The 129,142-nt window shown below is 43.4% G+C and overlaps 1 protein-coding gene across 1 annotated transcript; it reads left to right on the forward strand.

The window, feature by feature from the left end:
* The first annotated feature begins 24,920 nt into the window (after nucleotides 1-24,920).
* Nucleotides 24,921-91,276, forward strand: LOC115105274 (PDZ and LIM domain protein 4-like). The gene is made up of 7 exons (XM_029627091.2): nucleotides 24,921-25,213; nucleotides 46,110-46,261; nucleotides 65,135-65,222; nucleotides 76,882-77,144; nucleotides 77,867-78,042; nucleotides 87,309-87,462; nucleotides 88,124-91,276. The coding sequence occupies exons 1-7, from the start codon at nucleotides 25,121-25,123 to the stop codon at nucleotides 88,326-88,328; spliced, it is 1,131 nt and encodes a 376-aa protein (XP_029482951.1). The 5' UTR covers nucleotides 24,921-25,120; the 3' UTR covers nucleotides 88,329-91,276.
* The last annotated feature ends 37,866 nt before the right edge of the window (nucleotides 91,277-129,142 follow it).

Here is a 129,142-nt window from a genome sequence, read left to right on the forward strand (position 1 = left end):
GAATCAGGAACAATTGGATTACTAGACATTCTCATTATACGCCTACCCATCCACCTCGACCAACCACCCTACTTTTATTTTTGTGGAGAAGTAACCTTCTGTCTTTACATCAAACATAACATATCATACTAATTTGAGTGTCCCAGATGTACATTTACTATGTTACGTGTAGTTTATGAGACCAGGCTCGTCGGTGAGGCAGGTACGGCATCCCAAAAAAACTGGATTGTGGAAATAAAAACACCAGCCATTTCCTGTATGTGTGTAACTTTGGCAGACCCTTTGTTCCTTTCTCACAAGTGCTGTTTGGCCTTTCTGAGGAAGACTAGACCAAAGGCTTGGGCATGGAGAGGATGAATGCCTCCTCCTTGAGATAGCTATTGTTGACCGTGGCTCCTCGGCTGGAGCCTGCCCTGTGTTAACGGAGGATAGAGAGGGACACTAGGATAAACAGAGAGACAGTGCTTTTTTCAGCCTCACAGTTGTTGTTTTTTCTTCTTGTTTCAAACCCTCTCAACTGCTTTGTCTTTGAAAGTAGGCCGGTGATTTCACAGATGGTTTTTAAAATATATCTGGGAGAAAAACAAACCTTGTTAACCGTGATTGGCTAACACCAAACTCCTTGTCTAAACAGGGACCCCTCGCTGGTTTAACTAGTCCTTTCCCTGTTGTTCTGTTCTCTCTCCTTCATCTGCTCTTTTAAAAGTGGCAGCTGTTGAAGTCCGGCAGTATTTCATCCAGTGTTGTAGACCAGGTGTCTGCTGACTGCCCATCAAAGGTATGCTCTCACATTATGGACAAAGCTAAAGCTACTGTACCAGCCATTCTTACACACACACCTCCGGTGGAAAAGACATGACCTGAGGGGAAGTCACTACTAGCTAACAACCTCTGTTATGGCTGGGCCTTGGAGGTAACATGACTCCTGTTTGCGGACATTGTCCTGCTCTCCTCTCATAGGTGAAGAGCTCTCACTCTCAATGAAAGACCGTGATTCTGCCTGGCCTTCCTGCTAAGTCTACCGTATAATTGCCTATCTCAAATTCAGGACTAGACTTGTGTCAAACACCCTGCTGTCCTGTCCTGTGTCCTGTGTGGGTGGGTGGGCACTTCACTTTAGATTGTTTAAGATGGAGCTGAGTCTGGCTGACTACTGTGACAACTGTTTTCCCACTTCCATTCTAACTCTGCTTTGTCAGTTGCTTTGTCAGTTGTGGATTGTTGGGGTGACTTAAAGGGGAGGGGACTAATGATGCGTGGGTTGGGCGGGGTTAGGGTCATGAAATATTGTGTGGATGAAGGGCAGGTGGGTGGCGGGCATTAAAAATCCATAAATGTATAATGTTATGCAATTCATACCTATAGGGTGCATTGAGGTTTTTCTTTCAGTATCTGCCATTAGTGTATAGCCTAAACCTAAACTTTAGGGCAGGGTTCGCCAACTGTCGCATATTTTATTTGCCCCCCCCCCATGTTTTCTGAGCAAAAAATACATTTTATTATTGTTATTAAATTCTTGCGGTGAATTTGCAGTCGACAAAGTATTTGTAATTCAATTGAAAATAAATAGAAGGGAAGGCCAGTACAGTAGTCTAATGTTTGGGAAATATTTGGTGAAGTGGTAAAAGAGAATGATATCAGTGCCGGATATGTTGTGTGTGATGATTATGAGGGGCATAAAAAATAGACAGTCGCAAGATGGGGACTTCAAATGGTCACTTTAAGGGAACTGTACTGTTCAAATGGGTTAAACGTCCACACCAGAGGAAATCCACCTTTTCGAGCTGAAAGACGATGGCCAGAGTTTACCCATTATCTCAAATGGTACTCACATAACTTTCATTAGCTGGCTAAGGTTAGCATGCTAGCTAGTTACACTACAGCTGTCAGTCTGTGCCCTATTTGTTGTTATTTCTCTGCTACATGTGGAATTCACCCCAACATTCCCACCCCCAATTCCTGAATATGTATTTGCAGCCTGCGTCAGTCTTTGAGGTGGAACCTAACCAAGAATTTCTGCTCTAGGACAAGGATTTGGCTTGAAATAGGAATTTTTATTTATTTTTTATTTTATTTCACCTTTATTTAACCAGGTAGGCTAGTTGAGAACATGTTCTCATTTGCAACTGCGACCTGGCCAAGATAAAGCATAGCAGTGTGAACAGACAACACAGAGTTACACATGGAGTAAACAACTAACAAGTCAGTAACACAGTAGAAAAAAAGAGAGTCTATATACATTGTGTGCAAAAGGCATGAAGAGGTAGGTGAATAATTACAATTTTGCAGATTAACACTGGAGTGATAAATGATCAGATGGTCATGTACAGGTAGAGGTATTGGTGTGCAAAAGAGCAGAGAAGTAAATAAATATAAACAGTATGGGTATGAGGTAGGTAAAATTGGGTGGGCTATTTACCGATAGACTATGTACAGCTGCAGCGATCGGTTAGCTGCTCAGATAGCAGATGTTTGAAGTTGGTGAGGGAGATAAAAGTCTCCAACTTCAGCGATTTTTGCAATTCGTTCCAGTCACAGGCAGCAGAGAACTGGAACGAAAGGCGGCCAAATGAGGTGTTGGCTTTAGGGATGATCAGTGAGATACACCTGCTGGAGCGCGTGCTACGGGTGGGTGTTGCCATCGTGACCAGTGAACTGAGATAAGGCGGAGCTTTACCTAGCATGGACTTGTAGATGACCTGGAGCCAGTGGGTCTGGCGACGAATATGTAGCGAGGGCCAATTACTTGAACGTCCTCCGAGGTGGGCCTTTAAATGAAATAGTTGCCTAACTAAAATCTGGACACTGACTCTCACTGATATAATATCAACTACTGCAGAATTAAGCATTTCTTGCAGTAAAATTATATCCCAAATGTACATTTTGACTCAGGAACAGGAGTGGAGAAATATTATTGATTTATTTCAGCATATTGAGAGAATGAATGAGCAGTTAGGTGGCAGCCTGTAAAGGTGGTGGTGATATCTTTATCAGTGTCATTAAAGCTGATAGTATTTCAACCATATTAAAATATGCATCCAAGCCAAACTCAAATCTTACCATAAACATGTTGGGTCGTTTTAACAGCTTTTAGTTTCATTAAAACCCTTCAAACTGATACCATTTGGAAATTTTGCACGGAAAATATAAAAAAAAAAATATATATATATATATATATATTATTGCATTTTCTCGCCGGTCCCTAAATGTGTTTGTGGTGTAAGAGAAGCAGAGATGAAAAAGGAAAGAACTTTACAGATCTCAACCGGATTGAAGCATTCATTCTATCGATTTCTGACATCATTCTGGTGATTATGGGTTTATTTAGTCTTCTAGGGCAACAAGTAATGACAGAAGTGAAGCTGCATGTAACTAATTATAGACAAGTTGACTAACAAATAAGCCTACCAAAATAACGTACATTTTCAGCAGAAACATAGGCCTGTCTAAAAGGCCTGACTGTGTTTTCTTTTTGCGGGTTAGGGTCGGGTATGGTCCTCAGTTTTGCACTTTATCACATATAGTCAGGTGGTTGCAGCTGGGTTATTAGCAATTGCAGGCGGGTGCGGGTGAACAAACCAGCCAGGTCACCCATGATACAAATCAGTATTCGAAGTCCATCCATGTCTGAGGACATCGGGAGATTACATGGAAACCGGTCACTAGGGGCAACAGTGAGCACTGTAACTTTAAAGTAGGTTTCGGTTTTGCAAGAACATCGTGGATTGGGGTGGCAAATGTACATAAGCACCTGATTCTAAGGGTTGCAGGTTCAATCCAGCAACAGAAATGTGTTTTTTGAGATTTTAGTTTTAAGCCTATCTCAACCCTTAACCTTTACCAGTCGGAGTTAATGACTAACCGTAAGATTTCGGACTTAAAAGGGAATTTTACCCTGGCTCTGCCACGGCATATAGAGATGACTATATTGTCAACTTTAACGTTCTTATCATAAACATCACAATCTAGAACAAGCACGTTTTCAATTCACTGATAGGATCATGAAGTTTCGACTCCATTTTTGAAATCTTTATTTAACTAGGCAAGTCAGTTAAAAACAGCGGTCGCATCCGCGCTTCGGTCTGCTTCGGTCTGCAGGTTGTATAACTTTTCATTACATTTCATTATAGTACAACGGTTTGATTTGTCTAATCTTAGCAATTTCTTCTTAGCTAGCTACATAGCCGTCTTTGTATCAAAGATAATTGCGTAATTATCGTATTTCGTCGTCCTCCTATCTGCCCAGCAGCTAGCCAGCTAGCTAACGTTCACCGTCTACCGTAGCACTGTAGTAACTATCACACTCAACTGAACGACTTGATTAGTGTAGTGTTAGCTAGCTACATAGTTGTCTTTGCTGTCTTCGTATCCAAGATAATTGTGTAGTTTAGAGTGTGTAGTCTTAGAGTGACTATCTTAATTTACCGAGGTTAGCTAGCCAGCTATTTGTCGTCCTTAACGTAGGAGTCACTCCTAGCTAGCCAACAGCTAGCCAACGTCTACTGAATAGAACTTTCGCATTCCGGTCGCATTCCGCTTCGCTCCACAGGTAGTATCACATTTTCATTTCATTTCATTACAGTCCCAACGGTGTGATTTGTTTGATCGTAGCTAGCTACATAGCTAGCTACATAGCCGTCTTTGTTTCAAAGATAATTGTGTAGTCTAGAGCAATTTTCTAGGTTAGCTAGCCAGCTATTGTCGTTCTTTTAACGCAACGTAACGTAATCAACACTGCTAGCTAGCCAGCTAGCCCCCGAATAGCAGCATTGTAGAAACTTTACACTCAACGGAACGACTTGATTAGTGTAGTGTCAACAACGCAGCCACTGCCAGCTAGCCTACAAAGTCAACAGCAGCCACTGCCAGCTAGCCTACCTCAGCAGTACTGTATCATTTTAATCATTTTAGTCAATTAGATTCTTGCTACGTAAGCTTAACTTTCTGAACATTCGAGACGTGTAGTCCACTTGTCATTCCAATCTCCTTTGCATTAGCGTAGCCTCTTCTCTAGCCTGTCAACTATGTGTCTGTCTATCCCTGTTCTCTCCTCTCTGCACAGACCATACAAACGCTTCACACCGCGTGGCCGCGGCCACCCTAATCTGGTGGTCCCAGCGCGCACGACCCACGTGGAGTTCCAGGTCTCCGGTAGCCTCTGGAACTGCCGATCTGCGGCCAACAAGGCAGAGTTCATCTCAGCCTATGCCTCCCTCCAGTCCCTCGACTTCTTGGCACTGACGGAAACATGGATCACCACAGACAACACCGCTACTCCTACTGCTCTCTCTTCGTCCGCCCACGTGCTCTCGCACACCCGAGAGCTTCTGGTCAGCGGGGTGGTGGCACCGGGATCCTCATCTCTCCCAAGTGGTCATTCTCTCTTTCTCCCCTTACCCATCTGTCTATCGCCTCCTTTGAATTCCATGCTGTCACAGTTACCAGCCCTTTCAAGCTTAACATCATTATCATTTATCGCCCTCCAGGTTCCCTCGGAGAGTTCATCAATGAGCTTGATGCCTTGATAAGCTCCTTTCCTGAGGACGGCTCACCTCTCACAGTTCTGGGCGACTTTAACCTCCCCACGTCTACCTTTGACTCATTCCTCTCTGCCTCCTTCTTTCCACTCCTCTCCTCTTTTGACCTCACCCTCTCACCTTCCCCCCTACTCACAAGGCAGGCAATACGCTCGACCTCATCTTTACTAGATGCTGTTCTTCCACTAACCTCATTGCAACTCCCCTCCAAGTCTCCGACCACTACCTTGTATCCTTTTCCCTCTCGCTCTCATCCAACACTTCCCACACTGCCCCTACTCGGATGGTATCGCGCCGTCCCAACCTTCGCTCTCTCTCCCCCGCTACTCTCTCCTCTTCCATCCATCATCTCTTCCCTCTGCTCAAACCTTCTCCAACCTATCTCCTGATTCTGCCTCCTCAACCCTCCTCTCCTCCCTTTCTGCATCCTTTGACTCTCTATGTCCCCTATCCTCCAGGCCGGCTCGGTCCTCCCCTCCCGCTCCGTGGCTCGACGACTCATTGCGAGCTCACAGAACAGGGCTCCGGGCAGCCGAGCGGAAATGGAGGAAAACTCGCCTCCCTGCGGACCTGGCATCCTTTCACTCCCTCCTCTCTACATTTTCCTCCTCTGTCTCTGCTGCTAAAGCCACTTTCTACCACTCTAAATTCCAAGCATCTGCCTCTAACCCTAGGAAGCTCTTTGCCACCTTCTCCTCCCTCCTGAATCCTCCTCCCCCCCCCCCTCCCTCTCTGCAGATGACTTCGTCAACCATTTTGAAAAGAAGGTCGACGACATCCGATCCTCGTTTGCTAAGTCAAACGACACCGCTGGTTCTGCTCACACTGCCCTACCCTGTGCTCTGACCTCTTTCTCCCCTCTCTCTCCAGATGACATCTCGCGTCTTGTGACGGCCGGCCGCCCAACAACCTGCCCGCTTGACCCTATCCCCTCCTCTCTTCTCCAGACCATTTCCGGTGACCTTCTCCCTTACCTCACCTCGCTCATCAACTCATCCCTGACCGCTGGCTACGTCCCTCCCGTCTTCAAGAGAGCGAGAGTTGCACCCCTTCTGAAAAAACCTACACTCGATCCCTCCGATGTCAACAACTACAGACCAGTATCCCTTCTTTCTTTTCTCTCCAAAACTCTTGAACGTGCCGTCCTTGGCCAGCTCTCCCGCTATCTCTCTCAGAATGACCTTCTTGATCCAAATCAGTCAGGTTTCAAGACTAGTCATTCAACTGAGACTGCTCTTCTCTGTATCACGGAGGCACTCCGCACTGCTAAAGCTAACTCTCTCTCCTCTGCTCTCATCCTTCTAGACCTATCGGCTGCCTTCGATACTGTGAACCATCAGATCCTCCTCTCCACCCTCTCCGAGTTGGGCATCTCCGGCGCGGCCCATGCTTGATTGCGTCCTACCTGACAGGTCGCTCCTACCAGGTGGCGTGGCGAGAATCTGTCTCCTCACCACGCGCTCTGTCACTTGGCTCTGTCATAACCTCACATGGTCTCTCCTATCATTGCTATGCAGACGACACACAATTCATCTTCTCCTTTCCCCCCTCTGATGACCAGGTGGCGAATCGCATCTCTGCATGTCTGGCAGACATATCAGTGTGGATGACGGATCACCACCTCAAGCTGAACCTCGGCAAGACGGAGCTGCTCTTCCTCCCGGGGAAGGACTGCCCGTTCCATGATCTCGCCATCACGGTTGACAACTCCATCGTGTCCTCCTCCCAGAGCGCTAAGAACCTTGGCGTGATCCTGGACAACACCCTGTCGTTCTCAACTAACATCAAGGCGGTGGCCCGTTCCTGTAGGTTCATGCTCTACAACATCCGCAGAGTACGACCCTGCCTCACACAGGAAGCGACGCAGGTCCTAATCCAGGCACTTGTCATCTCCCGTCTGGATTACTGCAACTCGCTGTTGGCTGGGCTCCCTGCCTGTGCCATTAAACCCCTACAACTCATCCAGAACGCCGCAGCCCGTCTGGTGTTCAACCTTCCCAAGTTCTCTCACGTCACCCCGCTCCTCCGCTCTCTCCACTGGCTTCCAGTTGAAGCACGCATCCGCTACAAGACCATGGTGCTTGCCTACGGAGCTGTGAGGGGAACGGCACCTCAGTACCTCCAGGCTCTGATCAGGCCCTACACCCAAACAAGGGCACTGCGTTCATCCACCTCTGGCCTGCTCGCCTCCCTACCACTGAGGAAGTCCAGTTCCCGCTCAGCCCAGTCAAAACTGTTCGCTGCTCTGGCCCCCCAATGGTGGAACAAACTCCCTCACGACGCCAGGACAGCGGAGTCAATCACCACCTTCCGGAGACACCTGAAACCCCACCTCTTTAAGGAATACCTAGGATAGGATAAAGTAATCCTTCTCACCCCCCTTAAAAGACTTAGATGCACTATTGTAAAGTGGCTGTTCCACTGGATGTCATAAGGTGAAAGCACCAATTTGTAAGTCGCTCTGGATAAGAGCGTCTGCTAAATGACTTAAATGTAAATGTAAATGTAAGAAGCCCAGGCAACACACGGTATTGTCAAACAAAAGTATACTATATTGTACAGTTTGGTCAACATTTGAACCTTGCCAGCCTAACATCAACATTCGAGTAGACTAGTTGAACATGCATACATGTGCACAGGCACAGAGATTACATTTACAACAATATCTAGCCTAATATATATAAATGTGCCATTATCCTCAACGTTTGCACAGTGACCAGACCGTACAAATGAGCCTAGGTAGGTAGGCACAGTACATGATTTCTAACAAGTTACAATTGCAAGTGGTGGCCTATAACAAGTTAGCAGGCGCCAGGTTAACTAGTTAGCTAACTCCAGTCAGTTGCTAACGTTTGCTGGTTAACCTAACTTTAGGTGGCTGGTTGTAATGTTGTAAGCTTGCTGTTTAATAGCTAACCATATCTATGACTAAAAACAAAAGAGGTTTTATTTTTTTGGCATAGATATGGCTATCGGTAGTTGATTAGATAGCTAATTTAGTTAGCTACCTAGCTAGTTACCTAGCTAGCTAAGTTAGCAAAACAGAAAAATCATGAGATTTTCCCCCACTGCAACACAGTAGCATTTTAGCCAGTAATACACAATATGAGTTTCAGTAGATAAACTAAAGCTAGCTAGGTGGTTTGCAGGAAAAATAACTTACTTAGCTAGGCACCATATTTGTCATCTGCCCTTTTGGTGCTGGCATCGGCTGTAGCTGAGCTTCTAATGTTGGCTAAATCCAACTCTTGTTTAGAATCCTCTTCGAGTTGAAACATGTATGGTTGAATGTGTCCAAGTAAACTCAGCATAAAAAGAAATGTCCTCTCACTGTCAACTGTGTTTATTTTCAGCAAACTACTTAACATGTGTAAATATTTGTATGAACATAACAACATTCAACAACTGAGACATAAACTGAACAAGTTCCACAGACATGTGACTAACAGAAATTGAATAATGTGTCCCTGAACAAAGGGGGGGGGGGGGGTGGGGGGGGTTCAAAATCAAAAGTAACAGTCAGTATCTGGTGTGGCCACAAGCTGCATTAAGTACTGCAGTGCATCTCCTCCTCATGGACTGCACCAGATTTGCCCGTTCTTGCTGTGAGATGTTACCCCACTCTTCCACCAAGGCACCTGTAAGTTCCCAGACATTTCTGGGGGGAATGGCCCTAGCTCTCACCCTCCGATCCAACAGGTCCCAGACGCGCTCAATCGGATTGAGATCCGTGCTCTTCGCTGGCCATGGCAGAACACTGACATTCCTATCTTGTAGGAAATCACGCAAAGAACGAGTAGTATGGCTGGTGGCATTGTCATGTTGGAGGGTCATGTCAGGATGAGCCTGCAGGAAGGGTACCACATGAGGGAGGAGGATGTCTTCCCTGTAACGCACAGCGTTGAAATTGCCTGCAATGACAACAAGCTCAGTCCGATGATGCTGTGACACACCGCCCCAGACCATGACGGACCCTCCACCTCCAAATCAATCCCACTCCAGAGTACAGGCCTCGGTGTAACGCTCATTCCTTCGACGATAAATGCGAATCCGACCATCACCCCTGGTGAGACAAAACCACGACTCGTCAGTGAAGGGCACTTTTTGCCAGTCCTGTCTGGTCCAGCGATTGTGGGTTTGTGCCCATATGCGACGTTGTTGCCGGTGATGTCTGGTGAGGACCTGTCTTACAACAGGCCTACAAGCCCTCAGTCCAGCCTCTCTCAGCCTATTGCGGACAGTCTGACCACTGATGGAGGGATTGTGCGTTCCTGGTGTAACTCGGGCAGTTGTCGTTGCCATCCTGTACCTGTCCCACATGTGTGATGTTCGGGTGTACCGGTGTTGTTACACCTGGTCTGCCACTGCGAGAACAATCAGCTGTCTTCCTGTAGCGCTGTCTTAGGCGTCTCACAGTACAGACATTACAATTTATTGCCCTGGCCACATCTGCAGTCCTCATGCCTCATGCCTAAGGCACATTCACGCAGATGACCAGGGACCCTGGGTATCTTTCTTTTGGTGTTTTTTAGAGTCAGTAGAAAGGCTTCTTTAGTGTCCTAAGATTTCATAACTGTAACCTTAATTGCCTACCATCTGTAAACTGTTTGTGTCTTAACGACCGTTCCACATGTGCACGGTCAATAATTGTTTATGGTTTATTTAACAAGCATGGGAAACAATGTTTAAACCCTTTACAATGAAGATCTGTGAAGTTATTTGGATTTTATGAATTATCTTTGAAAGACAGGGTCCTGAAAAAGGGTTGTTTCTTTTTTTGCTGAGTTTAGCTAATAGATGCTCCATCGTTTAATTTGTGTTGATGAGAGGAATCACTTGAAGCCATTGCATCTGGTCAGTTTTGTTTAGTTTTGCCCAAGGGATTGTTGTTAGTGTCCACCTTCTTTTCAAAAAAGCCCACATTGGGGGAGGGGCGGGGGCCAGAGCAGGTAACACCGAACATTACAATTGGTTGAAGCCATTGCATCTGGTCAGTTTTGTTTAGTTGGAAGAGAATGGAAAAAATGTGTCTGCTTGTATATTTAGCAATCAATCCGCCGATAGGAACATCGTTGAAAGACGTCCAATGGCTCTATCGAACAAGGACAACCATATCTACACCCACAAAAATGTATAGTGCGATCAGTATAACATGGAGCCTTCGCAAAATGCCACAAAGCAGGACTACATTTTTTTTCTTTTATCTCAGACCTCCCATCTACACACCAAAGACGTCATAGGGTGTATCATTCAGCGAGCAAAGTCCTGACCTGCCTTCCTCCTGGGCAATAATGTGTGAAACACATCTCACTCTTCTTTTTTGTACAATATATGTATTGGCATTTTTTTAAATATTTTTTTTGACAATTTAGCAATCAGCAAAATATGACACAGATAATGCCCCGTTATTCCTTCCACCTACACAAAACACAATGCTACACGGGGACACATTGTGCAAAACACTTCCCTCACCAACACAGGAACACACCCCTCCCTCCCCTCTACCGGTATTAGCTTCCCTGACTAACAAAAAAACAAAAAACAGAATAACCTTCACATTCCATGCTAGAAAATAAATTATTCAACATAAAAACAAATAATAATAATACATTAATGAGGAAAGTAGTAATGAGGCAGCTAAGGTGACGTCTCTAGAAACTGCTGAAAGTCCCCCCAGACATCAGTAAATTCAAAGGGTTTATTACGTAAATTGTATGTTATTCTTTCAGATGGAATATAGGAAGATAGTTCTTTTAGCCACATCTGCTTGCTTGGCGGAGTGTCACTCTTCCATATAATAGCTGTGCATTTATTGGCTGCAATGACTGCCAATTTAATGAATATGATTTTGCTACAAATATTAACTGGTAGAACACAATCATCTCCAAGAAGTATAAGGGAAGGATCTAGTGGTACCGTCATATTAGTGACCTGTGATAAGATCTGAATAATGTCTTTCCAATAATTGCCTCGTTCAGGGCAGGACAAAAACATATGCATAAGTGTGCCCACTGCCGTTTTACACCTTGGGCAAAATGTTGAATATTTAGAATTGATCTTATACAGTCTCTCTGGTATAAAGTAGACCCTATGCAAAATATTGAATTGCATCAACTTGTGCCTTGTGAAAGACGCCGAGCATCTAAAAATAGCTTTCCCCATTTCTCATCCTTAACAATGAGACCAAGGACATCATGCCACTTCATGCATGATTTCAGAGGTTCATCGTTCCCCAACAGAGTTTGAAGCCTAGAGTACATGCAAGAAATGAAACCTTTCACCCCTTTCCTTTCCAGCCACAGTTGATCAGTTATAGGTTTACTCATGGGCTAATCCTACCTCCCTGCTGAGTGGCAATATAATGCCTAACCTGTAGGTACTTGAAGAAATGAGTTTGAGGTAACTGAAAATGAGATGCCAGTTATTGAAAGGATAGTAGTTCAACTTCTCTATAGAAATTACCAAATGTTTTAATTCCTTTGTTGAACAAAGAAAATGTAAAACCATCTCTCAGTGCTTTGGGTAAGATTGGGTTATTATAGAAAGGTGTTTGTTCATAAATAGATCTAAGCCCTTCTGTTTGTTTACAGACTTCAATCCATATATTTAAAGTGATTTTAATGAATAGGTTGTTTATGAGACCTAGCAAAGCTTTAGGTGGGCTAATATAAGGTATAGGCAGGTAGCCTAGTGGTTATAGTGTTGGACTAGTAACCAAAAGGTTGCAAGATTGAATCGCCGAGCTGACAAGGTCAAAATATGTCCTTCTGCCCCTGAATAAGGCAGTTAACCCACTGTTCCTAGGCCATCATTGAAAATAAGATTTTTTTCTTAACTGATTTGCCTAGTTAAATAAAGGTCAAATAAATGTAGCAGGGCTCAGATACTCCTCTATCTGTCTCCAAGAGGGTGAACTTGTTGTTGTATCTTGCCATACCCACACAGCCTTTAACTGAGATGCCCAGTTTTACAACTGGAAGTCAGGTAGAGTAAGTCCTCCTTCTGAGTATGGTTTGCATAAAGTTGTGAGTTTCACTCTGGGGGGTTTCCCTTTCCACAGAAATGAGGAAACCTTCCTATTAAGTTGTTTGAAAAATACTTTGGGAATAGAAAAGGGCAAGGTTTGAAAAAGGTACAAGAATTTTGATGATATATAAATCTTTACACAATTGACCCGCCCAATAAGAGAAATTGGTCAATCCTGCCATCTATCCAATTCTTCCCCAACCTTTTTGAGAAGTGGAGTATAGTTCAGGTTGATATGTCTTAATAATTTCAGAAGGAATTTGCAATCCAAGATATGTCATTTTCTGTGGTTTCCAAGAAAACGGCTGGTCTAAGATCAGGTTCTGCATAGCAGGTTTTAACAAAACTGTGATCAGTGCCTGTTCAAGTGTGTCTGGGAGCTTTTCTGTCTCTATGGTATAATTAAACATATTGCAAAGAGGCTCAATTAGTTTGGGTAAAAATGATCAATAGAATTCAATAGGGAATCCATCTAACCCTGGTGATTTTCCCCCAGCAATGTTTGAAAATGGATTCTCTAATTTCCTCTGATGTAATCTCTTTTCCCAAGTGCTCTCTATCCTCATCAGTTAAGGTTTGTAAATTGGGTTTGTTCAAAAACTCATGCATTGCGGCTGGGGCATCCCCTTCAGACTTATATATAATGTTTCATAAAACTCCCTAAAGACTCGATTAATTTCCTCAGGACTGTGAAGGCCTGTGTTATTGGGCAAGCAAGCAACTTTCCTGCTTTATCTCCATGTTCATAGTAGTTTTGTTTGTTCTCCTAAGAGCATTTTCCACTTTATGGGTCGTCAGAGGGTGTTGTATTCCAATCGCTTTGAGTCTAATTTTTGTAGTTGAGTTGTCAAATGTTACACTATGTCTCTGATTTCATTCTCCAACGAATCTACTTTAGCATTATACATCTTACGAGCACTCAAACTAAAGGATATGATTTGCCCCCCCAAGGAGAGCTTCCCATAAAATTAGTGGGGAGGCAGAGGTGCTACAAAATATGTTTATATGAGTGTTCAGAAATGTTACAAATGTGGGATTATTTAGTAAGTATGTGCCAAACCTCCATCTTCTTGAGGGTGGTTGTGTTTTACTGACTGGTACTGAAGCCAGCAGGGCAGGATGATCTGATATACATCTTGGTAAGTACTTACACCCAGTAGTTAAACTTCCCTTGGCTGCATGAATAAGAAATAAGTCAACTCTAGAGTAACTGCTTTGGACAGGTGTGTACAATTAGTATTCTTTAACCTTTTGGTTGTGAAATCTCCATAAGTCCACAAGTCCAAAATGTTTCATTTCTGCTTTTAACATTTTAGCTGCCTGTGTGAGGTTGATACTATTAGAGGAAGATCTATCACTGGATGGGTCCAGTACCAAGTTAAAATCCCCTGCCATTATTATCTCTGATGATGGGCATGTTAGCTTCAAAAAGATGTCTTGGTAAAATGTAGAATCATCATGGTTAGGCCCATACACATTCACAATGGTAATGGGCTCAGTGTTAATGAAACCTTGAATGATCACAAACCCACCCCCTTTGTCTTTAATCTGAGATTGTATCTGAAAGGTCCAATGCTTATTAATGGGTATGGCCACCCCTTTTGCCCGAGAGGTGAAAGATGAATAGTACAGTTGACCCACCCACTCTCTCTTCAGTTTACCATGCTCAGAGTCAGTCAGGTGTGTCTCCTGAAGAAGAGCTATATCAACCTTATGCTGCTTTAGATAATTCAGAATGCGCTTGCGCTTGACTGAGCATTTAGTACCCCTCATGTTAATTGTCATAATGTACAGTTATTAGGTGCCGACATCTTTGAAGAAAATAAGAAATAGGGAAAAGGAAAGAAACAAAATTGCGTTGAGTGTATACAACTTGTAAAAAATGAAATGATAAAAGTACAAAGTAGTAAACATCTCGCGAGCTAATACCCTGACTCTACCACAAACCCACCCAACCCCCTCCCCAACTGAGGGAGTTAAAGAACCCATACCCTTAGATGCTAGTCTTTAAGCTAGATGTACCTGCTATGCATAGCATCGCTCGAATTAGGTTCATTCTAAATGATAGGTATATGGTATTAGAAGTACATTGACTCTTCCTTGTAGCATGAAAATATTATTAGTCAAGTAACAAAATACAATTTGATTACAACAATAATGACCGGGAAACCTTGAAGTCTCAAATTCGAGCGTCTTTGAAAATGTTCGTAATCTAATTTCTCCTCGAGTTTAGAGATGGCGTCTTCCAACTTCTTGTATTTTTGGTCCACTTCCTCGCGGACGTCCAGGATGGCAGCCTGGTCTTTTTCTAACTTCGTCCATTTGTGACTTTCTGGTCTTCGTGGAATTTATCGACCAGTACATCAATTTTGCTTAGGTATTCAGAAAGTGTCTCTTGGATTTTTGTTATGCCCTTGTCCATCTCCATCCTGAACCATGCTGGTGCTTCTTCCGAGCTAGCATCCGCCAAGGCCAAAGAAGGGCTGTCAGAGAGGGGCATTTTTCCATGCCTTGTCTGGGGCTTCGGCGATACAATAGATGTTTTAACTTCCAACTCACTATTAACAAACAAGTAAACTGTGTCAAAATGCCTTCAAATTGTTCGAAAGTTTGAGGACGCTACGCAGATGCGTCTTGTTAGAGCTTCACCATTGCCTGAAGTCTAACCTTAAACATTTTGAGTTCATGACTAAACTTAACCTTACACACTTTGAAATTTGATGTTCAACTTCTAATTATGATATGAGACTGTAAGAGCTAGTTGGAACAAACAGTTGACCTGTGCATCACTAGAGTCACTTTTAACTTTAGCACTACGATTTCCTGAAATCAACTACTTTCCTTAAATTTATCAGAAAATAACCTCTATAGTACTTTAACCACGAATTCCCTGTAAAATATTCACATCAAGCACTTCCTTTTGGTTTGTAGCCTGTATACTGTATCATCTGTAGTGCTCTATCCGGCGTCGACAGAGATGGCCGCCTCGCTTCGCGTTCCTAGGAAACTATGCAGTTTTTTGTTTTTTACGTGTTATTTCTTACATTAGTACACCAGGTCATCTTAGGTTTCATTACATACAGTCGAGAAGAACTACTGAACATAAGAGCAGCGTCAACTCACCATCAGTACGACCAAGAATATGACTTTCGCGAAGCGGATCCTATGTTCTGCCTTTCACCCAGGACAACGGAATGGATCCCAGCCGGCGACCCAAAAAAACGACTTCTTAAAAGGGGGAAAAGGGGGAAACGGAGCTGTCTTCTGGTCAGACTCCGGAGACGGGCACATCGTGCACCACTCCCTAGCATTCTTCTCGCCAATGTCCAGTCTCTTGACAACAAGGTTGATGAAATCCGAGCAGGGGTAGCATTCCAGAGGGACATCAGAGACTGTAACTTCACGGAAACATGGCTCACTGGAGAGACGCTATTGGAATCGATGCAGCCAGCTGGTTTCTCCACGCATCGCGCAGACAGAAACAAACATCTTTCTGGTAAGAAGAGGGGCGGGGGCGTATGCTTCATGGTGTGATCATAACAACATACAGGTACTCAAGTCCTTCTGTTCACCTGATTTAGAATTCCTCACAATCAAATGTCGACCGCATTATCTACCAAGGGAATTCTCTTCAATTATAATCACAGCCGTATATATTCCCCCCCAAGCAGACACATCGATGTTTCTGAACAAACTTTATTTGACTCTTTGCAAACTGGAAGCCATTTATCCGGAGGCTGCATTCATTGTAGCTGGGGATTTTAACAAGGCTAATCTGAAAACAAGACTCCCTAAATTTTATTAGCATATCGATTGCGCAACCAGGGCTGGAAATACCTTGGATCACTGCTATTCTAACTTCCGCGACGCATATAAGGCCCTGCCCCGCCCTCCTTTCGGAAAAGCTGACCACGACTCCATTTTGTTGATCCCTGCCTACAGACAGAAACTAAAACAAGAAGCTCCCGCGCTGAGGTCTGTTCAACGCTGGTCCGACCAATCTTATTCCACACTCCAAGACTGCTTCCATCACGTGGACTGGGATATGTTTCGTATTGCGTCAGACAACAACATTGACGAATACGCTGATTTGGTGAGCGAGTTCATTAGAACGTGCGTTGAAGATGTCGTTCCCATAGCAACGATTAAAACATTCCCAAACCAGAAACCGTGGATTGATGGCAGCATTCACGTGAAACTGAAAGCCCGAACCACTGCTTTTAATCAGGGCAAGGTGACCGGAAACATGACCGAATACAAACAGTGTAACTATTCCCTCCGCAAGGCAATCAAACAAGCTAAGCGTCAGTATAGAGACAAAGTAGAATCTCAATTCAACGGCTCAGACACAAGAGGCATGTGGCAGGGTCTACAGTCAATCACGGATTACAAAAAGAAAACCAGCCCAGTCACGGACCAGGATGTCTTGCTCCCAAACAGAGTAAACAACTTCACTGCAGCCGACGTGTCAACCCTCGCAAGGCTGCAGGCCCAGACGGCATCCCCAGCCGCGCCCTCAGAGCATGCGCAGACCAGCTGGCTGGTGTGTTTACGGACATATTCAATCAATCCCTATCCCAGTCTGTTGCTCCCACATGCTTCAAGAGGGCCACCATTGTTCCTGTTTCCAAGAAAGCTAAGGTAACTGAGCTAAACGACTACCGCCCTGTAGCACTCACTTCCGTCATCATGAAGTGCTTTGAGAGACTAGTCAAGGACCATATCACCTCCACCCTACCTGACACCCTAGACCCACTCCAATTTGCTTACCGCCCAAATAGGTCCACAGACAATGCAATCTCAACCACACTGCACACTGCCCTAACCCATCTGGACAAGAGGAATACCTATGTGAGAATGCTGTTCATCGACTACAGCTCGGCATTTAACACCATAGTGCCCTCCCAGCTCGCCATCAAGCTCGAGACCCTGGGTCTCGACCCCGCCCTGTGCAACTGGGTACTGGACTTCCTGACGGGCCGCCCCCAGGTGGTGAGGGTAGGCAACAACATTTCCACCCCGCTGATCCTCAACACTAGGGCCCACCAAGGGTGCGTTCTGAGCCCTCTCCTGTACTCCCTGTTCACCCACGACTGCGTGGCCACGCACGCCTCCAACTCAATCATCAAGTTTGCGGACGACACAACAGTGGTAGGCTTGATTACCAACAACGACGAGACGGCCTACAGGGAGGAGGTGAGGGCCCTCGGAGTGTGGTGTCAGGAAAATAACCTCACACTCAACGTCAACAAAACTAAGGAGATGATTGTGGACTTCAGGAAACAGCAGAGGGAACACCCCCCTATCCACATTGATGGAACAGTAGTGGAGAGGGTAGTAAGTTTTAAGTTCCTCGGCGTACACATCACAGACAAACTGAATTGGTCCACCCACACAGACAGCATCGTGAAGAAGGCGCAGCAGCGCCTCTTCAACCTCAGGAGGCTGAAGAAATTCAGCTTGTCACCAAAAGCACTCACAAACTTCTACAGATGCACAATCGAGAGCCTCCTGGCGGGCTGTATCACCGCCTGGTACGGCAACTGCTCCGCCCACAACCGTAAGGATCTCCAGAGGGTAGTGAGGTCTGCACAACGCATCACCAGGGGCAAACTACCTGCCCTCCAGGACACCTACACCACCCAATGTCACAGGAAGGCCATAAAGATCATCAAGTACAACAACCACCTGAGCCACTGCCTGTTCACCCCGCTATCATCCAGAAGGCGAGGTCAGTACAGGTGCATCAAAGCTGGGACCGAGAGACTGAAAAACAGCTTCTATCTCAAGGCCATCAGACTGTTAAACAGCCACCACTAACATTGAGTGGCTGCTGCCAACACACTGACTCAACTCCAGCCACTTTAATAATGGAAATTGATGGGAAATGATGTAAAATATATCACTAGCCACTTTAAACAATGCTACCTAATATAATGTTTACATACCCTACATTATTCATCTCATATGTATATACTGCACTCAATACCATCTACTGTATCTTGCCTATGCTGCTCTGTACCATCACTCACTCATATATCTTTATGTACATATTCTTTATCCCCTTACACTTGTGTCTATAAGGTAGTAGTTTTGGAATTGTTAGCTAGATTACTTGTTGGTTATTACTGCATTGTCGGAACTAGAAGCACAAGCATTTCGCTACACTCGCATTAACATCTGCTAACCATGTGTATGTGACAAATAAAATTTGATTTTTGATTTGTTTTGAACACCTGTTTCTGTACTGTGACTTGTCAAAGATAATGTTGTTTGGTCTTTAGGTGTCCATTTTGTGTCTGGCAGTTTGAAAGGACTTGTTCGAGATGAATTGTCTGGTTACTGTCCTTCCTTTAGAGCTTTCCCCTACACTATCACAGTCAAACTAAAATATGTATGTCATTTGTTTGTTGCTTTACATACAATACTTGATAAAATTTCACACCATATTTTAAAGACCCACTGCAGTCAAAAACGTGATTTCCCGTGTTTTATAGTTTATTAGGTACACCCAGTTTATTAGGTACACCCAACTAGTACTTGGTCAGACCCCCTTTGCCTCCAGAACAGCCTGAATTTTTCAGGGCATGGAAAAGTTGCAATTGTCCAGTGTTGGTGATTATGTGCCCACTGGAGCGTGTTTGTGGCCCGCTTGCACGATTCTTGACATTCTCCTTTGACCTCTCATCAACAAGCTGTTTTACTTGTTACTTTTATCTCTTATTCTTATCCATATTTTTTTTTAACTGCACTGTTGGTTAGGGTAAGCATTTCACTGTAAGGTCTACACGTGTTGGATTCGGCGCATGTGACTAATACAATTTGATTTGATTTAGTATAAGAGCTGTTTGAATAGACCGCCTGAAATTTCACCATGTTTTGGTGGGATGGAATTTTAGCCTGCCTGTTGACATCGGTAAATTGGTTAATAGACCAATAAGAAAGAGAGTTCCAAACTTCTCTGCAGATAACAGCAAGTTTTCTGTTTTCACCTCCCCACTCAGGCCACTCCCAGACAGTCCTAGAAAAGTTATTGCTTGAGAAATTGCTTTTGGCTAACAAATTATTTTAGTTCATTTTAATTTAAAACAATCCCAGTAAGGTACTAAACTGTTACCCAGAAATGGTTTGATATTGATATAAAAACAGCTGCATTGGGCCTTTAAGCTATGACTTATTAATTTTTAACCACTGATTGTTAATGCTTATTATGAGATTTAGAAAGTTTACTGTACTTAATCCCAATGCCTGCTAATTGGTGTAATTGTAAAATGCTTTGTTGGTTTACAGTAATGTTACTTAGGCCTACTCCTAATTTTCCATTTGGTGCAGTGTATCACGTATTTGTAATGTCAAGTTCACTGGATTAAACAAGTGTTACCTAACAAGCTTTGTGTACACGTGATGGAAGCTAAATCAGCATACATACTGTGTCTGTTTGTTTATGAAAACTACTGTTTGACCTACCTCTAAAATTGACCTGTTTAGCAAAGATAATAATGACATAATTTCCTCTCCTGTCCTCACCCCTCTATCTGAGATGTCAGTGGACATTATAAAAGTCCCAATCCAATGAATGACCTACTGTGGTGTTTGTTAATCAAATGATTAACCACAGCTCTTTGACCACCAGCTGCTACACAAACTGTTTGGATTACTCATTCAAGATGGCCACCGTTGACGAGCGAGGGAGAGAGCTGGCATCAGTGGCACTCAGTTGTATGGTTTTGAGGGAAAAACAAATCAGTGAGGAGCCAACACCGGGGGTGGTACATGTATGCGTGCGTGCATGTGTGTGTGTGTTAGCCAGAACCTGCATCATAGCCAAGTCTAGTCTAGTCTATATGGTTCTCCCTCCATCACTAACAAGGGTTTATTTGAAGCATCCACAAGCGGGAGGTAATGAGAAGGCTTGGTGTCATTAAACATTTATATGGTGACCCGGGAGAGATGCAGCTGAAGCCAAGACAGAGGTTATCAGAGCACAGGGTTCAAATGAACTCTTTAGTATACTATTCAAGTAGTGTATCTTACTATGCATGTATAACTAGTTTGTGTATAACTAGTGTGTGTGTGTGCGTGTGTAGTGTTTACAGTGATGCCTGATCCTCGGGTTAAAACAAACACATTGACGCATGACCTTGCTCTTACTTCCATTTGATTAAATAAAACATTAATGTGCATGCTCAGAGATCCACTCACACCTGTTTATTGTTCCTTTAGCTGGAATGGAATGTTATGCTGTATATTTGACAGGTACAGTGCAGTATTCAGACCCCTTGACTTTTTCCAAATTTTGTAACGTTACAACTTTATTCTAAAATTGATTGAAATATTTTTTAACCACATCAATCTACACATAATTGCCCATAATGACAAATTAAAAACTGTTTTTTAGAAAAAATGTTGCAAATTTATTTAAATAAAAAAACGGAAATACTACATTTACATGAGTATTCAGACCCTTTACTCAGTACTTTGTTGAAGCACCTATGGCAGCGATTAGAGCCTTGAGTCTTCTTAGATAGGACGCTACAAGCTTGGCACACCTGTATTTGGGGAGTTTCTCCCATTCTTCTCTGCAGATGCTCTCAAGCTCTGTCAGGTTGGATGGGAAGTGTCGCTGCACAGCTATTTTCAGGTATCTCCAGAGATGTTAAATCGGGATCTAGTCCAAACTCTAGTTGGTCCACTAAAGGACATTCAGAGACTTTTCCCGAAACCACTCCTGTGTTATCTTGGCTGTGTGCTTAGGGTCATTGTTCTGTTGGAAGGTGAACTTTCGTCCTAGTCTGAGGTCCTGAGCGCTCTGGAGCTGGTTTTCATCAAGGATCTCTCTGTACTTTGCTCCTTTCAGCTTTCCCTCGATTTTGACTAGTCTCTCAGTCATTGCTGCTGAAAAACATCGCCACCACATGATGCTGCCACCACCATGCTTCACCGTAGGGATGGTACCATGTTTCCTGCAGACGTGACGCTTGGCATTCAGGCTGAAGAGTTCGTTCTTGGTTTCATCACTCCAGAGAATCTTGTTTCTCATGGCCTGAGAGTCTTTAGGTGCCTTTTGGCAAACTCCAAGTGGGCTGACATGTGCCTTTTACTGAGGAGTGGCTTCCGCCTGGCCACTCTACAATAGATGCCTGATTGGTAGAGTGCTGCAGAGATGGTTGTACTTCTGGAAGGTTCTCCCATCTCCACAGAGGAACTCTAAAGCTCTGTCAGAGTGACCATCAGGTTCTTGGTCACCTTCCTGACCAAGGCCCTTCTCCCCTGATTGCTCAGTTTGGCTGGGCAGCCAGCTCTAGGAAGAGTCTTGTCTGGTTCCAGACATTTTCCAAATAAGAATGATGGAGGCCAATGTGTTTTTGGAGACCTACAACATTGAAGATGTCACGTTTTGACCTTAGTTCTGTTATTATATCTTTGTTTTTCTATGGTCAGGGCGTGAGTTGGGTGTGTTGTCTATGTTCGTTTTTCTATAATTTGGGATTTCTGTGTTCGGCCTAGTATGGTTCTCAATCAGAGGCAGCTGTCAATCGTTGTCCCTGATTGAGAATTATACTTAGGTAGCCTGGGTTTCACTTTTGAGTTGTGGGTGTTTATTTTCTGTGTTTGTGCCACACGGGACTGGTTTGTTTGTTTGTTTCACGTTGTTTGTTTTGTATTTTGTAGTGTTCAGTTTTTCTTATTAAAGTATGGACACTGCAAATTGGTCCGATCGATCTATCTATCTTACTCCTCATCAGAGGAAGACGACGAACATTACAGTAGAAATGTTTTGGTACCATTCCCCACATCTAGGCCTCACCACAATACTGTCTCGGAGCTCTACGACAATTCCTTCGACCTCATGGCTTGGTTTTTGCGCTGACATGCAATGTCAACTGAGGGACCTTATATAGACAGGTATGTGCCTTGCCAAATCATGTCTAATCAATTAAATTTACCACAGGTGGACTCCAATCAAGTTGTAGAAACATCTCAAGGATGATCAATGAAAACAGAATGCACCTGAGCTCAATTTTAAATCTCATAGCAAAGGGTCTGAACACTTATATAAATGAAGTATTTCTATGTATAAATTAGCGACATTTTCTAAAAACCTGTTTTGGCTTTGTCATTATGGGGTATTGTGTTTAGATTGATGAGGGATAAAAATGATTTGATACTTTTTAGAAAAAGGCTGTAACATAACAAAATGTGGAAAAGTTAAGGGGTCTGAATACTTTCCGAATGCACTGTCTCACCTAGCTATCTTAAGATAAATGCACTTACTGTTAAGTCACTCTGGATAAGATCATCTGCTAAATGACTAAAATGTCAAATGTAAATATTTTACAAACAGATTTCATATTATTGTAAAAAAAAATATATATAATATTGATGTCCTAAATCATGTCCTTTATTATTTAGTTGAAATGATGTGGAAACAACATTGATTTAACCAGTGTGTTCCCAGTGGGAAGTGATAGGTTTGAAGCAAATACATGTCTGTCATTGATCAACCCCATGCCATGATTAGATAGTGAAAAAACACACACATCTTTCATAATGTCTTTAAACAATAAAAGCTCATTTACCAATATTTCTGAAAACGGATATATAGCATTTTGGAATGAAACTCTTCAAATACAGTGATGGATTGCAAAGTAAATTGACCATCAGCAGGCAGGGAAAAGCTGCAAATAGTTCATTTTCATCTTTACCATCATCACATTCCTATTCATTGTCACTCTCACCATAACTCACTCTCCTGATGAGTCGTGGCTGATGGGCACATTGTATAGACCTACTCTATAAACTGAGGTTAACTAGACATCATTTGGCTCTGTGGTTGTCTAACCATTACATCTGCTTCTAATGTTCCACTCAGCATTTTCTAACCACATGAATTAAACTGCATCATTTCCATAAATGTTTTAATTTCCCTATGGGACCTTTAGACAGTGAATTTGCAGTGTCACCATTGTTCTCACTGTCTGTAGTACTGTCTCATACTGTACCACGAAGCATCCGCAACGCTGGCGACATACATCTCTCAAATAAGCTGAGACACAAAGACAAACCTTCGATTTTTTTACTTTACTGAAAATGTTACCTATTGTACATCTGCAGGCCATAGACAAATCCTTAAACTGGGGGTGTTGAGACATTTCAACTGTGTTTAAAAGGAAGAATGGGCATAATTGACATATATTGTTTAGAAACAGAAAGGCTGTTGACCAATAGTTTGTGCAACACTTGCATTGACACAGATTCTCCAGACACTGGCATTGCGATAGAGCTGAACAGCTCCAGGTTGCAACACAAATGACTCATCTCAGTCTCTTACAAGTGTACTATGGCTCCTTAGTATGTAGGACACTTCAAATATCACTGGTTGGAGAGGCTCTCATTGACAATCGCATTCCTTTTAATCAGTGTGTATACCTTTCTAACCCATTGAATCATATTTGATTGAGAAAAGAGACAGAACAGCAAAATGCTGCCAACGGTTGTGATCACAGACAAACTCACGCACGCAAGCATGCACACACGTACGTACACACGCAGGCACACACACACTGTCCGATACCATTCCAAATGTTATCATTAGACATCAGTTACATCAGTCAGGCTACTCTGAGGCAGGTATAGATATGTTTCCCTCTGACTCACTCTGACTCAATAGTATTCACCAGTATACACTGAGACACATCTTCACTTCCCATGTCTGTTTTGTTCGGAGACAGGGCTAGCCTAGCCATGCTGGAATGTCTATGAGGTCATAGACTCACACACAGAAATCATACTCTGTGAGTCACTGTATAATTGCCTGAGGAAATGAGGGAAGAGACCAGAGGATCCCACAATAAATTGACATGGTGTGTTTTCGAATGTATCCACATTGTCATTTTTTTCAATCAATCTCAGCTGCTGACATGATAATTTTTCAGTTCTATCTATTGTTCAGTTGCTTTATCTGGATAGGTTATAGTCCACAATGGATTTTCTCTCCGTAGTCTGAGTAATGGTGATGGTGGTGTTTTGAACAAATAATGATATCACACACACACACACACACACACACACACACACACCTACCTAACTGGACCCTGGGAACTGTTTTATAGTAGCCATCCCAAACATTTACTTTTCTTTTGTTAAAAAAATACAGTAGGTACTTCTAGACTAGAGTGTCTGTCATCCTCAACCCATAAAGAGTGGACTTGTTTCCATAGAGCCGCGTTTGCCTGGCTACACATCCACATCACTCCGGTCAACTGACGTTTCTTTGTAACGATCGATGGAGCTGCGGAATTAAATTCAGGGCGAGTCGTCAGGCAAGCGTTTCGTTGCACTCACGTCCCTCCCATTCAGTCAACTCTGTACGAGGCGGGCAGTCAAGCGTCTTCATAGCGCAAATCCCCATCACACGTCAGAGACGACATCATTATTTAAGTTTGAATCAAGTAGGGAAGAAAGTTTTGCGACAGACAGTGTTGCCAAGCAGCTCCTAGGTAGTGGACCTAGTTATTTCGCCCAGTTCTTACGGATATTATTTTTATAGATCAGCAATGCCCTACACCGTGACATTGAATGGACCCTCACCTTGGGGTTTTCGACTGGTCGGTGGAAGGGACTTCAGTACACCGTTAACTATTTCGAGGGTATGTAAAATGTATTCCCATGTATTTATTCTCATGTCGAAATAGGATTGCTTTACCCTCATAATGCGTTTGGGCTAATGTCTTTCATCTAGCCTAATATGGCACCATCGCATAGGGTACTAGGGGGTAACTAGCCCCACCTAAGAACAATGTCTAATTGCTGACACAAAAAAAGCAACGTTTGGAAAAAAATTGGTATGTGGTTAGGCAAATAAACTATAAAGGGAAATAGATGGCTACAGTTTACACTTTCTTTGTTTTTTCATGAAATGTTTTAGAAAATGGGCATTTAAAAAAAAAAGAATTTCTAAGTAAAACTGATTAAATGGATTTTAACACACTTGTGTGAAACCCTATGCCATAATCTTCTACCGGGGTAAATCATTGGAATGGAATATAAATAATACCATTAAATGACATTGGAATATAACATTTAATAACAATAACTTAACTCAGTGTTACATTGATGTGGCAACTCTCTTATGCTCTGCTATTGCACGATTGTAATTTGTCCCTGTAGGTCACAAGTAAAGCTATCCCTAGTAAAATTGGAGCACAACTCATGAGCCCACATCCTGCACTGCTCACACCTTATCCAGTCCCCACTTGTCACTGAAAACAGGGGGAGAGATGCCAATTGAAAAGCTCTCTCTTAAAAATGTAGGTAGCTATCTAGCTATATGACATAAAATACTTTGTAAAATAGCTAAAAGGCTATAAAGTTGCATTAACTGTAAAGCTATCCGTCACTAATGGAAACATTTACAACTGAAATTAAGTTGTGTTATCTTTTTTAATGTATTTTACCTCAGACGATCTGGAAATAAGATTGCTAGCTAGTACTCCTAGCATATTATGCTAGCTGGCTAGCATTTACTGCTAGTGAAGTTGCTAGCTAGCAAGTTAGCATAAACTAGCACTAACTGGGCTAGTCATTTTCTAAATTACAGTTATAAACAGGGGCTAGTTGGGGTGTGTGTGTGTGTGTGTGTGTCTTAAAGCTTTGCTTCTTGTATATTAAAAACAAGTTATAAATCTAACCTCATTGGAATATAACTGCCAAAATTTTGATCATCTTATCACAAAATTGTTTTGTTGAAATATCTCCAAAAGTTGTGATGACACAGAGGACATTTTCTGTTAAGCAAGACCAGTAATTTTGGTACATCCTATGGTCTTAATATGAATTACAGGGGGGCAGTTACCCCAGGGTGCTAGTTACCGTCTACTACCCTAATTGTGAATTCAGACGGCTATTTGCCATGGAATAATACCAAAATGTATACAGATGGGGATCCATGTAATGCTTACCAGTCTAATGATCAAATGCACTCCTTCAAATTGAATAATAGAATATTAGTTTACATTTCTCAAGTTCTCCATTTTCTGATCCACTTGTTTAAATTTAATAATGAAAAACTGTTTTAAAATTCAAATTTTTCTACACTGTAAAATTGAGATTTTAATCGTTTTCAATTTAATTTTGAATCGTTTGTAAAATATATATATTTTTATTGGTGTGGCTGGGGAAACGGATGCTTTCCAAGTATGTGGTTCATTTGGATGCTACCACTTCAGTTTGGGGGGAGATTAGCCTTGCCTACACTATACAATAAAGTGGTAAATTAATGTGGTCCTTGGAGGCGAAGTTACACACACACACACACACACACACACACACACACACACACACACACACACCAGATATCCCCAAAGTAATGCTATGCCATTCTAACGGCCATGGTCCGGCCACCAAATGGAGTTTACTCTCTTCTTACTGTCACTGACTGGGAACACATGGAGTTGTGTGCATCGGTCCCTGCAGGCTGCCCTTCAAATTCGCTACAACGTTATCCTTAATCCCCTGTGCCTATACCAACACTTTGCATAGAGAGTCTAACAGCTAGGCCTAGCCTATTATGTTGAAACGAAAGGTTCATTTACAAATCTGTGCAAAATGGCATGGTCTTTTATGTACATTTCCAGTGAAGTAGCCTCATAGGTCTAGGTTTATTATCTTGTTAATGTAGCCGAATGCACAGATTGCATCGAGAAGAATTGTGAGTCCCTGTCTGGCTCTCGGGCTACCCCCGAACCATTGTGATGGAAGACACCTTGCAGCCTGCATAGCCACGTCTGAGACAGCAATTTTACGGTCCATTATCATAGCCTGTTATAGGTCTAGAGTTGACACTAGCCTCTATACGATGATCAAGTAGCCTAAGTTTGCGGTATAGCTGAGACAAATGCAAGCCTATAATGGAGACTATGCCCCTGTTTTGATATAACCTGTGCATCCTTCATTCGTCCCATCCTTGAAGACATCACCGATAGATGTGTGAAAGGAGATATTACGCTAGGCTACCAACCAAGTCATGCCGGACCAGTGATTAGACTATGATCATTGCTCATCATTGATCTAATATATACTGTATATTTAGATCAATGATTATTTCAAGAATGGGAGAATCCACCCATGAATATATTTAAACGGCGCCTATATGCTGCTTTGTAGGAGTGATCCATGAGTTGCCTCTCCTTCCACAGACACTTAAAATCCCTGCTTCTCTCCTCTCGCAGCTGTTGGATAGGCCGACAGGCCTATAATGCCGATATGCTATAGTCTAATTTACTTTCACTTGCCCACTTTAACCTACTGTTAGTTTACGGGTTATGGTTACTCAATCTAGTGGACGGCTGTAGGTTTAATCTTGGATTATAATGGGCTGCAAAATAGCGGTGTTGTAGAAAATTTGGAGGGCAGCTCGACATCGGACATATACACACTCATAGCTCCTGGTCTCCAGGATCACAAGATAATTAACCTACAGTCGTTAGAAGGATAGTTGCCAGGGGGGAATACTGTTAATAAAGCACCATGGATAAGGTCCTTAGTTTCTTTTACACACAGATGTTTTGTTCCCCCCTATTCTGAACGTCCCTCTCGTCATATAGACCTAGCTGTTAGACTTTTGAAGCTACTGTAGGCTATGCAAGGTATTTGTCGAGGCTACGCAGCAGAACTATGCAGCGAATGTGGAGGGCAGACTGACAGGGGCTCAGTCCCAGGTCTCTTCACGGTCAGTGACAGTGCCAAGAGAGTTTCTTCATTTGGATGTGCTCAATGTGTATAATGTCCATTTTGAGTGTACGCCTGCAGTCTGAAGTTGTCAGGAGGGAACTTGGTGTGTGTGTGTGTGTGTGTGTGTGTGTGTGTGTGTGCGCACAGGGACACCTGTTGTTGCAACACAATCTCGCACTCAATTCTTGCAAATATGTACGAAAAGTATTTCAGCAGATTTTGTGCATTCTTGTGCGTTTTGTGTGACTTAATTCGTAGAAAAATACCTACATTTATGTGTGACTTCATTTGAAAAATTAAGGGGGCAAACTTCGGAGAAATCTTTTGAAAGTTTTTGGAGCAATGCATTTTGGGCAATGGTGTTCTTTGTTTGTGTCCCACACTTATTTATATTAACAAACACGCGTGTTTACAACCCAATATTGTTAATCAACCAGGTTGTCACTGAAATACATATAATATAGTAGCTTTACATTTCTATTTTTGATTATTAATGACAATGCTCTTTTCCATTCTTGTTTTTGCTTAATACTTTGGGATACTGGTGCTATGTCAGATTTTATGAGGGTTGCCAGATTGGATTTTTTTTGTTGTTACGATGAAAGATATTTGATTGGGGAATGGGGATGCATTTTCATGTTGGGGAATTAATTCATCAATAAATGTGGGGAAACAGAAGTCTTACAAAAAAAATCTGCCTGGTTTTAATTCCCCTGGTGTACCTGCATGGTATTTGCAACTATAACAAGTCAGGACTATGATCAACTATCAATATCATTGCAGTTAAACAGGTTAATGTAAAATAATGTATTATGTTGGCTTGCACTTACGACACTTCCAAGGTCGTTTCATGATGATTATTACGGTTGTGTCAATCATGTTATATACTTAAACTGTTGTAACAAGGTATATGCCAGCATTGTAGGCCTACTGCCTCCGCCCAGAGGCCTACAAGGCTTTCATGACAACGGCCATTAGAGCTCACTTTGCCACGCATGAGCCCTGGTTCGCGTCCCTTTTGCAGCTTTCACTTTCTTCTTCTACACTGATGGCAGGGTTGGGATCACGTCCAGCTCACGTCTAGTTATGTGATCTAGTTGTGGGAAGCATTCTGTTCTTCAACATTGTGTTGGGTGTTATTGCATTGATATATCTAGTGAACAATGGATAAGCAACAATGGGCGTTACGGATCGAAGCAGTCACTACAGGTGTGATCAAGCCTTCCATCAAAGTTTCCTGAAGCTGAATAGAAAGTGCTGTGCCCTGACCAGTTATTCAGAAGAAAATACTCTGTGAATGTCTAATTTAAATAAGTACACTAACCAGTGTGGACCCAAAACAAACACATTCTACACATTTACAAACTACCTATTTCAAGTGTTATTACAACCATGGTGTTCTTTTGTTACTGAAGCTTATACATCTAATAACCTGACAATGATCCACATCATATGGGTAGACAAATAATGTAAGTGCAGCAAAACACAACTATCCTTTTTGTAGGATGCAAACCAGTAATATGAATCGCAGTTGATCCATCCTGTTCTGATCTAATGAGATGGATGTAGGATTTTCTACGGCCTTGAATCGAGGACTTTCCCAGTTATAAAGTTCTTGAAATTTTCCAGATTGACTGACCTTCATACCTTAACATAACGATGGACTGTAATTTCTCTTTGCTTATTTGAGCTGTTCTTGCCATAATATGGACTTGGTATTTTACCAAACAGGGCTATTTTTTATTTATTTATTTCACCTTTATTTAACCAGGTAGGCCAGTTGAGAACAAGTTCTCATTTACAACTGCGTCCTGGCCAAGATAAAGCAAAGCAGTGCGACACAAACAACAATACAGAGTTACACATGGAATAAAAAAAACATACACTCAATTAAACAATAGAAAAAGTCTGTATACAGGGTGTGCAAATCAGGTAAGATAAGGGAGGTAAGGCAATAAATAGGCCATAGTGGCAAAATAATTACAATTTAGCAATTAAACACTGGAGTGATAGATGTGCAGAAGATGAATGTGCAAGTAGAGATACTGGGGAGCAAAAATAAATAAATAATTAATTAACAGTATGGGGATGAGGTAGTTGGTTGGGCTATTTACAGATGAGCTATGTACAGTTGCAGTGATCTGTGAGCTGCTCTGACAGCTGGTGCTAAAAGCTAGTGAGGGAGGTAAGAGTTTTTGCAGTTAGTTCCAGTCATTGGTAGCAGAGAACTGCGGTGATCTGTGAACTGCTCTGACAGCTGATGCTTAAATTTAGTGAGGGAGATATGAGTCTCCCGCTTCAGTGATTTTTGCAATTCGTTCCAGTCATTGGCAGCAGAGAACTGGAAGGAAAAGTGGCCAAAGGAAGAATTGGCTTTGAGGGTGACCAGTGACATATACCTGCTGGAGAGCGTTCTACGGGTGGGTGCTGCTATGTTGACCAGTGAGCTGAGATAAGGTGGGGCTTTACCTAGCAAAGACTTATAGATGACCTGGAGCTAGTGGGTTTGGCGACGAATATGAAGCGAGGGCCAGACAACGAGAGCATACAGGTCGCAGTGGTGGGTAGTATATGGGGCTTTGGTGACAAAACGGATGGCACTGTGATGGACTGCATCTAATTTGCTGAGTAGAGTGTTGGAGGCTATTTTGTAAATGACATCACCGAAGTCAAGGATCGGTAGGATAAACAGTTTTACGAGGGTATGTTTGGCAGCATGAGTGAAGGATGCATTGTTGCAAAATAGGAAGCTGATTCTAGATTTAAGTTTGGATTGGAGATGCTTAATGTGAGTCTGGAAGGAGAGTTTACAGTCTAACCAGACACCTAGGTATTTATAGTTGTCCACATTTTGTAAGTCCATCCAGTGGAGCGATGCTAGGCGGGCAGGCAGGTGCAGGCAGTGATCGTTGAAGAGCATGCATTTAGTTTTACTTGCATTTAAAAGCAGTTGGAGGCCACAGAAGGAGAGTTGTATGGCATTGAAGCTCATTTGGAGGTTTGTTAACACAGTGTCCAAAGAAAAGCCAGAAGTTTACAGAACTGTGTTGTCTGCGTAGAGGTGGATCAGAGACTCACCAGCAGCAAGAGCGACATCATTGATGTGTACAGAGAAAATAGTCGGCCCGAGAATTTAACCCTGTGGCAACCCCATAGAGACTGCCAGAGGTCCGGACAACAGGCCCTTCGATTTGATACATTGAACTCTGTCTGAGAAGCAGTTGGTGAAACAGGCAAGGCAGTCATTTGAGAAAACAAGCTGCGGAGTTTGCCGATAAGAATGTGGTGGTTGACAGAGTCGAAAGCCTTGGCCAGGTCGATGAATACAGCTGCACAGTATTGTCTCTTATCGATGGTGGTTATGATATCATTTAGGACCTTGAGCGTGGCTGAGGTGCACCCATGACCAGCTCGGAAACCAGATTGCATAGCGGAGAAGGTACGGTGGGATTCGAAATGGTCAGTGATCTGTTAACTTGGCTTTCGAAGACCTTAGAAAGGCAAGGTAGGATAGATATAAGTCTGTAGCCGTTTGAGCCTAGACTGTCTCCCCTTTGAAGAGGGGGATGACCGTGGCAGCTTTCCAATCTTTGGGGATCTCAGACGATATGAAAGAGAGGTTGAACAGTCTAGTAATAGGGGTTGCAACAATTCCGGCAGATCATTTTAGAAAGAGAGGGTCCAGATTGTCTAGCCCAGCTGATTTGTAGGGGTCCAGATTTTGCAGCTCTTTCAGAACAGCAGCTATCTGGATTTGGGTGAAGGAGAAATGGGGGAGGTTTGGGCTAGTTGCCGTGGGGGGTGCAGGGCTGTTGACTGGGGTAGCGGTAGCCAGGTGGAAAGCATGGCCAGCCGTATAAAAATGCTTATTGATATTCTCAATTATCGTGGATTTATCGGTGATGACAGTGTTTCCTAGCCTCAGTGCAGTGGGCTGATGGGAGGAGGTGCTCTTATTTTCCATGGACTTTACAGTGTCCCAGATCTTTTTGTAGTTTGTGCTTACAGGATACCAATTTCTGTTTGAAAAAGCTAGCCTTTGCTTTCATAACTGCCTGTGTATATTGGTTCCTAACTTCCCTTCTGTATACCACACCTACCTTGTCACAACACAACTGATAAAATGAACTTTTAACAAGGCACACCTGTTAATTGAAATCATTCCAGGTGTCTACCTCATGAAGCTGGTTGAGAGAATGCCAAGAGCATGCGAAGATGTCATCAAGGCAAAGGGTGGCTTCTTTGAACAATCTCAAATATTATACACGTTTTTGGTCACTACATGATTCTATGTGGGTTTTTCATAGTTTTGATGTCTTCACTATTATACTACAATGTAGAAAATAGTACAAATAAAGAAAAACCCTTGAATGAGTAGGTGTTCTAAAACATTTGATCTGTTTTTTTTTTCTTCTCCAATCTGGCAACCCTCATAAAACTCGACATAGCCTTGTATAAAATGCCTTACGAAAGAAATGGTGTAATGTACACTAAAAAGTGAGGACCTTATATTAAAAGCATTTAGAAGAAAATGGTGTAATGTAGGCTCCACGAAAAATGAAATGCTATAATATTATAACTATTTTGGTGACAACCTGGTTGATTAACAATATTGGGCTGTTAACCCATTTGTTTCTTTATATAAATACATGTGGGAGACAAAAAAAAAGGCAGTGTAGAAGACCATTGCACATTGTGCATTGCTCTAATAACTTTCAAAAGATTGTTCCGAAGTTTTTCACCCCCAAAATCATTTTCCTATGAATGAAGTGGCACGAAAATTGATGTATTTTTCGACAAATTCAGTCGCACAAAAATGTGTCTTTTCACACCAATTAAGCCACACAAAAATGCACTAAATCTGTTGAAATACTTTTTGTACATATTTGCACGAATTGAGTGTGAGATTGTGATGCAACTGTCCACCAGCTCATGCTTCAAAATGTATTGAAGTGTGCCAGACTCACCACTTTGTTATGGCTGCTGTTTGTTAGCCCAAACACCCACAAAGTCTGAATCTATTAGGTGTTCTGTTCACTTTCCATTTATTATACAATTTGAAGTGGTGAGGCCCTCTCGCATGGGAAAGTAGCCTAGTGTTGAATGAATGAAGTGTAGCGTGCTGCCATGCTTTCATTGTGAATTGTGACCGTTACCACATAATTCTGCTCTGTCAAGAAGTCCCAAACAAACCTGCTACATGTTTGCTACATGACACAGGACAGACTGTCTATGTTGGCATATCTGTTGTACTTTTTTCAACACCCACATTATGATGAGGCTACTAACAAGACAATAGCTTACTGTGGGGGTCAAATTATATCAATATAATAAGCTTTAATACAGTATAATATCAATTTATAATACTATATAATATATATATGTATACATTTTCATAACTCACTAAAAGCTCATCAACAACCTTACTTTACCTCAAAATATGAGTCATATGGGTCAATTTCTAAGGTTCTGAAAGAGTCAGGGGGCCAGCAGGGGACTTAGCATTAGCCAATAGTCAGTCAGGGTAAACAGTGGTGGCGTCCTGGAGTGTGCCGGGCGTTGACATTTGTTTTTCATCAGAGATTGTGGTGCTACTGAGGGATTCCAGGTGTTGTCTCAGCTGCAAGCCTTCAGACTCTTTAACTACCACTGCAACCATGGGTGTAATTGTTAGATTCACAAGGGGAGACTGACTCAAGTTCACTTGAAATAGCATATTTCATGTTCTAGGCCAGATATTCCCAAACTGGGAATATCTTCACATTTTCAAACCATCCATTTATATTTTCCGACGGGGCTAGACATTTGGGTGAGTTTTTTTTCTCCCCTGTGTAGCCTCGTTTCACTGGAAAAAAACCCCAAATGAAACCATCTAGTGTTCAGAAAAATAACAACACAATGGGAAAAGGCCAAAAAACTATACAGACAATGTCTTCGTCAAACAACAGTTTCATGACGTATCAGTGACATGGCAGGAGATTTTGAAACAATTACTGCTTCAATACAAGCCAGTGAATTCTATGCGTTAATAGCTGGATGACGGACAATGTCAAATGTGATATAGTTTGGTGTGCAATTACGCAGGTACTTTCCCGAAACGGATGACACAAACAACTGGATTCGTTATCCCTTTCATGTCCTGCCTCCAGTCCACTTACCGATATCTGAACAAGAGAGCCTCATCGATATTGCAACAAGCGGTTCTGTGAAAATTGAATGTCCACTGACATATTTCTGGATTGGGCTGCTCTCAGAGTATCCTGCCTTGGCAAATCGCTCTGTTAAGACACTGATGCCCTTTGCAACCACGCACTGTACCTATCTGCCCTCACTAGCATGAAAACTCAAAACAGGCACAGACTGTGTGTGGAAAATGATTTAAGACTGAGACTCTCTCCAATACAACCCAACATTGCAGAGTTATGTGCATCCTTTCAATCACACCCTTCCCATTAAACCGTGGTGAGTTATTCACTATTATCGATTAACAAATAAAGTTTTATATGTAAGATGGTCAAATAAAGAGCAAAATTATTGATTATTATTTATTTGTGCCCTGGTCCTATAAGAGCTCTTTGTCACTTCCCACGAGCTGGGTTGTGACAAACTCACACTCATTCTTATAAATAATAAATGTATCGTAAAGTGTGTGTGTGGCAGGCTTACAATGATGGCAACAAAACAACATTTGAGAGTGCGCTGACCCTGTTGCTAGAGGGGGTACGCTGCTCGAGGTTGAATGTTTGAAGGGGTACGGGACTATACAAATTTGGGGACTACTGTTCTAGGCCATTGACATCCTTGCTTAGCGTACATAAAAAAATTGCTTTCAAGGGTTTACAGTACCATGACTTTGTGCAGTGCAAGTGCTGATCATCTGATATCATGCTTGTGGATGTTATTGTACCAAGACATTATTAGACAAGGCTTTCTCAGAAAAACTTCCTTAGGCCAGTTAGACCCATACCCAAATTGCATCGCTGGCACTATAAAAAGTCACTGGTGCCATCCCAAATGACACCCTATTCCTTATGTGGTGCACTACTTTTGATCAGGGCCCATAGGGATCTGGTCAAAACTAGTGCACTATGGGAAAAGGGTGTGATTTGGGACGTGCCCACTGATGAATCACAGGGTGGCAGGTAGCCTAGCGATTAGGAGCGTTGGGCCTGTAACCAAAAGGTTTGCTGGTTCAATTCCCCTAGGTGAAAAATCTGTCAATGTGCCCTTGAGCAAGGCACTTAACCCTAATTGCTCCAGGGTCGCCATAAATAATGGCTGATCTCTGACCCCTCTCTCCATTCCATTGTTTCTGCAACCTCACCATAACAAGCAAAGTTTTAAATGTGTTCTATCCTCTTGTTGCATTGAGTCTCTAGTGACTCTTGTCAAGGAATGAAGTTTAAAGAGTGGGAGATGCAAAAAACACATTTCCAAATCTCACTTGTACATGTGTGAAATATGACAAATATAAGCACCTAACATCTTATCTACAGTGCTTAAAATAACATCAGATCCACTCCATATCAAATCAAATCAAAGTTTATTTGTCACGTGCGCTGAATACAACAGGTGTAGACCTTGCAGTGAAATGCTTACCATAACACACAATGAAAGTGTCTAATGTAGTCATCTCCAATATAAAAAACAAGGAAGGAATCCAGCTTGGATCCAGCTTGGATCACCCATGGGGCTAGTTACAGTGCCTTCGGAAAGTATTCAGACCCCTTTACTTTTTCCACATGTTGTTACGCTACAGCCTTATTCTAAAACGTATGTTAAAAATAATCCTCAGCAATCAACACACAATACCCCATAATAACAGGTTTTTCAGAAATGTTTGCAAATGTAAAAAAAAAAAAAAATCTAAACATAAATACCTTATAAGCAATACGTATTCAGACCTTTTGCTATGGGACTCAAAACTGAGCTTGAGGGCATCCTGTTTCAGTTGATAATCCTTAGATGTTTCTACAATTTGATTAGAGTCCACCTGTGCTAAATTCAATTGATTGGACATGATTTGGAAAAGCACTGACCTTTGTCTATATAAGGTCCCACAGTTGACAGAGAATGTCAGAGCAAAAACCAAACCATGAGGTCGAAGGAATTGTCTGTAGAGCTCCAGGACAGGATTGTGTCGAGGAACAGTTCGGGGGAATGGTACCAAATAAATGTCTGCAGCATTGAAGGTCCCCAAGAACACAGTGGCCTCCATCATTCTGGGGCGGCAGGGTAGCCTAGTGTTTAGAGTGTTGGACTAGTAACCGAAAGGTTGCAAGTTCGAATCCCCGAGCTGACAAGGTACAAATCTGTCGTTCTGCCCCTGAACAGGCAGTTAACCCACTGTTCCTAGGCCGTCATTGTAAATAAGAATTTACAAAACTGGGCAACCGGGGGAGAAGGGCCTTGGTCAGGGAGGTGACCAAGAACCCGATGATCACTCTGACAGAGCTCTAGAGTTCCTCTGTGGAGATGGGAGAATCTTCCAGAAGGACAACCTTCTCTGCAGCACTCCAACAATCAGGCCTTTATTGTAGAGTGACCAAACGGTAGTCACTCCTCAGTAAAAGGCACATGACAGCCCACTTGGAGTTTGCCAAAAGGCACCTAAATACTCTCAGACCATGAGAAACAAGATTCTCTGGTCTGATGAAACCAAGATTGAACTCTTGAGGAAACCTGGTACCATCCCCACGCTGAAGGATGGTGGTGGTAGCATCATGCTTTGAGGATGTTTTTCAGCGGCAGGGACTGGGAGACTAGTCAGGATCGAGGGAAAGATGAACAGAGCAAAGTACAGAGAGATCCTTGATGAAGACTTGCTCCAGAGTGCTCAGGTCTCCAGACTGGGGCGAAGGTTCACCTTCCAACAGGACAACGACCCTAAGCACACAGCCAAGACAACGCAGGAGTGGCTTCGGGACAAGTCTCTGAATGTCCTTGAGTGGCCCAGCCAGAGCCCGGACATGAACCCAATCGAACAGCTCTGGAGAGACGTGAAAATTGCTTTGCAGCAATGCTCCCCATCCAACCTGACAGAGCTTGAGACGATCTGCAGAGAAGAATTGGAGAAACTCCCCAAATACACCTGTGCCAAGCTTGTAGCGTCATACCCAAGAAGACTCAATGCTGTAATCGCTGCCAAAAGTGCTTCAACAAAGTACTGAGTAAAGGGTATGAATGTGATGTTTCAGTTTTATTTGAATAAAGAAAACAACTGTTTTTTCTTTGTCATTGTGGAGTATTGTGTGTAGATTGATGGGGAAACATGTTTTAATCAATTTTAGAATAAGGCTGTAACGTATCAATATGTGGAAAAGTCAAACGATCTGAATAAATTCAGAAGGCACTGTATAAACCACAGTAGTTGCAGAGAGTCAAAGATCATATCCCCCAAGACATGCTGACCTCTAAACATTACAATAACAGGGGAGGTTAGCAGGTCTTGGGGGTATGATCTTTGACCCTCTGTAACTTTCTCACTCAACATTATTCACAATTTATTCTGGATTGTCCGTAATCATGGTAGCATCCCCATGAATGTAGAAGTGTTTAGAAACATATCCTGTTCTTATTTACAATAAAAGTTACTCCAAAATGACACAATACATTTTTTACCATTCACTTCTATTGGGCACAAAATAATCTGAAACACAACTAAAACCAACTGGAAGTACACTCAACATGTTTATAGAGTCACAAGCTTGTAGTCATTGGGTGTTAGGAATATGGGACCAAATACGACACTTATGACTACTTTAGTTATAAGAATCTTTAGGGGTTTCAATCATTTTGACCCTTACCATTTTTTGATAAAAAAAGTATGACTTTATATTTTTTTCTGAGCAGTTTAGTTAGTATAAAATAATATAATTTCAGTTTTTTTGGCATATAGCTCAGTATTTGAATAATTTATTTTATAGAGTCATTATTGCTCATATTTGTTAAGGTTTTAAATCATTTCAATCCAGGTCCTCGGCAGTCCTCTATTTTACACAGACTGCAGATATGCCTTTGCGTATCTCTGAGTTAATGATCTAGAACACCTGCATTCTTATACAATGAAATACTGGGTCCCAGTACACCATCCTGATTGCAATAGCTGGTTTTGTAGGTGCTAATTAGGCTTGAGATGTGAGTGAGAAGTCCGTAGGACTCATGCATCTAAATTGCCAACCAAGGGAGCCAGCCAGATCTCTGAAGTAATTGTCAAAGCATTTTGAAGGGATGTGCAGAAAATATCAGTTAGGGGATAAAACCTTGTTAAATCAATGTCAATTCAACTCCCATGCAAGAGGTGACATAAGTCAAGACCAGCTAATGGTGCTAATTCATAAACAGAATTCCTCTTGGACAGTAGTTCGCAACGCCATGTCATGTAAAATAAAAAACTAAAATGTGTTTGTCGTTACGGATTTTTTAACGAGTTTCCTTCAAAAGGCTCCAGTCCAAGCTGTATGTCCTGTTGTGTGGTCCTGAAAATGGATGATTTCCCTAAAGATTCTCCTTTGGACATTTGACAAATAAGTTTCCCAAAGTGTTCTGCATACCAACATTAGCTAGGAAGGCTAGACAGTAGTAGGTGTATACTCTTATGCCAAGGTCAGATCCTGTGCATACGGTTTATCAAACCTTTTCTATATATTTGACATTTCAATCGATGTTCTTATGTATTTTCTCTACTGAATGGGGTCACTGATGTTTACTTTATCAGATAAATATTATCTGAGCAGTTAAGGCGGGAGTCTTCTGTATTTGGAGTCTTCTGTATTTGACTCCCAATGTCTGAGTTTCCTTCTTTCAAATGCAAGGAGAGATTTACTTCACCGACATTTGGACTCTGTTATATTTTCCTTTCCTCTGAAGTTATCTTTTATCAGAGAAAGGAATGTATCTGGGTCCTTCTATGAAATGAGTGCCTTTTGGTAGAATTTGTGCACAAATATGTTATATTAAATCAGGAATGGGCAACTTCAGTCCTTGGGCCTGATTGGTGTCCACCTTTTTTGCCCCAGCTAACACACCTGACTCCAATAATCAACTAATCATGACCTTCAGTTTAGGACGCAATTAGTTTAATCAGCTTTGTTTGCTAGGGATGTGGAAAAGTGACACCACTTCAGCCCCTGAAGACTGGAGTTACCCATCCCTGTATTAAATTAAGTGCCCTTTAAAATAGACCACATGGAAAATTCTATAAATCTGTATAAAAAACGACGTGTCCCTCTAAGGATACTCTGTGACTTCTAGGAAGATTTTACCCACTTCACCACAACATTTCTCAGAGTTTTCACCATCATTGTAACTCTCTACTTATTTTGTTGTGTTGACCAAGTCATTTCTGACGATTATTGTTTATTTCATGTGATTAGTGATTCATTTTAAGGTTAAAAAACAACAACCCTGTCTCTCATTTTAAGGTCAACCCTGTTATGTGAAATAAACTCTCGTTTTAATAGATGGGTTGGTTGTTTAGCAACAAAACCAATGTGGGTGCAACTATGGGGCAAAACAGACAGGGTTGGCTTAGACTGTTGACAACATGTAAACTATATTTAGTCTCTAAATGTTTATTGAAAACATAAATCAATTTGCACAATGAGCAATTGTCTCTCAGATACAAGTTTCAGTTGTTGGTTAGCTAGCTAGCTAATTTGAGCCATATTAGCATAGACATTACATCAGTCAAAACACCTCAAAACAAGACCTGGTACTTGTGTGCATGGCCAAAGAGCTCTATTTTCATGTCATCCAACAAATGTAAATGCCTGGTATTTGCTAAACGGCATTGGCACTTGGATTGGAACCGGTGCTTTGGTCACATGACATGAAAATCTAGCTCTTTGACCTCGCACACCAGTTGTGAGTTTGGCGTCGAAGTGAGAATGCATGAGCAGAAAATAACTCCTTAACTACTGTAAAATATTATTGTGGTGGATATTTCATGTTTTAGGGCTATTTTGCTTCCACTGGTCCTGGTGCCCTTGTTAATGTCAATGGCATCGTGAACTTTACCCAGTACCAGGACATTTTGGCCCAAAACATGGTTACCTCTGCCAGGAGGCTGAAACTTGGCCACAAGTGGATCTCCCAGCAAGAGAATAACCCAATTAACACTTCAAAATCCACAAAGAAATGGTTAATTGGCCACAAAACATTTTGCGATGGCCATCTTAATCTCCAGACTTGAAAACCCATTGAAAACCCGTGGTTTGAATTGAAGAGGGCAGTTCATATGTGCAGAAAATGGATATCAAGAATCTAGCAGGATTTTGTATGGAAGAATGGTCTAAGATCCCTCCCAATGTGTTCTCCAAATCATTAAACATTTTTGAAAAAGGCTCAGTGCCATTATCCTCGCAATTTAAGTATTTAAAGGTGTTGAAAACAGGGGTGTCAATCATTTTGATCCCTACCGTTTTGAGAATGTTTTTTTTTATTGTTTATACTTGTTAAACAAAATATAGAAAACAAATAAAAATTCGGAGAAATTTCCCCATTATTTGAACATTCAATATATACTGAACAAAAATATAAAAGCATCTGAAGTTACAGTTCATAATAAGGAAATCAGTCAATTGAAATACATTCAATAGGCCCTAATCTAAGGATTTCACATGACTGGGCAGGGGCACAGCCATGGGTGGGCCTGGGAGGGCATAGGTCCACCCACTTGGGAGCCATGCCCGCCCACTGGGGAGCCAGACCCAGACCCAGCCAATCAGAATTATTTTTTCGACGCAAAGGGGCTTTATTTCAGACAGAACTACTCCTCAGTTTCATCAGCTGTCCGGGTGGCTGGTCCTGCAGTTGAAGAAGCCGGATGTGGAGATCCTGGGCTGGCATGGTTAAAGTGGTCTGTGGTTGTGAGGCCGGTTGGATGTACGGCCAAATTCTCTAAAACGATGTCAGTATGCCAGTTGCATGCTCCCTCAAAACTTGAGACGTTATTGTGTTGGGTTAAAAAGCTGCACATTTTAGAGTGTACTTTTATTCTCCCCAGCACAAGTTGCACCTGTGTAATGATCATGCTGTTTAATCAGGTTCTTGGTATGCCACACCTATCAGGTGGATGTATTATCTTGGCAAAGGAGAAATGCTCATTAACAGAGATGTAAACACATTTCTGCACGTCATTTGAAAGAAATAAGCTTTTTATGCCAATGGAAAATGTATGGAATCTTTTATTTCAGCTCATGGACCAACACTTTACATGTTGTGTTTATATTTTTGTTCAGTATACAGTAATTCAGTATTTGAAACATATATTTTATACAGTCATTTTTGCTCATCTTCATTAAGGGTGTCAATCATTCTGGACCCCACTGTACAGTAGATTATTCCTTTTTCCTCCTAGTTCCTCCTAAAATTAGATTTACAGGCCTTTCTCGTTCCCTTGCCGTTTTATGATCTGTGCTTCCCTAATACCATAGTGCTGAACACATTGTTCCTGTGCCCCAAAGTTTTCTGTCTGTCACTGTGCCACATATCTAACAAGAGCCATGTGACATACAGCCAAATGAGATTTCCTTGTTGTCGGCCAAGGCGTTCCTGCCGCCACTTCCTCCAGGTTTGAAAGACGTGACATGAGAACCTCTAGAATGAGGCACAAATAGCTGCCACTTCTATCAGCACTTAACGCGTTCAAAATGGTTTCAATTACCTTCAAACAAATGGCAAATGAATGTATACAATTCAGGCACATACTACCGTATTACTCAGTGAAGTGTCACAAAGAAAGGAGATGGATATTGGTCAATGGAGCGCAGAGGAGTGGACTTTCACTTGCAGAGGAAGGAACAGACATTCAGCTACACAAATTAGATTCAGAACATTACACGCAATGGCTAACGCCGCGGTCATACACGCAGCATAATGGGCGACGGCATTCTTCCTCGGCTGCATTGAAGATCAAGCAGGCTCTCCCTGGCCTTGCCTTCTCATTAAAGAAAGAGCCAATGCATTTACTCGACAGCTGCTCCATTGTTTATGGCACTGGCACATTTGAACCTCTTTGTTAGAGTGCAACAATCAAACGGCGTTGGGAATTTTGTAACCTAAAAAGTAATGATTTTCCCCAAATGTCCTCAAGGCCAAGGCAATAACCTTAGTTTCCATCATCCAACAAGCAAGCAAACAAAAGTGGTTGTTTGTCCGGTTGCCAGCATTATTCCTCTATTGCACCATGTGAGCCTGTATACAGCAAAGTATGTAGCCTTGCCTAACAGCCAATCGGGACCACAGAGTTAACGGTTCAGATGAATTTCGCCTGTATTTTGGCACACGATGATGACATGACGCAATACTAGGACCCTGCCTCTTTTCACATCCCACCAAAACTGTTAATCTTGCAGTATCCTAAAAAAAAAAAAAACATACTGTATTTTGGGGCGGAGCTCAGTCTTTGGCAGGCCCCATGGCTTATCGGTGTGACATTATAATGTCATATGCTAACCACCGACAGAGTGTGTTACTGATTAACTGTGTCATTCTGTAAAGAGACCACCTCATAGAGTGACTCAGATTGTTTAGATTGCTCCAGCAACGCACTGGATCATGATGCAATCAAAGTCAGTTAAATATGCCTAAGAAGGGGTCTGGACTCTGAAATGTTTTGTATTGCCGATAATTAAAGGCCTGTTGTGGAGATTTAGTGAGGGAACGTGAGTGAGTCACGTCTGGATGGCCATTCATGGCCTGACCCTTAGGTGGTCTTTGTCTCTCTGCAATAACAACACAACCTCCTACACTGTGACACAGCAGCAAAGCCACATCATCTACAACATACAGTGCATTCGGAAAGTATTCAGTCCCCTTTACTTTTTCCACATTTTGTTACGTTACAGCCTTATTTTAAAATGGATGAAATAAATAAAGTCCCCATCAATCGACACACATTACCCCATAGTGACAAAGTGAAACCTGTTTTTTTAGAAATGATTGCAAATGTATTAATAATTAAAAACAGAAATACCTTATTTACATAAGCATTCAGACCCTTTGCTATGAGACTCGAAATTGAGCTCCGGTGCATCCTGTTTCCATTGATCATCCTTGAGATGTTTCTGCAACTTCATTGAAGTCCTCCTGTGGTAAATTCAATTGATTTGACATGACTCGGAAAGGTAAACACCTGTCTATATAAGGTCCCACAGTTATCAGTGCATGGGAGAAGGGCCTTGGTCTGGGAGGTGACCAAGAACCCGATGGTCACTCTGACCGAGCTCCAGAGTTCCTCTGTGGAGATGGGAGAACCTTCCAGAAGGACAACCATCTCTGCAGCACTCCACCAATCAGGCCTTTATGGTAGAGTGACCAGACGGAAGCCACTATTTCAGTAAAAGGCACATGACAGCCCACTTGGAGTTTGCCAAAAGACACTTAAAGGACTCAGACCATGAGAAACAAGATTCTCTGGTATGATGAAACCAAGATTGAACTCTTTGGCCTGCATGTCAAGCATCACGTCTGGAGGAAACCTGGCACACTACGGTGAAGCATGGTGGTGGCAGCATCATGCTGTGGGGATGTTTTCCAGCAGCAGGGACTGGGAGACTAGTCAGGATCAAGGGAAAAATGAATGGGCACAGTATAGAGAGATCCTTGATGAAAACCTGCTTCAGAGCGCTCAGGACCACGGACTTGGGTGAAGGTTCACCTTCCAACAGGACAACGACCCTAAGCACACAGTCAAGACAATGCAGATTTGGCTTTGGGACAAGTCTCTGAATGTCCTTCAGTGGCCCAGCCAGAGCCTGAACCCGATCGAACAACTCTGGAGAGACCTGAAAATAGCTGTGCAGCAACGCTCCCCATACAATCTGACAGAGCTTGAGAGGATCTGCAGAGAAGAATGAGAGAAACTTACCAAATACAAGTGTGCCAAACTTGTAGCGTCGTACCCAAGAAGACTCGAGGCTGTAATCGCTGCCAAAAGTGCTTCAACAAAGTATTGAGTAAATGGTCTGAATACTTATGTAAATGTATTTTTTTATTGCAAAAATGTCTAAGAACGTGTTTTTGCTTCGTCATTATTGGGTATTGTGTGTAGATTGATGAGGAAAAAACCCATTTTAATACATTTTAGAATAAGGCTGTGATGTAAAAGAAGAAGAAGAAGAAGAAGAAGAAGTCAACAGGTCTGAATGCTTTCCAAATGAACTTTAGCTCTGTTTACTCAGACCTAGTCAGATCCCACGCCAGTGACCCCTCAGTTTACCGAAACTGGGACTGCCTGTGACTTAGGGAGTCAGAGACTGTACATTTTTGCATTTAACACTGAAACACATCTCAGCGATGAGGTTTTCATGGACAATGAATTGACGTGCATTTCTTCATATTAAAGCAAAGCACTGCTCAGTGTGCCAGCCTGCTCCCCTGTTGCAGAAGCACTTTTTCTCTGTAGATAATGCGAGGTGATGTCGATAATCTTCAGGTCATTCAGCAAATATAATTTGCATAATGTGAGACATTAACATTGTTTTCACAGTTCATGTACTCAAATCGTTAAACAGTTGGCTGCCATTTATTTGATTTATTTTTTTTCTTTTAACACAAAGTTGTGTTTCAACCATTGGTTCCAATGATAATACATCCTAATGTCACTTGCAGACAGCATCAGGGTAATAGGCCATATTTGTTATGAGATCGCGTTGTGATTGCTCTTCTATAAAGATGAATGGCTGTGAGACACTTGAAGACATTGATTACAGAATAGTGCGTCTGACATTTTAACAAACTCCAGCTCCATTAGTTGTATGACCGGTTATTAAACCTCTTCCTTCGGCCTGATGTATAGATTGGTTTGGGTTCGGTCCAACAGAAAGTTTACATGTTGCAGGGGAGGTAAAAGAATCCATTCATACGGGCAGGTCATAGAGTAAGACTGGCCTGGTTGTATGAGGGGACGGAACACTGTGATGCTCTTGGTGGTTTTGTTTTACTGCCAAATCCAGATGTCCGGTGATGCAGGCACAGAAAAGATGGGAGGATGGCGGGAGGGAGGGGGATCGTTATGGAAAATGGCTGTCATGTGTAAACAATTGTTTCTGTAAAAGGTAAAATGTACCCAGAGGAAGGAAGATAAATCTCTCTCTCTCTCTCGCTCTCTCTCTCTCTCTCTCTTCCCCCCGCCCTCTCTCTTTCTCCCCCACCCCTCTTATGGGGCCCAGAAAGACATCCACAGGGGCTTTGTATATATCTGGAGTGAGAGATGACGGAAAGGAACCTGCAATGTATCTCCTAGTATTAGACAGAGGCTATGTGTGTGTTCTGATGGACAGCACTCATGGGCTTAGTGCATCTCAAATGGCACCCTATTTTGTATACATTGCATTACTTTTGACCAGAGCCCTATGGGTCATAGTAGTACCCTATATTTAACTAAGCAAGTCAGTTAAAAATACATTCTTATTTACAATGACTGCCTACCGAGGAACAGTGGGCCTTCTTCAGGGGAAGAACAACAGATTATTTTTTACCTTGTCAGCTCAGGGATTCGGTCCAGCAACCTTTTGGTTACTGGCCCAACGCTCTAACCACTAAGCTACCTGCCGCCCTGCTATCACTGTATTAACACTCACTTCAATGTTGTCAAAATTCAAAGAGTTCGAACTGCCAGGCTTACCAATAACGCTTTAAGTGTCTGCTTTCTAATTTGGCTGTGTCACTCACTGCAACTGGCAATAGAAAATGTAAACCTATAGTTCTGGGGTGGGTCACATTACAGCCAGAATAGACTGGCTGTATTATTGTATTTTGGCTGGGTGTGGCACTTCCACCCTAATATTTTCTCTTTTGTTTGGTGGTAAGGTGACACCGGGCAGTAAGGCAGCACAGGGGGACCTGTGTCCTGGAGACACCATCCTGGTTATCAATGGGGACAACACAGAGACCATGACACACATGGAGGCCCAGAACAGGATCAAGGCCTGCATTGGGGAGCTCACACTGGCCATCTGCAGGTATGTCTATATGGGAGTGTGACTGTGGGCTCTATTTGAACCAACATAACGCCATGGTAAATCTATGTGTAGGTTCAGGGCAGACATATTTTTGCTATTATCACTATAATCGGTGCACTTGCTGGTGTTGGCGCAAAAGGGTTATGTTTTAATGAATAAACAAGTTGTGGGTGAATTAAGGCTTGGCCCCTCACTGGCCAATCAGAACATGCTCCATGGTGAAATATATATACTTTTTTTTAACTAGGAAAATTAGTTAAGAACCAATTCTTATTTACAATGACGGCCTACATGGCCCAAACCCGGTCGACGCTGGGCCAGTTGTGCTCCGCCCTATGGGACTCAATCACTGCCGGTTATGACAGAACCTGGATTCAAACCAGGGTGTCTGTAGTGACACCTCTAGCACTGAGATGCAGTGCCTTAGACCGCTGCACCACTCGGGAGCCCAAATATCTGGCTGCTTCAGGTTGTGTATTTATGGTCTTTTGTATGGTCTTGAAATCAACTCCATTTCCAATGTTAGTCCGTTATAGTTTGCTAAATGGCGTAAAGAAATGAAATAACAAAATCTAGACCTATCCCATTTTTGCTAAATAGGTTCATTTGAACCCATTTGCAGTCCACTTTGTTCTAAGTAATTGCATGATTTCAATAGCATTCGCACTGATATAGTGGCTATGCCTACTGTTAATTGCATTATGGCTGAGCATGGACATGCCAAACATTGTCAATAAGCAAGGTTAAATTAACTATTGATAAGGCCTAAAAAGAGAATTCTAATCTAATTCTATTCAAAACGAAATAACAACTTGTTTTAAATAGGCTATGTCACACTTATAGGCACCATCATTTCTCCCCATAGAGAAATGCATAGATAAAAAGGGAATGTCAGCTCACTGTTTTACTCCTCTCAAACTTGATATTTTAATAAAGCTTTGGTTATTAAGATTTATTTCCAAGTGATCTCAGGAGCCAAACCCTTTATCGACAGTCTTGACTACTTTGCGATGGCATTGGGCAGACAAATAAATGCCTTAATTGAGAGCCTTCATTTTAATTCTCTGTCCAGTGTCTGTGTTCTTTTGCCCATCTTAATCTTTTCTTTTTATTGGCCAGTCTGAGATATGGCTTTTTCTTTGCAACTCTGCCTAGAAGGCCAGTATCCCGGAGTCGTCTCTTCACTGTTGACGTCGAGACTGGTGTTTTGCGGGTACCATTTAATGATGCTGCCAGTTGAGTACTTGTGAGGCGTCTGTTTCTCAAACTAGACACTCTAATATACTTGTCCTCTTGCTCAGATGTGCTCCGGGGCCTCCCGCTCCTCTTTCTATTCTGGTTAGAGTCAGTTTGCACTGTTCTGTGAAGGGAGAAGTACACAGCGCTGTACGAGATCTTCAGTTTCTTGGCAATTTCTTGCATGGAATAGCCTTCATTTCTCAGAACAAGAATAGACTGATGAGTTTCAGAAGAAAGTGCTTTTGTTTCTGGCTATTTTGAGCCTGTAATCGAACCAACAAATGCTGATGCTCCAGCCACTCAACTAGTCTGAAGAAGGCCAGTTTTATTGCTTCTTTAATCAGTACGACAGTTTTCAGCTGTGTTTAGCATATTTGCAAAAGGGTTTTCTAATGATCAATTAGCCTTTTAAAATGATAAACTTGGATTAGCTAACACAACGTGCCATTGGAACACAGGAGTGATGGTTGCCGATAATGGGCCTCTGTATGCATATGTAGATATTCCATAAAAAATCTGCCATTTCCAGCTACAGTAGTCATTTACAACATTAACAATGTCTACACTGTATTTCTGATCAATTTGATGTTATTTTAATGGACAACAAAATGTGTTTTTTTCTCTCTCTCTCTATATATATAAATATATATATATATATATATATATATATATATATATATATATATATATATATATATATATATATATATATATACACTGCTCAAAAAAATAAAGGGAACACTTAAAAAACACAATGTAATTCCAAGTCAATCACACTTCTGTGAAATCAAACTGTCCACTTAGGAAGCAACACTGATTGACAATACATTTCACATGCTGTTGTGCAAATGGAATAGACAACAGGTGGAAATTATAGGCAATTAGCAAGACACCCCCAATAAAGGAGTGGTTCTGCAGGTGGTGACCACAGACCAATTCTCAGTTCCTATGCTTCCTGGCTGATGTTTTGGTCACTTTTGAATGCTGGCGGTGCTTTCACTCTAGTGGTAGCATGAGATGGACTCTACAACCCACACAAGTGGCTCAGGTAGTGCAGCTCATCCAGGATGGCACATCAATGCGAGCTGTGGCAAGAAGGTTTGCTGTGTCTGTCAGCGTAGTGTCCAGAGCATGGAGGCGCTACCAGGAGACAGGCCAGTACATCAGGAGACGTGTAAGAGGCCGTAGGAGGGCAACAACCCAGCAGCAGGACCGCTATCTCCGCTTTTGTGCAAGGAGGAGCAGGAGGAGCACTGCCAGAGCCCTGCAAAATGACCTCCAGCAGGCCACAAATGTGCATGTGTCTGCTCAAACGGTCAGAAACAGACTCCATGAGGGTGGTATGAGGGCCCGACGTCTACAGGTGGGGGTTATGCTTACAGCCCAACAACATGCAGGACGTTTTTCATTTGCCAGAGAACACCAATATTCTGTGCTCTTCACAGAGGAAAGCAGGTTCACACTGAGCACATGTGACAGACGTGACAGAGTCTGGAGACGCAGTGGAGAACGTTCTGCTGCCTGCAACATCCTCCAGCATGACCGGTTTGGCGGTGGGTCAGTCATGGTGTGGGGTGGCATTTCTTTGGGGGGCCGCACAGCCCTCCATGTGCTCGCCAGAGGTAGCCTGACTGCCATTAGGCACCGAGATGAGATCCTCAGGCCCCTTGTGAGACCATATGCTGGTGCGGTTGGCCCTGGGTTCCTCCTAATGCAAGACAATGCTAGACCTCATGTGGCTGGAGTGTGTCAGCAGTTCCTGCAAGAGGAAGGCATTGATGCTATGGACTGGCCCGCCCGTTCCCCAGACATGAATCCAATTGAGCACCTCTGGGACATCATGTCTCGCTCCATCCACCAACGCCACGTTGCACCACAGACTGTCCAGGAGTTGGCGGATGCTTTAGTCCAGGTCTGGGAGGAGATCCCTCAGGAGACCATCCGCCACCTCATCAGGAGCATGCCCAGGCGTTGTAGGGAGGTCATACAGTCACGTGGAGGCCACACACTACTGAGCCTCATTTTGACATGTTTTGGAGTTGGATCAGCCTGTAGTGTGGTTTTCCACTTTAATTTTGAGTGTGACTCCAAATCCAGACCTCCATGGGTTGATAAATTTGATTTCCATTGATAATTTTTGTGTGAGTTTGTTGTCAGCACATTCAACTATGTTGTGGCAGCGAGGCAGGTCGTTATTGCGTTGGACTAGTTAACTGTAAGGTTGCAAGATTGGATTCCCCGAGCTGACAAGGTGAAAGTCTGTCTTTCTGCCCCTGAACGTGGCAGTTAACCCACCGTTCCTAGGCCGTCAATGAAAATAAGAATGTGTTCTTAACTGACTTGCCTAGTTAAATAAAGATTAAATAAAGGTGTAAAAAAAAAAAAAAAGGCAAATCGGCGCCCAAAAATACCGATTTCCGATTGTTATGAAAACTTGAAATCGGCCCTAATTAATCGGCTATTCCGATTAATCGGTCGGCCTCTAGTTGGAACATTACTGTCGGGCTTCCATTCAGCCACAAGAGCATTAAGGTCGGGCACAGATGTTGGGCGATTAGAGGTCTAAGGCACTGCATCACAGTGCTAGAGGTGTCACTAAAGACCCTGGTTCGATTCCAGGCTGTATCACAACCGGCTGTGATTGTGAGTCCCATAGGGCAGCGCACAAATGGCCCAGCATCGTCCGGGTTAGGGTTTGGCCGGGGTAGGCCATCATTGTATTTAGGAATTTGATCTTCACTGACTAGCCTAGTTAAAAAAGGGTTAAATAGAGGTTTAAAAAATAAATAATTTGACCTGGCTCGCAGTCGGCTTTCCAATTAATCCCAAAGGTGTTCAACAGGGTTAAGGTCAGGACTCTGTGCTGGCCAGTCAAGTTTTTCCACACCGATCTCAACAAACCATTTCTGCATGGACCTTGCTTGGTGCACGTGGGCATTGTCATGCTGAAACAGGATTAGGCCTTTCCCAAACTGTTGTCACAAAGTTGGAAGCACAGAATCGTCTAGAATGTCATTGTATGCTGTAGCGTTAAGATTTCTCTTCACTGGAACAAAGGGGCCTAGCCCGAACCATGAAAAACAGACCCAGTCCATTATTCCTTCTCCACCAAACTTTACAGTTGGCCCTATGCATTCGGGCACGCAGAGTTCTTTTGGCATCTGCCAAACTCAGATTTGTCTGTCGGACTGCCGCTGAGCTCTCCAGGAAGTCCATTATACTGCCAGTGTTTGTCTATGGAGATTGCATGGCTGTGTGTTCGGTTTTATACACCTGTCAGCAATGGGTGTGGCTGAAATAGCCAAATCCACTCATTTGAAGGGCTGTCCACATAGTTTTGTAAATATTGTGTATAATGCTCTTTTCAATCACTCGTGGAAGCCAGTCAAAGTGATCAATTCTCTACCCCAACAGAGCACCCTTGCATCACATTCAGTAAGGCATACACATTGTGGCAGAGCATGGACTCCTACATGGACAGTTAGATTGATATTGTATATTCAGCAGCTTATGATGGGTGAAATGGCTTTTTCCACTGCTTACAGCAATGCATAATTCTTAGTTCAGGAACATTGGGGATGAGTCTTTGGTATTGGAGAGGACAGGAGCATTATGATGTAATGCAACACAGCAAATTCTCTATTTCAATGGAAATCGTCAGTCTAAACAGCCAGTTGCCATTTAGAAGGGAGAACTCAGAAATGGAATTGAAGCAGAGTGGAAGATTAGTATTTTTCTCAGCTTTCCAATAGACAGTTTGAAACTCCCAGATGAGAAGAGTAGCCTACTGCGGTTTGGAATAGGTTTGGGATGACAACAGATCCAGGATGAAAATGTCCTCTTTCCTTCTAGGGTAGTGAAGTGAACATTAGACCCAGAATGGTACTAATCGTCAGCCTGGAGCAGACTTTGCACATGCAGTGGAAAGGAGAATCAGCCTGATTTCCACATCCATGGGTAACCTGATCCATCAGACGAGCAGGAGACATGGAGTTGTGTTTGAGCTCAACGTTTTATCCTGTCAGAAGAAACGTTCCGTTTTTTGTGTAGAATCCAGAATGTGCTTTCCCTCTAAATGCTCCGGCCTCTCTGTGAAGCGGTCCGTAAATCAGAATGAGCGTTAAGCGGTACAGTATATCCACATAGGAATAGGACATTTATTTAAGGATACACGAGGTTGAGTTAATTGCAATCTCGAGTGGGAACCGAAAGGTCCACTGCTGTAGAGAGCCACAACACAAGGTAAGCGATGTCGAGTTTACATAAAGGTACTTTCATGCTTTTAAACGGATCTTGACTGATCTTGAATCATAACCTGCATCAATCAAAATGTATCTTTATTTTATTAGCCTCTACCTCATGAAATTCATGCACTTTTCAATCGGTCATGAGCAAATGATTAGGGAAACCATAACTGGAGATTAGAGATGGAATGCCAGCCAACCACTCCGGCAGGAGCAAAAAAGTTAATGCTTTTTCGCATTCTTTACTATTCTCCACGGCATAATGAGAACATTTGAAATTCAGGTCACATGACGGCATGGTGAACACAGCAGCAGCCCCGGTATTTACTGGTATGTGACCTTTTTCACTACACCATTGGGTAATTGATGTTGGCCTGGGCTGCTGAATACAGGGAGTGTGTGTTGCACAGATGAGTATGTACCCTTTGCTCCAACCCCAGATGCTAGCATACATGTGCAGTTAGTTTTAGTGAGAGGTATGAGGGAGTTTACAAGGGAGTGAGGGAGCGAGAGCAAGAGAATCCACTTGGGCATAAGAATGTTATTTTGCGGCCCAGATTTTTACCTGTGTGTGTAGATGGAAATTCAATTACATAGATTGCATGCATCATGTAGCTTAGCTTTGGATTTCTCTCCGAGGCCTAGAGGATATAGGGCACTTCAAGTCCTTCACTTTATGTCATGTAAAAAAAAAATATATATTTTAACTGCATGTAACCTCAGTCAGTTGGAAGACGGAAGGGAAATTCCATTCACACTTACAGTAAGCACAAGGGAGGGGAGATTTTGCGTGTCTCAATGCGAATAAAGATGACTTGATTGATTTCTTGACAACAGGAATGTTGTGCTATATGTATAATGACTGATAATGAATGATAATGTTTACTGGAGAGTATTGAACTAGTGCAACCAAAATGAAGTTCTATTTTTGTTTGGAATGTCCAGAAGAGGCAGGGGCCAAGTTGACTTACCCAGAAAATAATATTTTTGAGAACAACAGACCAAGCCTTCATTAAAAGTCTCAGCTATGAAGGACTCAAACTGTCAGGCTGCTGAGGCCTGTAATTTCCTGGTGCTGCCATTGGATAAATACTGTATATAAGCCTACAGGTCTGCTTGTGAACCCACATTACATTGGTTGCAGCGGAGCTTGAGGCACTTATGTACAAGAATGTCTTACTTACGCCACTGAATCCATTACTTTCATTACCTTATTTTTAAATACTTTTTTCATAACCCGTTTTTAAAGCAACTATGAGCCCTTGGTAGCTGACCAGAGAGCCTCATGAAAGCAAGAGTCAAATAAATAAATGTTCAAAAAACCTGGGCTTGGAAGAGCATCTGTTTTTTGAAATGACACTGCCTCTGAATCAAGAAATGGTGTTATTAATGCATTTGTCACACAGCAGTTGGAAGAAGAGAGGAGGAGGAGGAAGAGAGCAACAGGCCAGCTTTAGTAGAGCTTGACACTGAGTCACCACTTCAACCCATCCAACTTTGCTGCTCCATTTCCAGTCCCTGACAGGTTCCCTCGGGCCTGCGCTGTGAGGTCAAATGGCTCTGCTAAGTTCAGCATTTCTAGCAGCCTGATCAAAAGGTTGTTTCTAAACAGGCCCTGCTCCAAGTTCACTGTGGTGTCAGTGCCCGGCGGACAGAAACCCAGCAGGCCAGGGTCTTATTGAAACATGTCACGTTTCCCTTAGATGGCCTGTATATCTTCGGCCTATTGAGTCTCAATGAAGACATGGACCGGCTGTGGCGAATCTCACCTCCCAACCCCTGAGTCTTCCCTCCTCACGCCCACACTCCTCGCCTCCTTTTCCTGTCTGATCCCTCCTCACGCCCACACTCCTCACCTCCTTTTCCTCTCTGATCCCTCTTCACGCCCACACTCCTCACCTCCTTTTCCTCTCTGATCCCTCCTCACGCCCACACTCCTCACCTCCTTTTCCTCTCTGATCCCTCTTCACGCCCACACTCCTCGCCTCCTTTTCCTCTCTGATCCCTCTTCACGCCCACACTCCTCGCCTCCTTTTCCTCTCTGATCCCTCCTCACGCCCACACTCCTCACCTCCTTTTCCTCTCTGATCCCTCCTCACGCCCACACTCCTCACCTCCTTTTCCTCTCTGATCCCTCTTCACGCCCACACTCCTCGCCTCCTTTTCCTCTCTGATCCCTCCTCACGCCCACACTCCTCACCTCCTTTTCCTCTCTGATCCCTCCTCACGCCCACACTCCTCACCTCCTTTTCCTCTCTGATCCCTCTTCACGCCCACACTCCTCGCCTCCTTTTCCTCTCTGATCCCTCCTCACGCCCACACTCCTCACCTCCTTTTCCTCTCTGATCCCTCCTCACGCCCACACTCCTCGCCTCCTTTTCCTCTCTGATCCCTCTTCACGCCCACACTCCTCGCCTCCTTTTCCTCTCTGATCCCTCCTCACGCCCACACTCCTCGCCTCCTTTTCCTCTCTGATCCCTCCTCACGCCCACACTCCTCGCCTCCTTTTCCTCTTTCCCTTGAAGAAAGCAGTGGTGGTTGCAAAGAGCTGCGAGACAAAAACAGTTATTCGTTTCCACGAGTGGTCAGAGCCTGTGGAAAGAGCCCTGCTGGTCTGGCAGGTTCAACATAGAGAAGTAATGAGACCTGAGGAAGGAGAGAGACTGTAGGGAGATTGTTATTTAATGCTGCTCTTTAATTGTTTATTCTTATCTCTTACTTTTTTTGTGGTATTTTCTTTAAACTGCATTGTTGGTTAAGGACTTGTAAGTAAGCATTTCACTGTAAGGTTGTATTCAGTGCATGTGACAAATAAGATTTGATTTGAGAGAGAAACAAAGAGAGACAGAGAGACAGAGAGAGAGAAAGATAGCCTGGTGGAGGTGCCTCTGTTTCCCTGGTCTGACTGCCTGGACAGTGAGTCAGAACTGAGGAATTATGAATGGGACAGGGATTGTAAATATAGTACTCCTACTAGGAAAGAGAAGAAAAAAACAGCCAAAGATAGGGAAAATCCCTCCCGTCCTCCACTTCTGTTGTGGTCGTAAATGGCACATCAAGGGAGCCGGTGGAGTCGGGAGGGGAGACTACAGCTCTGCTGCAGTCATTGATCTTGTCATCTCACAGACCAACAATCTACTAAGTGACCGCCAGGTCTGGTGAGAAGACCCCATACGTGTGGTTTTAAAAACCACTTTGTCTCCGAGACCAGAGACGACATTTGATCTCGTCTCATATTACACCAATAACGAAGTAGCAGCTTGATGGTTTTGATTTATAACAGTGTATTATTAAAAAACTGGTTTCAGTTAGGGAGCAAGAGGAGTTGAGATGCATTTGATAACAACAGGGAGGCCTCAATCTGGCAAGAGGTAATGCTGTTGATCAGCATCTTGGTCTGAGGGTAGTTTCTCCCCTTTAGTCAATGCAGCATGAAATCCCTGCACAGCCAAAATAAACCATCCACATCCACCGCCTCAACCAAATCAGGAAATTAAAAACCAGCAGAGTCAGACAGCGGAAAATCTGACCGAAGGGAAGGTTTGTCGAAACTCTTAATGATACCCTGACACTGGGTCATTTCATTTGAGAGACTTCTCTCATCTTTATTCGACAGTGATATACACACACACTCTTATTTATGAGCAAGGGGAGTAGGAGAAGGATATTCAATTTGACGTAAAATAAAAGCGTGCTCATTGACCAGTTGTCTCTTGGCACTGGAGGCCAGCGAGGAGAGAGTAAAAGGCCGTTGGTCTGCACGGCTCTGATCACTCGCAGACCGTCTCCACTAATCCCTCACACACTGACTCAATATTGGAGGGACACGCTAAACTGGATCACGAAAAACAATATGCTCCATTGTGCCTGTCCTATTGGTGCGTATCACATTGTCTGCTGCCTACTCCGTCAGTCTCTCTGCCTCTCAAACGTTTCCACTCATAAATCTACACTACATGACCAAAAGTATGTGGACACCTGCTCATCATTCATCACTCCAGAGAACGTGTTTCCACTGCTCCAGAGTCCAATAGTGGTGAGCTTTACACCACTCCAGCAGACGCTTGGAATTGCGCATGGTGATCTTAGGCTTGTGTGCGGCTACTCATCCATGGAAACCCACTTCATGAATCTCCCGACGAACAGGTATTGTGTTGACCTTGCATCCAGAGGCAGTTTGGAACTCGGTAGTGAGTGTTGCAAATGAGGACAGATGACTTTTACACGCTTCAGCACTCGGTGGTCCTGTTCTGTGAGCATGTGTTACTTACCACTTCGTAGCTGAGCCGTTGTTTCTCCTAGATGTTTCCACTTCACAATAACAGCACTTGTCTATGGAGATTGCATGGCTGTGTGCTCAATTATATACACCTGTCAGCAACGGGTGTGGCTGAAATAGCCGGGTCCCCTTATTTGAAGGGGTGTCCACATACTTTTGTATATATAGTGTGTGTCCTCCTTGACATGTTCTATGGTTCCTTGTATTAAAGCAAATGTAATGTGCCACCAATTGACTTGCTCAATAGAGCATTCATAATATGAATTCATATTATGTATCCAAGGAAACAAACATCCTGGATTATAAAGTGTTGTATCCTTGGAAAAGAGGGAGGGTTGGATGGATGTCCTAGGCATAGATCGTCCCACTCTGTCTGCAGCTCATCCATCAAACACTTACCCATAAAGCAGCCTTGATACGAACACCTCTGTGATCATTTCTGAGGCATTGCCTCACCCGCCACAGCCATGCCAGCTGAATCCGGAGTGACCTCATCCTTCAGTTGGGAAATTTCCACTAGTGGAGAACTCAGAGGCCTCATTGTTGCCTCCTGCTCCAGAGGCCTGCCTGCGTTCACGTACGTAGGTGAGACTACTGACCGACTGACCAGGTGAAGGAGTGGAGGGAAACACGTCTTTGTTCCTCTACACACGCACATTGCACTCTGCTGCCTCGCTGGGGCCATTGTGATGTCATGGCATTGCCCTTTTGAAAGCTGAGCGGTTGGCCCATATACTGTAACAGCAAATGGTCTAGCAACGAGACCCCCCCGACATGATTCAGGAATTCCAAAAAAGCATTACAAACTCCCTCAGAAGTCTGTTTTTCTATGTGGAGGCGAGAGTCATTTACTTCCCCCTTCCCAACGGTGTGCCATTAAGCAAGCTATATAATGCCATTTCATTTGTATTGCATGTTTCATAGGAAGTTCTAAATCTTGCTAAAGCAATTTTCTCTCCATGTCTGGGGTGTGGAGCACAGGCCATAAATTAAGACTAGATTTGCCCAGCCATGATAGGCAAAATACTTTGATAAATGAAAGACAATGGGGTTTATTGTACAAAGTCACCTGACACAGAGCACACAATCATTTTTGACCCCTTTACCATCCTGTTGTTCACTCGGATGGCTGTCTCAGCATGGTGAACTAAACTAATAACAAGGAATACTGTGGGATTACGCTACAAATATCTGTGCCTGTATTCGTGTTAGACACAGTACAGGAGATTGGGACTAAGATTCTCTCTGCATTTTTGTCAAAATGGAGTTATTGTCATAGTCTTGTTCTGTTCAATGTTATCTACCTTCAGTGCCTTCAGAAAGTATTCACACCCCTTGCCTTATTCCAGATTTTGTCACTGGCCTACACACAATACTCCATAAAGTGAAAGTGGAATTATGTTTTTAGAAATGTTCAAAAATTATTTTAAAATGAAAATTGAAATGTCTTGAGTCAATAAGTATTCAACCCCTTTGTTATTGCAAGCCTAAATAAGTTCACTAGTAAAAATGTGCTTAACAAGTCACATTATTGTAAGGTTCTGTATTTATTTTCTTAGTCAACCTTGTGTTCTGTTTCTTTGTGTTCTTGAACGTAGCCTGTTACTTTGTGTTCTTGAACGTAGCCTGTTACTTTGTGTTCTTGAACGTAGCCTGTTACTTTGTGTTCTTGAACGTAGCCCTGTCTTTCATTTTTGTTAATTGATTTCACCTGTGTTAGTTACTCACCTGGTCTCATCAGCTGCTATTTAGTTCAATTCATTCTGTTTGTGCCTTTGAGGTATTGTTCGTTTTGACTCTACTAAGGATTTTCGTAGCTTGTTTGTGAGAACCAGTTATCGCCTTCAGTCCTAGTTTTGATTCCCTGCCTGTTTGCCTACCTGTGTATGACCATTGCCTGCCTGTGACCATGATTCCTGCCTCCTGCGAAGGCAAAATCAACACCTGCGTGAATCTACAAATTTTTCTCCCTGAGTATTCATTACAGAATACCTCACCTAAAAATGGAATGCATTCAGCGGAGCTACAGTGGCGCCTTACCCAGCAAGAGGAGCGTATGGTGGAAATCTACCTTCTTCTCTGCCAGCCTATCCCTACTCCTCCGATGCCAGTTATCGTAACCCTCCTCCATTCATATCCATGCCTGGAAAATATGACGGTTCACCTGGGAAATGTCAGTGATTTCTGATACAATGCAGCAAATATATTGAGCACAACCCCACTAACTTTGCCACTGACAAGAGCAGGTTGGATTTTGTTGTCTCTAATCACAGGCAAAGCCCTGGATTGGGCCACCACCATATGGACTGCCAACAGCACAGAACTCGGATCCGAGACCCATTTCTACACTCTCGTCAAAGAGGTATTCGCTCACTCTCCCTCAGGTCGTCCTATAGGAGACCTCCTCATAGAACTTCAACAAGGATGCAATTCAGCTGCCGAGTATGCCCTCGTTCCGCACCATGGCTGCAGGGAGTAGATGGAGTGAGGCTGCTTTACCTACTGTCTACTGACTAGAGCTCAACAGGGAACTTCAGGCGGAGCTGGCCTGTGGAGTCGTTCTTCAGGATTTAAATCAATACATTCCTATGTCCATCTCCATCGACCACTTCATCGCCAACGAACTCTGCCACCCAGGAACCCGAAACCTTCTCTTTCCATGATTTGTCCTGTCCGAGTCTTCCAGAGCCCATGCAGTTGAGCCATGCTCCTCTCCCGTGTATCAAACATCAAAGGCGGATCCAAGAAGGGCTCTGCCTATACTGTGGAGGGAAAGATCATCTACTCAGCCGTTGCTCTGTTCCCCCCCCCCCCCCCCCACCCCACAAAGAGATGAGAAGGGTCCCTCTGCTGCCATGCGGGTAGGCGTGTCCTTACTTCCAAATATCTCCCAGAAGCAATTCTCCACCCCAGTATTGATAACCATGAAGGGGGTTACTAACTACATAGATGGCTTGATAGATTTGGGAGCAGCAGGTCATTTTATCGATTACCAGCTAGTACAAGAGCTTGACATTGATCTAACACTGTCACCCCTCCTTTAAGGATTAACACCCTGGACAGGCAGCCATTGGGCACGGGCGTCATTATACACCTGACAGTGTGTCACCCTCCATACCATCTGAATCCACCCAGTACAGCAAAATGAAGGCCTCCACTCTGCCACCACATCACCCAGGGGGACTGGGCTATTGACTTACTTCCTGGAGTGTCCCCACCGAAGGGCTGTGTTTACCCCCTATCCTGGAAAAGGAGGCAAAGGAGAACTACATTGACACACACAAACGGTTTCGTTTGTCCTCCTTCCCCGGCTGCGTCCAGCTTATTCTTCGTTGAAAAAAGGTCAGTGGTCTCCGTCCATGTATTGATTACCTTTCCCTGAATGACTTCATGATCAAGAACCGATTCCCTCTTCCTCTGATCCCAGCGACCCTTGAACAAGTGGGCCGCGCCAACATCTATACACAACTCAACCTGCGACGGGCATATAACCTTGTCCGTATACGTGAAGGCGACAAATGGAAGACTACCTTTATCACCGCACAAGGGCATTACGAATACCTGGTCATGCCCTACGGCCTTACTAATGCCCCCGCTGTCTTCCAATCCTTTATGAACAAGGTTTTCCAGGATATGATCAACCACTCCTTGAAGGAACACTTGCGGCATGTGCAAAAGGTTCTTCAACGGCTCCTTGACCATAACCTTTGAATACTGAAAGAGCACCTTCCATGTAACCTCGGTAAACTTCCTCGGTTTCGTACTGACACCTGGAGAGGTCAGCATGGATGAGCACAAAGTCACCGCCATCAGTAACTGGCCGACACCCTCCACCGTTAACCTCTCTAGGGTATGTGGGACGCTAGCGTCCCATCTGGCCAGCATCCAGTGAGGTTGCAGAGCGCCAAATTCAATTACCGAAATGCTCATTATAAAAATTCAGAAAACAAAACATATTTTACATAGGTTTAAAGATTAAGTTCTTGTTAAACCAACCACAGTGGCATATTCTAAAATGCTTTTCGGCGAAGCATACCTAGCCCAATTGACAAATTATTACAAACCGTAACCGGCCAAACAGAAGCGTTACAAAACTCAGAAATGGAGATAAAATGAATTCCTTACCTTTGATGATCTTCATATGGTGGCAATCAAAAGACATTCATTTACTCAATAAATATTCATTTTGTTCGATGAAGTCTCTGTATATCCAAAAACCTCAGTTTTGTTAGCGTGTTTTCTTCAGTAATCCACAGGCTCAAACTCAGTCAAAACAGACAACAAATCCAAATTGTATCCGTAAAGTTCATAGAAACATGTCAAGCGATGTTTATATTCAATACTCAGGGTGTTTTTAGCCTAGTAATATTTCAACCGGACAATAACGTCGTCAATATAAAAGGTAAACAAGAAATGCACATGCGCCTGAAAAAAACTCTGCGTCACGTTAGGGTCCACTCGTTCAGACTGGTCTTACTCCCTCATTTATAAGAATACAAGCCTGAAACGATTTATAAAGACTGTTGACATCTAGGGGAAGGCATAGGAACTGCAAATGGAGTCCTAAGTCAATGGATACTGTAATGGCATTGAATAGAAAACTACAACCTGAATGGATTTTTCTCAGGTTTTCGCCTACCCTAGAGAGGTTAAGGAACTCCAACGTTTCATTGGGTTATCCAACTACTATCGCCGGTTCATTCGGAACTTCAGTTCTACTGCCACTCCCCTCACTGACCTTAGCAGACCCCGGACCCTTCAATGGACTGATACCACCCTGACTGCTTTCAACAACTTGAAACACAGCTTCACCTCAGCTCCTGTCCTTCGCCAACCTGGTCCAACCCTTCCTTTCACACTGAAGGTGGATGCCTCTGGAGTAGGAGCCATAATCTCTCAGCGGGTGGGAACACCTCAAATCACATCCCTGTGCCTTCTTCTCCAGGAAGTTATCCTCCGCTGAGAGGAATTACGATGTGGGGAACAGAACTCCTCGCCATCAAGCTGTTCCTCGTGGAGTGGCATCACTGGAGGGCACACAACATCCCTTCCTCATCCTAACATGTTGTACTCTATAATATATCAGAGGGGCCAAGGGTTTCAACTCCAGACAAGCTCGCTGGGCTCTTCACACGCTTCCATTTTCATGTTACTTACATCCCTGGAAAGAGAAACGTAAAAGCTGATGCGCTCTCCCGCAGTTTGACCTTCCGACCAGTAACTCAGACCCTACATCCATTCTTCCTTCCTCTTGCATTATGGGACCGGGACAGTGGGATATTCACTCTGCCATACAAGAAGCCCTAACCTCAGACCTGGCTTCTCCTGAGACACCAGCTAGGAAGAGCTACGTACCAGCAGCTGTTAGACCCCCAACTGATGCAATGGTGGCACACGTCCTTGGGGTCAGGACTTCCAGGCATTACACGAACCACCGAACTTCTAGCTAGTAACTTCTGGTGGTCCTCACTGGCATTTTGAAGTAAGGGATTACGTACTCCTGTCCAGTCTGCTCCCAAACCAAATCCCTCGTCATCTCCCTTCCGGTAAGCTTCAACCTTTGCCAATCCCTCACAGACCCTGGTCCCACATAGCTGTTGACTTCATCACAGACCTTCTGAATCCTCTGGTAACAGCACCATCCTTGTCATAGTAGACAGTTTTTCAAAAATGTGTTTGGTTCCTCCGATGCACTGAGGTAAAACTACAAAAAATTTAGCAAATTGACTGTCCTGAATACAAAGCGTTATATTTGGGGCCAGCAAATCACGGAGTACCACTCTTCACATGTTCATGTTATGGGTATGCTTGTCATCAGCAAGGACTATGGAGATTTTTAGGATAAATGTAATAGAGCTAAGCACAGGCAAAATCATAGAGGAAAACCTGGTTGTCTGCTTTCATAGCTGACACCATTCAAACCAATGAGGGTTTTGGAACTTTAAAGACAATTATCTCAAGATAGAACCTTATAGTCCCAAGCTCTCGCAAGTTTCATGCTTGACGAAAGACCGGCATACAGCCATCACTGTCTATGAATTTTAATTTATTTCACGTTTATTTAACCAGGTAGGCTAGTTGAGAACAAGTTCTCATTTACAACTGCGACCTGGCCAAGATAAAGCAAAGCAGTGTGACACAAACAACACAGTTACACGTTGAATAAATAAACATACAGTCAATAATACAATAGAGAAAGTCTTTATACAGTGTGTGAAATGAGGAAGGATGAAGGGGGTGAGGCTATAAATAGGCCATAGTGGTGAAATTATTACAGTATGGCAAATTAAACACTGGGGTGATAGATGTGCAAAGATGAGTGTGCAAGGAGCTAAATAAATAATATATGGTGATGAGGTAGTTGGATGGACTATTTACAGATTGGCTATGTTCAGTGATCTGTGAGCTGCTCTGACAGCTGGTGCTTAAAGCTAGTGAGGGAGATACAGTGGAGCAAAAAAGTATTTAGTCAGTCACCAATTGTGCAAGTTCTCCCACTTAAAAAGATGAGAGGCCTGTAATTTTCATCATCGGTACACTTCAACTATGACAGACAAAATGAGGAAAAGAAATCCAGAAAATCACATTGTAGGATTTTTAATGAATTTATTTGCAAATTATGCTGGAAAATAAGTATTTGGTCAATAACAAAAGTTTATTTCAATACTTTGTTAAATACCCTTTGTTGGCAATGACTGAGGTCAAATGTTTTCTGTAAGTCTTCACACGGTTTTCACACACTGTTGTGTGAAGGAACATTTATTGTGTAACTGGGAGTCTCGTGAGTGCAAACATCTGAAGATCATCAAAGGGAAGCGATTAATTTGATTGCTTTTCTGACTTTCGTGACCAATCTACTTGGCTGCTAGCTGTTTGTATTGTTTTGTCTACTGAGAGAGATGTCCTTACATAAATGCTTGGTATGCTTTCGCCAAAAAGCTTTTTTGAAATCTGACACTACAGGTGGATTAAAAACAAGCTAAGCTGTGTTTTGCTATATTGCACTTGTGATTTCATGAAAATTAAATATTTTTAGTAATTTAATTTGAATTTGGCGCTCTCCAATTCAGCGGATGTTGACGATAATGATCCCGCTAACGGGATGGGTGCATCAAGAAGTTAATGTGAGTCTAGTCTAACCAGACGCCTAGATATTTGTAGTTGTCGACATATTCTAAGTCAGAACCGTCCAGAGGAGTGATGCTGGGCGGGTGGGTAGGTGTGGGTAGCGATCGGTTGAGGAGCATGCATTTAGTTTTGCTTGCATTTAAGAGCAGTTGGAGGCCATTGAAGGAGAGTTGTATGGCATTGAAGCTCATCTGGAGGTTAGTTTAACATTGTCCAAAGAAGGGCCAGAAGTATACAGAATGGTGTCGTCTGCGTAGAGGTGGATCAGAGATTCACCAGCAGCAAGAGCGACATCATTGATGTATACAGAGAAAAGAGTCGGCCCGAGGATTTAACCCTGTGGCACCCCTATAGACTGCCAGAGGTCTGGACAACAGGCCCTCTGATTTGACACACTGAACTCTGTCAGAGAAGTAGTTGGTGAACCAGGCGAGGCAGTCATTTGAGGAACCAAGGCTTTTGAGTCTGCCAATGAGAATGTGATGATTGACAGAGTCGAAAGCCTTGGCCAGGTCGACGAATACAGCGGCACAGTATTGTCTCTTATCGATGGCGGTTATCATATCGTTTAGGACCTTGAGCGTGGCTGAGGTGCACCCATCATCAGCTCGGAAGCCAGATTGAATAGCAGAGAAGGTACGGTGGGATTCGAAATGGTCGGTGATCTGTTTGTTAACTTGGCATTCGAAGACCTTAGAATGGCAGGGTAGGATAGATATAGGTCTAGCAGTTTGGGTCTAGAGTGTCTCCCCCTTTGAAGAGGGGGATGACCGCGGCAGCTTTCCAATCTTTGGGGATCTCAGACGATACTAAAGAGGTTTAGCATGCTAGTAATAGGGGTTGCAACCATTTCTGCGGTTAATTTTAGAAAGAGAGGGTCCAGATTGTGGCCTGGCTGATTTGTAGGGGTCCAGATTTTTCAGCACTTTCTGCTATCTGGATTTGGGTGAAGGAGCAATGGGGAGGCTTGGGCAAGTTGCAGTGAGGGGTGCAGGGCGGTGGCCCGGGGTAGCCAGGTGGAAAGCATGGCCAGCCGTAGAAAAATTATTATCAAAATTCTCAATTATCGCAGATTTATCGGTGGTGACAGTGTTTCCTATCTTCAGTGCAGTGAGCAGCTGGGAGGAGGTGTTCTTATTCTCCATGGACTTTAGTGTCCCAGAACTTTTTGGAGTTAGTGCTACAGGATGCACATTTCCGTTTGAAAAGGGTAGCCTTTGCTTTCCTAACTGCCTGTGTATATTGGTTCCTATCTTCCCTGAAAAGATGCATATCGCGGGGGCCATTCGATGCTAATTCAGTACGCCACAGGATATTTTGCAAGGCAAAGATTGGTGTGCACAGATAATATTTTAGACTGCCTAGGCTTGGTTCAGTCATAAAGTATGTAATCACAGACTGTTATATTGAGTGGTACTGAAGTGAATAAAAAAGGAATCATGAGAAATTTTTGCCAAGGGTCGTGAGTTCATGCCATAGTTTTCCTGTTGATGTGCAGTAGAGATGACTTTATCACTAAAGTGTATTGGAATGTGGTCACACTCAGCTGCCAGTGTTACGCCTGCTAAACACAAACACATGCTGAGAAGAAACCTGACCCTTGATACTGTGTAAAATGAAGAAGTGAAGCTTATTTTGGAGCACAGTCAAATATTTCATCCCCGGATCATATCCCGGTAATATTTAGCAGTGGTTAGTGATATTTAATACGAAAGTTCAAGTCATCATCTTTTTTCGCTTACTTAACTGTATTATGGTGTATGTGTCATGAGTTTAGTCCATTTTCATTCCACTCTAGCATAATCATATCCAGTAATAACATAATTTAATAGCATCTTCTTAGTGACTGCTGTGAGCAAATAACCTGTGAACACAAGTTGATACGAGCAGATATGACGGCTTTAAAAGCCCCTTAGTATTTTATAGATACAAAGTCCTTGTTTATCTAACCCTAGCCTCTCTTTCCTGGGTATTGTCTTTCAGGTCAGGAGACAAAGTCTGGTCTCCAAATGTTATTGAAGATGGCAAGACAAGTCCATACATGGCCACATTGGAGTCTGAGTCACCACAGGTATGAGCTGCACTTGTTTACATGCAAATAAGAGCCATAGATACGATTTATATACACTGAACCAAAATATAAATGTAACAATTTCAAAGATTTTACTGAGTACAGTTCACATAGGGAATTCATTAGGCCCTAATCTATGGATTTCACATGACTGGGAATACAGATATTGATCTGTTGGTCATAGATACCTTAAAAAAAGGTAGATGGATGGATCACAAGTCAGTATCTGGTGTGACCACTATTTGCCTCATGTAGCGTGACACATCTCCTTCGCATAGAGTTGATTGTGGAATGTTGTCCCACTCCTCTTCAATGGCTGTGCAAAGTTGCTGGATATTGGCGGAAACTGGAACACGCTGTCGTACACGTCGATCCAGAGCATCCCAAACATGCTCAATGGGTGACATGTCTGGTGAGTGTGGAATTATGTACAGATCCTGGCAACATGGGGTTAAAACATTAGGGTATGGCACGGATGAATGGCACGACAATGAGCCTCAGGATCTCATCACAGTATCTTTGCATTCAAATTGTGATCGACAAAATGCAATTGTGTTCGTTGTCTGTAATTTATGCCTGTCCATACCATAACCCCACCGCCACCATGGGGTACTCTGTTCACAACGTTAACATCAGCGAACCGCTTGCCCACAGAACGCCTGTTTAGTTGTTTACGACACCGTACTGCAGTCAGGTCAAGACCCCAATGAGCACGCAGATGAGCTTCCCTGAGACGGTTTCTGACAGTTTGTGCAGAAATGATTTGGTTGTGCGAACCCATAGTTTTATCATCTGTCTGGGAGGCTGATCTCAGACAACGCAGGTGAAGAAGCCAGATGTGGAGTTCCTGGGCTAGCGTGGTTACACGTGGTCTGCGGTGTGAGGCCGGTTGGAACTGCTGCTAAATTCTTCCTAGCACAAGGTGCACCTGTGCAATGATGCTGTTTAATCAGCTTCTTGATATGCCACACCTCCAAGGTGGATGGATTATCTTGGGAAAGGACAAATGCTCATTAACATGTATGTAAACACATTTTTGCATGAAACTTGTTTGTTTTGCGCATGCAACATTTCTGCAACTTATATTTCAGCTCATAAAACATGTGACCAACATTTTACATGTTGTTTATATTTTTGTTCAGTGTAGATTATCTTCTGATATACTGCTGCCTCGATGGTTCCCAAAATAAATGATCCAGAAGCCGAGGCGTGCCCGGTGAACTTTGCAGCGTTTTCTGATACTGAATAGAGGGTGAAGCAAAGTGTAACCAAAACAAGCAGACAATGAGCGTATTGTGGCTGGGACTTCTGAGAAGTGACCATTCATCTCTTACTGTTGCCATTGGTTGTCATGTTGGGGCGCTTTCCCATGTCCCAGTCTTTTCAGTGTAGCGATCCCTGTAAACTGGGCTGACTGGTCACACAGAGGCCTGAAATGATTCCATCACTTCATCAATTGAATGTTGACGCGATACACAGCAGACAGATTTATTGAGTTCCGCTTCAGTAGGCAGGCTGGTGGACATGTTGAATGAACGAGCTATACGAATGGTGGAAGGTTCAATACAGAACACCGTATCCCTGATGTGCATACGGTGAATGTTTTTTTCCATGTAGCTGCGCCTAAGTTTACATCGTCTTTTTTTGTCTTCAGAAAACCTGCATAGACATTTTATTGCTTTAACACGCGTGACATCTAAGTCAAAGCCACTGATCCTTATCCTAAATATTCCTAATGTTCTTGGGTTACATGGTTGATCTACTGCTCTTGTAAGCGTGGTAGTCATAACATATACATCTTCCTAGTGATAAAGGAGGTGAAAGACCAACCCATTACAGCCTTCAGGCAATCCAGTGAGCCAGACAGATTCCCTGAGAGGGGTCCTGGGGATTGGGAATGTTGTATTTCACCGTCTCGACACAAGCTGAAGTCTGAGCGAAGGGGGAACTATCAACTCAAACTCTGTATATAAACGGAGACAGGCATGGTAGCAGTGCCTCCTGTGTGCGTATAATCGGAGAATGCTGCACTACCTCCTGGATAAGTTACAGAGGGAGGTTTGGAAACCTTGTATCCACTCTCTGCTCTCTACTGAAAGACTGGCTACTTTTTAATAGACTTAAAGTTGAGAGCTAGAAACGGCAGAGTGAGTAAGTATCATTCGCTGCATTTGCTTAATTTGCTTTTGGTGGAGGCGTGTTAACATGAAAGGGAAACAGTTGGTTGGTCGGTCCCTTGAGCTAGGCTAAATGAGGACCTGAAATGGTCTCGCCACACCAAGACCGTGGTGACGAAGGCGCAACAGCGCCTATACAACCTCAGGCGGCGGAAGAAATTCGTCATTGGCCCTAAAGAGCCTCGCAAATTTCTACAGATGCACAATTGAGAGCATACGGTTGGGCTGCATCACCACCTGGTACAGCAACTGCACCAACCTCAACTGCATGGCTATCCAGAGAATGGTGCGGCCAACGCAGCTCCGGGGGCCCGTTGCCTGCCCTCCAGCACTCGTGTCAAAGGAAGGGCAAGAAGATCATTAAGGACCTCAGCCACGAACTGTTCACTCAGCTACCGTCTGGCAGACGGAGACAATACAGGTGCATCAGAGCTAAGACGGAGAGACTAAGAAACAGCTTCTATCTCCAGGCCATCAAACTGTTGAACAGCCATCACTTGGTGATGCACACTCATTCACACAACACACACACACACACAAACTAGCACACACACACCTCGTACTCACAAACACATGCACATACACTCACACACATCACTCGCACAGTCACACACAGTCAACGCTGCTGTCCCGTATTGTAGAGACATTAAACCACTGGACACTTCCCGTTTCACACTCTGTGTTTATATACTGTATTCTCTAAATGGCTCTAATATATCTACTTCTGTACTTCATCATTCTTGTGTAAATTAATCTGGTGTATATACGTAGATTACATGTGGATTACTGTTACAGTGCTATTTGGGGTTTTAATTGGGGTCGTTACGACACTATTTATTTATTTATTTGGATTATTTGCGTACTTGTTTTACATTTTACCGCATTTAGGAGCTAGTAACATAAGCATTTCACTGCACCTGCTATAACATTTGCTAAACTGTGTACGCAACCAATAAACATTGATTTGATTTTGATTAGATTTTGATATAAATGACCATGGTTGTTTCCTCCTCCAGGCTTGTTTACTGTAATTGACCTTGAAAGAGATTACCGGCATCTAACAATGCTGATGGTGCTCCAGACACATTAGACACAACATGTGAACTCCCTACCAGCATATGGGAGTTCTAGCTAGCAGAAAGTGACACAAGGAAGTGGTGAGCTGTTTCCTTGAACAAGGGGAACGTGGGAGATTCTCATACAGTTCTCTAAACCTGAACAGTTACGAAACTAAAGCTATTTGTGGCGTCCTCGTACTGGAAAGAGGTGAAAAACAGGAGGAAGATATTGATTGTTTCCATGTACTTATCTTATTCATCAACAGACCAGAATATTGTAAGATTACCAGAGAGGATAATGACTAATTTTGAAATTATTATTTGAATAAATAAGGGAAAATAGGCCTGTGGTCTATAGTATGTTAAAGTAGGTCTACAGATGGCTACAGCTAGCCCACTGTATGCTATTCTGCATGTTTCCTCAGGCTAAATAAAATCACCATTGTGTCTTTAGCAGGGGCCTTGGAAAGTATGGCGCTTTAGAATGCCGGAAACACTGGAACTCACGTCACTAAGGTTCCATTCTCAAGCCGCACTGCCAAGCTGGCAAGAGGGAGAGGATTATCCTTCCTGGAATTTATGAGAGCTGACAGCGAGGGTCCACACATGGCTTAAGACTGTCATTTTTTTCTTGGAATTAGTTTCACTTCATAGAATCCGTTTGATACAGAATCTGTTTTATGAATGGAACAAGTCCACTGGTTTTCCAGTATACCTGTCAGATTAAGATCGTCTGCCTAAAAAATAACATTACAGAACCCTGACAATAGAGTCTAATTGTGACGTGCTTATAGGTTATTTTTCTATAGTGATTGTGTGCTCCGTTCCATAGAGGTCATACTCTACCCTCTGTCAAATATGTTTAGCGGTTCAATTAAAACATTGTTCTCTGTAAACACATATATATATATATTATATATATATATATATATAACACAGTGCCATTGAGAGTTCACATTCACTGCACCACATTCATCCAGGACTTCGGATCATAAGCTTGTGACCCAACTTATTTTGTTGTTTGTTTCCAGTCCTGGGTGAAGTAGTACCAATCAGACGGTAATCCCCAGAAATGTCCATCTATATTTGGGTTGGCCCAGAGAGGTCTCTCTCTCCCTCTGTCAGCACGCTGTGGAGCGGATGGGGCCATGGAGAGCAGCCCCTTGGCTGTCTGCTTGCTTCCAGCCAGCCCTGGACCCACCATCCCCGGGCTTCTCTTAGCCCTGCACTCCGGGATAGGAACAGGGACAATAACGAGCTGGTTTGTTTGGTTAGCGGTGCAGAGCGCCATGTGAAAAGTTTAATTGCCCAGGTCTGGGGATTACTGTGAGAGGGGGAGGGGAAGTTGAATCGGAGAGAGAGAGGAGAGCTTTAGGGCCCAGTCAGAAGCAAGCATATGGTTTCAATTAGGCTCCTCTTCCTCCTCCTCCTCCTGCTTTTCCTGCTCCTGCTCTCCTCCACCTCTCCCCCTCCTTCTTCTCCTTCTCCTCCTCCTGCTCTCCTCTACCTCTCCCTGACCAAATTCTGCAGTCTGTCGACTGAGGTAGCAGCAGTAAATCTCCTTCCCCCTCCCCCTCCTTTCTCGGCGCTTATTATTACGAGTAGCTTTAAGTCAGGCTGATTTCCCCAGGAGTCCTGTGGTTCTGTCTAAACGGGCCCCAGTCTAAAGGCATAACTCCAACACAGCTCCTCCCCCCTGGCTAGGCACACAGGCTCAGCATCCAGTCACCCAGAACCAAGGGCCATGCTTGGCCACCATTGTAAAACAGGTCAGTGAAATCTAATGACGGTCTAAATTTACGAGCAGACAGAACTGCTTCTCATAAATACTGCTTTCTCCAAGTCTTTTTTTTTTTTTTTTGTCGTAGTCGAGGCTCAAAGAATGTGAGAGTATTTCATAGATTATCTTCTGACAAATGTTTTTTTCGTCAGCAGTCGTTCCCGTTTTGGAACTCTATGTGAGAGACTCAACGAGTGACTGGTCATAATATAGCAACATTAGGTTTGATTGCGTTAGTTTGAAAAACAAGATAAGGTTACTAAGTGATTTATCTGGTGATTAGATATGATTTAACAAAGCACACACTCTGTGGAAGGAACTCTTTGTGGAAGGAGTGTCACCAGTCGCTACAGTTTCCATTAAATATATTTTATGTGTGCTGTTTTAAAAACACCACTTCAGACCGGCATAGGTACGATAAATCAGTTTAATGGGACAGTCTGCTTACTGTGATTTATTTAATGAAAATAATGGTAGCCTCCATACATACCTAAGAGCAACTTGAAAGCACTTACAGGTCCTGAATGTTACCAAACTGGCACTTTTAAAAGCTATTCACCAGATGTACTGCCTTGTAAATCTGCCATTCACTGAAAGCAAATACTGTATCTATTTGCTGCAGACACAAGGCCAACAGTGTACATTATGGAAAAGTGTGCCATCTTAAGTAGTCTCGGCGCTCAACTGGGACAGAAACACGCAACAAATGCGTGCCAAGCATGGCTGGCTTTATGGGGGAACCTTAGGGGGCCCACCCTTCCAAATAAAATGTTGAAATGTGGACAGAAGGACACATCAATCTCAGATCAAGCATCCTAGCAAATTGAACAGTGCTCCCCCATCTCAGTATGTGTAGACCATGTATGTGATGATGTTTGGACAAAAATAGTATGGCATGTCGTCATTTTTAGCCAGACAGCATCAGATACATGGGCTACATGTACAGTAGTAAAACAGAGGGGCGATGTTTTGCTCGCTCGGATGCTTTCTTCAGTGAGATCATTTCAGCAGAGAGGAAGCGGGAGGGCTCGCTCTCACCAAAATCTATCCATAATAAGCCCAATGCATTTCTATGGGCTTTATATGCAGACCTAAGCTTTCCCGCCTGCCTTCCCGCCTTTGGGACAACGACTCTCATTGTTAAGGCAGAGACATGAGAAACTCGTCATTATATATAGATCTCTGGTTTCAGGGCAGCCACTTGCGAATTGGAAAGGAAAGTTGACATGTGCACCCAGCACTGTTCAGATCATGGCTTACCCTACAGTGAATTCATGTTTTGACAAAATTACTCCTGTCTAAATAAAATCATCAAAAATACTTGACCAGACAGCATGACATAGCCACAGAGAATCATTCGCTTCTTTAAAACAAATAGCTGTGGATAGTTTCACAAACGCATAGGCCCATGAAGCCCGCGTGGCAATAGACCTAGCTGATTATTTGCGACTGTCAGTGACAAGCATCTAAAATATGTGTGAAGATAATGTGTCTTGAGTATAATTTTGGCGAAGATATGCCGCAGCTCTCCAGATTTCATGCACTCAGCTCTCCAGAATGCGCTCAGTTGTCTCCCACCAATTCGTGCCCATTCATTGTTTTGTTGTGTGAATTGTTTGCCCTTTGAGTGTTTAGTAGGCCTATGAAGTGTACTTAATCCCGTCATTTGGTGGCTTACAATTCTGTTAATTAGGCTACAGTCAATTACCGTTCTCATTCTTGGAATGGAAACGTTGTTTGCAGAGTACACAACCTGCTACACTTGTGAGAAACACGTTTTGGTTTATTTCATAAACATAAATTACGAGTTTTGTCAATTTTTTTCATTGTCTTTTGTTTGGAGTGCTGCATGTGAGCAATGAGCATGTCTCTGGTTTCTCTGTCCTGATAACATTGATGGAGTGCTCGCCTGAGCACACATAGAAGTAGCCTACCTGCCCTGCGCACAAATGTAGGAAGGTGCCCATTTGGGGACGTCAGCAGCTACTCTTCATGGAGTCCAGCAAAATTAAGGCAGTTGTACATTTTTAAAACATTACCATAAATTCGCAACAGATTTCACAACATGTTAAGTGTGTGCCCTCAGGCCCCTACTCTACTACCACATATCCACAACACCAAATCCATGTGTATGCGTGTGTCTGTGCCTATGTTTTGTCTTGCTTCACAGTCCCCGCTGTTCCATGAGGTGTATTAAAACAATATATGTTATTATTTTGTACTTTATAACTCTTTTTCTCCCCAGTTGGTAGTTAGTCTTGTCCCATCGCTGAAACTCCCGTACGGACTCGGGAAAGGCTAAGGTCGAGAGCCGTGCGTCCTCCAAAACACGACCATACCAAGCTGCACTGCTTCTTGAAACGATGCTTGCTTAACCCGAAAGCCAGCCGCACCAATGTGTCAGAGGAAACGTACAATTGTAAATAAGAGATTGTTCTTAACTGACTTGTCTAGTTAAATAAAGATTTTAAAAAATGTATTTACATCAACAACATAGGAATTGCTACAAAACTTATTTTATAACCAACTTTTGGATCTTTGGTTTTCCTAAGCTACTATATTGTGATCAATATATAAAATGGATTTGGATACTGCTTTCAATCAAATTTCTGCAGAATTAGTAAAGATGTGATTAATACATGTTGATGATTTCATTGCGGTGCTGTTTGTAACTACCCTGGTAGGTTGATTGAAAACCTGAAACAGGTTGCAGGCACTAGTTAAAGTTTGAAGCTTTCTCTTGAGTGGGCAGCCTGATGAAAGCCAGTCAATATTTAAATCACCCAGAAAATATACCTCTCTATTGATATCACATACAAGCCTTTCACACATGCTATCCAGATACTGAGTGTCAGCACTTGGGGTTCTATAGCAGCATCCCACCAGAATGGGCTTTAGGTGAGGCAGGTGAACCTGTAGTCATTTTCCTTCAACGGCATTTAACATTAGATCCTCTCTAAGCTTTACAGGAATATGGTTCTGAATATAAACAGCCACACCTCCACCTTTAGCATTTCTGTATTTTCTGTAGATCTCATAACCATGTATTGCTACCACTGTATCATCAAAGGTATTATCTAAGTGAGTTTCAGATATTGTCAGAATATGAATGTCATCTGTTACTAGCAAATGATTGATTTCATGAACTTGTTTCTTAAGCTACTTATGTTAACATGGGCAATTTGTAATACTTTTCTGGGTATCTTAATCACTTTTCTTGCTTTACTGGGAGGCTTAGCAGAGGTAGACATGCACAGGCTATTTATGTTAGTGCAGGGGGAGCTGCACACAGTGGACTTCCTGCTATGGCACACCACCTCCATGCTAACAATATAACTCTGGTTCATAGGCATATGATTATGAGCTGCTCCTCATAATGTAATTCGACCCCACATGAACCATGACAGTATCAGCCCCCAGTGACTGACGCATAGCCTCGGGAAGCAACCTGTTGATATTATTAACTTTTGTCCCAGGAAAACACAAAGGTACAGGTATATGCCTCACTATCGAACTCCCTATCACAATAGCCAGAATGATCTGGCCTCTCCCGTGTCTCGATGTTGATTACGAGGCCAGAGCCACAGAATTCACCTGAAAAGAAGGCTGCAGAGATGCCGGCTGCGTGCAGGCCACAACAGCCAAAGGGACAGAGCTCTGAACCAGAGAGCACGGCCCAGCGGAGGGTGGCCACGGTGGTCCAGGCTGTGCCCAGGCAATTGATTGACTAGGATAGGGAGAGGTAGCTGAAGGGATATCCACAGCCATGGAGGGAACACCCAAGTCCCTGGCAGAAGACAGCTGGTACAGGTGCTCAAAGTTGTTTGAAAGTCTTAAGTCTGGACACGGGGGAAGAAGGCAGGAGCGCCAAGAATGATTCTTCTTCTTCTTTCTGGTTCCAACACGCATCAATTTACGCTCACCTGGAGTCGAACAATGAGCAGCCATTTTCTGGTTCAAGCTAATGGAGGAGTGCAGTAGCGGACAAGATGCCGATATTCACATGGAATCCTTATTCCCTTCCAGGTGCTTGGTCAAATGTTTCTTTTTTCTTCATGAAGAGTAATAATTATTTCTTTAGCTGCATCAAGATCAATACATTTTTCACAAATGAAGGTATCCATCGGACCTTTCCCCCGTGACAACAGGTCGCTTGCTGTTCCTTGCTACACACCGGCCGGCTGCGTGTTAGCATTTGGTGTAGCCTCTCAGAGCTGTGTCGGGAGTCTATGTAGTCTTGGGGGATACAAAACATACAGTTACAGTATGTACTGGCCAACGGTTGGAGTCACACTCACACGCTGGATGTAAGGACTTAGTTCTACAGTAGTTCTATAGAGACCGTTGTATGAGTTGAGCTCTTGGTAGCCTGGCTCGGTTGTTGGTATCCAGGTACTAAAGCGTCCAGGGTGAAAAAGTTGAATGGAAAAAGTTGAGCGTGGAAAAAACTAAGACGTTGGTAAATGTGTTAAATGAAGAGTTTTGATTGAACCGTTAACAGTAACAAACTAAGTTTGGCAGGTAGCTAAGTCGCAACAAACAGCACAGCAGCATGATAACGCGGAGGTGTGACCTTTTCCCACGTGAGACAGTAAGCTCTATAACATGCTTCGTCATTCCAACAGAAACACGTGCAACAACAGATAGTCTTTTTGGGGGCTTCTGAGGCTTGTGGGCGCCCTAGAGCAAAACAGAGAATGACATCGTGTTCGTGAGAGTCTCAACTTTCAATAGAATGGTCATAATACTTTGTAGCCCAAACCATTCGGACACTACAGGCAGAAGTTAGCAGAAGAGGCTGTACCGACTTTAGACAAGTCTTGTGAGGCTTGTAGGCATCCTAGAACAAAACGGAGAACGCCATCGTGTTCATAAGAGTCTCATATTTCAATAGTGTCCATAAAACTTTGTAGACTGTTTGAACGCTACGGGTGTTTTTGTGAGAAGATAGATTTTCAGGAAGTCTCATGGTCTGACAAACACTATTCTAGCTCTGCCACCTTTCATCGCGGATGCGGAAAGGCAATATTGGCGGATGCGGAGGATTGAAATGCAGCCATTTGCAGAAAAGTCATTAAATACCTGAACATGTTTCCCTTGCACAAAAACAGCTGTCTGTCCAGAGCTCACTGGCGAGAGAACTAGAATACAGGGCCCAGAATACAGTTCCATTTCCTTAGCCGCCAATGGATCACGGTTTATCAATGTGTCTATATGGCAGAGGTTGGTGCTCTCACATTAGTTTAAGTTTTACTTTTAGATTTGTATCATTTTAAGTCAGATTTTTATGATTAACCACTTGACAATGACTTAAAAAAATGAAAAGGTTGTTATTGAAACGAAAATGCACATGTAAAAACCATAATTGGCACGCAGATTGGTAGAAATTGTAGTAAAAGTTGAAAGCTTTCCCCAACTTGAAATGTGTGCACAAGCAAGCGCATGCACACATGGGAAGTCCAGTGAAGAAAACATGCCCCCTATGGAAATCAAATAGCCGTCCAACTGATTCGTTCTGGCGCCGGCCCTTGTGCCAAGGATTTGAAGCAGACTTTTCTCTCTACCTCTCCCTAGCTCCATCTGTTTATGTGAAAACGACCACTCTACTGTAAATAGGCAACATCAAAACGTTTGTGTTCATTTGCCGTGCTTGACACAGCAAATCATCACTGATGTTATCTGCACTCACTCTCATTAGGGTATGGTATAGCCAAGGTGTTTGCCAAGCCTTTCAGCAGTCCTGTCGCTCTTCCCCTTAGTGATCTCAGGGCTCTGTGGCTTCTATTGTAACTGTTTGAAGGAGGCGCTGGAATCCATCCACACATCGTAAAAAGGCCAAGTTTACTGTCGCTGCAGGAACACTTGGTAATACAATACACTCAAATGTTTGCTCTGCCTCTCTTTTACTGTTGTTGCCGAGAGGGGACACGGCTTGGAGTAATGGACCAAGCCCAGGGTTGGCGAAGCAGCTTGGGGTAGGACTGTGGGGTGTGGGATCAAGGGCTCAGCAGAGTGGTGATTAGCGATGGCCCAGGCATGGGTGGTCTGGGCCAGGGAACAAAGACCAGGCCATCTGCTGCCTGCCTGCCTGGAGAGTCTGTGAACCTCTGCTTCCTGGGGCCAACCACTCAAACTAACCCACCACTCAATGTGCACACACAGGTTAATCAACAGGCTAGCTGTGAGGGATGACAACTTTGTCTCCAGTACTCTCATTGCACAACCGTTAAACAAGTCACTCCAGTTTAGATTACATATTTACAGAGGAGCTAAGATTGTGTGCAGCCCACAACAGCCTTTAAGTCACTATATTTTGGATGACAGTCATACCACTAAAACCAGCCATTAGAAAAGTGATGACGTAAACAAAATGTTGCAACCCATCCTTATCTGTGGCTTGGCTGGAGAGATGACCACGCATGTCACACGCAATATACGGTCGATTATCAGTGTAGTTCATGGATGTCTGCAGTTAATATTTGGTTACTTCATTGGATAGCTGACGCAGGTCCATGCAAAATGTTTGTGCCTCTGTGCAAACAGTCACCTTAATGTTGCCATGAATAGACTATGACAACGACATAGAAGTGCATTGGGAATAACCATACTTTTCTTAATGATTCCTCTGCTCTGTCCTTCTCTAGAATTTCCGACCCATTAGCACTGGAGCAATGACCAGTGGTTACAACAGCAGCTACAGCAGGGGGAACAACAGCAGCGGTTACAGCCGAAAACCCTCCTACACTCCCGAGCTGCCGCACCTCAACAACGGCACCTCCAAGCAGTCCAACCATGCGCAGTACAACAACCCAGCCAGCTTGTACGCACACAACAACGGCAGCAACGGAGACAGAGACAGGGTCTTGCCAAAACAAATGAGCGGCCTGAATCTAGGGTCTCCTCACAGGTAAGGCATGTGGAGTGGAAAATCCATTTGTTATCGCGTGGTCTCTCGGATGTGTGATAAATGTGTGTGTTCTCCTAGGCTACAACCTACAGCGCCCAGAGATGTCCTCTGGGCCCTGCTGTTTGTGCTGACTGCACACGTTTCCCCCTCCCAAGGCCTCCCAGGGCCTCACAGTGAAGTTTACCTTGTAGGGTCCCTCCGGAGTGGAGGAAGACCGGGATCAGAAAATATAGATCAGCCGTGCTGATATTCACAGAGCAGTGCTTAATGTTATGCACTATTGGCATAATGGAGCTTGAGGATTCTTTCTGGTGGGTTTTGTGGAAAGACTGAACAGCAAATGGGGTCTATCTCCTGTTTGGACTAGGAATACCAAGGTGGAATGGATGAACCTGCAGCATAGTTTACTTCAATGGAAAAAAAGGACCTGAGACTACAGTCATTTCAAGATATTCTGGTAGATGTACCATGTCAATGTGAATATGTCAGTGTGAGGACCACATTGGAAATAAGTGTTGTATCATGTTTTCATGTGTTGTACTCTAGATCTCAGTACTACTGACTAGGCATCCCCTTTTCCCTTTCCCTTCTTTAAACTGCATTTGTTTTACCCCCAAATCAAGTCACAGCATTCACAAATTAAATCAATGAACAGCGCAGCTGTTGGTCACACTGAATTCAAACTGAAAACAACTTTATTTGTTTGTCTTCGTCTCTTTCAGCCCTGAGCCTCCGATGCGTTCTCCTATGGGACGTAATGGAAACGGTCATAGTTTTGAAGTCACCACAGAGTCAGATGTGTACAAGATGCTGCAAGACACAGAGGAGCCAGTCTCCGCACCCAAACAATCCGGCTCCTTCAAATACCTACAAGGCATATTGGAGGCAGAGGATGGAGGTACCCTTATTTGTTGCTCTATACGAGTCTCCATTCACCCAACAGTTTACCTAAACAACATGCTTGTTTATGTATGTTAAATATATGTTTAAAAATTTGAGCTAAATAGTTTTCTTCTGCAAGTGGAGCATGTGATGTTTTCCAACCACATGACTGTGTGTGCACTGTAGCACGTGTTGTCCCTGAGAGGAGAGGGAGCGTTGGCATAGTTTTCCTTTTATAGGCCGAGAGAGGTGAAAGTCAAATGATAAAGCGGGGGAAGAAAGTTTACCGCAACACAGCCTTATGAAAGACAATAAAACAGAGAAATATGACTTCCTGGTGTTTCTTTCAAACTTTTTTTTGCCGTTTTCCTTAGAAGTAATGCGTTGTGTTTTCGTCAGGGTCGTGGACAGATCTCAACTCTTCAAGGAGAACCCAAACAGACAGGCTTATCCCCAGGAACAAGTCATGCTGTCTGTTGGGGATCATTGAGATGGTTTTGTATCAACACCAGTACCCTGTTATTCTTTGAATTTGGTGCTAGTCACTTGCAGGTGTGAAAAGGGACTAAGGAAGAGCAAAAAGTCAATAACGGTTTTAACAGAATTAGATTCATCGGCACCGATTCGCCTCCTGCACAGTTGTTATTATTTTCACGACCGCAAAAGGCGTCATGGACACTGGGTTTTCGCTTCTGGTGCGATGCTTACACACCTTGGGGCTTATACAAGACTCGCCCTAAAGCTCTGTCTGCCTGTTTCTGGTTGTTGCTCTCCGTCTGTGGGAATGCTTGCATTATCTTCTGCTGAAGGAGTTTTTTTCTCTTTCTCAGCACAGCTTTGACATTTAGACGGAGAGGGGCATTTGACTGCATGCGATATTGTCAATCCTCATCCTTTAAAAGGAAGACGCTCTTGTTTTGAAAATGTCGGCATCCCTGGGATTTCAATGGAGCGCAAACATGAGGCGCTGTTATGATATAGCCCCACAGGCACTGATTTGACCATCTGTGGTGTCAGACAGTGCGAGGGTGAAAACAAGAGGAGTGGAGACGTTTGCATGACGAGATTCCCAGCTTATTATTACACTGAACTCCCCAGCTATACCAATCACTGAAGAATCCACCACTTATAGTGGTCAAAGATACGGTCGAAGACAGAAATCGGAGGGAAGCGATCATGTATTTACAATGTGCTTTACTTTTGAGGATGAGCAGATGTGATGAGCACATTGTACTGCCTGTAGTTGAACCCCCTGTAAGAAAATAAGAAATAAAGACAAGGTTACAGCATGTTTATTTTGTTTGTCTGTTTATCCAGAAATGTGACCCCCATTAGCCATTGCGGGTAGCTATCTGTTTTATAAAAAGCTGCTCTAATAACTAAGATAAATGGGTGGAAACTCCCTTTTTAGTACAGATTAGGGGGATCGCATGCTATGAACTTTATTCATATAGACTTGTCAGTAGTCTTTGTGAATGAAGCTAGTTTAGCCTACTCAAATAACCGGCTCAAAAAGAGAAGGATGCTATGTTTAGCTAGCTGGCTATGGCTATCCAACACGGGAACTCTTCCACGTTAAGGTTTTATTAATTTATTGCCACCGGGCCCCTCCGGTGTAACTGCTAAATTGTTTGCTGCTAACTGTACACTGTACAGCATGATTGTAGCGTGTTAACTAACACATTAGTTCTAATAGGTATGTTGACAACGATGTACGCTGTGTGTAGTATTTACCGATTACGATATGAAGGTTTGGCTTGGAAAGGTTCTCTCACCTGGTCACAGACAGCTGATGTGTTGTGCACAAATCAATTTGTATTTGTCACACGTGCCGAAGACGACAGGTGTAGATCGTAGCGATAAATGCATACTTACAAGCCCTTAAACAACAACAAAATAAGAGATAGGGAAATATTTAGTAAATGAACGAAAATAAATAAACGTACACAATAAAAATAACAATGACAAGGCTATATACTGTGGGTACCGGTACCGAGTCAGTGTGTGGGGATATAGGTAGGTCAAGGTAATTGAAGTTATATGTATAAGTAGGTAGAGGTAAACTGACTATGTGTCTATAATAAACAGTGAGTAGCAGCAGTGTAAAAATAAAAGGGGGGGCGTCAATACAAATATTCCGGTTAGCCATTAATTGTTCACCAGTCTTACGTCTTGGGAGTAGAAGCTGTTAAGGAGCCTTTTGGACCTAGACTTGGTGTTCCGATACCACTTGCCGTATGGTAGCAGAGAGAACCGTCTATGACTTGGGTGGCGGGAGTCATTGACACTCTTTTAGGCCTTCCCCTGACACTGCCTAGTATAGAGGTCCTGGAAGGCAGGAAGTTTGGCCCCAGTGATGTACTGGGCCATATGCACTACCCTCTGTAGTGCCTTATAGTTTGATGCCGAGCATTTGCCATAACAGGCGGTGAAGCAACCGATGGTGCAGCTGTAAAACTTTTTGAGGATCTGGGGACCTCAGATCTTTTCAGTCCCCTGAGGGGGAATAGGCCTTGTTGTGCCCTCTTCATGACTGTCTTGGTGTGTTAGGACCACTCCACTACAGCGCCATTGATGTGAATGGGGGTGTGTTTGGCCGTCCTCTTCCAATAGTCCATTATCGTCTCTTTTGTCTTGCTCACATTTATGGAAAGGAAAGGTTGTTGTCCTGGCACCACACTGTGATCTCCTCCCTATACGCTGTCTCATTGTTGTCGTTGATCGTTGTCTCTTCATCAAACTTAAGGATGGTGCTAGAGTTGTGCCCGGCCACGCAGTCGTGGGTGAACAGGGAGTACAGGGGGGAAATAAGCACGCACCCCTGAGGGGCCCACGTGTTGAGGAACAGCATGGCAGATGTGTTGTTGCCTACCCTTACCACCTGGGGGCGGCCAGTCAGGAAGTCCAGGATGCAGATGCAGTTGCAGAGCGAGGTGTTTAGTACCAGGGTCTTTAGCTCAGTGATGAGCTTTGTGGGCACTATGGTGTTGAACGCTGGGCTGTAGTCACTGAACAGCATTCTCTCATAGGTATTCCTTTTGTCCAGGTGGGAAAGGGCAGTGTGGAGTGCAATAGAGATTGCATCATCTGTGGATCTATTGGGGCGGTATGTGAATTGGATCTAGTGTTTCCAGGATAATGGTGTTGATGTGAGCCATGACCAGCCTTTCAAAGCACTTCATGGCTATAGACGTGAGTACTATGTGGCGGTAGTCATTTAGGCAGGTCACCTTGGCGTTCTTGGGCACAGGCACTTAGTGGTCTGCTTGAAATATGTAGCTATTACATTGTCAGTCAGGGAGAGGTTGAAAATGTCAGTGAAGACACTTGCCTGTTGGTCCACGGATGCTCTGTGTACGCGTCCTGGTAATCTGTCTTGCCCCGCGGCCTTGTGAATGTTGACCTGTTTAAAGGTCTTACTCAAATCTGCTACGGACAGCATGATCACACAGTCATCTGGAACAGATGGTGCTCTTATGCATGCATCAGTGTTGCTTGCCTCAAAGCGAGCATAAAAAGCAATTAACCCGTCTGGTAGGCTAGCGTCACTGGGCAGCTCGCAGCTGGGATTCCTTTTGTAGGCTGTAATAGTTTGCAAGCCCTGCCACACCCGATGAGGGTCAGAGACAGTTTAGTAGGATTCAATCTTAGTTTTGTATACAGTTGAAGTTGGAAGTTTACATACACTTAGGTTGTAGTCATTAACATTTGTTTTTCAACCACTCCACAAATTTCTTGTTAAAACACTATAGTTTTGGCAAGTCAGTTAGGACATCTACTTCGTGCATGACACAAGTAATTTTTCCAACAATTGTTTACAGACAGATTAAGTCACTTATAATTCACTGTTTCACAATTCCAGTGGGTCAGAAGTTTACATACACTAAGTTGACTGTGTCTTTAAACAGCTTGGAAAATTCCAGAAAATGATGTCATGGCTTTAGAAGCTTCTGATTGACTCAAATGATTTTAATTAGCCTATTTGAGGTATACCTGTGGATGTATTTCAAGGCCTACTTTCAAACTCAGTGCCTCTTTGCTTGACATTATAGAAACATCAAAAGAAATCAGCCAAGACCGCAGAAATAAAATTGTAGACCTCCACAAGTCTGGTTCATCCTTCAGAGCAATTTACAAATGCCTGAAGGTACCACATTCCTCTGTACAAACAGTAGTACGCAAGTATAAACACCATGGGACCACGCAGCCATCATACCGCTCAGGAAGGAGATGCGTTCTGTCTCCTAGAGATGAACATACTTTGGTGCGAAAAGTGCAATCAATCAATCCCAGAACAACAGCAAAGGACCTTGTGAAGATGCTGGAGGAAACGGGTACAAAAGTATCTATATCCACAGTAAAACGAGTCCTATATCGACATAACCTGAAAGGCCACTCAGCAAGGAAGAAGCCACTGCTCCACAACCACCATAAAAAAAGCCAGACTATGATTTGCAACTGCACATGGGTACAAAGATTGTACTTTTTGTAGAAATGTCCTCTGGTCTGATGAAACAAAAATAGAACTGTTTGGCCATAATGACCATCGTTATGTTTGGAGGAAAAAGGGGGAAGCTTGCAAGCCGAAGAACACCTTCCCAACCATGAAGCATGTGGTGGGGCAGCAGCATGTTGTGGGGGTGCTTTGCTGCAAGAAAGACTGGTGCACTTCACAAAATAGATGGCATCATGAGAGTGGAAAATTATGTGGATATATTGAAGCAACATCTCAAGACATCAGTCAGGAAGTTTGTTCGCAAATGGGTCTTCAGGAAGCTTGGTCACATGGGTCTTACAAATGGACAATGACCCCAAGCATACTTCCAAAGTTGTGGAAAAATGGCTTAAGGACAACAAAGTCAAGGTATTGGAGTGGCCATCACAAAGCCCTGACCTCAATCCTATAAACAATTTGTGGACAGAACTGAAAAAGTGTGTGCGAGCAAGTAGGCCTACAAACTTGACTCAGTTACACCAGCACTGTGAGGACGAATGGGCCAAAATTCACCCAATTTTATTGTGTGAAGCTTGTGGAAGGCTACCCGAAACATTTGACCCAAGTTAAACAATTTGAAGGTAATGCTATCAAATACTAAGTGAGTATGTAAACTTCTGACCCACTGGGAATGTGATGAAAGAAATAAAAGCTGAAATAAATCATTCTCTCTACTATTATTCTGACATTTCACATTCTTTAAATATAGTGGTGATCCTAACTGACCTAAAACAGGGAATTTTTACTTGGATTAAATGTCAGAAATGGTGAAAAACTGAGTTTAAATGTATTTGGCTGAGGTGTATGTAAACTTCCACTTCAACTGTAGATGCTTTGCCTATTTGATGGTTTGTCTGAGGACATTGAAGAATTTCTTATATGCGTAGCTCTAGCCTGCATGGTGCGGATGTTACCTGTAATCCAGGCTTCTGGTTGGGATATGTACGTACAGTCACTGTGAGGATTATTTCATCGATGTAGTTATTGATGAAGCCTGTGACTTAGGTGGTATACTCCTCAATGCCATTGGATGAATCCCGGAACATATTCCAGTCTGTGCTAGAAAAACCGTCCTGTATCTTAGCGTCCACATCATCTGACCACTTCCATATTGAGCGAGTCACTGGTACTTGCTGCTTTAGTTTTTAATTGTAAGCAGGAATCGGGAGGATAGAATTATTGTCAGATTTTCCAAATGGAGAGAAAGGAGAGCTTTCTTCGTCTCTGTGTGCGGAGTAAAGGTGTCTGGAGGTTTTTTTCCCCTCTGGTTGCATGAGACATGCTGGTAGAAATGAGGTAAAACTGATTTAAGTTTTCTTGCATTAAAGTCCCCAGCTACTAGGAGTGCCGCTTCTGGATGAGCATTTTTTTGTTTGCTTATGGCCTTATATAGCTTGATGAGTACAGTATTAGTGCCAGCATTGGTTTGTGGTGGTAAATAGGCAGCTACGAAAAATATAGATGGAAACTATCTTGGTAGATAGTGTGGTCTACAGCTTCTGATTAAGTAATTTACCTCAGGCGAGGAAAGCCTCAAAACTTCCTTAATATTAGAGATTGCGCACCAGTTGTTATTGACAAATAGACCACCTCCCCTCATATTACCGAAGGTACTGTAGCTGTTCTGTCTTGCCGATCCACAGAAAACCCAGCCAACTGTATATTATCCATGTCATCATTCAGCCACGACTCGGTGAAACGTAAGATATTACCGTTTTGAATGTCCAGTTGGTAGGATAGTCTTGAACAGAGCTCATGGGTCGAGGGAAAATTAGAGTATCATGTGCTAGCCTAAAGCTATCGATGTTACATTGATTTGGGTGAAAGGAATATTAATTACAGTCATCCAATATGCTTTAATCAAAATAAGGCGATGCTCATAATTTCTTTTTTAAACGTCCTCCCTCCACTGGTATAGACTGTACAAGTCTTATGACTAAACCTCCCTTGTACAGTGTTTGTGAGAATCTCATGAGAACTCCTGACTAGAACTTGGAAGAGACTGCAATGATTACTAGATACTTAGTAATACAGTAACCTGGACTCAACCTGAACGTAGTAAATGTAAATCCGGGACACTCCAGTTAGTATGATCCGCTAAGTTTCGTATGGTATGTATTCATTTGTGGCTGTCCATCAACCATTACCTATGATATGTTACGAATTGCAATTATTACAATATTTTATGAATTTCAAATCATACAATATGTTACGAATTTGTACAATATGTTAACGAATTTGCAAAAAGTATGATATGTTATGAATTCCATTTTTTTGTCGCTAACATTTACTAGATGGCTAACATTAGCTAGGCTAGGGGTTAATGGTTAAGGTTAGGGTTAAATTTAGGGCTAGGAGTTAGGTAAAGGGTTAAGGTTAGGGGAGGGGTTAGTGTTAGTTGAGAATTATCTGTTAATTGAATGATTAGAATATTTCGCCCTGAAACATATAATTGTATGGAATTGATTAGAATGTATAAAATCATAATCAATAAATGTGTAGTCCTAGTCAGAATGAGGGTAAAACAATATGTCTTTATGGTATTGTATACATAGACTGTCTGAGCTTGGTGCCGACCTGACTAGAGGTTTGGGAGAGAACGGGGAGTACGTCTCAAGGACAAGGTCACTAATCTCTGTCGGCTGGGTAGTGAGGCAGTGTGTGCGTAGCAGGACATTGTGTGCGTCTGTTTGTGTGTATGTTTGTGTATGTGTGTGTATGGTTGTGTGAATGTGTGGGCGTGAGAAGTCAGTATAAAATGAATTGTTTTGTATTCTTGACTTTAGAACGTTCCCGTGAATAAACTTTTTTGACTATTTTAGCTGGGCCTCCATCTGTTTCATTCGACCAGGATCTTACAAATTCTGGTTTTCGGACTGAGTAATACAATTAAATTGGGTTTATGTACCTTGAGAACAAAATTCTCTTATCAGTTAGCTAACATGCTACAGTGGTTCCTCCTTTAAAAAGTTGCACTGCGGCACACTCATTCTGTGGCACGTCATTTAATTGTCAGACATTTTTTTCTTTTACTGCAAGTTAATCGTAGTTTGACCACCAGAGGGCATCTTTCAGAAGCGTTTGATAGTATTCCGTATTGGCATTACCAGAGAATGTAAAACTTTTTTTGTAATAACATATTAGACGGGATTGATTTTTTTTTAAATGGCTTAATTAATTTGATTAATATTACGGTATTTCTCTTCAGAGGAAAAACAAAATGGAATAGGATGGAATAGAAAATATGGCACTGTACAACGTGACAGTTGGGAGTAGGCTACAGGATTGTAAATTGTTTGCCTTCATTAGACAACTTTGTTCCAATATTTCTGTAAATAAGTGATATTTATTTATTTTATTTTATTTTCATAGTAATTCGTTATGGATCCATAACTAAATCAACATCTGCATTTTGAAAAATTATTTTTTATCATTATTTTATTAACGAAATGTAGTTGCAAAGTTACTAAAAGTACTAAGTAGTTGTAAAGTTGCTAATGCTAAAGATAAGATTCAAACATGCAACCTTTGGGTTGCTAGACATTTGCGTTATACGTCTACCCATCCCCCCCGACCAACCACCCTACTTCCATTTTTGCCTTAAGTAAGCATCTGTCTCATGTAACCATACCAAATATAACATATACTAATTTGAGTGTCCCGGATTTACATTTACTATGTTACGTCTAGGCTATGAGACCAGGCTGAATACAGCGATTATTACAGTAAAAATAGACCCCGTTATTACTCCAACCTTTTAAACGGTCACAGCATTAGTGTTTAAGTGTTGGAGAGATGTAAACTTCTTTGTGCCAGATAGTTCACCAGTGTGATGGGTAGGCCATGCCAGAGCCAGAGGCAGTGGCGTGCTGGGTCAATGGAGCCTGCTGGCACGTCATCACTCCATGGTTCAGGGAGAGTGTGATTGTGGCACTCTGGTGTGATGATGATCTGCTCCTTAATGTGAAATATTTGCTCTGCCAGGCAGCTGCCTCTCTCTCCTCTCCTAATTGATGTGTTCCTGCTGTGTGCCAGGATCTCACATCAGCCCTGGCATCCCTGAAATGTGACTGGAGGGAGATAGATAGGGAGTGAGAGGTAGAGATAGGGAAAGGAAGATAGAGGTACGGGGAGGGGGAGCGAGAGAGAGGGGAGGGTATGGTAGTGAGAGAAAGAGGTAGAGAGGCTGACAGCGTGTGAGCACCACCCTGGCCCTCTGCCTGTACCCCTGCCATGCCCTCTGAGGTTAACACACACCAGTGAAGGGAGTGCTTACTGCACCTGCATTGCTTGCTGTTTGGGGTTTTAGGCTGGGTTTCTGTACAGCACTTTGAGATATCAGCTGATGTACGAAGGGCTATATAAATACATTTTAAAAAATGAATTTGAATTTGAGTGATGTCTCTGTTGTGGACAGTAGCTGACCTTGGTGCCGCCCTGAGCCAAGTGTGAACACCATTCATTCTTCATGCTTCATGCTTTCACCCATGGCTGACTGCTGCCTTTCTAGCTTTCATATTCTGGTATAGGGTGAAGTTGCCCCTAAATCTTGGGTCAGTTTTGCATTTTATCCAACTGATATCGTAGATTAGGATTGGGGGACAGGAAGCTGATCCTAGATCTGTACCCAGAGGAAACATCTCCCCGGTGGAACTAAGTTGATTTACAATATCTAAACATGTCTTAACTGCGCTATATATGTTGAATAAATAATAATGCTAATTATAAAAATGTGTTGTTTTTTAAAAACTGAGGTGTTGTGTTATTTTGTGTGTCTGTGTCCACAGGTGTGTCCCCTACTGACATGTCTGGAGTGAGAGGCCTTAGGTCCCCGGACCGATCCCCAATCCCTAAACTGGGCAGCCCCATCCCCGGCCACATGGGCCCCATGCCCGGCCTACAGAAACTCCCCCAGTGCACGCGCTGTGGCAACGGCATAGTGTAAGTCATAAAAAACAGAGATGACGCTGCACACTAGGAGTGTGTCACAAATGGCACCGCAGTCCCTATATAATGCACTACTTTTGACCATAGACTACAGGTGATACAGGGTGCCATTTGGGATGCTATCTAGTCCTGCTCCAACAGGCCCAAGCTAATAACAGAGAGGGAAAATGATCTCCATATATCACTTTGAATGAATAAACCTCTGTGCCACGCCCTCCTCCTCAGGAACCCAGAGATGCCGGTAATCCCCACACCGTTAAAGCACCATGGGTAAACAGCGATGTCATTTGGACAAGAGACTGTTGTGGAGGCTTAGTACCATGGATCTGTTATATAGACTGTTTACACAGGTTTTTTTTAGGCAGGGCACTAAAGCATTTACCTACTGTTATAAGCAGTAGTGGTTAGGATAAAGGCCCGGATACAGGGGATATTCAAATTCAACCAATGAGTTCTGGCTGTTGTGAAGCTATGTAATCCTTATTGGTAATGCAAATACCCACATCCATGAATAGAATACTGGTCACTTGAATGCACAGTGACATAGTTAAATAAGAAAATGAATGCTAATCCAATAGCTCTTTATTTACATAACCTTGAAAACCACTTATCTTTGACATGACACTAACAACCTGGTTATGTTCTGTCCGTATAGGGGAACCATCGTGAAGGCCAGAGACAAACTGTACCACACAGAGTGCTTCATGTGTGATGACTGCGGCATGAACCTCAAGCAGAGGGGCTACTTCTTCATCGAGGAGAACTTGTACTGTGAGACCCACGCCATGGCCCGCGTACAGCCTCCTGAGGGATATGACGTGGTCGCCGTCTACCCCAACTCCAAGGTTGAACTGGTCTGAAGTTGTCTGACTCTCACACAGCCCCCCCTCAGACATGTGCCTGCAGTCTTATCCACAGCTCCCAGCCCGTATAGATGTGTTCCATTTCCAATGCACTACATGTCCAAGCTGTTGCCAGGAAGTATCAGTTTAGAGTTGGATACTAGAGAGTGGGAAAAGGTTTTAAGAGGTTTTAAGTCTCTCTTTAATTCTTTCACACTTACAGCATACTCTTCCTATTTTGGACGGATTAACATTTTTACACCTGCTGAGTAAAAAAACAAACAATGTTTTAATCAACCAATTAACTAAAATTGAGGGCTTTTCTTTGTGTCAACAGCACTTTTAGATTATGTTGAAACATAAGCAATATTCAACCGAATGACCTCTCACATCTTGGGATGGTTTTCTATTTTTTTTTTTAACTCTGCCAACTACAATACAGTTAGCGGAATGGAATAGGGTCAAGCACCTGACTGAGAATGGAATTCATCTTTCACTGCTTCTCATACTGTTACTGCTACAATTAAATAAGTGCAATCCAGTGCCACGCGAGAAAGCCTTTTGTCTCTCCACTGTAGCAGCTTTTAAAAAGCTGTGGGGAGCAAATACGCAGGACAAGGCCATGGAAAATATCGAAATCCAGCCGGTGAATCTAGAAACATATGGGAATAATATACATTTGTTTAGTGTGGTTTTTTTGGGGCACATTTGGTTGAAATAGACAGTTGTTGTTGGCTAAGGGAACGTATTTGAAAGAGTTTGTCGCTTTTTTTTCTTGTTTGATTTTAACATATATCTAGTCACAGCCAGGTCCACTGAATGAATCACACTTCCACATTTCGAGGGAGGGGGAGGGAGGGAGGGAGGGAGTTTACAGTACCAGTAAAATGTTTGGACACACCTAATAATTCCAGGGTTTTCTTTATTTTTACTATTTTCTACATTGTAGAATAATAGTGAAGACATCAACACTATGAAATAACACATTATTTTGATCTAAAATATCCCAATGCCCCAGAGCAGTGATTGGAGACATTGTTCTATGTACTGTAGGGTGCCTTCTTTCGGATGGGATGTTAAACAGGTGTCCTGACTTTCTGTGGTCACTAAAGATCCCATGGCACTTATCGTAAGATTAAGGGTGTTAACTCTGGTGTCCTGGGTAAATTCCCAATCTGGCCTTCATACCATCATGGCCACCTAATCATCCCCAGCTTACAATTGGCTCATTCATCTCCTCTCCCCTGTGACTATTCCCCCAGGTCGTTGCTGTAAATGAGAATGTGTTCTCAGTCAACTTTCCTGGTAAAATAAGGATTAAATAAATGTAGTAACCAAAAAAGTGGTAAACAAATCCAAATATATTTTATATCATAGATTCTTCAAAGTAGCCACCCTTTGCCTTGATGACAGCTTTGCACACTCTTGGCATTCTCTCAACCAGCTTCATGAGGCAGTCACCTGGAATGCATTTCAATTAACAGGTGTGCCTTGTTAAAAGTTAATTTGTGGAATTCCTTTCCTTTTTAATGTGTTTGAGCCAATCAGTTATGTAGTGACAAGGTAGGGGTGGTATACAGAAGATAGCCCTATTTGGTAAAAGACCAAGTCCATATTGTGGCAAGAACAGCTCCAATAAGCAAAGATAAATAATAGTCCATCATTAATTTAAGAGATGAAGGTTAATTTCAAGAACTTTTAAAGTTTCTTCAAGTGCAAAGAAACCTGCAAAGAAACCCTTACTAAAGGACACCAATGAGAAGAAGAGACTTGCTTGGCCCAAGAAACACAAGCAATGGGCATTAGACTGGTGGAAATCTGTCCTTTGTTCTGATGAAAGATTTCAAATAAAAGATTTCCATGACTTTGTGACACGCAGTGTAGGTGAACGGATGATCTCTGCATGTGTGGTTCTCACCGTGAAGCACGCAGGAGGAGGTGTGATGGTGTGGGGGTGCTTTGCTGGTAACACTGTCTGTGATCTATTTGTAATTCAAGGCACACTTAACCAGCGTGGCTACCACAGCATTTTGCAGCGATACGCCATCCCATCTGGTTTGCACTTAGTGGGACTATCATTTGTTTTTCAACAGGACAATGACCCAAAACACACCTCCAGGCTGTGTAAGGGCTATTTGACCAAGGAGAGTGATGGAGTGCTGCATCAGATGACATGGCCTCTACAAACACCCGACTTCAACCCAATTGAGATGGTTTGGGATGAGTTGGACCGCAGAGTGAATGAAGGAAAAGCAATCAACAAGTGCTCAGCATATGTGGGAGCTCCTTCAAGACTGTTGGAAAAGCATTCCAGGTAAAGCTGGTTGAGAGAATGCCAAAAGTGTGCAATACTGTCATCAAGACAAAGTTATTCTACAATGTTAAAAAAATATATGAAAAAAAGAAAAAACAAAGAAAAACCCTTGAATAAGGTGTGTCCAAACTTTTGACTGGTACTGTAGGTGCTTTTGGAAGTGACAAACATATCTGTGTTAGGAGCAAATAGTCTCTATCCCTGAAAGTGTTGGATGAATTATGATCACTTACATGTGTCATGCAGCCTTAGGGACAGCAAACAGTGAACTGAAATAGTTGCATGAAAAGTGCTTTTTTAAATTTGAATGAAAAACTCAATCTCAAAGTGCTTGTTATTTCGATATCCACCGTGACCCTAATGTTTAGCTACTGCAATGCCAACTAGGACAGTAGTTCTTTGTAAATTATGTGAAATGATGTTGTCATGATGTTGGTGTTTTAGTTCTAATTGTACATATTTGTTTCGTCTTGGCTGTTTAACAAACATGTCTTGTCACTCTGCCTTCACACGTCTGTGTCATTTAACTGCTTACCGTGTTTAGTCACAGAATCCTCTCATTTTTAACTTATTGTTTTGTTGACACATTTTGTTCTGGTTTCTTCTATTTCTTTTTTAGGATATAATAAAGTGAAAAAAGTTATTAAAATCATACCCATGATTGAGCATTTCTTTTACAGGCATGCTGTATTTGTTGTGAAATATTTGGAGAGTAGTACTTTAGCTTGTCTGTGGACACACTACATAGATATAGGGTTCCATTTTGTGGATTTGTATATCCTGGCTATGACAAGGCACTCTACCCACAGTATGTACTCAGACCTACAGCTCGGAGTCAATGCCCTGCGTTCCAAATGGCACACTATTTCTTACATAGTGCACTGCTTTCCCACTGGTCACCGACGTCGAATAAACTTCTCTTTCACGTTGGTGCAACGTCATTTCATTGACATGACGTGAAAACAACGTTGATTCAAACAGTGTGTGCCCAGTGGGTTGGTGCCATTTTGGATGAACACAAATTGACTGATCCAAACCCAGAGACATCCACTTCCTAGGGCCTGTGACAACAAGTACTCCATGTTTCAATTTGTTACAAGCAGACATTGAACACAAAACTGCCTTTTTTGGATTATGTTCAAACTGTGTCATCCAAAACCTACACATAATGATTTTCTTCACATTTTACCCCCACAAAATGTTTTTTGAGAATATTGTGTGGCAATTGATGTAATATGAGAAGTTTGTGGTTTGTTTAAGATCGAATGTCAAGTTTACCATACAGTTGTGATGTATGGCTGAGATTCAATGGTTAACTATAATCAGAAACAGAAGGCAGGAGCCCTTCATACCCCATTAAATATGTCTTAACACCTTGAGAGAGAGAGCAAAAGGGGGAGAGAGAGAGAGAGAGTGCAAAAGGGGAGAAAAGGGGAGAGAAGGAGAGAGAGCAAAAGGGGGGGAGAGAGAGTGCAAAAGCGGAGAAAAGGGGAGAGAGCAAAAGGGGAGAGCGAGAGAGCGCAAGAGAGAGAGAGAGAGAGAGCAAAATGGGAGAGAAGGAGAGAGCGAAAAATGAGGGGAGAGAAGGAGAGAGCGAAAATTAGGGGAAGAGAGATACAGGGGAAGGGAGAAAAAAGGAAGAGAAATTGGTCTGTTTTGGAGTCCCAGTCATTAATTTAAATGATTCAGTAAATATAAGAGTGATGTGGTTTAGCAACGTGGCCAACAGTGAGTGACTAATCCAAGGCTTTGAACACTCATCTTAACAGGCATAGGGTAACATTTTCCACATTGGTGACACATATGTTATGCTGCTGGTCACAAGTCAATCCCCAAACAGCTGCAGCAAGGAACATGGCGTTTAGGAAGTCGTCTCGTACTTTAATCAAGCATGGAGAACATGATAAAGACTGACAACTTTGTATAAAAGAAAGCTTTCACAGAAGCTTAACATTTTCACCATTACAGTTCAAATGCATTACTCTTTACATTCATATATTTGCAATGCACAGTAGCATGTACAATTAAGTGGAATCTATTTTAATGATAGAGATACTGGTCATCTCTGTATACCCGTCGCAAGACACACTGGTTGATACTTATTTATACCCCCCCCCCCCCCCCCTAGCTGAGAAACAAACTGCAGCCCTCATCCTCCACATACAACACCCGTTCTCCCAGTCACATTCTGTTCAAAGTCTCTAAAGCACACACATCCCTGGGTCGCTCCTCTTTCAGTTCACTGCAGCTAGCAACTGGAACAAGCTGCAAAAATCACTCAAACTGGACAGTTTTATCGCAATCTCTTCATTCAAAGACTCAATCATGGACACTTTCTGATGTATGCATGATGTATTATTGTCTCTACATTCTTGCCTTTGTGCTGTTGTTTGTGCCCAATAATGTTTGTACCATCTTTTGTGCTGCTACCATGTTGTGCTGCTGCCATGTTGTGTTGCTACCATGCTTTGTTGTCATGTGTTTCCGCCATTTGGTGTTGTTGTCTTAGGTCTCTCTTGATGTAGTTTTCAACTCAAATTTGATTTCTTTCATGCGCCGAATACAACAGGTAGACCTTACCGTGAAATGCTTACTTACAAGCCTTTAACCAACAATGCAGTTCAAGAAATAGAGTTAAGAAAATATTTACTAAATAAACTAGGGTAAAAAAATAAATACAAATAAACACAATAAAATTAATAACAATAATGAGGCTGTACAGGGGGTACCGGTACCGAGTCAGTGTGCGGGGGTACAGGTTAGTCAAGGTCATTTGTACAAATAGGTAGTGGTGTCTCTCTTTTCGTGATGTGTGTTTTGTCCTATATTTTATTTTTAGACCCAGCCCATGTCCCCAGAGGAGGCCTTTTTTCTTTTTGTAGAGGGTCATTGTAAATAAGAATTTGTTCTTAACTGACTTGCCTAGTGAAATACAGGTTAAATAAAACAAATATTAAAAAATACCAGAGGCACATAAACACTAACTTCGGAAACTATTCAGACCCCTTGACTTTTTACACAATTTGTTAAGGTACAGAATTATTCTAAAATGCATTAAATAGTTTTTCCCCCTCATCAATATACAGTACACACAATACCCCATAATGACAAAGCAAAAACAGGTTTTTAGAAATGTTTAATAATATATTCAAATAAAAAAACTCATAACACATTTACATAAGTATTCAGACCCTTTACTCAGTACTTTGTTAAAGCACCTTTGGCAGAGATTACAGCCTTGAGTATTCTTGGGTATAATGCTACAAGCTTGGCACACCTGTATTTGGGGAGTTTCGCACATTATTCTCTGCAGATCCTATCAAGCTCTGTCAGTGTGGATGGGGATTGTTGCTGCACATCTCCCAAAGCCACTCCTGGGTTGTCTTGGCTATGTGCTTAGGGTTGTTGTCCTGTTGGAAGGTGAATCTTCGCCCCAGTCTGAGGTCCTGAGTGCTCTGGAGCAGGTTTTCATCAAGGACCTCTTTGTACTTTGCTCCATTCATCTTTGCCTCGATCCTGACTAGTATCCCAGTCTCTGCCACTGAAAAACATCCCCACGACATGATGCTGCCACCATCATGCTTCAACATAGGGATGGTTCCAGGTTTCCTGCAGACGTGACGCTTGGCATTCAGGCAAAATAGTTCAATCTTGGTTTAATCAGTCCAGAGAAGATTGTTTCTCATGGTCTAAGTGGGCTATTGTGCCTTTAACTGAGGAGTGGCTTCCGTCTGACCACTATACCATAAAGGCCTGATTGGTGGAGTGCCGCAGAGATGGTTGTCCTTTTGGAAGCTTCTCCCATCTCCATAGTTGAACTCTAGATCTCTTTCAGAGTGACCATCGGGTTCTTGATCACCTCCCCGACCAAGGCCCTTCTACCCCGATTGCTCAGTTTGGACGGGTGGCCAGCTCTCCAAACTTCTTCCGTTTAAAAATGATGGAGGCCACTGTGTTCTTGGGGACTTTCAATTCTGCAGAAATGTTTTGGTACCCTTCCCAGAACTGTGCTTCCACATAATCCTGTCTCGGAGTGCTACGGACAATTCCTTCGACCTCATGACTTGGTTTTTGCTCTGACATGCACTGTCAACTGTGGAACCTTATATATATTTTTTAATTTCACCTTTATTTAACCAGGTAGTCCAGTTGAGAACAAGTTCTCATTGACAACTGCGACATGGCCAAGATAAAGCAAAGCAGTGGGACACAAGAAACAACACAGAGTTACACATAGAATAAACAAACGTACAGTCAATACCACAATATAAAAAATCTATATACAGTGCGTGCAAATGATGCAAGATTAGGGAGGTAAGGCAATAAATAGGCTGCAGTGGCGAAGCAATTACAATTTAGCAATTAAACACTGGAGTGATAGATGTGCAGAAGATAAATGTGCCAGTGGAGATACTGGGGTGCAAAGGAGCAAAAAATAAATAACATGGGGATAAAGTAGTTGGATGGGCTATTTGCAGATGGGCTATCTACAGGTGCAATGATCTGTGAGCTGCTCTGACAGCTGATGCTTAAAGTTAGTGACGGAGATATGAGTCTCCAGCTTCAGTGATTTTTGCAATTAGTTCCAGTCATTGGCAGCAGAGAACTGGATGGAAAGACGGCCAAAGGAGGAATTGGCTTTGGGGTGACCAGTGAAATACGCCTGCTGGAGCACGTGCTACGGGTGGTGGCTGCTATGGTGACCAGTGAGCTGAGATAAGGCGGGGTTTTACCTAGCAAAGACTTATAGATGACCTGGAGCCAGTGGGTTTGGCGACAAATATGAAGCGAGGGCCAGCCAACGAGAGCATACAGGTCGCAGTGGTGGGTAGTATATGGGGCTTTGGTGAAAAAACGGATGGCACTGTGATAGACTATATCCAATTTGCTGAGTAGAGTGTTGGAGGCTATTTTGTAAATGGCATCGCCGAAGTCAAGATCGGCAGGATAGTCTGTTTAACGAGGGTATGTTTGGCAGCATGAGTTTTTATTTTATTTTATTTTATTTCACGTTTATTTAACCAGGTAGGCTAGTTGAGAACAAGTTCTCATTTGCAACTGCGACCTGGCCAAGATAAAACATAGCAGTGTGAACAGACAACACAGAGTTACACATGGAGTAAACAATTAACAAGTCTATAACACAGTAGAAAAAAAAGAGAGTCTATATACATTGTGTGCAAAAGGCATGAGGAGATAGGCGAATAATTACAATTTTGCAGATTAACACTGGAGTGATAAATTATCAGATGGTCATGTACAGGTAGAGGTATTGGTGTGCAAAAGAGCAGAAAAGTAAATAAATATAAACAGTACGGGGATGAGGTAGGTAAAATTGGGTGGGCTATTTACCGATAGACTATGTACAGCTGCAGCGATCGGTTAGCTGCTCAGATAGCAGATGTTTGAAGTTGGTGAGGGAGATAAAAGTCTCCAACTTCAGCGATTTTTGCAATTCGTTCCAGTCACAGGCAGCAGAGAACTGGAACGAAAGGCGGCCAAATGAGGTGTTGGCTTTAGGGATGATCAGTGAGATACACCTGCTGGAGCGCGTGCTACGGGTGGGTGTTGCCATCGTGACCAGTGAACTGAGATAAGGCGGAGCTTTAGCTAGCATGGACTTGTAAATGACCTGGAGCCAGTGGGTCTGGTGACGAATATGTAGCGAGGGCCAGCCGACTGGAGCATACAGGTCGCAGTGGTGGGTGGTATAAGGTGCTTTAGTAACAAAACGGATGGCACTGTGATAAACTGCATCCAGTTTGCTGAGTAGAGTATTGGAAGCTATTTTGTAGATGACATCGCCGAAGTCGAGGATCGGTAGGATAGTCAGTTTTACTAGGGTAAGTTTGGCGGCGTGAGTGAAGGAGGCTTTGTTGCGGAATAGAAAGCCGACTCTAGATTTGATTTTCGATTGGAGATGTTTGATATGAGTCAGGAAGGAGAGTTTACAGTCTAGCAAGACACCTAGGTACTTATAGATGTCCCCATATTCTAGGGTGGTGATGCTAGTCGGGCGTGCGGGTGCAGGCAGCGAACGGTTGAAAAGCATGCATTTGGTTTTACTAGCATTTAAGAGCAGTTGGAGGCCACGGAAGGAGTGTTGTATGGCATTGAAGCTCGATTGGAGGTTAGATAGCACAGTGTCCAAGGACGGGCCGGAAGTATACAGAATGGTGTCGTCTGCGTAGAGGTGGATCAGGGAATCGCCCGCAGCAAGCAACATCATTGATATATACAGAGAAAAGAGTCGGGCCGAGAATTGAACCCTATGGCACCCCCATAGAGACTGCCAGAGGTCCGGACAACAGGCCATCCGATATGACACACTGAACTCTATCTGTGAAGTAGTTGGTGAACCACCTGAAGGACGCGAAGGATGCTTTGTTGCGAAATAGGAAGCTAATTTTAGATTTAATTTTGGATTGGGGATGCTAAATGGGAGTATGGATGGAGAGTTTACAGTCTAACCAGACACCTAGGTATTTGTAGTTGTCCACATATTCTAAGTCAGAACCGTCCAGAGTAGTGATGCTGGACTGGTGGGCAGGTGCGGGCAGCGATTGGTTGAAGAGCATGCATTTAGTTTTACTTGCAGTTGGAGGCCACGGAAGGAGAGTTGAATAGCATTGAAGCTGGTCTCGGGGTTAGTTAACACAGTGTCCAAAGAAGGGCCAGAAGTATACAGAATGGTGTCATCACCAGCAGCAAGAGTGACATCATTGATGTATACAGAGAAACGAGTCGGTCCGAGAATTGAACCCTGTGGCACCCCCATAGAGACTGCCAGAGGTCCGGACAACAGGCTATCCGATTTGACACAGTGAACCAGGTGTTAGTGAACCAGGCGAGGCAGTCATTTGAGAAACCAAGGCTGTTGAGTCTGACGATAAGAATGTGATGATTGACAGAGTCGAAAGCCTTGGCCAGGTCGATGAATACGGCTGCACAGTACTGTCTTTTATTGATGGCGGTTATGATATCGTTTAGGACCTTGAGCGTGGCTGAGGTGCACCCATGACCAGCTTGGAAACCAGATTGCATAGTGGAGAAGGTACGGTTGGATTTGAAATGGTCAGAAATCTGTTTGTTAACTTGGCTTTCGAAGACCTTAGAAAGGCAGGGTAGGATAGAAATAGGTCTGTAACAGTTTGGGTCTAGAGTGTCTCCCCATTTGAAGAGGATGACCGCGGCAGATTTCCAATCTTTGGGGATCTCAGACTAAATGAAAAAGAGGTTGAACAGGCTAGTAATTAGAGGTTGCAACAATTGCAGTGGATCATTTTAGAATGAGAGGGTGCAGATTGTCTAGCCCAGCTGATTTGTAGGAGTCGAGATTTTGCAGCTCTTTCAGAAAATTAGCTATTTTGGATTTGGGTGACGAGGAAATGGGGGAGGTTTGGGTGAGTTGCTGTGGGGGGGGGGGGGGTACAGGGCTGTTGACCGGGTTAGGGGTAGCCAGGTGGAAAGCATGGCCAGCCGTAGAGAAATGCTTATTAAAATTCTCAATTATCGTGGATTTATCGGTGGTGACAGTGTTTCCTAGCCTCAGTGCAGTGAGCAGCTGGGAGTAGGTGCTCTTATTCTCCATGGACTTTACAGTGTCCCAGAAATCTTTGGAGTTTGTGCTACAGGACGCAAATTTCTGTTTGAAAAAGGTAGCCTTTGCTTTCCTAACTGCCTGTGATAATTGGTTCCTAACGTCCCTGAAAATGTGCATATCGCGGTGGCTATTCGATGCTAATGCAGTATGCCACAGACTTTTTTTGTGCTGGTCAAGGGCAGTCAGGTCCGGAGTGAATCAAGAGCTTTATCTGTTCCTGGTTCTATTTTTTTTTAATGGGGCATGCTTATTTAAGATGGTGAGGAAAGCACTTTTAAAGAATAACCAGGCATCCTCTACTGACGGAATGAGGTCAATATCCTTCCAGGATAACCGGCCCAGGTCGATTTGAAAGGCCTGATGGCTGAAGTGTTTTAGGGAGCGTTTGACAGTGATGAGGGGTGGTCGTTTGACCGCAGACCCATAACAGATGCAGGCAATGAGGCAGTGATCGCTGAGATCTTGGTTGAAGACAGCATAGGTGTATTTATAGGGCAGGTTGGTCAGGATGATATCTATGAGGGTGTCCGTGTTGACGGATTTGGCGTTGTACCTGGTAGGTTCCATGATATCTGTGAGATTGAGGGCATCAGGCTTAGATTGTAGGACGGCCGGGGTGTTACGCATGTCCCAGCTTAGGTCAGCTAATAGTACGAGCTCTGAAGATAGATTGGGGGCAGTCAATTCACATATGGTGTCCAGGGCACAGCTGGGGGCAGAAGATGGTTTATAACAAGCGGCAACGGTGAGAGACTTGTTTTGGAAAGGTGGATTTCTAGAAGTAGAAGCTCAAATTGTTTGGGCACAGACCTTGATAGTATGACAGAACTCTGCAGGCTCTCTCTCTCTGCAGTAGATTGCAACTCTGCTCCCCTTGGCAGTTCTATCTTGTCGTAAAGTGTTATTGTTAGGGATGGAAATTTCAGGATTTTTGGTGGCCTTCCTAAGCCAGGATTCAGACATCCGGGTTGGCAGAGTGTACTAAAGCAGTGAATAAAACAAACTTAGGGAGGAGGCTTCTAATGTTAACATGCATGAAACCAAGGCTTTTACGGTTACAGAAGTCAACAAATGAGAGTGCCTGGGGAATGGGAGTGAAGCTAGATGCTGCAGGGCCTGGATTAACCTCTACATCACCAGAGGAACAAAGGAGGAGTAGGATAAGGGTACAGCTAAAGGCTATAAGAACTGGTCTACTATGTTCGGAACAGAGAGTAAAAGGAGCAGGTTTCTGGGCACGGAAGAATAGATTCAAGGCATAATGTACAGACAAGGGTATGGTAGGATGTGAATACTGTTGAGGTAAACCTAGGCATTGGGTGATGATGAGAGAGGTTTTGTCTCTAGAGACATCATTTAGACCAGGTGAGGTCACCTCATGTGTGGGAGGTGAAACAAAAGGGCTAGCTAAGGCATTTGAGCAGGGCTGGAGGCTCTACAGTGAAATAAGATAATAATCCCTAAACAAAACAGCAATGGACAACGGCATATTGACATTAGGGAGAGGCATGCATAGCCGAGTGACCATAGGGACCAATGGGTAGCTAGGCGAGCTGGAGACACGACGATTCAGACAGCTAGCGGGCCGGGGCTAGCAGGCTAGCAGAAGGGCCTCAGGGGGACGTCGTGACGAAAGAAGTCTATTGTAGCCCCTTCGGACGGTTACGTCCGCAGACCAGTCGTGTTGGATCGGCAGGGCTCCGTGTAGGTAGTTCAAGGGTCCAGGCCAATTGACAAAATAGTTATTGTAGCCCAAGAAATTGGCTGATGGTCCTCTTCAGCTAACTGTCCGATATGTTCTAGACTTCTAGCGGGCCGTGACTAACAGGCTAGCGGATGGGACTTTAGGGGACGTCTCGACGGAGGAGCCTGTTGAAACCTCTCAGGCGGATTACTTCGGTAGACCAGTCATGATGGATCAGCAGGGCGCCGTGTCGGCAGTAAAAAGGGTCCAGGCCAATTGGCAGAATATGTATTGTAGCCCAAGAAGTGGCTGATGGACCTCTTCAGCTAGCCTCCCGGCTGATCTAGCACAAGGCTAGTTCCAGGCTCACTGGTGCTTGTTTCGGGACAGAGATGTTAGCCAGGGGGTAGCTAGTCAGACAGCAGCTAGCTAGCTGGAATAATCCAGGTGAAAAGGTTTAGAGCTTGCGGTAGGAAACCGGAGATGTGGAGAAAAAGCAGTCCGGTATGATTCTATGTTGATTCGCGCTGTGCAGACTGGCAGGACTTGACCGGGCTAAGGTTAGCTGATGACCGCTAGCAGTGGCTAACTGACTACTAGCTAGTAGCTAGTTAGCTGGCTAGCTGCTGTTGTGGGTTCCGGTTCTAAAGTATAGAAAGTAGCAGATCCATACCACATTGGGTGAAGCAGGTTGCAGGAGAGTATGTTGAAACTGGGGTTAAAAATATAAAAAATATATACGAAATATACACAGAGAAAAAATATATATAAACACGAGACACGACAAGACAAAGACGTCAGAACTGCTACGCCATCTTGGAAATTGACAGGTGTGTGCATTTCCAAATCATGTAGAATCAATTGAATTTACCACAGGTATCTAGTTGTAGAAATACGTCAAGGATGATAAATGGAAACAGGATGCACCTGAGCTCAATTTCAAGTCTAATAGCAAAGGGTCTGAATACTTAAGTAAATAAGGTATTTATATTTATAGTTTTTTATTTTTAATACATTTGCAAAAATGTCTAAACCTATTTTTGCTTTATTATTGTGGTGTCTTGTGTGTAGAATGCTAAGGATTTTAATCCATTTTAGAATAAGGCTGTAAAGTAACAAAATGTGGAAAAAGTTGGGGTCTGAATACTTTCCGAAGGCACTGTATGTAGTAATGAAGTTACTTTACGTGACAGAGAGAGAGGGAGAGACATAGAGTGAGAGACCTTTACTCCATGGAAATAATTCTGAGCTCCAGTGTTTCAACTCATCTCAGTTCTACTTTAAACACTGAGCCTGAGCCTCTCAGTAACCGTCTGTGTTGTGTATTGTGGCCAAAATCACTACTTCAGCATCAGCTAGCTGACTGTCCATCAGAATAAACTTGATGTGAGGAGTGTGTTCTGAGAGCTTCAAACTTAGCGACAAAATGTCCGGCTTGGCGCATGGCGCCAACAAAACGCCTGAAAATGGCACCAACAGACAGGGCAGCCGTGCGTCTAGCTCCTAGGCAACATTGCAGTGTTTCGTTTTTTAATGTGTTATTTCTTACATTATTGTCCCAAAACTCTTGTGTTATTACATACAGCCGAGAAGAAAGCTAATGTTCAGTCTTTGGATAATAAAGTTGACGAGCTCAGGGCAACGATTTCCTTCCAGAGAGACATCAGGGATTGTAACATACTCTGTTTCACGGAAACATGGCTCTTTTGGGATATACCGTCTGAATCTGTACAGCCAGGTGGGTTCTCAGTTCATCGCACAAGCATGAATAAATAATTCTACGGGAAGAAGAAGGGCGGGGGTGTGTTTTTCATGATTGACTACTCATGGTGTGATTGTGATAACACACAGGAACTCAAGTCCTTTTGTTCACCCGACCTAGAATACCTCACAATCAACCAATCAACCGTATTATCTCCCAAGAGAATTCTCTCCGGTTATAGTCACAGCCATGTATATTGCCCCTCAAGCCGTTACCATGACAGCCCTCAAAGAACTTCACTGGACTTTATGCAAACTGGAAACCACATATCCTGTGGCCACATTTATTGTAGCTGGTCATTTAAACAAAGCAAGTTTGTATAAAATGCTACAGAAGTTCTATCAACACATTGACTGTAGTACTCGCTCTGCTAAAACACTCGACCACTGCTACTCCAACTTTCAGGATGCCTTCAAGGTCCTCCCCTGCACTCCCTTCTGCAAATCTGATCACGACTCCATTTTGCTCCTCCCTTCCTACAGGCAGACACTCAAACAAGGACGGTTCAATGCTGGTCTGACCAATCAGAATCCACACTTCACCGGGGGCAAACTACCAGCCCTCCAGACTCCTACTGAACCCGATGTCACAGGAACGCCAAAAAGAACATCAAGGACAACAACCACCCGAGCCACTGCCTGTTCACCCCGCTATCATCCAGAAGGTCAGTACAGGTGCATCAAAGCTGGGACCGAGAGACTGAAAAAAAGCTTCTATCTCAAGGCCATCAGACTGTTAAATAGCCATCAGTAGTACCTTAGACGCTGCTGCCTACATACATAGACTTGAAATCACTGGCCACTTTTTATAATGGAACACTAATCACTTTAAAATGTTTTACATATTTTGCATTACTCATCTCATATGTACAGTATGTCACAAAAGTGAGTACACTCCTCACATTTTTGTAAATATTTGAGTATATATTTTCATGTGACAACACTGAAGAAATGACACTTTGCTACAATGTAAAGTAGTGAGTGTACAGCTTGTATAACAGTGTAAATTTGCTGTCCCCTCATAATAACTCAAAACACAGGCATTAATGTCTAAACCGCTGGCAACAAAAGTGAGTACACCCCAAATGTCCAAATTGGGCCCAATTAGCCATTTTCCCTCCCCGGTGTCATGTGACTCGTTAGTATTACAAGGTCTCAGGTGTGAATGGGGAGCAGGTGTGTTAAATTTGGTGTCATCGCTCTCACACTCCCTCATACTGACTGGTCACTGGAATTTCAACATGGCACCTCATGGCAAAGAACTCTCTGAGGATCTGAAAAAAAGAATTGTTGCTCTACATAAAGATGGCCTGGGCTATAAGAAGATTGCCAAGACCCTGAAACTGAGCTGCAGCACGGTGGCCAAGACCATACAGCGGTTTAACTGGACAGGTTCCACTTAGAACAGGCCTCGCCATGGTTGACCAAAGAAGTTGAGTGCACGTGCTCATCGTCACATCCAGAGGTTGTCTTTGGGAAATAGACGTATGAGTGCTGCCAGCATTGCTGCAGAGGTTGAAGGGGTGGGGGTCAGCCTGTCAGTGCTCAGACCATACGCCGTACACTGCATCAAATTGGTCTGCATGACTGTCGTCCCAGAAGGAAGCCTCTTCTAAAGATGATGCACAAGAAAGCCCACAAACAGTTTGCTGAAGACAAGCAGACTAAGTACATGGATTACTGGAACCATGTCCTGTGGTCTGATGAGACCAAGATAAACGTATTTGGTTCAGATGGTGTCAAGCGTGTGTGGCGGCAACCAGGTGAGGAGAACAAAGACATGTGTGTCAAGCCTACAGTCAAGCATGGTGGTGGGAGTTTCATGGTCTGGGGCTGCATGGGTGCTGCCGGCACTGGGGAGCTACAGTTCATTGAGGGAACCATGAATGCCAACATGTACTGTGACATACTGAAGCAGAGCATGATCCCCCTCCCTTCGGAAACTGGGTCGCAGGGCAGTATTCCAACATGATAACAACCCCAAACATACCTCCAAGATGACCACTGCCTTGCTAAAGAAGTTGAGGGTAATGGTGAAGGACTGGCCAAGCATGTCTCCAGACCTAAACCCTATTGAGCATCTGTAGGGCATCCTCAATCGGAAGGTAGAGGAGTGAAAGGTCTCTAACATCCACCAGCTCTGTGATGTCGTCATGGAGGAGTGGAAGAGGACTCCAGTGACAACCTGTGAAGCTCTGGTGAACTCCATGCCCAAGAGGGTTAAGGCAGTGCTGGAAAATGATGGTGGCCACACAAAATATTGACACTTTGGGCCCAATTTGGACATTTTCACTTAGGGGTGTACTCACTTTTGTTGCCAGCAGTTTAGACTTTAATGGCTGTGTGTTGAGTTATTTTGAGGGGACCGCAAATTTACACTGTTAAACAAGCTGTACACTCACTACTTTACATTGTAGCAAAGTGTCATTTCTTCAGTGTTGTCACATGAAAAGATATACTCAAATATTTACAAACATGTGAGGGATGTACTCACTTTTGTGATATACTATATATACTGTATTCTATTATATTCTACTGTCTTAGTCTTTGCTGCTCCAACATTGCTCGTCCAAATATTTATATATTCTAAATTCCATTTCTTTACTTTAGATGTGTGTATTGATTGTATTGTTGGATATCACTTGTTAGATATTACTGCACTGCTGGATCTGGAAACACAAACATTTCACTACACCCACAATAACATCTGCTAAACACGTGTATGTGATCAATAACATTTTGATTTGATGCATATACAACATCTAAGCTAATTATCTTCCATTGAATCAAGTGATATTGTCTTAGATTGATTCAGCTGGAGGGTTCTAACTTCTAACACCTAAAAAAATAAATATATTCTTCCAAGGCTCAGAGGGAGATTAAAGTGCTGTATCTGGAAAGCATTAGGTGTGTGGTTCCCTGTCCTCTCCCTCCACATTCCCCTGGTGTAATTGATGAACAGGATCAAATGGGAACGCAGCTCCTTCACTTGATGTGCAGGATTCCTTTCAGTCCATTGTGCTTATGGAGCCCACTGTTGGGCTTTGTTCCATTTAGTGTCTGAAACCAGGCCTCAATCATTCACTCAGTCACTCCATCTCTCCTTTTCTTCAGTCCATTCCTCTCCTCCCCTTCCATATGGTACCAACCTGTTTTTTTCTAACAGTTGTGATTTGTAGTGAGTTATTGGATGGGTGCCTGTGAACAGCCTGGCCTCAGAGCCATACAAAATATACTTGACCTATTTCTGACGTATGATACTGTACCTACCAATGGTGTAGTCACTTGAGACAGAAACAAAAATAAGGAGGTTGGTTTCAAGAGGATGGGTGGGCGTAATCCGTGACAGTCGAGCAATCCAAAGGTTGCATGTTCGAGTTGCAATTGGCTCAACTGTAGCATTTTATCTAACCCTTCCCCGAACCCTTATTCTAAATGTAACCCAATTCAACCTACCTGTTGCGTAAATTCACCTAACTTTTGTTGTGTATCGTATCGTTACGTGTCTATGTGTCCATTAGTAATTATCCTTTGTAGCTACAGCGCAACAAGCAACCTGGTCTCAGATAAAGACGTGCATTACTATACATCCTCCAAGAGGTATGATAAATTACATCATCCAATTCGTATGATATTCTACGACCGGGTCAGACGTATGATACTATACGTCCTCTAATTTGTATGATTTTGTATGACCGCTATTCCCTTCATAAGGTAACCTAACTTAAACTATTATATTTGTCACAGATTTACATACATACAATAATACGAATTGCCCTGAGGTCACATTGCTGTGAAACCTGGGGTTAAGCGCTCTAGATACTAGGGTATTAAAGAGTGGTATGTTTGTTATTCCCAATCCACCATCAGAACAATGCAGCTTGAAAGATGAAATAGTTTCTAATGAGGTGGAATCATCTTAATCTGTGATCATTCTTTGAAATAGTTCAATTTCCAAAAATGTTTGAAGTGAATACGTACAGTAATGTAATGGTGTGTAAACATAGTTTGGTTGACGAAGAGAGAGGTTGTAGATATGAACTATTTCTCTCTCTCTCTCTCTCTTCAGTATCAGAGGACATTTCTGAGACGCAACCAAATTCCATTCCAATACGCCTGTCACACAACATAAGAGAGCGCTTGCTTATTTGTGATACTTACACACGCCTTGCAAATAACACTTCGGTTTAGATGGCGTTATTGTGCAATGCAAGAACGCAATAATAACAAGGCTGGAGGAGCATCATTCCCCATCTTGTGCATTTGGCTTGGTTTTTGTAACCATGTTTATTCCACCCACTGCTTTATGAGGATTTATAAAGGACCCCTTGAACCTCCAAATGTTTGGCTAGTTCTTATTGGCGGGGAGCTGTGCTCTTAGACTCATCAAAATGGGATTGAGAATAAAGAATGTCCTGGGTTTGAAAACGTTCACAGGCCAGGGGATCTTGACCTCCCTTAACGCTTGGGAAAATAATCTACATTACCAGAGAAGAAGAAAAGAACGGAATGCTGTCCATCAGTGGAACAAGCATAGAATGCATACGGTATTTTGGCATTGTTAAGGACACGTTGATCATCTTTTGCCCCGTAGTTAATATGACACAGAGGGAATCTATCCTTGGGAGTTTGTTTACGTCCAGCGCGAGCAGCCAAGATCTTAGAGTGGCTGAGATCCATCTATGAGTTGAGCTATGTGTTTATAAACACATGCAATACAGTAAATATCCACCTTCTTATAGTTATGTATATAAAACTGGATATAAAAACTAAACAGATGGCTTTAGGTTTGAGAAACATGTCAGCTCCACCAAACTTGGCTAAAATACGAGGAAATTTGTCAAATGGGATGACACCGAACACATCCTCTCCTGTGGAGTACCTTTCACCAAAACATCCCATTCTCATAGATCATCCCGCTTGTTGTTCCTCCTTTTCCAATCTATGACAACACTGCTTAGATAGAGTAAACCATCATCCAAGTGCTATCAAACAAGTGCAATATATCCCAAAAATTCATTTTAAATTCACTGTAATTCGAGAATAATTTAATATTTTGGTATCGAAGTTGTACATTTATCAGTGACAATGTGCAGTCTGATTCCTGGTCAAACATACACATTAGAGAGCATAGATACTTTCATTAACCTTTGAAACAACTACCAGGGCAGACTTTCCTTCTGTCTTTTTTGGTCATTATTGTTAGAGTATGAGTCAGTATTTTCCTCAAATTCCTACAGATTGTCTGAGGGGGTGGCCAGTCAGGGATGGACTGATGGAGACAGGAAACAGGAAAGACCAGCTCAGCTGTCCCAAACATTAGGCCAGAAAAGACTGTCCGGCCGGAGGTCGCCTCTCAGGAACAATACTGGCAGGAGCTTCTCTCTCTCTGTATGTCTTTCTCTCTCTGACTCTTTCCTGTAACAGCTCGCCCTCTCTTTCAATCTCTCTCTCTCTGACTATCTCTTGTACAAGCTCTCCCTCTCTCTCTCTCTCTCTCTCTCTCTCTTTGCTTGCACCCCCCTCTTTCTGTTTTTTCTTTCACGCTCATACACTCGGCCTCTACCCCTCCACTCTCTCCTCCTCTCCCTTTCTCTCTCTCAGAGCAGCGGGTGAAGTGTTTTAGTGGTGTCCATAGCAACTCCATGAAAAGTGCAAGACAAGCGGGCACTGAGATTAACAGGCCAACCGTGGGACTGCCACCTTGGCCTCTCTGCCACTGTGAGAAAAGAGACAAGGCTTCCCTTTCCATCAACAACTTGGCATCAACTTCATGAAAGAAGATAGCTGTGATACAATTGCCTGAGCGGTCATGTCTGGACTAAGTATGTCTGGGTTTTTGAGTGGCATAGCAGTCTAAGGCACTGCATCTCAGTGCAAGAGGCGTCACTACAGTCCCTGGTTTGAATCCAGGCTGTATCACATCCGGCCGTGAATGGGAGTCCCATAGGGCGGCGCACAATTGGCCCAGCGTCATCCAGGTTTGGCCAGGGTCGGCCGTCATTGTAAATAATTATTTGTTCTTAACTGACTTGCCTAGTTAAATAAATAAATAAAAGTACAGCAGGGAGTGTCTTCGATCTTAAAGACAGAGGAAAGAGAAAGAATGATTATGTAATGCCTTTGTCATTTTGCCCCTGTTGACACTGTTGACACAATTGGACAAGTTCCGACTTCGCGTACTTGAAGAGTAAGGGCTCGATTCAGTCAGTAGGGCAATTTACAGTTGAAGGTCATTTCTGATTGAGCCGACATTTGCAGCGTTTGCTATGAATGCAGTCTCCTCGAATACGGAAACAATGTCTTTACATTTCAATCCCTCTGTACTGTGGATCTTTGGCACTAGGTATTGAATCTAGGCCTTAGTCTAATTTAGCCTCGCTTTTTATTCATGAGATTTCCAAGCTGCACACCACTGATAAGAATGAACATAGTCTTTTTACGTGGAATGTATGCAGCTTCCATAAGATTTTGCAAGCATCATTATTCGTTCTTGGTATGACTACTACGTTATTCTCTCTCTTCCTGATTTTTGCAGCAACTGAAACACTGACCACGATATGAAGTTCATGAAAAGAAAAACTCTTGGACGTACATCCAGAACACAAAAATCCCCAACATTTCTCATCCAGAGTGCTATTCTTCGAAATGACATGAGTGGTGTAATTATAGACGAGTTAATATGACATAATGACCGAGCCCTCCGCAGATGTGCTGGGTTTCCTAAAGACAGCCTGAGTAAAACCAAGTCAGTATATTATGTTGTTAGAAAGCATGAAGTCATTACCAGCCAATGGCAAAATGAGAATCGCAGCCCTGGGAGGCTCAAAATGTGAACATTGAGCAAGAGGGAGAGGGAGAGTTTGCTGAAACAATGAGCAGTTATTGTGAGAATGCACAAATCATGGCATGCCAGTAGAGAGGATGCTGCAATACCCTGCAGGGTAAATATGAGGTGGCTGGATTAATAGAACCAGAACCAGAGCATGAAGGCAGGGATCCAGACATGCTGCTTGGGCACAGACTCCTGGCATGGGACTCTGTACTGAGCCCTGAGGAGCACCCAGCCAGGCTCCACCTGTTACTGCAGGTGTTCCACACACTGGTTCAAATTTCCCTGGATTTACTTCTTTAATATGTCGACATATCCTGGTGCCACATTGTTCATATCTGCTACGAATCAACATCCTGCCCAGGAAGGGCATCGCTGAGAGACATGTAACTTATACCATCACCCCCTCTAACTCCATCTCCCCCCAGTGCTGCTTGTGTAGCCTTGCTGCTTACAATGGTAAAGACATTCCGCTATGCTACTATTTAAAGAGTAAAATTAATACTTGGTCCATGGCTTTCTTTCCCAGAAGGGGACAGAATGTATTTTTGTGTTGGCCGACATTATTTTACCAATTAACTTATTCACCTAAATTTAAAAAACAGGACGGGTCTATTTTTTGCATTATGCTTTTTATATGGTCAAGCATTGTGTTAGCAAGTCTACACCAGATGGTTGTATATAAAATCAGCTAGTAGACTAGTGCTGTCTACACTACTAATAGTTTCTACTAAGCTCTGTACCAGGGGTGGGCAATTCCATTCCCATGGAGGGCTTAGCGTCTGCAGGTTTTTGGTTTTTCCTTTCAATTAAGCCCTAGACAACCAGGTGTGGGGAGTTCCTACCTAATTAGTGACCTTAATTCATCAATCAAGTACAAGGGAGGAGCAAAAACCCGCCGACACTCAGCCCTCCCATGGAATGAGTTTGACACCAGTGTCATATGGGAACCATTTTAGTGCCTCTGAAGAACCCTGTTCACAAAGCGAGGTCCATTCAGAAACGGTTTGTCGAGATGGGTGTGGAATAACTTGATTGGCCTGCACAGAGACCTGACCTCAACCCCATCAAACACCTTTGGGGTGAGTTGTAACGACGATTTGAGCCAGGCCTCAGTGCCCAACATCAGTGCCCGACCTCACTAATGCACTTGTGGCTGAATGGAATTAAGTCCCCACAGCAATGCTCCAACATCTCGTGGAAAGCCTTCCCAGCAGCAAAGGGGGGACCAAATCCATAGTAATGCCCATGATTCTGGAATGAGATGTTCGACGAGCAGATGTCCACATACTTTTGGCCAAATTGTATGTAGTGTACATACAATTTGGTCCAAGTTAAGACCTAGGCAACAGTAAAAAAATATAATGCTTCAGAAACTGTTGGAATACCGACGCATATAACCATTATGCGCAGAACACATGGTGGCTGTAGATATAATTATAGTTTCAAAAACAACTAACACATGTAGTATTTACAGAAAGTCTAATATATACAAACTGACCCAGTGGATACTAGGATTGCAGAACAAATCTACATATTCATGTAACAAATGCTCTGATATTAAACCTTTGGTTTAGACCTTTAGGAGACATAGCGGTGAATCCAATACAATTCTCGTCTCAGTATAGATTCTTTTTTTTTTTTTACCCCTTTTTCTCCCCAATTTTGTGGTATCCAATTGTTTTTAGTAGCTACTATCTTGTCTCATCGCTTCAACTCCCGTACGGGCTCAGGAGAGACGAAGGTTGAAAGTCATGCGTCCTCCGATACACAACCCAATCAAGCCGCACTGCTTCTTAACATTTACATTTACATTTAAGTCATTTAGCAGACGCTCTTATCCAGAGCGACTTACAAATTGGTGCATTCACCTTATGACATCCAGTGGAACAGTAGTGCATCTAAATCTTTTAAGGGGGGGTGAGAGGGATTACTTTATCCTATCCTAGGTATTCCTTAAAGAGGTGGGGTTTCAGGTGTCTCCGGAAGGTGGTGATTGACTCCGCTGTCCTGGCGTCGTGAGGGAGTTTGTTCCACCATTGGGGGGCCAGAGCAGCGAACAGTTTTGACTGGGCTGAGCGGGAACTGTACTTCCTCAGTGGTAGGGAGGCGAGCAGGCCAGAGGTGGATGAACGCAGTGCCCTTGTTTGGGTGTAGGGCCTGATCAGAGCCTGGAGGTACTGAGGTGCCGTTCCCCTCACAGCTCCGTAGGCAAGCACCATGGTCTTGTAGCGGATGCGAGCTTCAACTGGAAGCCAGTGGAGAGAGCGGAGGAGCGGGGTGACGTTAACACAGCGCATCCAACCCGGAAGCCAGCCGCACCAATGTGTCGGAGGAAACACCATGCACCTGGCAACCTTGGTTAGCCGCAGGAGTCGCTAGTGCGCGATGAGACAAGGACATCCCAACCGGCCAAGCCGTCCCTAACCCGGACGACGCTAGGCCAATTGTGCGTCGCCCCATGGACCTCCCGGTCGTGGCCGGTTACGACAGAGCCTGGGCGAGAACCCAGAGTCTCTCATGGCACAGCTGGCGCTGCAGTACAGCGCCCTTAACCACTGCGCCACCCAGGAGGCCCTAGTATAGATTCTTTGAAGAACCATACAAAAATCCAAAACCAGAAACGTTTCCGCACTCCAGGAACTGAAATGAATAGCCCTGCTGTAGGGTTTTAAGAAGGCCTCTGATAACTCAGTATATTGTCCATCCTGGTTCATTCTAAATGCTTAACTAGTACTTTCCCAGGAGGACGTTGTTGAGACATCGTGATGTATTGATGAGATAACATCGCTTCGTTTCACAGTAAGGGTGCAATGATATCTTTATATGTAATTTGGCAAGTCATTCCAAATGTGATCTCAAAAGAAAAATAAACAGTTACCAGAGGATGACATAAGAAGTGTGCAGGCGTTGGATCTGATTTGATTCCATTCTTACATTACATTGTGATTGTCATCATTGTCTCATCATGCTCTTGTGCTATTGACTACTACTCCCCTCCCAACTCACTTCTGGATCACGATCGCCATCTAGTGGAGAGTGTGTGCTGTTACAAATGTCACCTGACTCACCAGCATCTCTAAGAAGCATCGTCTTGTTATCTATGGTTGTGGTTCAGCTGTAAAACATACCAACAAGGACATCATTTCACCATGCACTGATTTTCTCTCTATAATCATTTGGCGATTAGAGACATTGTGGCGTTTTCGCTTGGCCATGAATTCACCCTGGGCACAGGTGTGTTGGTGGAAACAGGTTCCTAGATTTATATGCAGGCCTACAAGTTGAACTGTTCCCTTTCACACATTCCAGATGAATAGTGCACGTGAATAACCATATGGAAATACTGTGTGCTTTGAAGTTGCGAGAAGAAGACAAAATATGTACAGCATTTGCCAAGGCAGCAGGTACTCTTCCAGAGGTCCAAACACATTAAGGCACTTACATTACATATATAAAACACAAGACAAAACAGTACATCATATAATATTATTACACCACTACATATCTACAATCGAAAATGTATAATACCACCATACAACAATATTAGAACGTATGAGTGTGTGGAGTTTTTGTGCTAGGGCTTGTGTGCGCATGCGTGTGTCTGTACCTTTGTGCGTGTCTCTTCACAGCCCCCGCTGTTCCATAAGGTATATCTTTATCTGCATTTTAAATCTGATTCTACTGCTTGTTATCAGTTAAATGATGTGGACTAGAGGTCTGTGCAGTTGCAGGGCGGCAGGTAGCCTAGTGGTTGGATCGTTTGACTAGAAACCGAAAGGTTGCAAGATCGAATCCCTGAGCTGACAAGGTAAAAATCTGTGATTTTGCCCCTGAACAAGGCAGTTAACCCACTGTTCCTAGGCTGTCATTGTAAATAAGCTTTTTTCTTAACTGACTTTCCTAGCTAAGTAAAGGTTAAAAAAATGGATCGATGTAGTACTGTGCACCTCCCATAGTCTGTTCTGGACTTTGGGATCATTTTTTATTTATTTATTTCACCTTTATTTAACCAGGTAGGCAAGTTGAGAACAAGTTCTCATTTACAATTGCGACCTGGCCAAGATAAAGCAAAGCAGTTCGACACATACAACGACACAGAGTTACACATGGAGTAAAACAAACATACAGTCAATAATACAGTATAAACAAGTCTATATACGATGTGAGCAAATGAGGTGAGATAAGGGAGGTAAAGGCAAAAAAAAGGCCATGGTGGCAAAGTAAATACAATATAGCAAGTAAAACACTGGAATGGTAGATTTGCAGTGGAAGAATGTGCAAAGAAGAAATAAAAATAATGGGGTGCAAAGGAGCAATATAAATAAATAAATAAAATAAAATAAATACCGTAGGGAAAGAGGTAGTTGTTCTGGCTAAATTATAGGTGGGCTATGTACAGTTGCAGTAATCTGTGAGCTGCTCTGACAGCTGGTGCTTAAAGCTAGTGAGGGAGATAAGTGTTTCCAGTTTCAGAGATTTTTGTAGTTCGTTCCAGTCATTGGCAGCAGGGAACTGGAAGGAGAGGCGGCCAAAGAAATAATTGGTTTTGGGGGTGACCAGAGAGATATACCTGCTGGAGCGCGTGCTACAGGTGGGTGATGCTATGGTGACCAGCGAGCTGAGATAAGGGGGACTTTACCTAGCAGGGTCTTGTAGATGACATGGAGCCAGTAGGTTTGGCGACGAGTATGAAGCGAGGGCCAGCCAACGATAGCGTACAGGTCGCAATGGTGGATAGTATATGGGGCTTTGGTGACAACACGGATGGCACTGTGATAGACTGCATCCAATTTGTTGAGTAGGGTATTGGAGGCTATTTTGTAAATGACACCGCCGAAGTCGAGGATTGGTAGGATGGTCAGTTTTACAAGGGTATGTTTGGCAGCATGAGTGAAGGATGCTTTGTTGCGAAATAGGAAGCCAATTCTAGATTTAACTTTGGATTGGAAATGTTTGATGTGGGTCTGGAAGGAGAGTTTACAGTCTAACCAGACACCTAGGTATTTGTAGTTGTCCACGTATTCTAAGTCAGAACCGTCCAGAGTAGTGATGTTGGACAGGCGGGCAGGTGCAGGCAGCGATCGGTTGAAGAGCATGCATTTAGTTTTACTTGTATTTAAGAGCAATTGGAGGCCACGGAAGGAGAGTTGTATGGCATTGAAGCTTGCCTGGAGGGTTGTTAACACAGTGTCCAAGGAAGGGCCAGAAGTATACAGAATGGTGTCGTCTACGTAGAGGTAGATCAGAGACACACCAGCTGCAAGAGCGACATCATTGATGTATACAGAGAAGAGAGTCGGTCCAAGAATTGAACCCTGTGGCACCCCCATAGAGACTGCCAGAGGTCCGGGCAACAGACCCTCCGATTTGACACACTGAACTCTATCAGAGAAGTAGTTGGTGAACCAGGCGAGGCAGTCATTTGAGAAACCAAGGCTGGCGAGTCTGCCGATGAGGATGTGGTGATTGACAGAGTCGAAAGCCTTGGCCAGATCAATGAATACGGCTGCACAGTAATGTTTCTTATCGATGGCGGTTAAGATATCATTTAGGACCTTGAGCGTGGCTGAGGTGCACCCATGACCAGTTCTGAAACCAGATTGCATAGCAGAGAGGGTATGGTGAGATTCGAAATGGTCGGTAATCTGTTTGTTGACTTGGCTTTCGAAGACCTTAGAAAGGCAGGGTAGGATAGATATAGGTCTGTAGCAGTTTGGGTCAAGAGTGTTCCCCCCTTTGAAGAGGGGGATGACCGCAGCTGCTTTCCAATCTTTGGGAATCGCATACAACATGAAAGAGAGGTTGAACAGGCTAGTAATATGAGTGGCAACATTTTCAGCAGATAATTTTAGGAAGAAAGGGTCCAGATTGTCTAGCTCGGCTGATTTGTAGGGTTCCAGATTTTGCAGCTCTTTCAGAACGTCAGCTGACTGGATTTGGGAGAAGGAGAAATGGGGAAGGCTTGGGTGAGTTGCTGTGGGGGGTGCAGTGCTGTTGACCGGGGTAGGGGTAGCCAGGTGGAAAGCATGGCCAGCCGTAGAAAAATGTGGATTTATCAGTGGTGACAGTGTTTCCTATCTTCAGTGCAGTGGGCAGCTGGGAGGAGGTGTTCTTATTCTCCATGGACTTAACAGTGTCCCAGAACTTTTTAGAATTAATGTTGCAGGAAGCAAATTTCTGCTTGAAAAAGCTAGCCTTGGCTTTTCTAACTGCCTGTGTATAATGGTTTCTAGCTTCCCTGAAAAGCTGCATATCACAGGGGCTGTTCGATGCTAATGCAGAACGCCATAGGATGTTTTTGTGTTGGTTAAGGGCAGTCAGGTCTGGGGAGAACCAACGCATCCTCTACTGACGGGATGAGATCAATATCCTTCCAGGATACCCCGGCCAGGTCGATTAGAAAGGCCTGCTCGCTGAAGTGTTTCAGGGAGAGTTTGACAGTGATGAGAGGAGGTCGTTTGACCGCTGACCCATTACGGATGCAGGCAATGAGGCAGTGATCGCTGAGATCTTGGTTGAAGACAGTAGAGGTGTATTTAGAGGGCAAGTTGGTTAGGATGATATCTATGAGGGTGCCCGTGTTTACGGCTTTGGGGAGGTACCTGGTAGGTTCATTGATAATTTGTGTGAGATTGAGGGCATCACGCTTAGATTGTAGGATGGCTGGGGTGTTAAGCATGTTCCAGTTTAGGTCGCCTAGCAGCAAGAAGATAGATGGGGGGCAATCAGTTCACATATGGTGTCCAGAGCACAGCTGGGGGCAGAGGGTGGTCTATAGCAGGCAGCAACAGTGAGAGACTTGTTTTTAGAGAGGTAGATTTTTAAAAGTAGTTCAAATTGTTTGGGTACAGACCTGAATAGTAGGACAGAACTCTGCAGGCTATCTTTGCAGTATATTGCAACACTGCCCCCTTTGGCAGTTCTATCTTGTCTGAAAATGTTGTAGGTAGGTATGAACATTTCTGAATTTTTGGTGGTCTTCCTAAGCCAGGATTCAGACACAGCTAGAGCATCCGGGTAGGCAGAGTGTGCTAAAGCAGTGAAGAAAACAAACTTAGGAAGGAGGCTTCTAATGTTAACATGCATGAAACCAAGGCTATTATGGTTACAGAAGTCATCAAAAGAGAGCGCCTGGGGAATAGGAGTGGAGCTAGGCACTGCAGGGCCTGGATTCACCTCTACATCACCAGAGGAAAAGAGGAGGAGTAGGATAAGGGTACGGCTTAAAGCAATGAGAATTGGTCGTCTAGAACGTCTGGAACAGATAGTAAAAGGAGTTTTCTGGGGGCGATAAAATAGCTTCAAGGTATAATGTACAGACAAAGGTATGGTAGGATGTGAATACAGTGGAGGTAAACCTAGGTATTGAGTGATGATTAGAGAGATATTGTCTCTAGAAACATCATTGAAACCAGGAGATCGCATGTGTGGGTGGTGGAACTAATAGGTTGGATAAGGTATAGTGAGCAGGACAAGAGGCTCTACGGTTAAATAAGCCACCTCTGGCCTGCTCGCCTCCCTACCACTGAGGAAGTACAGTTCCCGCTCAGCCCAGTCAAAACTGTTCGCTGCTCTGGCCCCCCAATGGTGGAACAAACTCCCTCACGACGCCAGGACAGCGGAGTCAATCGCCACCTTCCGGAGACACCTGAAACCCCACCTCTTTAAGGAATACCTAGGATAGGATAAAGTAATCCTTCTCACCCCCCCCCCCTTAAAAGATTTAGATGCACTATTGTAAAGTGGCTGCTCCACTGGATGTCATAAGGTGAATGCACCAATTTGTAAGTCGCTCTGGATAAGAGCGTCTGCTAAATGACTTAAATGTAAATGTAAATGTAAGCCAATAAACACTAACCAGAACAGCAATGGACAAGGCATATTGACATTAAGGAGAGGCATGCTTAATCGAGTGATCAAAAGGGTCCAGTGAGTAGTGAGGTTGGTTGGGGTCACGGCGATTCAGACAGCTAGCTGGGCCATCGGTAGCTAGCTAGCATAGTATGGAGGTCTGTTTTTAGCCACCTCGTGCGTTTCCGTCGGTAGGATTAGTGGGGTTCCGTGTGGTAGAGGGGATCAATCCAATTCGCAAAACAAATAGATATAGTTAGAGGCCCAAGAAAGAAAAAAAAAGAAAAAAAAGAATATTAATTGTCCGATAGATCTATTCAGATAGCAGCCGATAAGACAGCTAACGATTAGCGGGCCGCAGATGGGCGTTCAGGTAACGTCGCGACGGAGGAGCCAGCTGGATAACTCCCTCGGGCAGATAACGTCGGTAGTCCAGTTGTGAAGGCCCGGTGGGGCTCCGCGTTGGCAGTAAAACGGGTCCGGATAGGTGATTGTAGCCCAGGAGTGGCTGATGGAACTCTTCAGCTGGCTAGCTCCGGAATAATTGATGTTTGCTCCGGGATAGACGTAAGCCGATAGTCACACGGATAGCAGCTAGCTAGCTGCGAGATCCAGGTATAAATGTCCAGAGCTTGCGGTTGAAATCCGGGGACATGGAGAGAAAAATAGGTCCGATATGTTCCGGTCTGAGCCGCACCGTACAAAACTGGTGATAGATTTTCAAGGTAAAGGATAGCTGATGACCACAAACCGTGGTTAGCTGAATACTAACGATTAGCCAGTAAAGAAGCTAACTAGCTTCTGGCTAGCTTCTGGCTAGCTTCTGGTTAGCTTCTGGCTAGCTTCTGGCTAGCTTCTATGGAGCATTACAGATTTGAGGTAAATAATACTTTCTTTTGTTTTATAAATTGGTGAGGCGGGTTGCAGGAGAGTGTTTTGAAGTTGAGTTTATGGAAAAGAAAAAATATATATGTATAAAAAGGTATGCGAAGAAAGTTGTAAATATATATATATGGGACACGACAAGACAAGGACAAAAGACGTCTGACTGCTATGCCATCTTGGTGACAAATAATGAAGAGATGTCTGGTGGCATGTCTTGAGGGGGATGCATGGTTGTCTGAGTAGTTTAAACAGACAGCTTGGTGCATTCAGCTTGTCAACACTTCTTACAAAAACAGGTTGTGATGAAGACAATCCCTCCTCCACTTTGAGCCATGGGAGATTGGCATGCATATTATTAATGTTAGTTCCCTGTGTACTTTTAAGGGCCAGCCATCCTGCCCTGTTCTGAGCCAATTGTAATTTCCCTTAGTCCCTTATTGTGACCCCTGACCACACAACTGAACAGAAGTCCAGGTGCGACAAAACTAGGGACTTGTTGGTAGTGTTGTTAATTAAGAAGGCAGAGTAGCGCTTTACTATGGACAGACTTCTCCCAATGTTTTGACCATGACAGTTTTACAATGAATGGTTACTCCAAGCAGTTTAGTCACCTCAACTTGCTCAATATCCACATTATTCATTACAAGATTTAGTTGAGGTTAAGGGTTAAGTGAATGATTTGTCCCAAATATTTGAAATATATTAAGTGTTAAGTGTTGCAGTCATTTCAGTCGCTGTAGTAGCTGACATGAATAGTCTTGAGTCATCCGCATACATACAGTTGAAGTCGGAAGTTTACATACACTTGGGTTGGAGTCATTAAAACTCGTTTTTCAACCACTCCATAAATATCTTGTTCACAAACTATAGTTTTGGCAAGTCAGTTAGGACAACTACTTCGTGCATGACACATGTAATTCTTCCAACAATTGGTTACGGACAGATTATTTCACTTATAATTCACTGTATCACAATTCCAGTGGGTCAGAAGTGTACATACACTAAGTTGACTGTGCCTTTCAACCGCTTGGAAAATTCCAGAAAAGGATGTCATGGCTTTAGAAGCTTCTGAGTCATCATTTGAGTCAATTGGAGGTGTACCTGTGGATGTATTTCAAGGCCTACCTTCACACTCGGTGCCTCTTTGCTTGACATCATGGGAAAATCAAAAGAAATCAGCCAAGACCTCAGAAATAAAATTGTAGATCTCCACAAGTCTGGTTCATCCATGGGAGTAATTTCCAAATGCCTGAAGACACATGTTCATCTGTACAAGCAATAGTACGCAAATATAAACACTATGGGACCACGCACCCGTCATACCACTCAGGAAGGAGACGTGTTCTGTCTCCTAGAGATGGACGTACTTTGGTGCAAAAAGTGCAAATCAATCCCAGAAGAACAGCAAAGGACCTTGTGAAGATGCTGGAGGAAACAGGTACAAAAGTATCTATATCCACAGTAAAATGAGTCCGATATTGATATAACCTGAAAGGCCGCTCATCAAGGAAGAAGCCACTGCTCCAAAACTGCCATAAAAAAGCCAGACTATGGTTTGCAACTGCAGATGGGGACAAAGAGCGTACTTTTTGGAGAAATTTCCTCTGGTCTGATGAAACAAAAATAGAACTGTTTGGCCATAATGACCATCGTCATGTTTTGGAGGATAAAGGGGGAAGCTTGCAAGCCGAAGAACACAATCCCAACCGTGAAGCACGGGGGTGGCAGCATCATGTTGTGGGGGGGCTTCGCTGCAAGAGGGACTGGTGCACTTCACAAAACAGATGGCATCATGAGGCAAGACAATTATGTGGATATATTGAAGCAACATCTCAAGACATCAGTTAAAGCTTGGTCACAAATGGGTCTTCCAAATGGACAATGACCCCAAGAATACTTCCAAAGTTGAGGCAAAATGACTTAAGGACAACAAAGTCAAGTTATTGGAGTGGCCATCACAAAGCCCTGACCTTAGTCCTGTAGAAAATGTGTGGGCAGAACTGAAAAAATGTGTGCGAGCAAGGCGGCCTACGAACCTGACTCAGTTACACCAGCTCTGTCAGGAGGAATGGGCCAAAATTCCCCCTACTTATTGTGGGAAGCTTGTGGAAGGCTACCTGAAACGTTTAACCCAAGTTAAACCATTTAAAGGCAATGCTACCAAATACTAATTGAGTGTATATAAACTTCTGACCCACTGGGAATGTGATGAAAGAAATAAAAGCTGAAATAAATCACTCTCTCTACTATTATTCTGACATTTCACATTCTTTAAATAAAGTGGTGATCCTAACTGACCTAAAACAGGGAATGTCTACCAGGATTAAATGTCAGGAATTGTGAAAAACTGAGTTTAAATGTATTTGGCTAAGGTGTATTTGAACTTCCGACTTCAACTGTTTCTGATATTGGCAGAAAGCTTAAATTGTTGTTAATCTGACGGGCTTTCACAGTGAAATAATACCATGCTATTGTTTGAGAGAGCACAATTTTGAACATGAAAAGTTATTAGTAAACAAATGAGGCACATTTGGGCAGTCTTGATAAACATTTTTTTACAGAAATGCTATGGTTCATTGGATCAGTCTAAAACTTTTTACATACACTGCTCGAAATTGCACCACGGCAGGAATAATACATTATGACCTTTCTCATGCATTTCAAAGATGATTGTAAAAAAAAATACAAAAGAACGGTTGGTTTTTTCTTTGTATTATCTTTTACCAGATCTATTGTGCTATATTCTCCTACATTCCTTTCACAGTTCCACAAACTTCGAAGTGTTTCTTTCAAATGGTACCAATAATATGCATATCCTTGCTTCACAGCCTGAGCTACAGGCAGTTAGATTTGGGTATGTCATTTTAGGCAAACCACTTTTAAAAAAGAGGCTAAATTAACCAGCCGTTGATTCCCTACCACCTCCACTTGTGTGGTGGTGACCCCATCTCTTGCTGTTAGTTTGGCTCTACAGCATTCTTCGCTAGTGATAGGCTTAAGGCCACAAAGGCACTCAGTGTTATCCCTGACGAATGGTTTGCTAGGGCAAAGGTAGTGGACGTCTTTGGTTGGAGTACACATTAAAACCTCTTTGGGATAGGGGGCAGCATTTTCAGTTTTGGATAAATAGCATGCCCAATTTCAACTTCCTGCTACTCATGCCAAGAATATAAGATATTATTAGTAGATTTGGATAGAAAACACTCTGAAGTTTCTAAAACTGTTTGAATTATGTCTGTGAGTATAACAGAACTTATGTAGCAGGCAAAACCCCAAGGACTAACCATTCAGAATAAAAAAATGTTTAGGTCTCTGTCTGTTCAGTGAATTCTCATTGGGAAATGATATTTCTTAGGCACTTGTTTGCAGTTCCTACCACTTCCACTGAATGTCACCAGTCTTTGGAATTTGGTTGAGGTTATTCCTTTGTGCAATGGAGAAGTACGGCCATCTTGGAATTGGGTAACGTTATGTGTACTGTTGAGAGTTGCGCAAGACTTGAAAAGTAGCGTTGGTTTGTGATACTCCTGTATTGAAAACAGATAGACCCATCTTCAATTTGATCGATTATTAACATTTAAAAATACCTAAAGTTGTATTACAAAAGTAGTTTGAAATGTTTTGGCAAAGTTTACAGGTAACTTTTGAGATATTTTGTAGTGACGTTGCGCAAATTGGAAGCTGTTTTTTCTGGATCAAACGCGCCAAATAAATGGACATTTTGGATATATATCGACGGACTTAATCGAACAAAAGGACCATTTGTGATGTTTATTGGACATATTGGAGTGCCAACAAAAGAAGCTCGTCAAAGGTAAGGCATTATTTATATTTTATTTCTGCGTTTTGTGTGGTGCCTGCAGGGTTGAAATATGTTATTGTCTCTTTGTTTACTGTTGTGCTATCATCAGATAATAGCTTCTTATGCTTTCGCCGAAAATCATTTTTGAAATCTGACATGTTGGCTGGATTCACAACGAGTGTAGCTTTAATTTGGTATTGTACATGTGTGATTTAATGAAAGTTTGAATTTTATAGCATTTTCTTTTAAATTTGGTGCTCTGCATATTTCCTGGCAATTGACCAGGTGAGACATTTGGGTCCCGCCTATCCCAGAGAGGTTTTAACAGGCTAGGGGTGAGATTAAAATCTGGATTGTTTTCTTGATAAACTATGACTGGTGGTGTGGGGATTTTCACGTGGGTGTTGTCGCACCAAAATCCTACATTTAGAACCCTTTCAACCTATAGATGTTCTCTAACAATCGGCAGCATCAGTAAAAATCCCACTTCCTTATGATTAACATCAACGTGTATTGGAATTGCAGACCCCAGACTATAGACCAGGTGTGACTGTAATGGCTTTATTGTGGTTGTGGTAGCTGAGGTCAATGTATTGTGCACCATTGAAAGGGGCACTCGATATGAGGGGATTCTATTCATTGCCAGGTGATCCATAGAAGAGCTAACATCACAGAGAAAATCCTCCAACAACAAGCGAACCAATTAGACATGGGCATAGGCATGATTCATGACCTCTTCTAGCTTTCATACCGACAGGAGGGTTTTGTTCATGAGAGTAACGTGCGTATTTACCACCAGAATAGTGTCCTGGAGAGACCTTCCCACATGCTTGAACACAATCTCGTGTGGTCCAGTGGGGCAGGGACATTTTGACGATGCCCACAAGTTTAGTGTACATGTAGTACCAGACCTTATTCCCGACCTCAAACTCCTGGGGTGAGGCCTTTTTGTCATAATGGGTCTTGTCACCTTTTGCACCTCTTTCCATCTTTCCTTGAGCAAACACAAAGGTAGTCTGGAGATGGGTTTGCAAGTCAGCCACGTATTGATGAGCCGTGTATGCGGTGGCTGCGGCAACATCTCCCGGTTGGTACAGGAGATGCAGTGGAAGCGTCTTCTCGAATGATGTTATTCCTGTAGACCTATTGTGTGTGGCTCTGATTGCCATCAATACCAGTGGGAGTTTGACTTCTGTATTGACTGACCTTCATGTAGTGATGGGCTGTCATTTCTCTTTGCTTATTTGAGCTGCTCTTGCCATAATATGGATTTGGTCTTTTACCAAATAAGGCTATCTTCTATATACCACCCCTACCTTGTCACAACACAACTAATTGGCTCAAATAAAATAATTAAAGGAAAGAAATTCCACAAGTTAGCTTTTAACAAGGCACACCTGTTAATTGAAATGCATTCCAGGTGACTACCTCATGAAGCTGGTTGAGAGAATGCCAAGAGTGTGCAAAGCTGTCATCAAAGCAAAGGCTACTTTGAAGAATCTCAAATAAAAAAGCCTCAAATATAAAATATACTTTGATTAGTTTAACACTTTTTGATTACTGCATGATTACATGTGTGTTATTTCATCATTTTGATGTCCACTATTATTCTACAATGTAGAAAATAGTAAAAGTAAAGAAAATCCCTTGAGTGAGTAGGTGTGTCCAAACTTTTGACTGGTACTGTACGTTCTCTTCGAAGGAGTGATGGTTCGAAGGCAATGCCGGAGCTACGTCAACTGTGGACGGTTTGAAGTCGGTGTCATTGTCACCACAGCTTTGACACACCGCCAATGCCCCACCCAAAGGCAGGTTTTTCCCTTTTGCGTAGTTTACTATCACATCATGTCTCTGCAGTGTCATTAGCCAAATCCGCTATCCTGCTGTTGTGTACCGCTCCCTCCTGAAGTTGTTGGCTCGTCAGAAATTTCACCGGGTGGTGACATGTTTCTATGATCAATTTGTGTCCGCCGACTTAACTGGTGAAGTGCTTGACTGCCCAGACTATCGACAGCAGTGCTTTTTAACTGTGTGGGCATTTATGTTCAGCAGGGTTTAGTGTTTTTCTCGTGTAAGTCTTGGTCGTATTCTTGGTACAACCCAGCATTAAGGCAGTGTTCTGAGAAATCTATTTCCAAAAATAAAGTATTGTCTTTGTTGGGGTATACCAGGCAGGGTGCCTCAAAATGCAAGATTTTCAAGGAAGTCACAACTTCGTCGTGAGTGGCATCCCAAACTAACGGGGTATCTTTCTGAAGAAGACGGGTCAAGGCGCACCTGAAGGTTTGTTGGTGTTTTGATGTTGCGGACTGCCTGGGTTCTGCTAGATTGTGGCAGGACGCCCTCAACACCCACCAGAAGTCCAACATAGTTTACTTTGGTCCTGCACGACTGTCCTTTCATGACTAACAATTTAGCTCTGGCTGCACCTAGTTGGGTAGGAATGTGATCCATCTCCTTGAGGTGGTATGACCATGTCTCACTCCTCATGAGCACATCGTCAACATAGATTATCATCCACCAGGGGGATGCATCCACCCGCGTTGACTTTCATAGTCCAGAAACCATTCGCCACATCTACGGTGGAGATGTACTTAGCATTTGCCACCTTTGGCAACTCTTGGTCGAGCTGTGTCATTGGCCAACGTGACAGTGTAACCAGGTTGTTGAGTTGCGTATAGTAAGACGGCATTTTCCCGTTGGTTTCAGAACAGGCCACACGGGAACGCTGTGTGTACTTTTACATTCCCTGATTATCTGTTTCGCTAGTAGGGAATCTATAATCTTCTGTACCGCCGCATACACTGCAAGCAGAATTTTGTATTGTCTCACAAACATAGGAGCTGCCAGCGTAGGAATATGCACCTCAAGAATACCCATATGCCAACTATCCAGCGAGTCTGTCGACTAGAAATCCCTGTGTTAGTTAAACAAGTACTGCAACTGTTGTCGTTCAGTGTCATTGACAAGTGCGTCTGCCTCCTATCATTAGCTGCCATACCTGTAAATGGAAACCAGGATTTTTTTATTTTTTTATATTTTTATTTCACCTTTATTTAACCAGGTAGGCTAGTTGAGAACAAGTTCTCATTTGCAACTGCGACCTGGCCAAGATAAAGCAAAGCAGTGTGAACAGACAACACAGAGTTACACATCGAGTAAACAATTAACAAGTCAATAACACAGTAGAAAAAAAGGGGAGTCTATATACATTGTGTGCAAAAGGCATGAGGAGGTAGGCGAATAATTACAATTTTGCAGATTAACACTGGAGTGATAAATTATCAGATGGTCATGTACAGGTAGAGATATTGGTGTGCAAAAGAGCAGAAAAGTAAATAAATAAAAACAGTACGGGGATGAGGTAGGTAAAAATGGGTGGGCTATTTACCGATAGACTATGTACAGCTGCAGCGATCGGTTAGCTGCTCAGATAGCAGATGTTTGAAGTTGGTGAGGGAGATAAAAGTCTCCAACTTCAGCGATTTTTGCAATTCGTTCCAGTCACAGGCAGCAGAGAACTGGAACGAAAGGCGGCCAAATGAGGTGTTGGCTTTAGGGATGATCAGTGAGATACACCTGCTGGAGCGCGTGCTACGGATGGGTGTTGCCATCGTGACCAGTGAACTGAGATAAGGCGGAGCTTTACCTAGCATGGACTTGTAGATGACCTGGAGCCAGTGGGTCTGGCGACGAATATGTAGCGAGGGCCAGCCGACTAGAGCATACAGGTCGCAGTGGTGGGTGGTATAAGGTGCTTTAATGACAAAACGGATGGCACTGTGATAAACTGCATCCAGTTTGCTGAGTAGAGTATTGGAAGCAATTTTGTAGATGACATCGCCGAAGTCGAGGATCGGTAGGATAGTCAGTTTTACTAGGGTAAGTTTGGCGGCGTGAGTGAAGGAGGCTTTGTTGCGGAATAGAAAGCCGACTCTAGATTTGATTTTCGATTGGAGATGTTTGATATGAGTCTGGAAGGAGAGTTTACAGTCTAGCCAGACACCTAGGTACTTATAGATGTCCACATATTCAAGGTCGGAACCATCCAGGGTGGTGATGCTGGTCAGGCGTGACGGGTGCAGGCAGCGAACGGTTGAAAAGCATGCATTTGGTTTTACTAGCGTTTAAGAGCAGTTGGAGGCCACGGAAGGAGTGTTGTATGGCATTGAAGCTCGTTTGGAGGTTAGATAGCACAGTGTCCAAGGACGGGCCGGAAGTATATAGAATGGTGTCGTCTGCGTAGAGGTGGATCAGGGAATCGCCCGCAGCAAGAGCAACATGGGTGGATGTAGTTCAGTTATATCATGCAGGTCTTCATCAGTCAGTGAAGGCTTGTCAGTGGTGGGGAAATCACCAGCTGTTGCCTCATCAGTGTGTACTTCAAATGCCGAAGAAGATGCCGTATCTTCCTCCGTGAAAATGGAGTATTTCAACATGTCGTGATCTGAGTTGACATCCATTCTGAACGTAGATGTGTTGTCCACTGGTAATACAGTAGTTATTTTACATTTACATTTACATTTAAGTCATTTAGCAGACGCTCTTATCCAGAGCGACTTACAAATTGGTGCATTCACCTTATGACCTCCAGTGGAACAGTAGTGCATCTAAATCTTTTCAGGGGGAGGGGGGGGTGAGAGGGATTACTTTATCCTATCCTAGGTATTCCTTAAAGAGGTGGGGTTTCAGGTGTCTCCGGAAGGTGGTGATTGACTCCGCTGTCCTGGCGTCGTGAGGGAGTTTGTTCCACCATTGGGGGGCCAGAGCAGCGAACAGTTTTGACTGGGCTGAGCGGGAACTGTACTTCCTCAGTGGTAGGGAGGCGAGCAGGCCAGAGGTGGATGAACGCAGTGCCCTTGTTTGGGTGTAGGGCCTGATCAGAGCCTGGAGGTACTGAGGTGCCGTTCCCCTCACAGCTCCGTAGGCAAGCACCATGGTCTTGTAGCGGATGCGAGCTTCAACTGGAAGCCAGTGGAGGGAGCGGAGGAGCGGGGTGACGTGAGAGAACTTGGGAAGGTTGAACACCAGACGGGCTGCGGCGTTCTGGATGAGTTGTAGGGGTTTAATGGCACAGGCAGGGAGCCCAGCCAACAGCGAGTTGCAGTAATCCAGACGGGGGAGATGACAAGTGCCTGGATTAGGACCTGCGCCGCTTCCTGTGTGAGGCAGGGTCGTACTCTGCGGATGTTGTAGAGCATGAACCTACAGGAACGGGCCACCGCCTTGATGTTAGTTGAGAACGACAGGGTGTTGTCCAGGATCACGCCAAGGTTCTTAGCGCTCTGGGAGGAGGACACAATGGAGTTGTCAACCGTGATGGCGAGATCATGGAACGGGCAGTCCTTCCCCGGGAGGAAGAGCAGCTCCGTCTTGCCGAGGTTCAGCTTGAGGTGGTGATCCGTCATCCACACGGATATGTCTGCCAGACATGCAGAGATGCGATTCGCCACCTGGTCATCAGAAGGGGGAAAGGAGAAGATTAATTGTGTGTCGTCTGCATAGCAATGATAGGAGAGACCATGTGAGGTTATGACAGAGCCAAGTGACTGGCGAGACGGCGAGACGGATTCTCGCCACGCCACCTGGTAGGAGCGACCTGTCAGGTAGGACGCAATCCAAGCGTGGGCCGCGCCGGAGATGCCCAACTCGGAGAGGGTGGAGAGGAGGATCTGATGGTTCACAGTATCGAAGGCAGCCGATAGGTCTAGAAGGATGAGAGCAGAGGAGAGAGAGTTAGCTTTAGCAGTGCGGAGCGCCTCCGTGATACAGAGAAGAGCAGTCTCAGTTGAATGACTAGTCTTGAAACCTGACTGATTTGGATCAAGAAGGTCATTCTGAGAGAGATAGCGGGAGAGCTGGCCAAGGACGGCACGTTCAAGAGTTTTGGAGAGAAAAGAAAGAAGGGATACTGGTCTGTAGTTGTTGACATCGGAGGGATCGAGTGTAGGTTTTTTCAGAAGGGGTGCAACTCTCGCTCTCTTGAAGACGGAAGGGACGTAGCCAGCGGTCAGGGATGAGTTGATGAGCGAGGTGAGGTAAGGGAGGAGGTCTCCGGAAATGGTCTGGAGAAGAGAGGAGGGGATAGGGTCAAGCGGGCAGGTTGTAGGGCGGCCGGCCGTCACAAGACGCGAGATTTCATCTGGAGAGAGAGGGGAGAAAGAGGTCAGAGCACAGGGTAGGGCAGTGTGAGCAGAACCAGCGGTGTCGTTTGACTTTGATTGCCTTTGATGGAAAAGTAAAAAGTGCCTCTCCCTCACCACATGAGTCTAGGGAAGGAAGGAAGTAGCCCAATCACAGGAATCACCAGCTCGAAATCATGGACTAATTGATCAGTATTCCTAAATGAGTGTGCCGAGGAATGGAAACATCCGCTACAGTCAGATTCTGCACCAAGGGGTAAGTGGATCTAGTGTTTAGCTCCAACAGCAGGTCACCATTGATAGTTAGCCCCAAGTCGAATAGTTGCTGAGAGGGTTGGAAGAACGGAGCAGTGCCTTCCATTGGGTGGCCGGGCGCAAGCTTCAGTCTTACAGAAACCTCTGTAGTTCTTGCCGGTATCACCACCAACTCAAATACCACTTTGCACGCTTCAGGAATAGTCTACCCGGACGCTAACCGCAAAGGGATGAAAGAAAAGGTGTGTTGAGCTAGCTGCGCCAAAGGCCACAGAACTTGGTTTATGGTATCGAGTTTAATACCCAATCTCAACAAAAATGTCTGTTCCCACGTGTGTTCCCGTATGTGGGAGGTTTGCGACAACCAGTAGGTAGTGAGATACTTCCTTAGGGCCAATGCGGTTTGAATAGAGCACTCACCCCTAAAGCAGTGAGTGCCATCTGGGGAGTGTTCCCAGTGGGAATCTGAACGTTTACGGAAGAAGGGGGTGGCAGTTGTTGTTGAACATCTCCAAATTGATTGCTGAATTCTCCGACCAGGTTGCCAGTATGACATCCTCAACCATTGTGCTGTTAAGGCACACACCACCTATCAGTGGAGGTCGGCTGGAGATTCACCCAAGTCACATCGGAAAACTTCATGATCGGTCAACTTTCGAGTTAAACTTGTCATCTGTCACTAACGGCAGACTCATGACCAAGTTCACCAGGGGTTTGTCTGTCGCCGTTCCTTCATCGTTGCGTAATGTATTGCAGGTAGCCTTCAATGAAGGTAGTGGTGTCAGTGGAGGTGGCATGGGTATTTGTGACCATACTTGGTTGTTTTTCCAATCAATTAGTGGTACAAAACGGTCTATTAAATCTACCCCAATCAGCATCTGCTTGGTGTCAATGCTAGTACACAGGGTGGATAAGTGACACGCTCTGGAAGTTCAGTTTTAGTAGGAGATGCCTGGTGAGAGGCGAGGTAGCCTGAGTGAAACCTCAAAGTTTAGTGTCGCATCGCTCTGTTTTTAACCAATGTTTTGCTGGGTCCACCATCCTTTTGAGTTCATCCGCAAAATTTGAGATATGAAGGAAATTGTCGAGCCGGAATCAATCATCGGATCACAGGTTAAGCCGTCCTCCAAGACTGTTTTGAGGTATTGCCTGTTTGAGTTGTTTTTTCTTGTAATATCACGAACAAAGTGGATTGGGTGTGCACAACGTTGTGGTGTGTTATATGTGTCAATTGTCATGACAGACTGGCATACTTCGTGTCCAAGTGGGTCCTCTATCGGAGTTTGAGTGGAATCTGCTATTGCGATGTTGCTTACCTTGTGTGTCGCAATATTTGTATCTGGGTCTATAATTAAAGCCCACATGGGCTTGTTTCTTGATTTACCAGGCCCTGGATAGGGTTTTCGAGTGAGAACAGGATTAATTTCATAATTTACGTCCTCGCAAATGGTGTTAATTTTGCAGGACCTCTCTGGCAATTCCACGACTAGTCATGGTGACTTATCTTTTTCCTCTTTCTCAATTTTCTTTAGCTTCTGTACTTCTCTTAGCAGAAATTCTAGAGAGCATCGGTCTATGATTTGGTCATCATTGAATCCTTTGGCACCCTTGTTACCCTTGTGCCCTGACCAACCAGTGTGGGTTGGGTGCAAGAACGTAGCAGCCAGGTCGATTGTTGCGGTACCTGTTTGGATGGTGA

This window comes from Oncorhynchus nerka, linkage group LG22, assembly GCF_034236695.1.
Source record: "Oncorhynchus nerka isolate Pitt River linkage group LG22, Oner_Uvic_2.0, whole genome shotgun sequence".
NCBI lineage: Eukaryota > Metazoa > Chordata > Actinopteri > Salmoniformes > Salmonidae > Oncorhynchus > Oncorhynchus nerka.

Excerpts from the sequence above, each read along its gene's own strand:
- LOC115105274 (XM_029627091.2), top strand. The coding sequence starts at position 25,121 with ATGCCCTACACCGTGACATTGAATGGACCCTCACCTTGGGGTTTTCGA. Across the intron at positions 25,214-46,109 it reads CACCGTTAACTATTTCGAGG|GTGACACCGGGCAGTAAGGC; the intron begins GTATGTAAAATG and ends TTTGGTGGTAAG. Across the intron at positions 87,463-88,123 it reads CGCTGTGGCAACGGCATAGT|GGGAACCATCGTGAAGGCCA; the intron begins GTAAGTCATAAA and ends CTGTCCGTATAG.